Source organism: Engraulis encrasicolus, chromosome 5 (genome assembly GCF_034702125.1).
Source record: "Engraulis encrasicolus isolate BLACKSEA-1 chromosome 5, IST_EnEncr_1.0, whole genome shotgun sequence".
Lineage (NCBI taxonomy): Eukaryota > Metazoa > Chordata > Actinopteri > Clupeiformes > Engraulidae > Engraulis > Engraulis encrasicolus.
The window spans coordinates 56,500,850-56,618,349 of record NC_085861.1 but is presented as its reverse complement, the minus strand read 5'-3'; the positions used below and the strand labels follow the sequence as shown (position 1 = coordinate 56,618,349).

Below are 117,500 nucleotides of genomic sequence, written 5' to 3'. Positions count from 1 at the left end.
GACCTACCTTTGAGAGCGTCCTTGAAGCCAGAACATACTGACAGGCTGGTGTTTCTGGCCAGAAATCTGTCCACCTAAGTTTCATGCTATTGCCTTTACATAAGCATTACAATTCATTTTATTTTGCTTATCCCGTATATAGTTCATTCTTGGCTATATTTCATGTTGTTATAATTTTCTAAAAAATCTGCAAAAAATCAATAATCGTGATTAATAATCGTGATTACGATTTTGACCAAAATAATCGTGATTATGATTTTTTCCATAATCGTGCAGCCCTAAAGAACCACCAGCAGCGATAAACACTTGGTTGAGTGTGTGAGCACACACTCAATGTACGTTATATGCAATGCAGAGTGTTTTGGCAAGGGCAACTGATTCTGCCCCTTGCCTGAGCCCTAGTGATGACAATAGACTTGTCCTTTTTCTCATTTCAAGTTTCATAAAGGGTTAATCATTAGGTTTTCATCATGGCTTGACTTTCAATTTTTATTGTGTATTTCCTGCATTTACAGTATGCTGGCCATTCACAAATTTAGTTTGGGCCTTCAAACTCATTTCGGTTCAGGGCCCACATACAATCAATTTGATCTCAAGTGAACCAGACCAATAATGTAATTGGGTGGGAGACGTGACGCCTTGTTTTTTCGTAACATTGGTTAAAAACCTCCAAAACTGTTATTTTCCTTTAAAAAACAAATGTCAATGAAAGAAGATGTGGTACATTATGTTCCATATTAGTCTTAGATGAGAAGAAACATTTTTGTTAAGATTTATGTAAAGGTTTATATGTCAAATTTCCTGCGGTGTGACTGTAACATTAATGAAACAATATATAATATAATATATATAAATTAACCAACAACATTTTGAATAATGTATGAAGCATTTGGCATGATTGCATAAATCTTAACTTTAGATTAAGATATGTGAATGTGGAAAAAACTCAAGACAGTAATATTAACTACAAGTTCAATTTCGTAACACAAATTGCGTCCTGTGGGGTGACATGTATGTCAATGTTTGTGAATGGGCAGCTGCAAGGCCAACTACAAGGGTCTTAAAGACTGGCTCCTAACCAGTCAGTACCTCAGGTATTGGAGAGTGCTGTGGAAGTTTAAGGTGACTCTTAACCTCTTAATATGTCTTCATATTGCAATCTTTCTGTCACGCAATGCTTAGGTTCATTTTATGGTGTCCTGTGGTGTGACTGCTCTTATAGGAGGAAAAAAAAGCTTTTTTATTAATGAAAACATATATTAAGATTAAACACAATATCATTATCAAGTTAGCATGAGCTCAGATGTCAGTCATGTATACAAAAGGATTAAAATGGCCATAATGCAGTGAATTCCCTGTGGTGTGACTCCATTTTCCTGCGGTGTGACATGCCTATGCTATGTGTTGATGGAGGACACATTTTCCCAAAAATGGCAAAAATAAGGTGAAATTCCACAGACCACTAAGTGCTTTATTTTAATCTATTTTTTCCCAATTTTTATCCATAATTTTTTTCAGGAATTTGAAAAACTTTTTTTTTTTTTGCGTTACGCCCTTAAACGTCAACCACCCAATTGCAAAATAGGCCAATCGCAAATTTCGCCTTCATATCAGAATGGCTTTGCTAGTCAATACTTACCCTCGAGGTGGATGTCAGTGGAAATATCAGGAGCACTGACTGTAAATGACAAAAAAGACAAATTTGTCCACAAGTCTTGAAAAACCTGAAATCTCAGACACCCGCAACACCTTTGTAATAGCTACAAGTCTGGGCCCAGGTTAAGCCATCTGGCAGGCCGCATCCGGCCCCCAGGCCTTATGTTTGACACCCCTGATTTAAATGAATAGACCAATATTTACTGGTCTAACCAGAGTAGGTTTTGCAATGCACCCAAAGATGTCTACGACTAGTACCTAATTCAAAATGGCGGATCCACCACATGGGGAGACTCCACTTATTGATGTATGAAAAGTTTTCCAAAACAAAATGAATACTAAGAAGATTAAGACATTTTAAAGGAATTGATTGACTATGACTGCTCTTTTAGATTGAGGACTTGGTGAGACACAACTTTATTGAGCGGGCTAGCAGCAGACTGAAGAGACCAGACGATATGGCTGCCTCCATCCTGGACCTGAGCACCAGTCTGCTCCGACAGGGAGCCAAACACACGCAGAAGCTGATGGATGTGAAGATACGGGTGAGTAGGCCTAAGTAAGCAAGTAAGTTTAATTTCTATAGCACATTTAAGATTCAAGATATTTTTTATCCGCCTCAAGGGAAATTTGTCTTAGACACACAGTACATAGGCCTATAGCTGCTGCATAACCCACAATAAATTACTCAACACACACACACACACACACACACACACACACACACACACACACACACACACACACACACACACACACACACACACACACACACACACACACACACACACACACACAGACATAAGGTGTCATAGAAATGCATAAAGTGTTGCAAACTAGGAGGATTTGAACCTGACTCACCAGATCAATGTACTGTAGGTTCACATTGCTCCACATATACATCTGGCAAGGCTACATTGGAGATGCAAGGACATATCAGGGACATATCCGATTGTGCATAGAGTGAAATCATCATTGCACCTCAATGCCCTCAAAACAGTTCATGCTTTAAAGATTGAATGTGTGGTCAATTCTACAACACGGTTGCAATGACATGTAACCCATCATTATTGTCTAAAAGAAACAGTCACTTCTCTACATCACATCAATGAAGATGTGTGTACAGTATATTCAGTATGTTGAAGCGTGCACTGTCGGCCAATGTTCCAGATGGATGTGTGGAGCTGAGTGCAAACCCTCAGTATGAGTTAAGTTAGTGCATGAGTATGATTAGAACAGGTTGCAGTATGTATAGTTGTAAATGGTGGCGTTTTGTTGTTAATTTTATGCTTGTATGGGAACTTCCATAATGTTTGCATATTTTTGCATGTTGTTGATGTATTTCCTGTAGGCTTTGGACCAGACGTCTAGACTGGAGCTTCAGCTGCTGGAAGACTCTCTTGCAAAAAACAAACTCGAGTCCCGTCTGCTTCAACAAAGCCATGACATCTCCAAGCTCAGCAACACAAATAAGTAAGTAGTATAGAGCAGGGGTTCCCAAACTTTACCACAAGGACCCCCATATACCAGTAGATTTCAGCCAAGGCCCCTGACATGAGCCATGCCACACTCATTTTTCCTGTGCACCGCATTTCACAAGTTGATGTAATTTGTGCATCCCCTTGCAAATACAGCAGGAAGCATAATAAATAAAGTGCGGCGTAGCGTGTAAATGTGGCCATTTCAAAGGGTAGACTAGAAACCATGGTTGTTAACTAATGGGGATATTGTTTTACTTATTTTTATTTTGGTTTACTTTAGTTAGTTAATTTATTAATTCATTTATTTTGTTTTGCGATACCTTTCCTGCCAAACTGCTGCGCCCCCCCTAGTACCCTCTTGCGGCCCCCCAGGGGTCCCTGGCCCTCACTTTGAAAACCATTTATAGACATTTATGATGCATCATCTGAGATCAGGAAACACAGAAGAAGGGATCTCTTTTTTAATCACCTGCATCAAATGCACAACCTACGCAAAATGAGTGAATGTCAGGCTTTGTTTAACTGTACCTCCAGAAGCCACATGATTTGTTGACATGACCAACTTAGTGTTCGTATGAAAAGAACTGTACTCATGCACTAAGCTTAGGTGTATTCAGTATTTTCCACACAAACTTTGTGCTGTTGCTTACATCCTGTAATGTAATACCAGATTACAAGATTTTAGATCTTAGTTCTAACTTCTCTTTAGAATGTCTCTGGTAATACCACTGCAGTAGCCTATGTGTATGAGAGAATCTTACATAGCTTCAGGGACTGCAACCAGTATCCTGTACCCTGTCAATGGACTGGACTGTGCTGCCAGAGAGAGTAGAGAGAGAGAGAGAGGTTCCATTGGCCCATTGTTTCCGGGTTCTATTATTGCAAGGGGGAGTGGGGGGAAATCCCCCTTTAGGCAGACCTATGCAGACCTAAGGACTGTTCTATTCAATGCTAGGAGCATTATGACATGCCCTTTTAGGCAGACCGGAACCTGGTCACATTAGGTGCCCATAGCAACCTATTACAATGGCATATCTCTATATGCTTAAAGAATAAAGAATCTCTGGTGCTGCCATTGCCAGTGCCCTGGAGCGACGGCTGCGTGAGATGGAGCGTGTGCAGCAGGCTCAGCTGGCGGTGCTGAGGGAGGAGCGCGGCGGCCTGCAGGGGGCGTCAGAGCGCCAGAGGAGACTTATCCAGCAGCTGCAAAGCCACCTGGGCCTGGTCGCCCACGACAACCACCTGCTGCACAGCCAACAGCAGCAGCTCAGGCACACCATCCAACACCTGCAAGGCGTCTGCTCCAAACCAGAAGGTATCAGCAGCAATGGGAGCAACAACTACACCACAGCCTCCCTGTCTCTGAGACAAAGTCCTTTTTGGAAACCAATAAAGAAACCTAAACCTAAACCTTTCAACACCTGCAGGGCGTATCAGCAACAATAGGAGCAACCACCATTACCGGTTTTCCATTATGAGATCAATTTCTATTTAAAGGAAGATAAAGAAATGTGTTTATATTTCAAATCCAAAGTATTGGTCATATGTAAATGGTTCTTTTTCGCCTCAACAGTGGCTTTAAACAGCGTACATCAGGCCGATGAACTGGGGGAGTTTCGTGACTGTGCAGACGTTTTCCTCGCTGGCTTCAATAAGAGTGGAGTCTACAGCATTCACTCAGGAACGCAATACACTGTACAGGTGAGATCCCCATCACGTCCTGCGATTCCTCTTTTCTTCTGGCTTGGCTGAGGTAACAATATGCCAGTACGAGGTGGGAAAGGAGGCTGCATCGAAATGTTAGTCCTGCTTGCACCACAATAAAAAATGACAAAAATGTATCCCTGTGTGCTCCAGTCTTCCTTGGCCCAGTCTTTCTTGTTTCCTATTGCCAGTACAACAGTTCAGTTTAGTTTCATTTTGTTTAGGTATTTATTTATTTATTTATTTACACTCAGCATACAATGACATAAGTGCTGTGCAAGTAAAGAAATACATGAATAAATAATTTAACATAAATTCTGTGTGAGAAGCAATCCAAGACAATGTCCCGTTTGTACTCAGCAAAATCTTATTACGGTGAACCTAAAGGCGAGTTGACATCAGTCTGCAGGCCTCCGCCCACTGGTTAATGTTGGCCTGACGTCAACCCAAAGAGGGTGAAAATGCTTGCGAAACCAAACCACCCATAAAAATAGAATGGCAGATGCTGACTGATATGAGACATCATGGCACGCATTTGTCTCTGAAGCTTATTTGCTCATAATGTTCACCGACAAGACCATTTGTGTTCCATATCCACCACATTCTTGCATCCATTAGAATTAAATAAATATAATTATATAATTAGCATTGTATTATTGTAATAGTATTAGCTTTACAAAGCTTGAAAGTTGGGGGTGATTCTGAGGGCCTGGCATTGACAAGGGGAGATTTAGTAATATTCTTTTAAAAAGTATTGCCCTCATGAATCTGAGATCGTGGTGCTCAAGATTCCTAGCAGCAGCCCTTGTACTATATGTGTCTAGTACTGTAGATATGGCATGGTAAGGTGAGGTTATTAATTAGTACTTACCTTAATTTCCTCTGGGTTTAATAAATGTTACTCTTCTCTACTCTGCTCAATGGGCCCTGTCAGGCCGGTGGTCACTGCTATGGCACTTGTTGCTCTGTACTGTCCATGTACTGTAGGTATACTGTTACACTTATTAATATGATTATGATGATATCTATTGCTATTGCTATTGCTATTGTTGTTGTTGCTGTTATTATTATTATTATTATTATTTTTATTTTTTTTTTAAATTATTATTATTAGGTGTACTGTGACATGGAGACTGCAGGTGGAGGGTGGACAGTGATCCAGAGGAGACAGGACGGCACTACAGACTTTCACAGGACCTGGAAGGAATATAAAATGGTATTGGGGGGGCATATACAGTATATTACATACATATACAGTATATTTTCATTCAGGCACATTAGTTTTGTATGTTCCTACAGTATACCCCTACCCTAAAGTCTATACAGTGTTTTGTTCATATTTTTTTATATTCGTGTATGTGTGTGCATTAGGGGTGGGCGATATATCGAGATTTAAGATATATCGAGAAGGAGAAACATATCAAAGTAGATTTTGGCATATCAAATTTATCTAGATAAGTGATACACTTTTAAAATTCTGAGATTGCCAGAAGCAAATTCTCTTCTCTTGCACCAGAGCGCGCTTCTGCCTTCCGTCTGTGGCTCGGTTACCATAGAAATAATAGAAATACAAGAAGAGAATGCTCCAATTCCACTATGCCGTTACTTCGATTTGTCAAATTTCTGACTGCACAGCCGCAGCCCAGACAGTTCTGTCTCGAAGCATATATATAAATGCCAGTTTTCTGCTATTTATAAGTTTTATGTAGTTTTTTGCCTTTTTTAGGGGGAATTGAAAATTTCGAGATATATATCGTATATATCGAGATATAGGCAAAATATATCCAGATTTTTTTTTTTTCTCCATATTGCCCAGCCCTAGTATGCATGCATGCATGTGCACGCGTGTGACAGGGATGTGTTTTTTGCAGGCTGGTATGCCTATATTCTGTATTGTGTGTGTGCGTGTGTGCGTGCGAGCACGCATGCATGTGCGTGTGTGTGCTTTACTATTGTTTTATTCCTATATTCTGTATCGTGGGCGTGCAAACTTATAGGGTAGTGTAGAGTAGAGTACTTTTATTAATGCCGAAGGAAATTAAGGTGTCTGTCAGGTAACATAAATACACAAATACAAAACATACACAGAGAGTACCACCATCCACCTTACATACACACATTCTCTCTCTCTCACTCACTCACTCACTCACTCACTCACTCACTCACTCACTCACTCACTCACACACACACACACACACACACACACACACACACACACACACACACACACACACACACACACACACACACACACACACACACACACACAAACGGAGGTGATTGGGTATCATGTTGCATTCACACACACTCACTCCCAAATAACAAAAAAGAATCAAATTAAGATGCATGTGTTTGTGTGCGTGTGTGCGTGCGTGTGACAGGGTTTTGGGAGTGTGTCTGGAGAACACTGGCTGGGGAATCAGATTATCTTCCTGTTAACCAGCCGGAAGCCGCATTCCATGCGGGTAGAGCTGACTGACTGGCAAGACCAGCGGGCCTTTTCTCACTACCAGTATTTCCGCATCAGCAGCGAGAAGGAAAAGTACAGGTATGCTTTTGAGCAGTCCACTGTCTCACTCACACACGCACGCACACACACAAACAAGCACACACACACACACACACACACACACACACACACACACACACACACACACACGTGCACACACACACACACACACACACACACACACACACACACACACACACACACACACACACACACACACACACACACACAAACATGTGCACACTCACACACGCACAATACAAAATAAAGCCCTACAAAACAACACTCCCAAAACCTTGTCACAGACACACACATGAATATCTTTCAGACAGTCCACGGTCTAGCGATTGGAATGCCTGGTAAACAAAGATAAACAATACTCTTCCCTGTCCAGTAACTGACTCTATTCATCCATCTAATCCAACCTGTTTTCAGTTTTGGTTTGTAGGCATGTTGCATATGCCTGACGAAGATCCAGGGTGATCGAAACGTTGCTGTTTTAATTTAATATACTTTATTTTTTTGGAGCTGAGTCCACAGTGTGCAGACCTACCTTCTTCAACAATCGTAGGCATGTTATCACTGGTCTTTGTGGGAAATTATCTATGCAGTCAATTTGATCAAGTTATCAGATTACCCAAAGCATCATATAACACACACACACACACACACACACACACACACACACACACACACACACACACACACACACACACACACACACACACACACACACACACACACACACACACACACACACACACACACTGCTGCTGTTGTACTTGATAGACCTTTTTAATATTTATTTTTCTTCAAAATGCTACTATTACTATGTCAGAACGCTATAAAGGACTCTTTAGGAAAAGCAAAAAAGCACAACAATTACCTCTTAATGTATGTTCTCTACAAGTCTTCTGTTGTCCAGTCTTGCACTTTAAATGTCTGTATGAGCACTGTCTATGTCCATACTGTCTTAAGTCCATGTATAAGTACTGTATATGTCTATACTGTCTATGTCCTTACCTAGATTAGTCTATGTCTGTATGGGAAAGCAAGAAATGTCATTTCAAATTCTTTGTATGACCAGTGCATGTAAAGAAATTGACAATAAAACCTACTTGACTTGATAATGATCTATTGCAGCGGTTCCCAAACTTTTTCCCCTTCGCACCCCCTTGTACATTTCAGTGTGGTTCGCGCACCCCCTAAGCGAATATTTTGATGTGCTGATGGCCACGCAAGTATGATTCACTGTGCATTCACAGCACATTATGCACAGTTGTTTTGGGGAAACCTATTTTCCAATAAAAACTCACATATCCACCATTGCTCTATTAGGCTTGCGCACCCCCAGGAGTGCACGCACCACAGTTTGGGAAACCTTGATCTATTGGTTTTATCATAAAATAAGTAAACAAGTACTTGATGCTTGTCTGCTTTAGGGGCCTTTGCAACCCTTTTGGAAATATGTGAAGGCAAGTATGAGAGCTTGAGGCAATCAATGAAAATCGCTTCAGGGACTCTGAGTATTGGAACATGCTCTACTGTACACAGAATATTTGACCATTTACATGTAATCATTTATTCATTCATTTCATTCAGTTTCATCTTCGCTGTTTTGACTATTCAAATATTCGCATCACACAGAAGAGCATTAGTACTCGACGTGTAGAAAATAAGTGTATGGGTTGATGACATTTTAGTAGTAGCACAGGTCTCAGTAGTCAGGGTGGTGCAACCACATCTAATGCCACCATTGTGGATTATATTGGGACTTTTTAGCAGATTATAGGGAAGCATCATTCATTTCTGTACTGTACATTAATTACCAATTGTATATTAATTGAAGCCCTGAGACGAAGATCCATACAAATCCACATTTTCACATTTTGAACCATGGCCATTAGCTGTGGTTGTACCACATGATGTCTGAGCCCAAAAAAGCATCATTGACACATACTGCCACACAAAGGCAAAGTGCAGTAACAAGGAAAACATTGAAATTGAGAATAATCATCTTCAAAGCCTTGATATTAGGTTGAATATTGTAGTTACTGCAAATTTGACATAGCAACATCTCTGAAACGGGACACGTTTGGACCACAAGTCTTTGTCACAAGATCAGGAAGGCGTAATGAAGATTTTTTCCAGTCTAAAGTCAATTTTTGACAAAATATGTAGTTCATGCACTTTGCTTTTGTATGGCAGCATATACAGTAAACACATATCCTTGTGGCCCTCAGCTTGTCTGACGTCTGAGCCCCAAACAAACACCATTGACTAGGGTGACCATCTCCGTGACAGCAAAAAGGAGGACATATTTTTGGATGAGGGGGTGGGGGGTCCTACCCCAAGAAAATGTGTGTTTCTTAGATGCAATTTCATGCATTTTAATGCATTTTAATCAATCAGGCGTACAGCTTAAATGAGTATGCCACTATTTTGGGGCTTAATACAGTTAAAATCGTTGGCCAGGGTTTATAAAGGTGTTAAAGTGTCTTATTTTTCATGTAAGCCGTTGGGAGCATGTCGCTAAGCTAGTGAAAGTCAATGCATCCGTGTAGCATGCTACAGTGATCCATTGACTTTCACTAGCTTAGCTACATACTCCCTCTTTTAACTTGTCTTAAAGCAAGACAACGCTTAACATGGAAAATAAGACACTTAACCACCTTTATAAACCCCAGCCAACGATTTTAACTGTATTAAGCCCCAAAATAGTGGCATACCCCTTTAATGCTGTGTCTTACGCTGGACAAGGCACTGGACAAGGCACTGAAAAGGTGGACGGTCGGTCCTAAAGACGGACGTCTGGCCACCCTATCATTGACCCATATACAGTACACCTATATCCTTGTGGCCCTCAGGTTGTCTGTGCAGGGCTACAGGGGGACTGCTGGGAGACTGAGCAGCCTGGTGATGCCCGGCGCAGCCTTCAGCACCAGAGATGTGGACAACGACAACTGTGTCTGCCAATGTGCAACACTACTCAGCGGAGGCAAGTGTATACATGGGCTCGCAGTGTTTGTAAACACGACAAATGTAAACACGGCACTTTTATGTATTCATGCATTCTATTTTATTTTTCTCTATCTATCTTAGTTTTTCCTGAGCAATAGCTCAAGGACAGAGTATGTGCAATATCTAGGTTTGTATTATTTCTTTCTTGTATTTCTGTCTTCTGGGCCAAAACTGGAACGTTGTGTGCACTAACAATGGTTGTCTGTCACCCTGGGGTCCGTTTCTCGAAAGCGTCTTTGCTATCGTCGTTAGCAAAGTCTTTCGTGACTCAACGACTCAACTGCATCTTGACAGCGATGCTCACCACTAAATCCAAGGGAATGGTGTTATGTCGTAAGACGGTCTTAAGACGGTTAGCAACGACAATAATCGATAAACGGACCCCTGTTTAGTATATGTTTGTTTGTTTCTTTGTGGTCCTTAAAGGAGCACTCCTACCAATTTCAATATGCTGTTGTATTGGTCACGCTACGCCTGACTTGTCAGTACCCGGTGATGCTGCATTTTTTTGGCTCAGCCCTTTCCGAGATATGAGCTATTCTAATGGGGGCAGCTTTTGTTTACATTTTTAAAAATCTTAACATAGGCCTACTCCAAATATTTTTCCAAAAGGTATCGCTGTTTGCTAGTTGTCTGCTGATGTTGCATAACCTTTTGGATGTTTTTGGGAATAAATCAAGATGTTTTTTAATGTAAACAAACACCTGCCCCCATTACAATGACCAGGATCTCAGAAAAGGCTGAAGAAAAAGAAAAAAATGTCATGTACTGGCAAGTCCATGGTAGTGTGAGCAATGAGCATTACAACTGCATGTTGAAATTGACTGAAGGTACCCTTTAAGTCTTGTCTGTTGTGGTGATCTGATGTTAACTGTGAATCAATAAGAAGAGACAATAAAGGATAATCTAGATATAAATCTAAAGATTCGAACCTGCTGCAGCCCTCTGATCCAAATGTTAAGATGCCAACCAATGCTGAAATGTGCTGAAATGAGACATCAGCACTTGGTTTACACTATTAAAGATGTTTCTCCTTTTGTCTCCCCATGCAGGCTGGTGGTTTGATGCCTGTGGTCCGTCTAACCTCAATGGAGTCTACTATAGCAAAGGCCATAAGACCGGCAAGCTCAACGGCATAAAGTGGCACTACTTTAAAGGCCCGGGTTACTCCCTCCACAAAACAACAATGATGATCCGACCTGTGGACTTTGGGCTCAAAAACTAAACCAAAAATTGGCCACTACGTCTTTTTCTTCTTCTCAGTTAGACGTGTAGTGGTAGGAAATGTCTTCTGCCATAATGTCGGCCGGGGAACCTCTGTGCTATCTCGTTGGTGGTGACACATAATAATAATAATAATAATAATAATAATAATAATAATAATAATAATAATAATAATAATAACTTGGTTTTATATAGCGCCTTTCAAGTAACCCAAGGTCGCTTTACAAAAGGAGAATGGGCAGGGGAATAAAGGGAGAGGAGAGGAGGGGGTAGAGGTGGGGTTGGGGGGCAGGGTGGTTAAAGACCATAGGCCTCAGTGAATAAGTGTGATTTTACGTGCTTCTTGAACGTAGCCAGTGTGGTGGCTTGGCGGATATGGAGAGGTAGACTGTTCCAAAGGGTGGGGGCAGCAACACAGAAGGCTCTGTCACCAAAAGTCCGTAGCCTAGAACGGGGGATGACAAGCGGGTCCTTGCCAGAGGACACATACCTCAACAACCTGTATGGTTGGATTCCCTTTTATCAGTCTCTCTTTTATCTGTGAGTGTTTTACTGCTGATGAACCATGCAAACAAAACATCACTTTGTCCATATTTCTTAATTTTGCATCAAAGTACCTTAGTCGCTTCTATAATTAATATATTGTAAATACTGTAATATGGCATGTTGTACATTAAATTGTTAAATATTACAATATTATATTAAATCTTAAATATTACATCAGGTAGGCCACCACAGATTTAAATAGCTTTATGGCTTACTGTGGTACTGGTACTATCCTGTACGTGTACATGGCCCCTATTAAATAAGCCAATAAACCAAATTAAACGGAAACACTTTATTTTAATGGTTCACTATTACAGTGGATCTACCACATTAGGTACAGTGTAATGTTTAATACCATGCAATACCAGCATAACACCATCCATGTACCAATTTTGTACTTGCATCATGTACAAGTACATGTTAAATACAGTTAATTAACTTCTCCTGCTCTTTTAGCTGTTCTCTTAGTCTGTTGACACTTCAAGATCCAAGCTCCAAGCTAGCAATCATCATTGAAGCTTATTGGACCACGTACAGTATACGCTAGCTGAACCCATAAGATTATATTTAAGGTAGAATTTGCGTTGCACGGCTGGAATTACAGGACAACACTATTTAACAACTACAATTCAAGGGGGAGTAAAATGAGCTTGTTTCCATCATGTACGATCACAAGAGCTGGCCATCCGCGTTCACATACGATAATGTTCGGGAAAGCGAAGACGTTTGTAGAATCCATCGTTTATGTTGCATTTAGGCCTAAGATCCATTGTTAGCAGGACACACCCCTGGTTGGCTCCTTTAGGGTACCCAAACGTGTGAAAATTATGTTTGTATGTATGCATAAAAAAACATGCAGGACAGAACCATGCACAAATAAAATGGGACATAACAAAAAAATGCAGAAATGAGCAAGATATTCATGTCAAGTCATGTCGGCTTAATTGTCAATTTCTTCACATGCACTGGTCATACAAAGAACTGAAATTATGTTTCTCACTTTCCCATGCAGAACAACTTTCCCTATACAAAACACATACAGACATTTGAAGTACAAGACTGGGCAAAAGAAGACATACAGAGAAGAACATATATTAAAAAGAGGTATTGTTGTGCATTTTCAATAATGTCCTATTGTGACATTTCGGACATGGTAATAGTAGCATTGTGAAATATGAATAAATAATAAAGTAAGTAATTTGAAATGTGCAATATTTACATTGTCCTAGTATGACATTCTAAAAAGTGGTAGTAGTATTGGCGTATTGAGATAAATAACACAGTTTGAATCAGAGCTAAAGTGTGTTGTGTGTATTCACCTGAGGTTGGTAACTAGTTTTTCAGTACAGTCATTCAAGTGGCATGATAAGCAGCAGCAACATGTTTATGTGTTTGCGTGCGTTCTGACTGGCTGGTGGGTGGGGGGGCTGTCAGTGATGTGAGGGTGGGTTGAGTGTTCAACATCCTGATTGCTTGGCGTATAGACGGAGCTGTTTGCTAGTCTGGTGGTACGGAAGTGGAGTGTGAACAGTTTGTGTGCAGGAAGTGAACAGTTTGTGTGCAGGGTGGGTTGTGTCCTTGCCCTTAGTGATGAGGCCCACCAGTGTTGTATCGTCCACAAGCTTCACCAGATGGTTGGTGCTGTGGGTCGTTGTGCAGTCATGTGTCAAGAGCTTAGAGGAATGGCAGGCAAAAATCTGAAGACTCCTTCTAGAGTGAAGCCGTTTGAAGACACTTTCACTTTTCATAAAATATTTTGTGTCCTTGTGTGAAAGGCATTGAAAAATTGAAGTCGAGACACTACTTTTGCAACTTCTGTTTTTATCGTCACCATATAAACGTAGCGTCTCTTGCAGGTTGTGATACTTTGTAGTTGACGAAACATTTTTTATAGTGCAAAAACACATCCACATCGCTACAAATTTGGTTTCATAATTGTATTCCATCACAAATTATCTGATGACAACTGTTTCCTTCAAGGGCCTCAGATTTTCTCTCAACAATGAGGATATGACCTGTGGACTTTTTTCCCCCAGTGTCCGAGAAGTTGGTCATGATTTTTTTTTTCTGCCAAGAGTAGTGTAAGACTAGATGTCCTACTACAAGACATTGGCCGAATGAAGCGAAACCTGTCTTACCGTTCATGGTGACACATACACTACTTAACACCTAAACCTGAATGGTCAGTTTCTCTTTCATGTACTGTAATTAGCAGTATTCAAATATTCACCATGCCCATATTTGTTTGTTTGCCATTGTTGTTTGGAAAGGTGCTGCACGAATAAAACAATACAAATACTCTAACCCTAAGTTCGTCATGAACCATTAAAACGGTTTCAGAAACATTATTTCAGGTTTAAGAATACTCTTAGCTCTGTGTTGAAATGGTGCAACTACGCAGAGATGGAATACATTAACAACATCATAGTTGATTCCTGAGCCATCGCAAAATCTACTGGTTAGAAGGATCAGGTTTTGTTGTGCGCCAGCATGGTGTGCATCAATCTTTGCTGTCTGTGTTTGGATGGTGGCAGTAGGTATTACAATTATATTATGACATTTTGACAGACATGTGTTCAAGGGAAGGGTGGGGGCATATGGAACTTCTGCTGCATGCCTTACTAGGCTATAGTATAGAGGATATATATTGTATCTGTGCGTTTTTGTGACATGCTATTGATCATCAAGCATTTGTACGTGTTCATGTAAACATGGATCACAGTACATTGTGTCAAAAAAGTCCAAAAAAGCTTTCAAAAAGGGCATTTTGTGTCTAGTGGGGCAAAGGGGCGGGTGCTTTAGCACCTCCTCATCCCTAGCTGTGCACGCCTATGATGGTGGGGGTAAATATTCATTAAAAATGTAACATTTGTGAATGGGTAGCATGAATTCTGGAAATAAACTACAGGTACTAAAAATATTACACAGTGCACCTTTAATGGTGTCCCTGAACACACACCATTCCTATTTCACTGACAACACTTTCCCACCATAGTACTACACCACTATGACAGTGCACAGGGCATTTAGTAAGACCGTAATACATAATGACTTGGTGATTGGCATTCCGGTAACAGCTTATTTATAACAGGCTCTCCAACCTCTTCACCAAGGTGTCTCCTGCAGTTACAGTACCATGTACAGGTGTGCAGTACAGATTTGCCCGAGGGTGAACATGTGCCCTGTAATTACTCTGCATGTGCAAGGGTGACAAAAATAATCTTCAGGCACAGACATTCCCATTGATTTATGGCACCATTTTTTTTGACTGTCACTCAAGTCTTAGTAAGATAAGTAATGCAAACAAACATGGGCATGTTCCCTTTGGTTTTGTGGCATCCAGCTGCCCCAGGTTTCTTTAGAATGTCAGTCATAAAAATGAAATGTTTTGTTGCAAGACATACTATACTATACTATACTATACTATACTATACTATACTATACTATACTATACTAATGCTAATGCTGTACTCTACTAAACTATACTGTCTGTACCATATTTTGTAGATCACTGAGAGATACTTGCATCCTATTTTGAATTCCTCTCTCACTTAAGTTATGTTAATAATTTTGAATACATACAATTATAAAACTACTGCACAAGAAAGCCGCATTCTAAGCTAAATGTAGGCTTTATCAGGCAAATAGGATTTTGTCTAAAACTAACTATATAATTGTCCTCAAGAAAACAAAGACACAAGAAGAAAAAAAAAACTGAAATTGACATTCATTTCCTGAATTCTTCATGGTACTTCCCAGCAGCACGTCCTCTGCATTTCCGCGTTTCCTCTTAAATGACCCATGACAACTACAGCGACAGACTCCTGTGGTATGTATGCAGACGTCATAGTGAAGACACACAACAGGTATGTGGCAGATTGCATAAAAAAGATTTATCAGCCTGAGAAGATCACTTGAAGTAACAGCTCCCTGTGGCGTGGCAGTCCTCAGTTGCAGCAGTCGTTGAGCGCTCCAAGGAACAGGTACGCTTGTCTGTCTCACTCTACACTAGACAACAACACTATAGATGGTGATGGGATCTCAGTTTCAATGCTCACATCAAAAACACAACTAAATCAGCTTTTGGGCACCTAATGAACATAGCTAAGATTAAAGATTGTGTATCTAAACAGGATCTGGAGAAATTAATGTGCGCTTTTATTACCTGTCGAGGTGCAATACCCTACTTATAGGTCTTTCCCAAAAAGTCACTCAAGCAGGTGCAAATAATCAAAAATTCTGCAGCGAGAATTTTAACTAAAACAAAGAAAAGATACCACATTACCCCAGTGCTGAGGTCATTACACTGGCCAACAGTGAGATTTAGAATTGAGGAAAAAAGGAACAGGTGCGCTTGTCTGACTCATTCTACACTAGACAACAACACTATAGATGGTGATGTGATAGATTCATTATCTTCAACTGTCCTCCTCTTAAAAATTGTTCAGAATGATAGTTCTTCTTTGAATTGCATACAATTTACTTTCATGCCATTGGTTTAGATAATGGACCTTCATATTCCCTTAAACAGTCTTTGTCCTTAACAAAGTTGGCTTCATGTGAGTGCAAAAATATAGTTCTTATTTGAATTTTACATGATATTACAATAGGCATACATAAATTGTGTATATGTTAACTTCGTGCTGTTGTGAATGAAGCATAATGTTCATGGCAAGTGTACTGTATTTCCTCCAGAGATGACTAACTGCAATGCTCTACTTGGCCTTCTCCAAAAGTCAATTTCTTGCATGATTACCAGCAACTCATCCATTTTTTTGTTTTAGCATTTGTCATTATTAAAATCCTTGTTTAATAAATACAATTAAACAGATGTGAAAATCTTTATTGAATTCAACCAATCATTGCTACGGCTTATAATATTTATAACAGATTGTTAATCGTATGTATCAAATTATCTAATTTATTCTGAGGAATTTTAAAGAAGTACAGTATAGAATAGCTCTATGATGAAATGCATTTTTACTTATATATAACACTGTACTGTACTGCACTGTACTGTATTTATTTCTACATCTATACACATTCACTTTTTATTTTATTCCTTTTCAGAGCACCATAAGGATGTACAACATGTTGTCTCTGATGGTCTTGTGCCTGCTGGGAGCCACATCCCTGAGTAACGGTGAGAGCAGGAGTTAATAGTTCAACACACTAGATATGACAAAGTTCCTGAAAGAACCTTCAGCTAACCTGCCACTGTGGAGGAACCAAAAGTTCTTGGAAAACCTCAAGGAAAACAGATGGAAAACAGAAGAACCTGCACATTCCTTAAAGAACTTTTATTATATGGTTGTGACGTCATCTGTCGAATGCTCCATTCATTTCAACGGGGCTCCCCAACGTTCGGACGTCTGTTATTTTTCGATAACGGACGGGTTGGTCTATAACAGACCGCTGTCAATGGCAACAAGACTTTTCACTGCTAAAGCGACTTTTCAACAAGACTCTAATCAGCTGCTGTGATGGACAGCACCCGTTGTCTACCGCTGTCAATGGCAACAAGACGTTCACTGCTAAAGCCACTGGCTTGTATACAAGTCAGTGGCTAAAGCGAATGTTTCATATCACTCCGCAGAGGGTCCGGTCTTTTGTCACTCTAATCAGCTGCTGTGATAGACAACACCTGTTGTCCTGGCTACCTAGCTGTTGCCTAGCGGTGTTCCACAACGGCACTGTTTTGTTTTGCGCAGCGACAATCTTTACATTGAATAGGCCTAGGTCTAAAGAAATGTCCCCGCCATGTGTGAATCATTTAAGTATATCCATATAATAAGCGGGTTAACTTTCGGCGAGTCGGTCGCTTTGTGGAATAGCAGCACTTCAGAGAGAACAAGACCCCTCCGCTCCGCTTCGGGGTCTAAAGATTCTCTCTGTCGTGCTGCTATTCCACGGTAGCGACCTTCTCGCCGAACGTTAACCCTTACTTTTATCACCCAGTGGGCAGACAGTACATCTTCTGATTGGCAGAGCAGGTGTCCTTTATTCCCTGAGAGCAGGACACCTATGATATCATGCGGGCGTGCGGGCGTCCAAGTTGCTTCTTTTCTAAGGTGCCGTTTCCACGTAGCTGGATATTTTTATATGTGGACATTTTTTTCTCCTGCTTGTATTGGTTTTGCATTGGTTTTGGCCTTCCGTTTCCACGTAGCAGATATTTAAAAATCCAGGTGCAGGAGAAAAAAATAGCAGGAGAAAAAAATTATCCTGTTTAGGGGTCTGAAACGCATTTGTTACAATGGAGGATTTGTTTTTATCCACATGTTGCGTTTCCACGTAGCAGGAGAAAAAAATACCCTGCTAAAAAAATATCCTGCTACGTGGAAACAGCACCTAATTCTAAACTGCAGGTTGCTATGGCCAAGACCCCGTCGTTAATTCTATCGCATTTGGTTGTCAAGCCAAGAGCCAGTCGTTAATTCTATCGCATTTGGTTGTCAAGTCAAAATGCAGTCGTCAATTCTATCGCATTTGGTTGGCAAGTCACCCCAACGTTCTGCACGCATCCTTACATGCCTCCGATAGAGGCGCGTCTCACTAGATTAGGAAGTGGTCCCCATAGAAACGTAGACCTATCAAATGCAGGTTAATTAAGCAATAAGCCACGAGAGGCCGTGGGTTATGCAATTGATAGCGGGCAAGGGGAGTGGGGCACGACGCGAAGCGGAGTGCCGTAAACGTCCCCTTGCCCGTTATCAATTGAGCATAACCCACGGACTCAAGTGGCTTATTGCTTATCTAACACTGTTACACTTAATCGCTGACCAAATTTCTTTAAAAACGCTTTAATAACAATTAATTTGATCCGTTGTGGTTGAGGAAGTGATTGTGGTTACCCCGGCAACGTTACTCGGTTTGCGTGCGTACGTCGCGCTGCCAGACACACACTCGTTACAAAAACTCAACAAGGAGGCGATAAACACCTCTGGAATAAAATGTCTTTGCAATCACACAGATACCCCAACCACAGTTAGTGCAAAGGTGTGCTCTTCTTGCAGACTCCCTACCCCAACTGCAACATATTCTCATTACCAACGTAGATGCGCTTGGTCTAACTTAGACGCGCATAGAATCTTCAGGTGGAAGGTGTAGGTTTACTCTCGATTGACCACAGCTATCAGCCAATCAGAATCGAGAACTGGACCGCACAGTGTTAAATTTAAGCAATGAGCCACGAGAGGCCGTGGGTTACGCTCGATTGATAACGGCCAAGGGGAGTGGGGCACGACGCTAAGTGGAGTGCCGTAAACGTCCCCTTGCCCGTTATCAATAAGCGTAACCCACGGACTCAAGTGGTTTATTCCTCATCTAACACTGTTACAATTAATCGCTGACCAAATTTCTTTAAAAACGCTTTAATGACAATTAATTTCATCTGCGACTGAGTTGACAAGTTGAGGAAGTGATTGTGGTTACCCCGGCAACGTTACTCGGCGTGCGTGCGTGCGTGCGTCGCGCTGCCAGAAAACACACGTAGATGCGCTGGGTCTAATTTGGACGCACATAGAATTTTCATGGGAAAGGTGTAGGTTTATGCTCGATTGACCACAACTATCAGTCAATCAGAATCGAGAACCGGACCACACAGTGTTAGATTCTACTTTCTCATGAAGCCTTAGCTCAACATATTAATAAATTAATACTTAAATGCTGGTAACCGGGTGATAAGCGGAATAACGGCCTTCGAGGTGTCCCGATATCAAGGGAAAATTGACTTGGCGAAGCGAACAGCCCTTCGTCTGTGCCGTCGGGCTGTTAGAACGCTCCGCCTTGTCCATTATTTCCCTTGATATCGGGACACCTCGTTGGCCGTTCTTCCATACTTAATTTTTAGAGTGATAGACAAGAGACATTTTGATCATGTGACTGATATGATTAAATGAGGCGATGTGTTGTTGAACACCTCCTGTGGTTTCTCTTCTCCAGCGGGCTACTCCTATTCCCCAGCGGTGGGCAGGGGAGAGGGCACAGCATACGCTACCGAGGGAGAAGGACGCATCACTGCTGTACGAGTCTGGGAAGTCTACAATAGCTACATAACTGGGTAAAACTACAGCTATTTGTATTTTGTAGAAACCTAATAGTAACATTCAGATGTGGGACCACGTATATGTCAGTCTGTATGATGTTACTTGTGTTTGTATCATAAGAGACAGGAGACTAGCTTTACTGTGCGTCCCAGGCTGTAGCATGAAAAATGTAAAGTATATCCTGGCACTGCACCATGGGTAAAGCTGTGGAACTGAAGGCTGGTAGCCTAAACCGATCCAGCAGCTAAAAATGTTGCCTGCCACAGGTGGGTTTGTCTACTTCAATAGGCAATCGGCTAGGATCTTGCTGTCACGGCATCCAGATATACTGTAGGTGTAGGCCTACCATTTCATGTGTGCTTTGTGCTAGGGTGACCAGGCGTCCGGTTTTCCCCGGACATGTCCTACTTTTGAGACCTAAAAAAATGTCCGGGGGGAATTTCAGAAATGTCCGGGATTTTGTTGGACTGCCTGAAATATAGACCTAATTCATCACTGTAATTTTCACTTGGTTCCAGTTTGTGCACAATGTATTTTTTTTTAAAACAGTCTGTTATGCATGTTTTTTTTTCTTCCAGCTTCCAGCTAAGGTACAACTTCGCCTGGACTCCTGTGTACGGCCGCAAGTATGCCACAGAGAATGAGATGGAGCTCTTCGAAGGGGAGACGATTGTGCAGGTGTGGGGGAAGTACCACACCAGCCACTACATTTATCAGATTGGATTTGGCACCAACAGGGGCCGTTCTCTGATTGTTGGGCTGCCAACCGGCTACTCCTTCAACTTATATCCCGCCCACAGCGGCAGCGAGCTCCTGAAACTCAGTGGCAGGCACAACTCTGGTGGCATCACCTCCATTGCGGCGCACTGGGGAGAGGTCAACACAACGGCATCACACTAATGCTAGAAAACGACTCTTCTCTTCTACACTCACCTCTGAAGCATTATACTAAACCAGGGCCATGGAAGTAAGAGTTAGGCCAATCCTACTGACCTCAGTGGTGCATTTTTACACAAAGATAGCGACTCATGGAGCCTTTGACACACAGATTGCCATTGACATAGTTCCAAAATAGTTATAGGAAGTGAACGTTCATCAGATAGAGTGCAGTAAAGGTTAATGTAATTTAATTTATTTCTACTGTATGTCATCTTTGCTTGTTATGTGGTGGTTCTGTGTTAGGCCTAGGCAGCGACTTTCTTTTAGCTGGAGACTATGTCACCAACCGACTTCCTGCACCCCGATTGTCACAACTCTGAATTCCATGGCTCTGTACTAAACCCTGCACAAATCTTGCACAAAAATTAATGCACCAACTCTGCTTGGGCTTATATATTCTGTACATCAATCAACAGTATGCTACTGATTGTGTCCTCATTTGTAAGTCGTTTTGGACAAAAGCATCTACTAGCCTTTATGTAATGTTATTCTTCCTCACTATTCATTTTTGTAGGCTACACTGCCAGTCAATTTAGCACTGTCTGTACACTGAGTGAGTTGACTTTTTTTTTTACACTGGTGAGGATGTATTTATTTAAACACTTTTGCAAAATAAAACTTCTGTCTAGCCTATACCACACGGCTTTGGAGTTAAGCTCATCTTTCAAATGTTTAGCCTGCTGAGAAATTGCAAGACCATGCATATCGGTTGATTAGTATCACTGTTTCTTGTGACATTGAGTAATAGCCATAATAACTATGTATCTGAATAATGGCAGCAGACACAATTTGTCAATATTTTACTCTATGAACATCAGTCTTCATGACGAACTGTACAATATCTACCAACTAGAAGCACTCAGAGAGCGCAGACCTCCGCCAAAGAAGCTGCTTGATACATTTGACTATGTTACACCCTAAGTCTTTCTGCCTTCTTTTTTTGGAGTCCCCGCAATTCAATTTCTGGTCACTAGGGGCGTATAAATATATAGGCCAGCAATGGTGAAGAATCTTTTAAAAAGTCCTGGTTCCGGTCGTGATCCGGATCACCACCAGAATTGAATCACTTGTTCCTTGGGTCATTACTAACAACTCCACAAAGTTTCGTCCAAATCAGTTGATTCGTTTTTGAGTTATCCTGCTGACAGAATCTTTCAAAAAGTCCTGGTTCCAGTTCGTGATCCGGATCACCACCAGAATTTCATCACTTGTGACCTTGGGTCATTATCAACAACTCCACAAAGTTTCGTCCAAATCTGTTGATTAGTTTTTGAGTTATGCTGCTGATAAACAGATAGACAAAGAGACAAACCAACGCGACCGAAAACATAACCTCCTTGGCGGAGGTAATAAAAGCATCTTGGAAATGAGAAGACATGAAATTCACTGCCATTTATCATTGACCTCACACAGCATGCAATGCAATTCACTCTGTACATGGGGACAGCACATACATTTTAAGAACTCCCGCCTTCCCGTCACAGCAGAGAATGGAGGAGAAGGCCACACTGATCATTCATGCCAGGGATGTCAAACTCAGGCCTGAGTAATTTTATGTGGCCTGTGACGTTGGTCCACATACACCATTAATATATAGCGCAATAAGACATGAAACATGAAATTTGGTGTGTCACAGGAATATGAGTGGGCCCAGGACAGTGAAACAGCTCACAAATATGCAACAGAATATGTGCATAGGAACATTTGATCTATGATGGGTTTATGAAATTTAAATCAAAGAATAGATTTAATTAAAGCTGCAATCAAAGACAATGAACAGACAAGACAGGTAGAAACAATGGCAAGGGAACAGGAGGCTGACAGGTGACTAACAGGGTTAACAAGAACAGGTGTGGGCTATAAAAGGGGGAAACAGGCAAGAACAATGAGCAGACAATCACTATTTTACAATTACATTATATTTTTAATTCCGATTTAGTAATTCAGACGTAAATAGTTCCATAGGGTTTACTTTGATCTTTCCTTTAATTCCATATTAAGAGGTATGTACATGACATTTTCAAAGCGGAATTATGCTTTAATCAGAAATAAAGTCAGTTAATTCCGAATTAAATTCCTCATATAAACACAGCAAATGACATGCAACGACAACAAGACACCAATTGAAACAAACAGGAACACCACAGAAAGAAATAAAAAATGACAATAGTTTCTGGAGAACAGGAAAACTGAACACAGATAAGCAATCAAAATTAGGAACATGGAACAAGTACAGGTAGGCACAAACAAGTGCGGGGCCAAGAACAAGAGAGGAAAACACAAGAGCATAATGACAGGGACAATGACAGGACTAAAACGTGACATAAGCACATTTTATGTGTGCTTTGGAAGTCCTTTGGAAGCACAGAGCACACAAGAGGGGGAAGTCTGGAGAGGAGGAACTGGCAAGGCAGGGCACAGCGCACGGGACAAATGGTAGGCTCAGAAGCACCAGAGGACCGAACACGGGGCAGAGTCGGAGGGACAGGCGGAATCGGAGGCAGAGTCATGCCGCATTCTCCAACAGTGGGAGATGGGATGTTTCTGACCTCCTACTTGCTGAAATGCATTGGAACGCCTGTTGAAGCGGAATGTTCAAGTCACGAGCTGGGGCAAAATCGAAGCAAACTAACTTCGTCCCTTTGACAATCGTGATGTCATCACAGCAATGGCAGCACTCAGTGTTAGGAATTTATGTTGCACATTACTCAGCAATCATCATTCTATGGACAAATAGAAAAGTTCACGGGCGGTTTTGCAACCGTTAAAGCTGTCCGAATCAACTCTAAGATGTAGTTATATTGACATTGCCTCTTTCAAAGATGAAATGCAGCTAAATGAAAAGAACGCATGGTGTTGTTTACATTATTGACATCTTTGAGGAGTGAATATGTAGGCCTATTTTTTTGTCCCTCCATGTTTGTAGTTTCTTTGATTTGCTGGTTGGAACACTTTCAAGTGCAATGCCGGGGTGGACATTAAAGTGATCGGGAGTTTTCCCGGCCCAAACCATGGAAGTGGCCCACGGCGACAACTAATTTTAACTCTTTTTTTTGGTCACTTCTTGTGTCTTATTCTTGCATTAATATCAATTAAGTTTCAACCACCAGCTGCATCATAGTGGATTAAATAGGTCCAGACCCCTCCTAGAAAATCTGTGGTTCTACTACCATGTAAGCATCATAATTCCCCCCGACCCCTCCCAGGTGTTTCAGATGGTTTGGGCCAAGGATCGTCTTTTTAAATCACACTGGCGCGAAACAGAGCGTCAGTGATGGAAAGCAGAAAAGGGCTGGGCGGAACGGAGAGGGCTAAAATTAAAAAAAAAGAAAGGAGGTGGCAGCCACATGTGCCAAATTAACTGACATCTTCTCAAGACAAGCTGGTAGGTTACTGAAAGAGATATAGATAATTGCCCTGGTTATGAATTTTATCATATAACGTGGCGAGCGTTTGCAACTGTCAACTTTTAAAAATGTCACACTGTAGGCTAAAGGATTATCTATGCTTTAAAGTGCATTCTTATTTCCGTAGAAGAACCGAAAATGTGTTGCTTTACATGCCAGTTAACCATTTTGATGAACAGATTGCCAAACGCTTCATCACGCTTTATTTGTAGCCTACCACCAGCGCGCACAGATTAACGCAATAGACATACCGGTATTAGACTCTAGCCTATGCAAATAGGCTATAACGTGGCGATGTTTGCTATGTCAAATCAACTGTCAACTTACTGTCAGCTTTGAGAATGTCACAATGTAGGCTTTATGGCCTATGTCCTATGGCTTAGAAGTGTATTCCTATTTTAGAAAAAACGAAAACGTGTTGCTTTACATTAGGCTACATTCCATTTGATGAAGAGAGTTGCCAAACGCTTCATCACGCATTGCCTTGCATTACCACCGGCGCGCACTATCAGTTATTAACACAGTACATAGGCCTATATTAAACAGAGGCTATTACATTTGTTGTTAAATAGGCTATTTGTTAGTAGATGCTGTTTAAATCATTTATAAGTGCTGTATACCAATAGGCTCTTGGTTCGCGCGCGCTGGACAGTTTAGTTGTCTTTTTAAAAATTAATTAGCCTACTGGAGAGTTTGCACGTTCTATCCGCGGGAATCAGCACCGTGAAAGCCCTCAGCGAATGACCATTAATTGTAATGTGTGCTGAGCCCCTTCACGCCCGCGGGAATCTGTTCTATTTTCAATACATGCAGACACGTTCGCCTACATCCCGTGCTTGCAGTGTGTATCCTCAAGGAAGAACGGAATCCTTACATTTGCCGTTTTTGATAGACAGTTTCAAAGTCGCCGTCATGCTTTAGCTCCTCTGCAACTGTAGCCTATTTCCTCTCGCTGTTATATCGTGCAGCATTTCCACAGGTGCGCAAACATCAACTTAATATGAAATGTCGTCTTTAGCCTATGGAATGCTTTCTAGCATCAGCGCAGCAGGCCATGATGATCCAGGTGAGGGCAGGAGTAGGCTACTGAAGGGCCAGGTAGAGGGAAAGAGTTAGTCAAAATAGATGTTTATGATGATAGGCCTATAAAATATGGCATCTATAGAAGAAGACCATGATATGTGTAGATTAAATCGTGTAGATGATTTAACAAAGCCATAATTAAATAAGTAAACAAATACGTGAATGAGAGGATAGGATGTATGCAGCATGCCTACCATGGAGCCCAGTACTACCACAGTGGAAACGGGTAGCAGGATTTAAGATGACTAAATTGCTGAAAATGCATCAAAATTAGACCAAAAGAAAAAGGCAACCACTGTTTAATCAATAATCGTCTATGAAGCCTACATTACTTTTTAATTGTTAATTAAAATTGTTAGGCCTACATTTAATTTAATTGTTAAATTTAATAATAATCCTAGGCTATAGGGAAGTCAGATGCTAAGAGGGAGGCGTGCATTTTGTCCTCCGTATCAGAGTGGCCTGAATTTGAATTAAATTCCCGGACTGAGAAAAGGGTCCACTCCGGGCCTGTTCAAGTGGGAGATAGCTGACTCCTGGTTGCCTATACCACTGGGGAATGCGGCATCAGACACAGGGCAGGCGGAGTCACGGTACATGCACACACAGACGGTACGTTTCCTTAACGTCTCCGTGAGCAGTTAGAGTCCGAGAGGTTCAAGGGCTGCCTTTCACACTGCACAGTTAATGTCCACGTTCTATCCGCGGGCAGCAGCCATTCATTTTCAATGGAGCTGCGCATTGAACACGGACGTCTGCGCAGGAAAATAGACTCGAGTTCTATTTTCAAGGAGCAACGCGGACATGTCCGTTGGTGTGTATGCACCGTCAGACGGAGGATCAGGGGTAGACATTGTAGACTGGGGAACAAGTACAGGAACAAACACAAGGACTTTGATGGGCACTGTGACTGGGACAGTGACAGGAATGGGGACGGACGGGCACAGTGACATTGGCGAAACCAGGTGCAGGGAAACAGGTTGAATGTACAGGAACACGGTCAGGGACAGACACAGAAGTGGGAACCACAGATGGGGACAGACACTAAGCTCATTCGATTTTCCGTCAACATGTATAGCAATGCACTCTGGATGAAAACGCTGCATGACGGTTAGATTTCCTGTCTAACTTCTAAATTTCAGTCATGTTGCGTTGACGAGGTGACATGTCACATGGTGTCAAACTATCGCGGGATGAATGAGACTGCAGTCGGATCTTGCAACACCTGCAGTTGCTTATAGAGCTCGAAAGTCCCGCCCCTTAGTTCCGCGTTTCACGGGACCTAAGCTGACCATCTAACAACATGGTAGAGAGTAAATATCTTCTGATCTCAGTCATGATATGCGCTGGGCTACAAATATGCTGTTTAAGAGGCTAGATAAAGATTATTCATGCAGAAGTATCAATGTTTTGTTCCGAGGCCGTCGGCATGAAAAATGTGAAGAAACACAGCTTTCTAAAAAGTTTGGGGGTTCGTACGAAAAATTAAGCAAAAATATCAGAAACAACATACAGTATATGGAGCTCGTGGCACAACTCGAAGGGGATCGAAATATCATTTTAATACCGCCATTGGATTACATGCTACGATTTTCGGCTAAAAACGCCGTTGAGGTCCCATGAAATCGGGGGAAGTGACGTCACTTTCGAGCTCTATCCCCGTCCATGCTCGTCTGCAGACCGCCTCCGAGGTCACGCTCCCATGAACTGGTTGATCAACAACTCACTCTCGTGTGTATATGAGTCTTGTCTCACACCCCTACACCAGTTTGCTCCAAGTATGTCTGGCTGCGGACTGTAGCGCCATATCCCTCTCTATATCCCTGTCGGCCATCTTGGCCCAGGCAGCCCATCCATGTCCCTGTCGGCCATCTTGGCCCAGGCAGTCAATGCAATCATGTTGTACGGTTAAAAACCCATCTCCCTGTCGGCCATCTCGATTATTATACTCTATTATTATTCTTATTGATGCATTTAACTGACGGTTATTGTATTGCAGGATTTTGTTTAAGAGTCTGTTAAAATCCACTAATCAGCAAAATAGGCCTACTTAAACATTAATATTTTACTTTTTTTTGTTTAAATCATGACAAGTCCTACAATGTTCAGTCTTTAAAATTCACGGCAAAGAACCTTGAAATAATGAGTATTGTTGCACTTACCTTTGATTAATCACATAGGCTGCATGTTAAACTAAGATAACCCAAATATAAACATAAAATGCATCTTTCTTTGATTTAAACTTGTCATGATAACAAAGGGCGCCCAAACATCCACAACTCCCGGTAGATAGGTCTACTTCTAGCAGATATTACTGTTTAAAGACTTAGCCAAATGGAAAAGACAAGGGAAGGCCAAAGTAGCCTATGTTTTCAATTGGTTCAATTAAATCAAATTTGTTTATTAGACAAACACAGTTTTAAATCCACCAAAGACGGACCAGGACAATCAAACAAAACAAAAAAAACACAAAAATAAACTTTTAATTAAAATATGAATAATTACATATGTGCAGACATTTAACTATGTGCACTCTCAGCCTCTGAAGCATCTTATTTGTTAAGATAAGAAAGCAAACACAATACTAAATGAAAACAACTGAAGTATAAACGTGTACATAAATAAAACATTTACTACACATTTCCAAGAGTGGCTGTTATTCTGATATCATCCAGGAAGACCGTAATGGTGAGATTAGAAAAGAACATTTTCTCAACTGGAGTTGTTTTGGAGTGTGTGGGAGAGTCAAAGGAAATGTTGGGAGTGTGTGTGTGTGTGTGTGTGTGGGTGGGTGTGTGTTTGTTTGTTTATGAGTGTTAGCCGTTGTAAATCGAATACAAACCCACAGGCTCAACTAGCTTATTAGGTACTTATCTAAACACTGTTGCACTGAAATGCTGACAATATTTTGGTAATAACAATTAATTCGCCTCGCATCTTTGTTTCAGTTGGCCAAGTGGTTGCTTACCGCAACACCACTAGGTGTGCGCAAGTTCATTGCACTGCCAGACACAGACCTTGATACCAAAACTTTAGGGAAAGTGTGAGTGTTAGGGTGGGCACATGTTGCCAGTACGGCCTGGCAGTCCTTCGAGAAGTCCTCCATGTCCTCTTGTATTTCGAAGTCGAACACAAAGGGCTCCATGTCCACCTCCACTCCTCTACCCGTCCTTTCAACCCTTATTGGTCAGCAGTCACTGCACAGCCTGGTGGATGTCCGTCAACAGCAGGAGCTCATTCTAAAACAAAACCATTCAAGATGTGTTAATTGTAGACACATACTGTGTCTCAGAGGGCACACTTGTGCACCTCAGGCACTAGGTTTCAGTGTGTATGGCAGATTGCAGGGACCTCGAACTCAGGCCCGGGGGGCAAATCTGGCCCGCTGAGTCCTTTTATTCGGCCCACAAAGTCATTTCAAATGTGCATTACAGTTGGCCCACACACCATTAATGTATAGTGTATGAAAATGAAATTTGGTGTCACAGGAATATAAGTGGGCACAGGCCAATGGAACAGCTCACACTAATATGCAGCTCAATATTTGCAGTAGTGGAATGCATTGGCACTGCCCTTACAATTCGATTACGATTCAGGAGGTAACGTGCATACTTTTTCAATACATTCAGTGTTTCCCACAGAAATTTTGGAAACTATGGGGGCAGCAGGGATTTTTTTTCCGGGGTGGGTCTTCTCACGCGGGCCTTTGGGGGGGGGGTTGTATTCACACAGCGTGAATGCAAAACGGCAAAACAATGAGTAAAGTATGACATTGGCACATGGAGAAACTATAGGCCTGGGCCAACATTTCAGCCATTTATATTTTGAGAAATAAGGCTACCCATTTTACCCATGACATGTATAATAGTAGTACATTGTCATTGTCAAAAAATGCAGTACAGTGAATCATTTCTGTTTACAACACAGTTTCATTTGTCCCTCATGCAGGGGTCTATATAATGAAAACAATAATAAAACAAAATAGGAGCAGAGATAAGAATTTAAGATCACTGTGTGTAACGCATAGACAAAAAGGGTCTAAGAGGGTAGGCTATGCCTTTTCCCCCACACACATAGGCGTACACATTCTACATGAGGGGTGCTGGTCACAGGGCCAGTTTTTCAAAATTCCTTCCATTAAAAGGGCTGAACAACATATTACACATTTATGTCTATATTCACATTCATTACACATTCATTTCTATATGCAGCCCGATGTCTCCTCTGCTGTGTCAATGAAGGCCTGTCACCTAACTCATTATAACTGTAAAACAAAGCCTGGGGAGTGTTAGTAAACTCATCCCAACTGTCCCTTCTCTGAATTTTTTTTTTATATTGCTCCCAAACAGGAACGCAGGAACTCATTTTGACCAGGGGGTGCTGTGGTCGGCAGAGGCTCTGGGAGTCCTCTCCCAGAAAAAAAAAATGTGTTTTTTAGATCCAATTTCCTGCATTCTAATCAATTTTAGGATGAAGAATGGCGAATCCCGTCTGACTAACTTCTTCATGTTTTATGTAGCCTAACCAAGGATGACTAGATTTTACCTTTTTTTTGTTTAACATTTCACTTCAAAATTATTAAGTTCTTCTTGCGGAAGGGAAACGCGCACCTAATGTGGAGGTGAGGGCGTGTTCAAGAGCAAATCGCGCTGCCGTGACAGTTCCTCTCTTCTCCATGGGCAGTCTACAATGTGTGAAATGAGTAGAAATGCATGACTAGGCCATGCGATGCACTTGTGAGAGGTGACCGGGCTATCAAACAATTTAGATTGTCTTGCAATTGCGACTGTGTATCTCAAGATGCATAAGATCAGGACAACTGCCCTGTCTCCCCGCCCGCGCACAAAAGCACGCACGACACACAGACAGGCATAATGCTTCCCGTATGTGATTACACTCTGACGGCCAAAGAGTTTGTGCTGTGATCGGCGAGAGAAGTAGGCTAAGCGCCAAAGCAGCCCGTGCCATTGCTGGCTATTGATACAGGGAGAGTGTGAAAGCCACCTTTAGTTTGCATTTGACGTAGGCCATAGGCTAAACGGTGGTCAAATCAGCAGCAAGAGGCAAAAGGAACAAATCGCCACCACTACAAAAGTCCAAAACATCTAACAATAGCACAGCCATTTCACACCGCGGCAATTCAACTTTGGCAACAGTTATGAACTCCGAGGCTAAGATAGACTTCACCAGCAATAGGCAAGACCTAGCCTACCAATGTGCTACTACGAATCCAATCTCCACCGCAAGGAACAAAAGTCACTTCTTACCTGACACGATGCACAATTTTGGTGACATTCCCTTCTCCCGTCGCACTTTAAATTCACCTAATTCCTTGCTTAGTTGGTCCATGTTTGATCACCAAAGTGATGAGACTTCTCTTCACAAGAAGTTAGCTCCTCCAATGGGTTTAAGACCGTGTATGTTGATGCATGCCCAAACCAACATATCGCTGTTAATACCACATTTATTACTACCTTGACACCACAAGCTAAACAAAACAAACATCTCTCCCGCGTCACTGGCTGTAGGCTACCGTTCTACACCACTGTTCCGGTCTGGTTGGGGTCTAAAAGTTCATCACTCATTTCAAACCAAAATTGCATTCACATTTCAAACTACTTATAAGTATTAAAAAAGTAGAAAATATTCATATTTTGTGTTTCTATTTTAGAATAATAATGAGGGAAAAAAAACTATGTCTGAATTTAGGGTAGGCCTAATACTGTGATGCAGTAGCCTAGGTAGAAAGGCTATGATGCAGCTGCCTCTGTTGTCCAGCACCCGGAGCACCCCACTTCCTGCGTCCCTGCCCAAACCCAAGTTACCGTAACTATAACAACTTGACTAGGCTTTTGATCCCTCTGTCTTTCAAGCACTTGTGGTTTTCTCTATAGGATGTATTTACTCCAGGAGGAAAATGCGAAGGAAATCGTAATTCAAATCGTTTTTTAACAAAAACGGAAATCGTTTTTTTTTTTTTTTTTTTTTAAAGGGAAAAAAAATTTTTTTTTTTTTTTTTTTTACATTTTCGGAAACTATGGCGGCCAGATTTAAACTATGGCGGGCCGCCATAGTTTCCTCAAGGTGTGGGAAACACTGACATTGATCACTTGGCCATACTGTTCAACAGTCTGCTTTCTACGGCATAGACCTACGGCACGACTCTGCTATGAACTAGGTCAGGTGGCTACTGTTGCACGAATCACTGGTGTATGAAAAAACTGTGATAAAACGGTGAATAAACAAAGATTTTTTTTGTATCAAAATGGTGTCACTAAAGAAAAAATACCTTGTTTTTCCAAAAATAATACCTTTTGAGGAAATGTACAACTTTTAATGCCATTAAATTTTGGCTTTTTAATTTATCACCTTTTAATACTTTTTACAACCCTGCATACACCCTGAGTAGTGGAATGCATTGGCACTGCCCTTACAATTCGATTACGATTCGGGAGGTAACGTGCATACTTTTTCAATACATTGATCACTTGGTTGCATTACGATACTTCACTAGGTTGCATTACTCCTTCATACTATGCAAATGCTGCAACTGATCACCTTGATCTTGTGATTGCTTTGGGTGAGGGCTGGGCAGAGTGGCAGGCTGGCTGCGGAGAGAGGATAAAAAAAGAGAGAAAAAGTTAAAGACGCGATGGAAAAGTCCAATCGTCATTATGACACCGCACACATTGAAATGACATTAATGCTGCAGCCCAGTTGGTGCCCCAGGGGAGCATTGCAGCAGAATGGTACCATGTGCAGGGTGGGAAATGGGGAGAATAATAATTGTTAATAATCACCCTCTCCACTTTGGCAGGTTGGGAATAAAATAATTCAGGGTACAATTCTGACTCTAACTTACCCATGACTGTTTATCCTTTAGACTAAGTAATTAAAGGACCAGTTTAGTCAAATTCAACATGCAGTTGTAATGCCCACACTACCCTGGACTTGTCAGTACCTGTGTTTTTTTTCTTCTTCAGCCATTTCCAAAATCCTGGTCATTGTAATGGGGGCAGCGCTTTGTTTACATTTCAAAAAAACATTTTTATTTATTCCCAAAAACATCCAAAAGGTTGTACAACATCAGCAGACAACTAGCAAACAGCAATACCGTTTGGGAAAATATTTGGAGTAGGCCTATGTTAATTTTGTTTAAAACGTAAACAAACTCTGCCCCCATTAGAATAGCTCATGTCTCGGAAAGGGCTGAGTCAAAAAATGTGGCATCACCGGGTACTAACAAGTCAAGGGTAGTGTGAGCGATACAACAGCATATTGAAATTGACTGAACTGGTCCTTTAAAGGGTTATGCCACTATTTTGGGGCTTAATACAGTTAAAATCGTTGGCTGGGGTTTATAAAGGTGGTAAAGTGTCTTATTTTTCATGTAAGCCATTGCCTTGCTTTAAGACAAGTTAAAAGAGGGAATATGTCGCTAAGCTAGTGAAAGTCAATGTATCCATGTAGCATGCTACAATGCTACACGGATGCATTGACTTTCACTAGCTTAGCGACATATTCCCTCTTTTAACTTGTCTTAAAGCAAGACAACGCTTAACATGAAAAATAAGACACTTTACCACCTTTATAAACCCCAGCCAACGATTTTAACTGCATTAAGCCCCAAAATAGTGGCATACCCCTTTAAGAATTAAATAATCTTATTTGTGGTTAGGAAGTGTATATGGGTTTAAGAAAGAATTACAATAATTTTATTTCATGGGTAAGCCCATCTTATTCAGGTGTTTGTCTCACACCAGAAGTGTGGACTGGTTATGGAGATTTTATGGGAATGTACATGTTGTGCAGTTGGGTGGCATCATTGGCAAGGTAGTCATTTCACTTCATACATAAATAAATACATGCATAATATAAAATAAAATATTAATTACCAGACAGTCTTACAACGTTTCTCCACTGTATTACCAGGCAATGAATCAGGGATAACCATGTCAAGCCTCACTGCAGTGGTTTCTGTAAATAAATGACAGACATTTCAGTTAATAGATTTATACTGTGATAACAAGAAAATAATAGGAATGACAGGTTTGACAACTTAAGACAAGGTTAGACGGCATAAGCAAGGTTCTCTTATTTACGTTTAGACGAGAGTCTCTCACATCACGAAAGAGCCTAAAGCTACCCCTTCTCCCTCCCAGCGTGTTTATCAGGCGGTGTATTTTTCATTTTACAGAACATACTTCATCTAGTGCTAAACAATATCAACAAAGGCCATCAGAGGACTGCATACGACAAGAGAATGCTAGAGCTCTAGTAGATTCCGCCTTAGCTTTTCGTGCTTTCTGGCATTCAAGCAGACTGGCATTGCATCTTCTTAACATTGAAACTTCAAATAAGAAACACTACACACCTGTTCAGACGCACAAAGCACATCAGTGGGATTTGCCAGGCACTCTCATCTACTCCTGAAAAGGCAATGATACAAGAAAATGCTTGAGACATACTCCAACAACAGTATATGTGCAGTAGTGGAATGCATTGCCACTACCCTTACAATTCGATTACGATTCAGGAGGTAACGCTTCATTTCAAATCGATTCAGTCCGATTGTACGATGCATTGCAATGCATTACATTTCTACTGAAAGCATTGCACATTTTTATCTGTCATGAGGCAGTACAAGCAGTCAGACACTGAACAACATTTTATTGGCTGCTGTGTGTCCTGCAATCCTCCCGTTTTCAATGCTTGAAGTGCTTTCATTTAATGTAAAGTTCATTTACTCCAGAAATGCCCACAGAAGTAATTGAAACATTAAAAAATATGCCGCATCAATTTGGGCATTTTCCTAATTGATTATTGTTGACATCACTAATGTGCAGGCACATTTGAAATGTCATATATGGGTAAAGAGGGTGTGTGAAATTGAAGTGCATACACACCGAATTTGGCCCTCAGGCAATTTTGACACCCCTGGCATATTGGTTATGCACTGGAACATTGTGCTCAAAGTGCATAGGTGCGCCATCTGAGACACAGCGATACTGTATAACACGTCACACTGAATTACTATTAATAAGTATAAGGGCCAAATGGAGTTTGGTATGCATACTTTTTGAATACATTGATCACTTGGTTGCGTTACTCCTTCATACTATGCAAATGCTGCAACTGATCACCTTCATCTTGTGATGTTTTTGGGTGAGGGCTGGGCAGGGTGGCAGGCTGGCTGCGGAGAGAGGATTAGAAAAAGACAGAAAAAGTTAAAGACGCGATGGAAAAGTCCAATCGTCATTATGACACCGCACACATTGAAATTACACTAATGCTGCAGCCTAGTTGGTGCCCCAGGGGAGCATTGCAGCAGAATGGTACCATGCGCAGGGTGGGGAATGGGGAGAGCACTTGTTAATAAACACCCTCTCCAATTTAGCAGGTTGGGAATCGAACTGACAACACTCAGGGTACAAATCTGACTCAAACTTACCCATGACTGTTTCCTTTAGTCTAAATAATTAAGAATTAAATAAGCTTATTTGTGGTAAGGAAGTGTATGGGTTTAAGAAAGAATGGCATTTAATTTATTGTATGGGTAAGCCCATCTTATTCAGGCGTTAGTCTCACACCAGAAGTGTGGACTGGTTATGGAGATGTTATGGGAATGTACATGTTGTGCAGTTGGGTGGCATCTTTAGCATGGTAGTAATTTCACTTCATACCGGTGTAAATAAATACATGCAGATAATAAAATAAAATAATTGCCAGACAGTCTTATAAAAGTTCTTCCACTGTATTACCAGGCAATGAATGAGGAATAATCATGTCAAGCCTCACTGCAGTGGTTTCTGTAAATAAATGACAGAAATTTGTGTTAATAGATTTATACTGTGATGACAAGAAAATACTAGGAATGACAGGTTTGACATGACAACCTAAGACAAGGTTAGGCAGCGTACCGGTAAGCAAGGTTCTCTCATCACGTTTAAACGAGTGTCTCACATCACGAAAGAGTAAAGCTACCCCTTCTCCCTCCCAGCGTGTTTATCAGGCGGTGTATTTTTCATTTTACAGAACATACTTCATCTAGTGCTAAACAATATCAACAAAGGTCATCAGAGGACTGCATACGACACAGGGGTGATAGTGAAAAAAAATCCTGAGCCTGAACTNTTTTCGGGGGGNGGGGACACGACGACGACAACATAGGCCCTACTGCATATGTGACATAATGTAGCTAGGCCTAATTTTGACCCATTATTCAAAAATTTAATAGTCTCATTTTTGAGTTTTTCATTTTTTCCTTGTGCCTATGTGTTATTCACGAAAAGACAGATCATTCCCATCTTAGTAGGCTAGCACTTAAGATTGACTGATAGAAACTGGCCATGTTCGATTCTAGTTGTAAAAACGAATACCAATGTATGCAGTTAGAAGTGCATTCTAGGCTTGTGATGTTGCAGCATAGTTATTGAGGTGGGTATTGAACCACAATGCAACATTGAAACACCAGAATGCATTTCTGACAGCATGGTGCATATTTTACCACATTTAATTAACCCAAAGCTGCATATGTAGCAGCCATACCAAGACAGTTCAGTAGGGGCAATACTACGCCAAAGCACAGTAACTACTCTCTGTCTAAAATAAAAGAGGTGATGTGTGCTGATTCGTTTCATGTTCATTGGGACATTGTTCATATAGACCTAACTTGTCTACTTGCTGACATATGTTTAGATACTCATGGCCCCATGGTCTACCCATCAACCAATGCCTTCCCGTTGTAGGGAAACGCCCTTTAATTAGGCCTAGAACTACATTAAATATTTAGGGCACACGCGCATAATTAGGGCTACATGTAGGCCCACGTTCCCATTGCTAATTTCCGACTCCACAGATGACAGAACAGGCTATTATGGACAAGGCAGTGACTATGCGACTTTCGCATTGGCTTGTCGTCAATTAAAATAGCCTACATGAAAATCACTCGCGTGCGCGCACACACACATTGTATGAGTTGCAAAGATAACAACAGAAAACAACATAAATAAAGACAGGACCGAATTCAACTACGCTTCATGAAAATAGCCCCGGGGCATGACAATAATAAGATGAACATTCACTGCATGTGCACGGTGGCCACAAGAAATCCAGACATGAAGTAGGCTAACTGAAGTTCATGAAGGGAGTTGTGATATTGATGATGGCTCCCTGCATGACTCGGGCTAAAGTATCCCGTTTTTTGTAATACCAGTGAGACCGTGCAGGCAAGATAACCTGTGCATCGTGCGTGGAATAATTCGATTCGATTACGCAGACGGGCTATGAGATGGAGCGCGCGCAATGGAAAGGCTGTGTGAACCTGTGCGAGGAGGCTGTTCGAGTTTTTTCCCACACAGCGCGACTGATTATAGAGAGCGCGCTAGTTGGTTTAGTCAACAAAACTATTATGAACATCTCCCTGAAATCAGTTTTTGACACATGGTTTGTCTAGGAATGGCGCAAAACACCATCCCTCAATCAACAGACCAACATCCAAGAACCCAGCTCACGCTTCAAGGGGTGAAGCAGGGATGCCCAAATCATTCTAAAGTGGTAAATTGTAAACCTTGATGCATCCGTTATGAACAGACTGGTCGATTCAATCCATTCCAAAGCAGTCACACAGTTGCAGGTTAAGCCATGTCTCAAATGTGAAACATAGCGGTCCAATTTCAAGCATTCCACAGTCATTTGGACGTGCTGCGAATGGTAGCCGCTATTCCAATGCAGACATTTAACGCACCACATCAAGAAAAAAAAAGTATCATGACGGGCATAGCCTAGCCTACCGTCTTGAGCATACTACTTTTCATCAAAGTTTGTCAACATTGCGCAGTCATTTAGCGCACATGAATGAAGGAAAAAAGCCGAATCTATTTCAAACATATATTCTCTCAGTGATTTCCAAGCATGAGGCTAGCAATACTAGCCAGCGCAAGCCAAAATCATATGGCCCACGCCACAATGCCACAGCGAGTAAATTAATAACCAAATCGCCTTACCTTCAAACGTTGTCTTGATCACATAACTTCACAAGTATTCCACTTAGGCTACATCCACACGGTTTAACACCCAAATCACAAAGCAAGCTATAGTGAAATGTCTAAGAAGGGTAACCAGTAAGTCTTAGAGTCTATAGGCTAACTCTTATCTGTGCACCACCGGACACTTTGCAGTTCCCTTCACCAGAACTACCGGTCGATCTAGGCGCTGCTTGCGAGTGACTCGAGACATAAAAAATGTTACATTTTACAGCTGTTAAGGTGTCGGGATGATACAATGTTATGGGCTGCTGCTCATTTGGGTTCCTTTCGCGTGTCTTACCACAGGATGTTGCGCGCTCATTATTTTCACCGTACATTAATGAAGGCACACAAGATAGTTTATTTATTATTTTATTAATATTGGGGAAATTATTTTTTTCTACAGCCACGCTACGCCGGATTTCCGGCGCGGCGCCGGACTGCTATCACCCCTGTACGACAAGAGAATGCTAGCTATTAGAGCTCTAGTAGATTCCGCCTTAGCTTTTCGTGCTTTCTGGCATTCAAGCAGACTGGCATTGCATCTTCTTAACATTGAAACTTCAAATAAGAAACACTACACACCTGTTCAGACGCACAAAGCACATCAGTGGGATTTGCCAGGCACTTTCGTCTACTCCTGAAAAGGCAATGATACAAGAAAATGCTTAAGACATACTCCAACAACAGTCAACAAAAAACGAAGCCACAAGTTGCTAATCAGCTACCTCTTTAGCACTCTGTAAACAAATATGCATGACGGTTCTGTTGTATTAATGTGTCCGCATTATTAGTGCCCATATACTAAAAATGATCGAAAAATAGCCATTAGTGTTGATATGTGACATTTAAAGCACCGTTGATTGGCTATGATTTGTCGTTCACCCCTGAGCTAGCTAAATAGATTATTTAGCTTTCAAGTCCGACTTTCACTAGTTCTAATTCAAGTGCAATTGAGAACGACAGTTACAGACGATTAAACTATAATCTGCCCTTAACAAGTTTATCAGTCCCCAGCAGATTGTTGTGCACCACGTACCAATACATATCATAAAGCCAGTCAGTCAACTTACATGTCTTCAAGTTCTCACAAGACGTCTTCGTTGAAATTTCTTCTCCAAACCCAACTGATGGTTTTGCCGAGTAAGCATTCTTCAGATTTCTAGAGCGATTTACTTACTTTTTACGTGCCTAAAGATACGCTTAACAGCCAAAACAAGTTATTTATGTATACATTTTACAACCTCCTAGTCCCTATAATTGTATTTTTCTGTAAAAATGTACTACTGGCCCGGCGGCCGCGGTAATCTGATACAAAATGGCCGACAGGGATATGAGCGCGGGCCGCGGGGGAGAGGGAGGAGGGGGGAGAGAGATATCCCGCTGCAGTCCGCAGCAAGACCCATCTCGTTTGCACTGCTCCCTACTTCGGCTCCTCCTCTCTTCCTGTCCCCCGACACCTCACACGTGGTGTGTTAGTAGATCAAACTGGTGCGAGTTCATCGTCTTGTGCATATTTGTGGCCGACTTTATTTGCGATGTATTTAATACCACCCACAACAAGTTCTCGCTCACGTGCTTTGTCTACATCGATCGACGGCAACAAAGTCGATTGCGCTTACTGGGACGGTGAGTGGCACAGTGTCATGATGACTTGCATGGGAACAAGGAGGGGTTTAGAAAACACATGTTGAGTAGAGGGAGCGGACTGGGTCACAGGGGTTCGGTGCAGACTGGAAGACAGGTGACGGTGGAGGCTGGTATAGAGGGGAAGGAGGCGGGAGGAGGAGATGGAGTGAAGACACACAACAGGTATGTGGCAGATTGATAGCATAAAAAGATTTATCAGCCTGAGAAGATCACTTGAGGTAACAGCTCCCCGTGGTGTGGCAGTCCTCAGTTGCAGCAGTCGTTGAGCGCTCCAAGAAACAGGTACGCTTGTCTGTCTCACTCTACACTAGACAACAATACTATAGATTAGATTAGATTAGATAAAACTTTATCATAAATGGTGATGGGATTTCAATGCTCACATCAAAAACATAACTAAATCATTAAAGATTGTGTATCTAAACAGGATATGGAGAAATTAATCCATGCTTTATTACCTGTCGAGGTGCAATACCCTAATATAGGTCTTTCCCAAAAGTCACTTAAGCAGGCGCAACTAATCCAAAATGCTGCTGCTAGAATTTTAACTAAAACAAAGAAAAGATACCACATTACCCCAGTGCTGAGGTCATTACACTGGCTACCAGTGAGCTTTAGAATTGAGTTTAAAAAAAGGAACAGGTGCGCTTGTCTGACTCATTCTACACTAGACAACACTGGGATAGAGATGGTGATGTGATATTCCATTCATTACCTTCAACTGTCCTCTTGAAAATTGTTCAGTCGTCTTCATCTCATCCATCTAAAATTATAGTTCTTTGAATTGCATACAATTTAGTTTCATGGCATTGGTTTTAGATAATGGACCTTAACAAAGTTGGCTTCATGTGAGTGCAAAACATAGTTCTCATTTGAATTTTACATTATATTGACAATAATAAAAGAAATTACAATTGACAATAAAACCGACTTGACTTGATATTACATTAGGCCTACATGAATTGTGTATATGTTAACTTCGTGCCGTTGTGAATGAAGCATAATGTTCATGGCAAGTAGCCTATACTGTATTTCCTCCAGAGATGACAATGCTCTACTTGGCCTTCTCCGAAAGTCAATTTCTTGCATGATTACCAACAACTCATCCATTCTTTGTTTTAGCATTTGTCATTATTAAAATCCTTGTTTAATAAATACAATTTAACAGATGAGAAAATATTTATTGAATTCAACCAATCATTGCTACCGCTTATAATACTTAACAGATTGTTAATTACATGTATCAAATGATCTAATTTATACCGAGGAATTTTAAAGAAGTACAAGTAGGTCTATGATGAAATGCATTCTTACTTTTATATAATACTCATGTACTGTATTTAGTTCTACATCTATACACATTAACTTTTTTATTTTATTCCTTTTCAGAGCACCATAAGCATGTACAACATGTTGTCTCTGATGGTCTTGTGCCTGCTGGGAGCCACATCCCTGAGTGACGGTGAGAGCAGGAGTTAATAGTTCAACACACTAGATATGACAAAGTTCCTGAAAGAACCTTCAGCTAACCTGCCACTGTGGGAGAAACCAAAAGTTCTCGGAAAACCTCAAGGTTTCACAGAGAACCTTTAGATGGAAAACAGAAGAACCTGCATGTTCCTTTCAGAACTTTTAATTTTTAGAGTGATGGACAAGTGACATTTTGATCATGTGACTGATGTGATTAAATGAGGCGATGTGTTGTTGAACACCTCCTGTGGTTTCTTTTCTCCAGCGGGCTACTCCTATTCCCCAGCGGTGGGCAGGGGAGAGGGCACAGCGTACGCTACCGAGGGAGAAGGACGCATCACTGCTGTACGAGTCTGGGAAACCTACAATGGCTACATAACTGGGTAAAACTATAGCTATAACAGTATTTCTCAATTGGTTTTGTACATGTCTCACAGCATAATAATCATTCTATGCCTCATGTGCCCTTTATAATTACTCTCCACACAAAATTACAATATTTCCCTAGAATTTCACAACACTTTATACAACACTTTATACAGTATCAGTGTATTGTTTCAAATTTATTTTGCTTTACAGTTCTATATTTTTTTCACATGGTCCTGCAAGACAAGTGAAAAGGGGTGGTGGTAGAGGGCGCATTTTGACTCCTCAAACGAGTTTGCTATTTTCTCTATTTTACAATGAGAAAACCTGTCAATAAATAGTTCATACTCTGAATGTATACTAGTACAATTTCATCTGATCAATGTAATATAAAGTTGAAGTTACAACATTTCCCATCCAATCTAAACAACATTTCGCTTTAGAAAAGATCCTCAAGAGTGTACTAGTCAATTGACAACATGACAAATCGATTTGACTAGCTTGTCCATACACTATGACACAATAACTAACCATTCTGCTGGCACTGATACGTTCATTGACACAAAAGCTTGGATTTGAAAGACAAAGCAAGGGTTTTGAGCTAGGGTTGTCGTATCGGATCGGATGGATCGGATCGGCTGCAGATATTGGCAAAAAATGCGGATCGGTATCGGATCGGCATGCACGGAAAAATCCGATCCAGAATTCCGATCCATTTTCCTGTTTTGTGTTTGTTAATATCTGAAAAAACAGGTCAGTTTCTCATTAAAAACCATTGTGTATTACTCAAATTCACCTAATTCAGTTGACTAGTTGTTACTAAGAGTAAAAACCCCTTTCAACATGACTGTGACAACAAAGTAAGTAGGCTAAATAACTTTCAACTTAAATACTCCGATAGGCCGGTATCGGTATCGGCCGGTATCGGAATCGGATCGGAAGTGAAATAAAATATCTGTATCGGATCGGAAGTGCAAAAACTTGGATCGGGACATCTCTAATTTGAGCAAGAGACTTGGTTGTGCAGGTCATCCACGGTGTTTTGCCATTTGTTAAAGCTGTTGTGAGAATTAATATTATGTTTTGCAAATTGCGAGAGAGATTCGAGAAATGTACAAAACCAATTGAGAAATACTGTAATATTTTGTAAAAACCTAAAAGTAACATTCAGATGTGGGCCCACGTAGATGTGAGCCTGTATGATGTTACTTGTGTGAGTCTGTAGCATGAAAAATGTAAAGTATATCCTGGCACTGCACCATGGGTAAAGCTGTGGAACTGAATGCTGGTAGCCTAAACCGATCCAGCAGCTAAAAATGTTGCCTGCCACAGGTGGGTTTGTCGACTTCAATAGGCTAGGATCTTGCTGTCGCGGCATCCAGATATACTGTAGGTGTAGGCCTACCATTTCATGTGTGCTTTGTGCACAATGTATTTTTTTCAATACAGTCTGTTATGCATGTTTTTTTCTTCCAGCTTCCAGCTAAGGTACAACTTCGCCTGGACTCCTGTGTACGGCCGCAAGTATGCCACAGAGAATGAGATGGAGCTCTTCGAAGGGGAGACGATTGTGCAGGTGTGGGGGAAGTACCACACCAGCAACTACATTTATCAGATCGGATTTGGCACCAACAGGGGCCGTTCTCTGATCGTTGGGCAGCCGAGGGGCTACTCCTTCAACTTCTATCCCACCCACAGCGGCAGCGAACTCCTGAAACTAAGCGGTCGGTACAACGGCAAAGGCATCACCTCCATCGCTGCACACTGGGGAGATGTCAATGCAACCACATCACACTAAAGCTAGAAAATTACCCTTTTCTTCTGCACTCTCCTCTGATGCACGATATACTAAACCAGAGCCATGGAAGTAAGAGTTAATTCAATCCCACTGACCTCAGTGTTGCATTTTTACACAAAGATTGCCGCTCATGGAGCCTTTGACACACAGATTGCCATTGACATAGTTCCAAAATAGTTATAGGAAGTGAACGCTCATCAGATAGAGTGCAGTAAAGGTTCATGTATTTTAATTTATTTCTACTGTATGTCATCTTTGCTTGTTATGTGGTGGTTCTGTGTTAGTCACCAACCGACTTCCTGCACCCCGGTTGTCACAACTCTGAATTCCATGGCTCTGTACTAAACCCTGCACAAATCTTGCTCAAAAATTAATGCACCAACTCTGCTTGGGCTTATATATTCTGTAACTCAATCAATCATCAATCATCAAAACAGTATGCTACTGATTATGTCCTCATTTGTAAGTCGCTTTGAACAAAAGCATCTACTAGCCTTTATGTAATGTTATTCTTCCTCACTATTAATTTTGTAAGCTACTCTGCCAGTCAATTTAGCACTGTCTGTACACTGAGTGAGTTGACTTTTTTTTACACTGGTGAGAATTTATTTAAACACTTTTACAAAATAAAACTTCTGTCTAGCCTATACCACACGGCTTTGGAGTTAAGCTCATCTTTCAAATGTTTAGCCTGCTGAGAAATTGCAAGACCATGCATATCGGTTGACTAGTATCACTGTTTCTTGTGACCATGAGTAATAGCCATAATAACTTTGTATCTGAATAATGGCAGCAGACACAATATGTCAATATTTTACTGTATGAACATCAGCCTTCATGACGAACTGTACAATATCTAACAATAAAAGCATATTGGAAATGAGAAGACGTGAAATTCACTGCCATTTATCATTGACCTCACACAGCATGCAATGCAATTCACTCTGTACATGGGGATAGCACGTACATTTTAAAAACTCCCGCCTTAGTCACAGCAGAGAATGGAGGATAAGGCCACACTGATCATTCAGGCCAGGGATGTCAAACTCAGGCCTGAGTAATTTTATGTGGCCCGTGACATTCAAATGTGTATCACACTTGGTCCACATGCACCAATAATATATAGGCCTAGCGCAGGAAGACATGAAACATGAAATTTGGTGTGTCACAGGAATATGAGTGGGCCCAGGACAGTGAAACAGCTCACAAATATGCAACAGAATATGTGCATAGGAACATTTGATCTATGATGGGTTTATGAAATTTAAATCAAAGAATAGAATTAATTAAAGCCGCAATCAAAGACAATGAACAGACAAGACAGGTAGAAACAATGGCAAGGGAGCAGGAGGCTGACAGGTGACTAACAGTGTTAACAAGAACAGGGGTGGGCTATAAAGGAGGGAAACAGGCAAGAACAATGAGCAGACAATCACTACGTTTACAATTACATGATGTTTTCAATTCCGAATTAGTAATTCAGACGTAAATAGTTCCATAGGGTTTACTTTGATCTTTCCTTTAATTCCAAATTAAGATGTGTGTACATGACGTTTTGAAAGTGGAATTATGCTTTATTCAGAATTAAAGTCAGTTGATTCCGAATGAAATTCCTCATATAAACGTAGCAAATGACGGGCAACGACAACAAGACACCAAACAGGAACACCGGAGAAAGAAATACAAAAAATGACAATGGTTTCTTGAGAACAGAAAAATAACTAAACACAGATAAGCAATCAACACTAGGAACATGGAACAAGTACAGGTAGGCACAAACAAGTGGCGGGGCCAAGAACAAGGCAGGGAAACACAAGGGCACAAGGACAGGGAAAATGACAGGACTAAAATGTAACAAAAGCACATGAAAAAGGGAACAAACAGACACGGGGCAGGTGGAGTCAGACGGAGGATCAGGGGTAGACATTGTAGACTGGGGAACAAGCACAGGAACAAGCACAAGGACTTTCATGGGCACTGTGACTGGGATGGTGACAGGAATGGGGACGGGCACAGTGACATTGACGAAACTGGGTGCAGGGAAACAGGTTGAATGTACAGGAACACGGTCAGGGACAGACACAGAAGTGGGAACCTGGACACAGATGGGGACAGACACTGGTACGGTGAGTGGCACAGTCTGATGATGACTGGCATGGGAACAAGGAGGGGTTTTGAAAACACATTTTGAGTAGAGGGAGCGGACTGGGTCACAGGGACACGGTGCAGACTGGAACATAGGTGGCGTTGGAGGCTGGTATAGAGGGGAAGGAGGCGGGAGGAGGAGCACACTGGGAGGCGGGAGCAGGAGAGGTGGGGGCTGAAGCAGGAGAGGAGGGAGCTGGTTCAGGAGAGGCGGGAGCTGGTGCGGAAGCAGGGGCATAGGGCTGGACGGACAGGAACCTGGGCTGGACAAGACCGGTTTTTGGACAGGCAGGATGGTCGGCAGATGAGTAGGCAGATGGGCCAGCATTGGCAGGTGGAGCGATGGCATCTGCGTCAAGGGTCTTGACTGGAACAGGGGTCTCAGTTGGAGCAATGTCGTGTGGGGGTCCTGAACGGTGTGGGGGTCTTGGCTGGAGCAACATTGTTGGGGGTCTCAACCGGAGCGACGTTATCAGGGGTCCGGCTGTAGCGGGGGTCTCACATGGAGTGGTGGTCTTCGCTGGAGCGACATCGTCGAGGGTCTCAGGCAGGGCGATGTAGTTGGGGGTCCCAGCCGTAGTGATGTCGTCGGTGGGTTCTGGCTGGAACAGGGGTCTCAACTGGCGCAACGTCGTCAGAGGTCTCGGACGGACCGGGGACCCCTGCTGGAGCGATGACATTGGAGGTCCCAGCCTGGAGTGGGAGTCTTGGTTGGTCGTTGACGTTGTCGACTCATCAGGGTCCTGGCCGGAGCGGGGCTCAGGGTCAGAACTGGATTCAGGCAGCACAGAACCAGCCACAGGTAGGGCAGAACTCAAAACAGGCAGGGCAGAACGCCACTTAGCTGTGGCGTTGAGCTCAGGGCATGCCTTACCGCAGCGTCCGACTCATAGTCTGGTCCACAGTCTGGGAGAGCGAGGTGTAGCTCGGCCAGAATTTCAGGCTGGTTGGAGCTGGATTGGGGAACACACAGGCTTGGGCTTGGCAGGCGGGCAAACAGACTGGGGCTGTGCCGGCTGGCACACAGGCGAGGGACGTGGAAGTTGGCACAGACTCTTCTATGGAGGGGGTTCGGCAGCCCTTCCGGCGCCGATTGCGTTGCCTCCTCCTGGAGGGTTGGCAGCCTTCCAAGAAGCCATCTTCTGAGTCTGACCAGCTCCACCAATCCACTGTCAGAGGTGCAAGAGGGAAGCTGGGGGTTTGAAGGGTGGTTTATGCCTCGAGATCAGCGTCCCTGCGTCGTGATGCAGTGAGCCGCGCAGTTGACGGAGTGAAGCCCCCCCCCCATCACGCAGGGCACCTACCCAAAATTGTGTCTCGACGCAGGGAGTGATGCAGACAGTGACGGCGTGAGGGGCGGGAAGGAGAGGAAATAGGTCTCTGATTGGTCCTCTCGACCAGCCTGCTCTGTCCTCGAGTCAAGAACAAGCTACTTCCTTGTTCTAACCTTCGTCGGTCTACGGACTGTGAGTTCTTCATTAAATAAGTTGCCCGTGCTTTGTCGTTTCATTTATTTACACGAACCAAAGACAACATGTGCGCTTGCAAGTTAGGACGCTGAAGTTATTTGGACAGTTGAACAGTGTTTCCGAGGTCGAGGAAACATTCCGCTTCGTGCGACCTATCCTCGACAAATGAGCCACTTCTTTGATCGCACTGGCAGCCACCGCGGTAGTTTGGAACAAACATGCACGTGAAATAAATATTTAATGTTTCACTTTCATTGGCGTCCAGTCTGTGAAGCTAAAAAACAACCGACACATCTAGGTTACTCCTTGTATTGAAGGCAGTTTGAACGTGGAATGACATCGCGCAGACCGCGCTTCAAAACAGGGCATAAATCAAAATGAACTGCATCATGGCTGCGACAAGCTCACTCTGTGGCACTGCCAGGAAGCATAACCCGCCCTTGAGAGCACTCACCTCTACATGGTATCCTCCGAATTGGCCAGTCAAGTCCCAAAGAACGGATCCGGCTTCTCTGACTTGGACTTCAGAGGCTGAGCCGCGACATGACCCAGACGCAGATATCCCGGGACTGAGCCGGCTATATAAGGTGCTGGGATCCATTGTGGCTGTGTCATGGTGTTGTAGAAGGTAGTGATGGGCAAATGAAGCTTTGTTGAAGCTCTGAACCATTTAGGCACATCGTCTCAAAAATTGGGTTAGTACTTGAAGTTTCAGTAACACGGCCCACTCCTGGTGTAAAGCCATGTTTGCCATTAAATGTGCCCAATTCATGAAATTATATTGCTTCACTATCTGCTACATTACCGCCAGAAATATCAGACTGAGCTCATGCTTTCGCAAACTAATTTCCAGACAGGGGGGGAGGGGATTAACACAATTAACAGAGAAAATTAAGACACTTACTACAAACACGGATTCACAGGTCATGCAGTTGCAGACAGGGTAAGTCAGACAAATGACACAGCACAGAACAAGAGAAACACAGGGCTTAAATACACAAGGGCAGTTACAGGGGAACACACACTAGGACAGAAGACAATGGGGCACAGGTGGGCAGACAACGAAAGAACCAATCAGGGGACAGACAATGAGACTGTGAGGCAAACGAGAGAGGCAATCAAAGACAATGAACAGATAAGACAGGTCAAAACAATGGCAAGGGAACAGGAGGCTGACGGGTGACTAACAGGGTTAACAAGAACTGGTGTGGGCAATGAAGGGGGAAATAGGCAAGAAAAATGAGCAGACAATGGCACCGGCAACGAGAACAAGACACCAACAGAAACAAACAGGAACACTGGAGAAATAAACAAAATGACAATGGTAACGGTAACACAACAGGGCACAAAGAAAGACAAGGAAACAAAGTCCAAAACACAGACAAGAGGATCCTATCACAAGACAAAGGCCAAAAGAAGCAAAACCCGTCTTACTGTTCATGGTGACACATACGCTACTTGTAAACCTGCATAGTCAGTTTCTCTTTCTGTTATACAGTATTTTATGTTTAATTAGCAGTAAAATATGCACCATGCCCATATTTGTTTGTTTGTCATTGTTGTTTGGAAAGGTGCTACAAGTCAGCACAAATTATAGGCCCTACAAATATAATAGCCCTAAATCTGGAGCTGGCTGGTGGAGCTGGTTCTTATTTGAAATACAGAGAAGTGACCTACTACACAGTAGTTATACTATTTCAAGTTCATCATGAACTATTACAACTGATTCAGAAACATAATTTCAGGTTGAAGAATACTCTTTGTTCTGTGTTGAAATAGATGGAATACATTCGAATACGTTGGAACTTCATATTCGATTCCTGAGCCACCGCAAAATATAGGCCTACCAATTAAGGATCAGGTTTTTTTTCCGTGCGCCAGCGCGCTGTGCATAAATCTTTGCTGTGTAAGGATGTAGGTGTTCGGCAAGGTGGATGCAAGTTGACGCAGAGACAGTAAACTCTTTGAACATTTGACCAAACTCTGAGTTACCACAAATCAAATACAACAATACATTATGAGTGTCTGCAAGATGGTTTTAAGGAAAGTGTCCCCTTGCTTATAATTGGTTATTCACAAGTGTCCCCTTGTTTATGATTGGTTCGATTAACCTGTCTTTCAGCTCCATCTTTGGGGTCACCTAACCTTACTGACAGTTTTGCGAAATATGATCTGGAAAGTGTGGTCAGGATGTATTGTGGTTACCTAGGCCCAGACATCTGCTGATACAATCCAGAGTTTAGGGGACTTCCTACATGGTGTCTGGTATCGGTCTAAAATGATCTATTACTTGTTTAACAGTTCTGTGCTTAGCTGTACCCTGCACGTACTCTCTGCATAACCTTTTGACCTTTTTATGTTAGTGTATGCCCTATGCCAAAGCTCACATGTTATCTGCCTATATTTATATTATTCCTACAGCTGTCTGTTGTGATTTTAAAGGTGCACTGTGTGTGATGGTGGCCAGAGTAGCTATTGCAATTATAGGTCTACTGTTCACTGAAACTGTGCTGCCTATTGCCCACTTTAATCTTTTCATGAATATTTACTAAGTAATAAATTAATACTTAATAGTTTAACCAAAGTAGTGACATAGGATAGGATAATACAACTTTTACATGTCTGAAACCAAGGAAACGTTGAGTATTGATGTAACTGTGACACCTGCAGTGTCAGATTTGCCCAGAGGGGAACGTGCCCTGTAGTTAATCTGCATTCGCAATGGTGACAGAAAATGTTGTTCAGGCACATTCCCATTGATTTATCGCTATACTATACTATACTATACCCTACTATATTTTGTTGATTACTGTGAAATACTTGCATCCTATTTTGTACTTCCTCTCTCTCTTTGGTCATGTTAATAATATTGAATATCTGCAATTATTAAACTACTGCACAAGAAAACAGCATTCTAAACTCCATGTAGGCTATATCAGGCAAATAGTGTTTTGTCTACAAACTATAAAAAGCCATAGGAGTAAATTTGTGCACCCTTTAGAATTTCTCACATTTTAATTTAATTTGGCCATTAACATTACATGACCTGATCTTCATCAGAATCGCATTAATGAACAAATGGTATCTGCTTTATCTAATACCACCCAAACAATTGCATGTTATAGTATTTTTGTTGGCCATAAGATGTAAACATTCACAGGACAGCAAGGCATAAGTAAGTACACCCTTGCATTACAATAAGTGTTCACCCTCCATAGCTGCAATAACCTTAACCAGACAGTTATTGTAGTTGCAGATCAGATGGGCAAAACAATCTGGATGAATCTTGTCTGTCTCTTTTTGCAAAACTGCCCCTCTTCAGTAAAGTTTCTCGGATGTCTGGAGTGAACTTTTTTTTTTAGGTCACTCATGCCATTTCTCAATCATTTTTTTGTCAGGATCGACTTCGACTTGGCTGTGCCAGAATGTGTGTTCAATTGTTATGCCATTGTTAAGCCGATTTCCTTCTAAAATATGGATTGTTGTCCTGTTTCAGCACGCATACTCTTGTGCGCTTCAATTGTGTGACAGATTATCTCATGTTTTTCTGTAAAAGATCTCTTCATTTGTCAGTTCATTGTTCCACTGACTTCATTGTTCATTGTCCCATTGTTCCACTTCACTCTTCAATATACCCCTTAGATTTCCATGCCACATTTGGTTGCTAACTCACCCGTTTAATTCTAACTCACCTGATTTCTGGTGAGTTAGAATTAAACTGATGAGTTAGTACTAAAACATGGCAGGGAAATCTACAGGGTATTGCAGAGTGAAGTGTGGGTCACCAGATCAAACAAACAAAAACAGCTGACAACAAAGCATCAAGGATATCTGGGCTTCCATACTGTAACTCCCATGCAATGCCTCTGTCATTGAGTTCAATGTTAAACGCATCATGGCAGTGATTAAGACAAAGACAGTCCTAACCAAGTATTGAACGTTGACATAATTACGTAGAAAGTATCAAATTTCAACTGATTTGATGTGACCCGAATTTCTTTATTTTTTTCTGAAGAAAATGGTAATTTTATTAAAATATTCTAATAATGTGAATTCCTCGATTCGTGTTTTTTTTGGAGCTGGAAGGCCAAAATATGTTAAATAAATAAATAAATAAACAGATGAATGATTGGAATAGTTCAAAATGTGGGCAATGCATCTACAAGCTATGAAAGTTAAACATTATTGATAGAATTATGGAAATAACTTTTTCATGATATTCTAATTATATGGCCAGTACCTGTACATGCTTTTTTTCCGCAAACCTCAAAGGTGTAGATATTTGTTTGACAGAGGACCTATGATTTTTTGGCAGAATGAACCCCATTCTTGTTTATTTTTGTCAGTATACGTAGGTATGTCAACAGAGATGATATGTTCCAATGATTTTTGCAATTCAGCAGCCCTTCATGCACACCGTACCTCCTGTGGTATGTTGCAGCCATAGTCATTGAACAGTTAACTTCTACCATAGTACTACAATAATATGATATAACACAGGGGCTTTAGTAATGCACTATGACTTGGTCATTGCCATTCTGGTAACAGCAAATTTATAACGCTGTGTCTTAACGGGTTAACCTCAGTAGGACTGTGTGCTTTGTCATTGGAATAAGTTTGCAGGGCGATGACCACTTGGGACTGAAGCAACACCGCTAAAGCTGCCTCCATTCATAGATGATTTCTCTATCCATGCATTTGTGACCATCAAGACTTTTAGACAAGGATTTGTAACCTTTTAGAGATTTATGAAAATCACCAACTCTTGATCATAGGTCTTCAGAGAAATAGTTTAAGGGAGGCATGGTGTACATCAGACAATATCTCTCCATCAAGACTTAATTCTTAACTGGTGTGCATTTCCCACTGTACAGGTCTTTTCGTCGAATGGATTCTTGAGAGGGGACCATTCGAACAAAACGTTGGACCATTCGTATAAGGCTGTACAGGGCAGCTGAATTTTTCTCTTGAGCTTTTGAAGGATCCTTAGCCAAGGTTGTATTTATTTATGCCTCCATCTCTTGAGATATTTGCATGTTGTGGTCATGAAAATTATGATAACATGTAAATGTTTGAATGGAATTAGTTAAAGCAGAGCGCTTGCTCTGTTATTTCCGTGAGGATTAGACCATTGTAGCCAGGGAACGTATTGCTGCCTTCACTTTCTCTCATCCTTTTGCCTTGCACTTTTGTCTTTCCTTTGCTTCCTTGTATTCTTTACTTTTACTCATTGGGGGCATAGGCACTGTCGGGATTGTTTTTTGGGCAGGTGTGTTATATGAGAAAATGAGAGAAGACTACTCTCTCTATGGTCTGCGTCCTCATTGAGTACATTTCCACCGAAAACGTATAAAATCCTGCCGAAGGCCACTGGCTGCCTCCTTTCCAACCGTCCTCGGGGGCATATATAATGCAGCCTGCTCATGCGCAAATCCTCTTCCACCAGGGCCATGAGCTTTCATGAACGAAAAGGGGAAGTTTGAGAGTAGTCGTCTCTCATTCCCTCAAAGAACGGGGAACTTATAGAAGTCCTAGTGTTTTTTGGTGTTTCATTCAGACTACTCTCTCTATGGGTGTTACGAACGCTGCCGATCGTTCCGCTTACCTCGGACGTCTGCCACGCAAGAGAAAGAAGCTCAGGAATAGTGGAGCCCCGCAGGGCAACCGAGTGGCCAGAGCCGTTGAAGCCAATACTGTGGAGAAGCGGGGTCCTGCCCCCACGCTGCAGCACCAGCTTCAGCCTTAAATTAGCCACACCCAAAGAGTCCACAGCTCAGGATGTGGGTGAAAAACTTCACCACGGGCCTGGGAAAGCAGGTCCCTTCTCAAAGGTAGCTCCCAAGGCTCACCCACCAGGAGGCTTGAGATCTCGGCTAAATAAGGTCAACCACCCCAATGAGGGGCGACCAGTAACAGAGGTTAGCGTTCTAGACGCACCCTGTGTAGAACCGCCGGGATGAGTGCACCGCATCACACCTGTCCTTAGAGAAAAAAAACACCTACAATGGGTCCACATCGGCCTTGGTGTAGCGGTCCCAGATTAAACCCACTGTCTCAGGATGGAGTCTCCACTCCGCCGAGCAGGGGCCACCTCTGGAGAGCATGTTAACTCCCACATTCAGTATACCCGACAAAGGAGAAGCTCTCAGTGACAGGAGGCGCACATCTGCCCACACCAGACGGCATCTGTCACAGGAAGGGTACAAACTCAAAGAGTAGACACACCATTGTAACTCTCTCATGAAGAATAGCCCCAGGGGAACCACATGGATACTTGAAGACATGAGCCCCAATAAGCGCAAAAAGTCCCGGAACAGCAGACGCTGTGATCGGGTAAAACGGCATAGAAGGGACTTGAAAGTCTCCATCCGCGCTGGGGATAGATAAGCCTTGTACGTAACCGAGTCAAGGGACATCCTGATGAACACAGTACGTTGGGATGGCAGGAGCGAGCTCTTCTGCCAGTTGATGGTGAACCCCAAGCCACGGAGATGGGACACCAACAGATCCATGTACGTCCTGGCCTGAGAGGCAGAGATCGCACAGGTCAACAATTCGTCTAGATATGCTAAGACACGTACACACTGCCCGCGCAAGTGGAGGAGTGTGGCCTCAAGACAGCCTGTGGTCAAGGATGGGCCTCAAGCCACTGTCCTTTTTAGGCACCAGGAAGTATCTGCTATAGAAACCGTCCTGCCTCTCATCAGAGGGAACAACACATATCAACGATTTAGCGAATAACAACGTGATTTGCACCCATAGGGCAACCGCCTTGTGACCTAGGGCCACCGAGGGGACCACTGAGCGAAAGGTAGGCGAGCGTTTGTTAAATTGCAGACGATAGCCTCTCACCACTGTGTCTAGAATCCAGGGGGAGCTAGTGCCTTTAGCCCAAGTGTTAGCACAGTGGGCTAACGGAGCGACTGTAAAGGGTGGTGATGGGGGAGCCGAGCTCGCCCCACCAAATAGGGGGGAGCCGGGTGGCACAGGCCTAGGCGGGTCCCTGGGAGCGGGCCTGGTGTACAGGCTACCGCCCTCTGCGGTCCCCTTTGCCCCGCCCCACCAGGCTCGAAGCACTCGGTTGCTGGGGAGTATCCCTGCGGCTAGCACTTGTAGAAGGATGAGACTGCTGAGGGGACGCTGGCGTTGGTAGTTTGGAGCAGGTTTAGCGTATGTCATCTGGCGAGGAGGGACTACGACTTCAAATGCAGGCCGCAACCTGCGGTCCCGCACAAGCAGACTGAGCAACAGCCATCAGACTCATCAACACACTGAAGAAAACCACATGAACATTCCAAGGTCACTGGTAGAGTAGAGTAGAGTAGAGTAGAGTATAGTAGAATAAGAGAGTAGAGTAGAGTGCTTTTATTGTCACTATATAAATACAGTGAGATTCTGTTTGGTAGCAACCCACAAATGCCCACAAAATAAAAGATATATTAACAGTAAATAAATAATATGTATAAAATCCATAAAAATCCATATGCTTCCCACAGTATAGAGAGTCCTGAAGTATTGAGGGGGGGCAGGTGAGGTATTGAGTTCAAAAGTCTATTGGCAGTAGGATAGAAACTGTCCTTCATTCTCGTAGTGCGAAAGCGCTAGTCCTAAAGCGCCTGCCAGATGGTAGCATGGTGAAGAGCCTGTGACCAGGGTGTGTGTGATCTTTAAGGATGTTTAATGCTCTGTTTGTGCAGCGTGTATGGTGGATCTCCTCAAGTGTGGATAGTTGGCATCCAATGATTCTCTCTGCTGTTTTCATAATGCGCTGTAACACCTTCTTGTTGTCGTGTGTGCAGCTGGTGTACCAATATGTAATGCTGTATGTAATCACTGATTAAATTGTACACCTGTAGAAATTAGTGAGCAGATCTCGTGGTAGCTGGGCCTTCTTTAGAGTCCGCAGGAAATATAGCCTTTTTAGCCATTGCAGAGGTGTTGGCGCTCCATGACAAGTCCTCGCTGATGTGCTCTGTACTACCTCCACTGGCTCCCCTCCGATGTTGATGGGTTGGTGGTAGTGGTTGCCCTGGCCACACCGCCTGAAGTCCAGGATCACCTCCTTCGTTTTCTTGGAGTTCAGGGCCAGGTTGTTGTCTTGGCTCCAGCGTGCCAGCTGCTCCACCTCCTCTCTGTAGGCCGTCTCGTTGTTGTCAGAGATCAGGCCAATCACGGTTGTGTCGACATGGTGTTTGTGCTGTGTTTAGGATCACAGTCATGAGTGAAGAGGGAGTACAAAAAAGGGCTCAACACACATCCCTGCGGCACGCCTGTATTTAGGGTGATGGGTCTTGAATGATGTTTTCCCATGCGTACAGACTGAGGTCTGTTACTGAGGAAGTCCAGTATCCATCTGCAGACATGGGAACTGAAGCCGAGGTTGTACAGCTTAGTGGCCAGCTTGATAGGGGGAATGGTGTTAAAAGCGGAGCTGTAGTCAATGAACAGCATCCGCACATAGCTGTTTGGTTTCTCCAGGTGTGAGAGGGCAGTATGAATGGCCAATTGTTGGGGGAGGGTTGCTGGGGGAGGCTAGTGAGCCTTGTATTGACACTGGCAACAGGTTGGCAGGGTTAGAGCAAGAGATAGGCCGTGTTTCATGTACTCTGGGTCTGATTATCACAGGGATGGAGCGAGGGAGAGGAGGGTTGGAGTGTGGGTCGGCCATGCCCTCTTGTAAAGTAGAAGATGTATCTAAGGGATGGACAGTGACAGGGCTAGGCCGAGCAGAAAGTCAGAGGGGGGCAAAGGCTATGAAGCTTAATATGTTGAAAGTGAGCTGATTGACTCCTTCCTTATTAGGATGAAACTGGTCTTTGTTATACAGGTCAGGGCGGGTCCAGAAAAGGTCAAAGTTTCCTATAAAGTTATAACCGGTGGCTATACTGAAGTTTTTGAGCCATTGATGAAGGCTGTAGAGCCGGCTGAAACATTCAGAGCCACGTGCAGGAGAGGGTATGGGGCCGGAGAGAATCAAGATTTGCCAAGACATTCTAGTTTGAAACAGAGTTCCTCTATCTCATTGTGGAGCTGTTCGGATTTCCTGTCCATAACATTGTTTGACCCAATATGGATAATTATTATGGATATGGAGGGGAATCGCTGTAGGATCATTGGCAGCAGAGGAAAAAGATAATTAACCCTGCCATTATCCACACTGTATGTAATGGCAGCAGGGAGTTTTACTTCTCTAATTATAGAATCCCCGAGTAGGAGGATCTGCGGGACTGAGGTGCCATCATATTTGTAAACAGTGTGCTTGGGGGTAGACTGAGAGGAAGAATGCTGTGCATTGTGGGTGCTTGGGGGCAGCAGTGCCTTGTCGGCAGGTGGGGATTTTGACGCTGGTAGGAGAGAAGTAGGATTCAGGTATGTGACATCATCAGATGTCCAGGAAGATGTGGACGAGGCTGGAGAGATGGCTTGGTTGCCGGTTGAAGAACTAGCCGGTATATGGCCAACATCCGGAGTATCTTTTATTTTTTTTATTTTTTATTTTTATTTTTTTTATTTCTTTCTTTTCAATGTATGAATGTACAGATTTGTGTAGAACTTTTAACTGTGTGTGATTTTATTGTTGGACCCCAGGAAGAATAGCTGGGTCTGCGCCCAGCTAATGGGGATCCTAATAAACTAAACTAAACTAATCTGGAGGGGAAAAGCAGCGTCGCCGTTTTGCATGTGGGTTAGGAGAGGGAGAGGTAGGACGTTTTCTCGTCCGATGCACCGATGGTGGGTGCAGCACAGCTGGGTTGACGAGCCCTGCCACGGCCTTCGTCGAGGGAGTAGACTTGGATGGACGCTCCGTTGGGCTGCAGTTGGAGCGGTTTTCCGTCGCTGAAGCTGGGCCAGGGAGCGAGGGAGTGAGGCGAGAGGCTGGAGGAGATGTAGAGCCCGATTTGCCCGCGCTAGAACCGCCAGGCTCGTCCTCGTCGAGAAGTCGAAGCGGAGCAAAGGAGTTATGTAGCGTGATGGTGCCATCATCTGCTTCGGAGCTCGAGAGGGAAGAGTGTCTTGGACGTTTCCCAGCCCCCACCATCTCCCAGCCGCTTTTTGTCCCAGGTGGAGACACCGGAGAGGAGAGGGGAGCCGGGGCTCCATCCTCGATGTTTGATGTGGCCCCTGGTTGGAGAGAATCCAGCCGGGAGAGGAGGAGAGACTGGCGGCGGGCGATTTCATCCAGAAGCGCCTGGATTGAGAGAAATTCCGACCTTACACTGGATAGTTCATCGGTCTGTAAAGATGGTGAGGCCACAGGTGTGGCAGGGCTGTGGATCTCCGCGGTCTCCGACTCCATTATCCCGTAAGTCACCTTTTCTAACTATCAAGGTGCATCGGTGAGATAAGGTTGAGCACTGAATAAAAACTGATAAACGTCGTAAGTCAACGATTTAGGGGCAGTGCCCGTTCAAAATAGTAAAGAAGTCTCAGTCTTTTGCCTACTCGTCTACTAGCGTTTCGGCGCCGTTCAGCGTGCGTCTCTCTCAGAAAGCTATTATAGACTAGAGATAAACCGGATCCTGATTTTTAGGATCCTGCCGGATACCGGATCCACTGCTTAAGATCCTGCCGGACCCGGAAACGGATACCGGATCCTACAAAAGGGTTGAAACACATAGCCAACTCGCACACGTGGGCCCTTTTTTTTTTTACGTTGGCGCAAACTATTTTTAAGACTCATTGGCTTACTGCCACACAGCCTTCAACAACCGCTTCCAAAGGGCTTTCACTCCATGCAGCGATTGGGGTTGTGAAAGACTGACTGAAAAGCCTACGCTACTTAAAAAGTAGAGATGACCCTGATTCCGATTTTTAGGTAACTGCCGGATACCGGATCCACTGCTTAAGATCCTGCCGGATCCGGATAGTCTGAAAAACCCTATTATTCTGCCGGATCCGGAACTGGATCTTGGATCCTGTACATCTCTATTATAGACGCAAGCTATTATAGACGGTTTGTGGAGGGGTTCTCAAAGCTTGCGACCCCGCTGCATCATCTGGTCTTTAGGGTACTCCAGGACCCCTCAGGGGCAGCAGCCATATACACAGTGGTACCGGCCATTGGAGAGGGACCAGTCTGACAGGTTCATCGATCCGAGATGCGGGCTGTCCCTGATGGATTACGGCAAGACGGTGAAGGGGTTGTTCTGCCACCTGCCAGGAAGGGGCCAACGGACGCGACTCCAGTGACTGAGGAGGACGACAGCGGGGAGGTCGTAATTTTGTACCAGCTGTACCTGTGCCAGTGAGGAATCAGTCCCTGGGTGCAGAGGACACTGGGCCGGAGGAGGTGGTCCTACGACGGTCCGGTAGATCCACAGTGGGTCAACATTCCAATCCTTACCGGTTGCCCAGAGCGGTGGGCACCCGAGATGAGGACGGGCTACCACCTGTGGACAGGGAAGATGCCGGGTCCTGAGCTGGGATCGTCGGGCCGCCGATCCATTTGGAGGGGGTGGATTGTAGCCAGGGGAACCTATTGCTGCCTTCACTTTCTCTCATCCTTTTGCCTTGCACTTTTGTCTTTCCCTTGCTTTCCCTGTATGCTTTACTTTTACTCATTGGGGGCGTAGACACTGTTGGGGGAGGGTTTTTTGGGCAGGCGTGTTATGGGGAGATCTGGGGTCCTTAGACCAGGCATTGTTATAGCCACCTGGGGTCCTTAGACCTGTAATGGTCCATAGCCGCTAGGCTAGGCTAACACGCTGGTGAAGCTGGGTTGGCGTGCTGTTTGTGTGTCGGGTTTACATCGATAAGCTGGGGATGGGGCACCTAAGTCACGCCCTTCTACTTCCCATCCATGGGGCTGGAGCTCTCAAAATGTTGAATGCGAGTTAATGGAGCGAGTCAAGCTAAATCCTCATCCCGTTTGGCATGTGCTCCGGATTTCACATGGCATGTGCTCCTGGATTTGCGACGTAAAACCACTTATTTTCGACACGCAAGGAACGTTACTTTAGTTTTTGTGCAAAACTGTGTTAGAGACTACACGTGCGCCTCGCATATCTGACGTGAACCGAGGCACAGCCAACCCTACCGCTGCACCGTGGCTTAAGTGGCTGCACGTCGGACATGCGACGTCTGTTGTGTACTCCAAATAATTACATATTTTTGCACACACACAACTCAAAAATCGCTTGCCAAGTGAAGTCAACAAGCACACCATTGGTTGTTATTAATTCTGAGGCACAGCATATGTGTGATCGACGGGGAAATGAGAGGTGGGTCGGAAAATAGCTTTGATCAGTCCATTACAGCCCAGTCAAAAGTGTTTGCGTTCCCAGCCCCACAAGCCGCCCGGAAGGGGTGGAGACTTAGGTGCCCCATTGAGTGGTCAGGACCCTCCAGACAGGAGCTGCTAGCATATGGATGTAGCTGTGTTTGGGGTCAGAGTTTCTCTCCCAAGTTAGTGGAGTGCTCATAGCCCTTCCACACCGGGGAGAGAACTCAGCTTTACTACACCCGAAGTAAAAAAGCCTGGGTCAATGCACTTTAACTGCGATGCTAGCCTTCAACACCGCAGGAGGATCACTCAACAGTCAGTTGCTGTTCTCTCTAGAGTGAATTAATGAATGTTTGAGTGTGCAGGTGCTGCTATCGTACAATTTCTTTTGGTTCCGTTTGATTTGGTTTGTACTCCTCTAGCCTGTGGCCAGGATCTAAGCCAGTGTAGCACAGTACGAAGTGTGGGCCGCTGAGTAGAGTTTTTTTTTTTCATTTTCGTTTTTGTTTGTCTTTGTTCGTTTGCCCGACCCTCCTGTCCCATTACCAGTCCCTCCAGGAAATCGCGATGTTGCGATCGCTGTGTTTTTCGCAACTTCAATGAATTCCCGCGAATTCTGAGCGAGAGCGCAACTTTAACCAATCACCGCGATTTCCCGCAACTTTGAACCCTTTGAACCAATCCATGTTGCGCTGACTTCACTGACGTCGACAAACTTCCTTTCAAAAAGGATAATACAATAAAAAAAATACAATAAAAAAGTAACCTAGCAATCAGTCCCAGCACTTATGCATGTACAAAGTTGTAGGTGAGGGGGAAAAAAACTAATAAATACGAATGTAGGAAACGCCATGTTCTCATTGCGCGTCTGCTCGCATGGTCATAGGAGGGAAAATGTATGTCTGGCATAACCAATAGGCCTAAATTTTTAAAATGTGCTAGGCCTACATAAATATATAATTAACACTTCATGACAGTCATCTACATTACGCCAAGTATAGGGCTCCTACAACAAGATTTTTTTTTTTTTTCTAAAGCGGTCCACCTGCTGGACCACTTTGGTGTTTGACTTGTGCACGTACAGAAGGCAACATTTTCCCTCCGAATTGAGATTTGCAAATGTCTTGTCCACAACAAAGGAGTAATTTCCATCCTTCATTGTGAATGCTGCGTGCGTGCCTGGCCGATATAGTAATCTCTTTCGCGCAAATTGGGCTATGGCTGGATACGAGCACTTGGTGACCGTGGTGACCGTGTCGTCAAATCACTTTCGTTTAACCTGGCGCGGTCAAACGGGCAAGGAACACTGAACATGAATAAAACCAGAGCAGACACGTTGGAAAGCTGTGGGACTAAGTTGGAAAACTACTTTCTGTCTCTCCCTCTCCTTCTCTCTTCCTTGCGCGATTGACGGTATTGATTGACAGCTGAGACCTCCGTTCTGCAGGCGACGTGGTGTTTTATAGATAACAATCTCGTCGTCTTTTATATTCACAAGAGCACCAAAATTAATATAATTTCTGAGCATTATTCAGCAAGCACCCTTCACAACAGGAAATCTGTGAAGTCCTCGTTACATTGAATGATGATCATCAGCCGTTAATTTAAAGCCGGCTGACGGCGCGGGAGAACAAAAAAAAAAGCCTAGGCCTATGCCTTCTTTCGAAAGCGACCCCTCCCTCTGCTTTTATTTGTGTTGCTTGTGACAAGCTTGAAAATTAAACGCCGACACAGACAGGCTATGTGTAGCAGACGACTCACATTAACCAGGATTTCAGTTACAAGAGTTCCTGTCATGCACCCTCTTCAACTGGATGCAGAGCTCCACAGGTTTTTTCGCTTGTTTTTTTTGGACATGGATGGACATGCCTAATGCCCCGTGTACATCGAAGGCGAACTAAGCGACCTGCGCAGCGGAAGTCATTGTTTCTCTATGGAGATAAGGCGAATAAAGCTACCAGAGCGAATTCGGCAGAAGCGAAGCTTCTTGAGCGACCAGGGCAAATTTTGACGATTAAACTCAAGCTAATCTTAAGCGAATTCGCTATGACGCGGTTCGGCGAAAACCAATTGGAACGTTCATATCGAGGAATGTCCCAGGCTGTCAAGACAGAGCCGTTATGTGATTAGCTGAATCAAACATGTCAGTGCAGCGTCCAGAGCGAAGAAAACAAATTCATGGTGAAACTTCTTCAACCACCCCAGCTACCTGGGTCGCGTTGGTAGCGCTTGATGTACACGGGGCATAATTCCGCCCGCCTACTTAAAAGTGATAATAGTTACGGCTGTGATACATGTACGTAAATTCCACACGCTCTCAACCTGCTCGCTCGCCTCGCGTGGTGACGTAGCATCGTTTCCCGGTCAAATTAGCTTAGCTTAGCAAATGCTGTGGTCAAACAACCGTCTCTCTTCAATCACAAACCCTGTATGTACAAATAAAAATGATGAAACAGGAGCGAATATATTGGTCACCTTAACCCAAGTGTCATTTATTTTAAAACCATCTGTGAAAAACGACCGGCAGATTTGACACCACCGAAATCAAAACAGCCTCCATTTTTAAATATCCCAGTACTGCTGGTGACGCACGTGACGTCATGGCGTTGAAAGCTCTCCCATTGGTTAACGCTTCGCGGTGCCGCTACATTTTTCAGCCAAGCTCAACTTTCTCGCCTCGCTCGCCCACCGCCCGCCACCCTCGCTTCCCTACGTCACCACCTCTCGCCTCGCTGCCGCGTCCCAACGGAAAATAATGGAACGCCACGCTTCTACCGCTTTGGAAGCGCCCATGTAAATCAGGCGTTAGGCTAATTGTATCCACTGTTTAAGTCAGGAATGGATATCGACATGATACGAAGTTTGTATGCTTACAATTTGAAATGGTGATGACATTTAAAACAGAGTCAAACGGCCATAATCAGCATTGTAATGAAGGGTGTCGTAATGGCAGCATGAAAGAGATGGAACTTTTCACGACGACATTCTAGCTAAAAACTCGCCCTGGCCGCTTCCCTGCTTTGCTTAAGGACCAAAATTAAAAACTAAAAATGGAAATAATATAAAAACACCAGAGGACTGGAATGTGGCAGTGTCCTTTACTTTCAAGCGTGGGGAAACACATTAAAAATCGCACCTTTCACTTCATGCCGCAACAAAAACACAGTAAGAAGCTCCGCAACTTTTATCGTGATTTTCTGGAAATCCTCGTGCAACATCTGGCAATTCCGACCGCAATTTTTTGAGAAAATGCCCGCTATTTCCTGGTGGGACTGCATTACCAAGGGTGGCCAGCTGGTCGGGTCTACTGGTTAGGTAGGCTGCAGAAACTAAGGTTCTCTTTTTTTCTAGCACACAAGTGTGTTGAATTTTGATCTATTCAAGCACCTACGGGTAAGTTTGCAGTGCTGTGATGTGTGCTCTATTCAAGTGCCCTAGCAAGCAGGTTGCTGTGCAAGTGATTTATCCAATACACCTAACGGTGAGAGTGCTGTGTATTTCGCAACTACCAGATATTGTATTTAATCTTTGCACGTGTGATGAACAATGTTTACTGTTGTCTATTTATAATGGCCTGACTGGTGTGGCGGACCATTCCCTGTGTGTCCATCAACTTTTATTTATTGACAAAGCAACACATTGCAGAACAAGAGAAAATAATAAACGACTCTTTCTACTCTTGTGCCTTGGTATTCATAAGGAGTTCCCCTTACTCTTTATTGTCAGGTGTAGTAGCATAAGGGGTGGCGTAGGCCTAGGGTGACCAGACGTCCCGGTTTGACCGGGACAGTCCCGGTTAGGAGTTGTGTGTCCCAGGTCCCGAGCAAACCCTCTCGGAACACAAATATGTCCCGGTTTTGGCCACCCACTACATTGCGCCATGTCTATCAGGGTAAATATATGGAAAAGATTACATGTTTACCCGCCACAATTAATGACAGCCAGCGCTTGTATAGAACGTCTGAAGGAGTCAGTTGCGATTTGTCATTCCTCCCTCTAAAATTGATTAGAATGCAGGAAATGGCATCTAAAAAGTACACATTTTCCTGGGGGAGGACCCCCAGACCCGCCCGCCAAATATTGTCCTTTAGTCACGCACGAAGTGTCCCGGTTTCAGACTACAAAAATCTGGTCACCCTACGTAGGCCTTGCCCACCAGAGGGTATTACACCATGTTTCATGACCACTTTTGACAAAAATGTAAAACATTCCAAAGGGTGTACAAACTTTTTTCTATGACTGTAGATTGTTCTCTAGAACACAGACACATGCAAACAAAAAAACTGAAATTGATACTAACTTCCTGAATTCTTCATGGTATTGTCCAGCACGCCTTCTGCATCTGTGTTTCCTCTAAAATGACCCATGAGAACTACAGTGACAGACTCCTGGGGTATGTATGCAGACGTCATAGTGTAGACACACAACAGGTATGTGGCAGATTGTATAAAAAGATTCATCAGCCTGAGAAGATCACTTGAAGTAACAACTCCCCGTGGTGTGACACTCCTCAGTTGCAGCAGTCGTTGAGCGCTCCAAGAAACAGGTATGCTTGTCTGTCTCACTCTACACTAGGGTTTTCCATGGGACTCAGGCCTGGAGATTAGGCTGGTCATGACACGGTATTGATCTGGTGGTCTTCCATCCAGACACTAATTGACCAAGCTGTATGGTGTGTGGAGCATTGTCCTGCTGAAAAAGAGAATCGTAAGAGTTGGGGGACATTGTCAGAGAACATAGAGGGATGATCTGAGGGAGCTTAAGCCAGGCTAGAATTGGACAGATTCATCTTTGCGAAGGGTGAGCTACTGAAGCCACATACAAAGTCATCTTGGACCAAAACTTACATCCTTCTGTTTTGACAATGCCCCTGAACTTGGAAGACTTTTTTATCAGCAGAACAATGCTCCAAGCCACACAGCTTTGTCAACCAAGGTGTGGATGGAAGACCACCAGATCAATACCCTGTCATGGCCAGCCCAATCTCCAGGCCTGAGTCCCATGGAAAACCTCTGAAATGTGATCAAAAGGAAGAGAAGTGATCACAAACCATTAACCAAAGCTCTACAACTTGGTGGAGACTGGTGGAGAGCATACCAGGATGCATGTTATTAACTCCAGGGTTATTCTACCAAATATTAATTTAACACATTACCATGATTGTTTTAAATATCATCTTGTTTCCTTTTTGAGGTCAGAGAACATTGCATATTTTGTGTTATTTTGACCATTTGTAACTTGTAACTTTGTTATTTCATTCTATAAACTACTGACAACATGTCCTCCGAATTTACAATGTTCATTTTACTGAAATAGGCCTACATGCCAATAAGTAGTGAGACTAGAAAAACTGGTTATTTCGAGATGGTCTCTGATTTTTTTGCCACGGCTGTATTTCGATATATACATTAACTTTTTATTTTATTCCTTTTCAGAGCACCATAAGGATGAACAACATGTTGTCTCTGATGGTCTTGTGCCTGCTGGGAGCCACATCCCTGAGTGACGGTGAGAGCAGGAGTTAATAGTTCAACACACTAGATATGACAAAGTTCCTCAAAGAACCTTCAGCTTACCTGCCACTGTGGGAGAAACAGATGGAAAACAGAAGAACCTTTCCTCAAATAACTTCTTATTTTTACAGTGATGGACAAGAGACACTAAACATGTGTTCACTGATCAACAATATACTGTACACATGTGACTGATGTGATTACATGAGGTTACATGATTACATGATGTGTGTTGTTGAACACTATGGTTTCTTCTCTCCAGCGGGGTATTCCTACTCCCCAGCGGTGGGCAAGGGAGATGGGACAGTGTACGCTACCGAGGGAGAAGGACACATCACTGCAGTACGAGTCTGGGAAATCTACAACAGCTACATAACTGGGTAAAATTACAGCTATTTGTACTTTGTAGAAAACTAATAGCAGGCCTAACATTCACATGTGGGGCCCCATAGATGTGAGCCTGTATTATGTTACTTGTGTTTGACTTTGTATCATAAGAGACAGTAGCTTTACTGTGTGTCCCAGTCAGTAACATGGAAAGTGTAAAGTATAGCCTGGCACTACATCATTGGCTATACCACTGGCTGTGGAGCCAATGGCTGGTAAACTAATCCACCAGCTAAAAATGTTGTGTGCTGTGACAGGTGGGTTTGTCTACTTCAATAGGCTAGGATCTTGCCATCGAATCATCCAGATATAGGCCTACCATTTCATGTGCTTTTTGCACAATGTTTTCCCCGAAAAAGTTTATTATGTATGTTTTTTCCAGCTTCCAGCTAAGGTACAACTACGCCTGGACTCCTGTGTATGGTCGTGAGTATGGCACAGAGAATGAGATGGAGCTCTTCGAAGGGGAGACGATTGTGCAGGTGTGGGGAAAGTACCACAGCGGCAACTACATTTATCAGATCGGATTTGGCACCAACAGGGGCCGTTCTCTGATCGTTGGGCAGCCAACCGGCTACTCCTTCAACTTCTATCCCGCCTACAGTCGCAGCGAGCTCCTGAAACTAAGTGGCCGGTACAACGGCAACGGCCTCACCTCCATCGCTGCACTCTGGGGACAGGTCAACGTAACAGCATCATACAAGTGAAGCTAGAAAATGAGCCTCCTCCTCCGTTGCGGTTTTATGCACTCACCTCTGATCAGAGGTGTCAAAAGTAAAAGTAAACATAAAAAAAGGAAACCTGTGTTCTTGTCTTACAATCTGCTGACTATGCACTGGTTCGATTAAGTTTTTAATGGTTTAAGTGTTTATCAGTAACAACACAGTCTACCGTATCCATCTAATTAGGTACGGTGCAGTAAATGGTTTAACAGCTATGTAATATCATGTGCTAGTGTTGTACTTAAACCATGAATTTACTTTTACTTTTCACACATCTGCCTCTGATGTTCTGTATACTAATTCCTGCTTTAATCTTATGCAAAAGAATGCACTAGCTCTGCTTGGCCTATATTCTGTACTTCAATCAATATTATGCTACTGATTATGCACAATATGTGGTACCAATAAAAGCATATTGAAAATGAGAAGAAGTGAAATTGATTGTCATTCATCATGACATCACACAGCATGCAATGCAATTCAGTCTGTATATGGGGACAGCACCATGCTCAGGGGTTCTTAGTATAGGCCTGACATTAGTTATAAGGGTCTTTGTTGTGCAGGAATGTATTGGTCAACTTCCCCATATTTTACCTTTTTCATAAAGTAAGCTATTACTTGGTTTTGTCAACAAAAAGTACAATTAGAAAAATATGTTTACTGTAGTAAAGTGAAGAATTATTTTAAGAATTCAACAGAATTGCATATGTGCATTGTAAGCATATTCTTAAAACATGTCAAAAGCTTTTGGCACCTCCGTCAGATGTCAACACAGTCAGGTTTTTGTCTGACTGTGGTGACAAAAAAGCCTCCAAATGCACCTCAGTGGAGGCTATAGTATGATTCCTCAGTAACCACAATGATCTTGTACATGCCTGAATTTATTTTCTGTAAAAAAAAAACTAAAACAAATATTGTCACCACTGTGACAAGATGAATGAATGAATGAATGTCCCCAAGTGAAGCTAAATAAAAGCTTATAAGCTGGGGCCCAGTGGTACAATAGGCAAAATTGGTATTGTAGTAAAGATAAAGAAAAGATAATCAAGCATACAATATGCAAATCAGTTATAACAACCTGCATTCACTCCCGAACATAATCCATGTTTTCAAAGACATTTTGGAGTACTGACAGGCACAAATTATCCAGCACACACTTTTGCAATATAACACATAGAACACACCCACACCCACACTGGGGTAAAACACAGACACACACAACATACACAAGACACACACAACATACACAAGCACACGCACACACACACTCCAGCTAACCATGGAATATGATATTTTAACTATAGGTTTGTACTAGATTACAAAGTAGATGTTTTTTGAAGTTGGAGATAGAAGGCATCATCTTCAGAGCTTCATCAAGTTTGCTCCAGATCTGAGGCCCCTTGCAGGCAATACTCATATTGGTGTGAGCATACTTGCGGTATTTTCCATGTATAAGTAAGTGTTTTATTTTGTGTGTGATGAAGATGCTGGGGGTTAGAAATGGGAATGAGATACGTTTTCAGTCTTGGTAATACTCATTCGTGGACATGAATTATAACTGTTCTGGGCTGCGTTGCCCAAAAACTCTTCAGTAGTACTTAAGCCTAAGTAGTACTTAACCCTTGTGTTGTGTTCATAAGCTGCATACACCTGTGGTGTTCGGGTCATTTTTGACCCGTGATAACAAAACTCAGCCATAAAATACCTAAAAACACTAGTTATCATCAAATATTGTTTTTTCATCTCATGGTTAACTTGGTATGTATTCATATCCATGGAAATATTACTTTATGTATTCATCCTTTTGACTTTACAGGTCTTTTATCTTACATTATGCAAATCGTTTTTGATTACCAAAACTATCAAAATCTGCATAAATTCACTATTAATACCTCCTATAGTGATACAATTAGTGATTATGTTGTCCATGTATTACAGCTGATATGCGAGTACAACAACACCCACATTTATTTTATTACTTTTTCTCTAATATTAAAAAATATCATCAATAGTGGCATTTGTGGTGTTCGGGTCCAAACCAACCCAAAGAGATTTATAGCAAGATAAAGACGAAATGTCAACTAAATTAGTTTTTCAGTGCATAAAATCAATGTTTAAATATGTTGACTTGGTGTTTTTCAATATTTATATGATTTTAGTGTTGTAAATATACAAAATAACAATTCTGTCAGAGTCACAGCTATTCCGCCAATCTAATGCAAAGATATTGGAAATGAACACCTCAATGAACATGAAAAAGTCACACTTTTCATCTGAATCCCCTATGCCATGAACATGGACCATTATGTCATTGCCACATCAACTTAATGGAAAGTATAAGACCAGTTCTACATGTTTGGGTGCCATTATGAATTTTTGACACGTTGTTTGGAAAAAATAAAATGTATTTTGCAAACAAATGTGCAAAAAATCTCATTATATAATGCAGAAATGGATTCCCTGACCATGAAAACATATGAGTAGACACCAGAAATACATCTGTACTACTTTCACAACAGGAGTGATGTCCGGCGGCCATATTGGATTTGTAATATGAAAAAGCTGGCAATTTTTTTCTTCAGGCAAGAAATATATTTTCCTCACCATAAATTACCAAACTGAAGACAAAGGGCAACCAACAGCTTTTCAGAAATGCATACAACAACCAAAAATCTATGCCGGGTCAATTTTGACCCGAACACCACAGATGTAACTTTTTTTTTTTGGACCTTTAAAATTTACTAAAATGATAAAACATGTTTTTTATGTTGAAATGATTGTGACTGAGGATTAGATGAAGCCTTATTCCAAGAAAATAAAAGAAAGTGTGTTTTTTTCACACTAAAACTTGAAAACGGGTCAAAAATGACCCGAACACAACATAAGGATAAGTATGAGGGGCCATCTAGGCAATATATCACACCACTGAAAGTTTATGCATGCAATAGTTTTATAGGCCCACATACAATATTTTTTTTCTCGCATATGCAATTAAAATGCTTGTGCAAAGTGCATGTGCTAGGTAAAATAGTGTATGTATAAACTTTAATAATGATGTGAGATCCATTCTGATATATTGTCTAGGTGGCCCCTCATACTTAAGTGCTACTTAGGCTTAAATACTACTTAAGGCTTCTTGGGAAACGCAGCCCTGTGCAATACTTGTTTGTATTTCTAACCTGTCGAAGGGACTAGGAAATTAGCCCTACGGCTATCTTGTACATTTAGCATTTTTTATTTTTAAAAATGCTATTAATATATGCTGTCCCTGTGTTAAATAAATAAACTTAAACTCTGCAAAAACAATTTTAAAGTTGAATTTGCAGCAAACTGCAGAAACCTGTAGCCATATTGATCCTTATCCACATCAAAGCGGAAATTACAAGTAGCACGACACAACACGCTGTACTGCACAACACTCCAACCAATCACACCATAACAACTCACATCACAACAAAGAAAGAATGTTGAGACTCCAACAAAACATACTGTAGCAACATGGTCAAAGGCAGCCTAATAATATGGTTCAATCTTGAAGCCTTAGCAAATGGTAATTCACGGTTGAGCTTTCTTCAGGGGGAGTACTCAAACTGGAGTGCCAGGAAGTTACATAAGCAGGAACATTTGCCGTAAAATTACAGAAACCCATAATTAGATGATGTGTTTGTCGGTAAGTTGAATGGGGTGTGGTGCTGATCCGACCGCTGTCAGATGGGAGACTGATTAGGCTGATTTACTGAGCCAATATGGAATGTGGAATATGGAATTCTACTAACTCAGAAAGAGTATGTGCATTGCAATGATACAAACCTGTTCCTGGCAATGATGGACAGGCCTAGAAGCTTGTAGGTTGTGTGTATGTGTGTGTGTGTGTGTGTGTGTGTGTGTGTGTGTGTGTGTGTGTGTGTGTGTGTGTGTGTGTGTGTGTGTGTGTGTGTGTGTGTGTGTGTGTGAAGTGAAAAAACACAAAAAAATATGATAAAAAATAAATAACAACTAGATTGCATTCTCACAGAAAATGCTGGAAGTGGGCTTGCCTTTTGGGGCAGAGATGAGCAGTTTTATTTTTGATTTCTCTATCCCTAAATTAAAAACAAAGTATTATTGAGAAAACAAAGCTAAAATAAATGTTGGAAAAAATCCATCCACCCAGTCAGAAGTTATGGGCCAAACAATTCAGCCATCTTGAAAGTGTTGTAGCTCTGCGTTTTGGGGATATACTAAAATACATACATGGTATTTTAAGTTGGCTAAGGAACACTATCTATCTCGAAAGGCCTAGGAGGATATCCATTTTCTATTTTTACTGCCCTGCACAAGAAAAGCAATAATAAACAGGACTTAGAGATTACTATAATCGGGCCTTGCTCTGCAAGCCCGCTTAATAACTAAACAAGACTTAGAGATTCCTAGAATCGGGCCTTGCTCTGCAAGCCCGCTTAATAATAAACAGATTTAAAGATTGCTAGAATCGGGCCTGGCTCTGCAAGCCCGCTTAATAATAAACAGTACTTAGAGATTACTATAATCGGGCCTTGCTCTGCAAGCCCGCGTAATAAACAGGACTTAGAGATTACTAGAATCGGGTCTTGCTCTGCAAGCCCGCTTAACAATAAACAGTACTTAGAGATTACTATAAGTGTGGCAAGCCCACTTAACTAGATTGCATCCTCGCAGAAAATGCTGGAAGTGGGCAGAGCTGGGCAGAGCTGAGCAGTTTTATTTTCGATATCTCTATACCTAAATTAAAAACAAACTACTATTGAGAAAACAAAGCTAAAAGAAATGTGGGAAAAATCCATACACCCAGTCAGAAGTTATGGCCAAACAATTCAGCCATCTTGGATTCAGCCATCTTGATAGTGTTGTAGCTCCGCGTTTTGGGGATATACTAAATGACATGCATGCTATTTTAACCCTCCAGTTATCCTTGGGGTCTATTTGAGCCCTTTCAATGTTTAATGCTGAAAAATACATGATGTACATAATCCTTTTGCTTCATATTTGATGACTTTTCCTAAATATATGGGGTCAATGTGAAAAAACTGAAATTTCCACAAAAATGTTTTCCCTAAGTGCTGTATTTTAAGTGTATTAAACATAAATGGAACATCCATATTTTCCTAATACATGTTCCAAACTGTCTAGATTATGTCAAATACATGAACATAAGTTATTTAGAACAGAACATTTTGCTTTATTTAGGGCTCTGATAACTAACAATATGTATGGTGAAGACGAGGGCCAAAACTAATGCAAAGCAACTTTTGGGCAGTTGTTACACATTTTCGCCTAGTCATGGATTAGTTCTTTTGGTGTGTGGGGGTGCTAGGATTTATCTAAAGGGCTTTTTATGTCCCCAACAGAGCAACAGTAAATATCTGAGGCATAAAACGGTTCAAACGTTTTTGCTTCTACTGATTTTGTAGACATTTAAATGGCTGGGGTCAAAATGACCCCAAGGATCACGGATGTAACCTAAATCTGATAACAGGAGGGTTAAGTTGGCTAAGGAACACTACATATTATATAATTTTGAAAATCAACAGGGGTCCAAGTGGGATTCGAACTCACAACCTCCATATCTCTAATCCAGCACCTTTGCCATTGATACTAAATGACATACATGGTATTTTAAGATGGCTAAGGAACACTGCATATGATATAATTTTGAAAATCAACATGGGTCCGAGTGGGATTCGAACTCACAACATCCATATTTCTAATCCAGCACCTTTGCCATTGATACTAAATGACATACAGACCTGAGCGAGCCTGATGACGCACTGAGGCGAAACACGTTATTCGCTCTAATAAAACGAGCATAAAGTCAAGAAAGTGTGCGGTAGACTTCTTTCTTTTGAAGTATTGAACATTCCTGCATCTACCAGCACCTAGGAGCTGTGCATGGAACTTTGAACTGTTGACATGCATGGTATTTTAAGTTGGCTAAGGAACACTGCATATGATATAATTTTGAAAATCAACATGGTTCCGAGTGGGATTCGAACTCACAACCTCTGTGCTGCTTATTAAGCGGGGTTGCAGAGCAAGTTTCAATGAGCAGGGTAGTTGCAATTGTAGAGAGTTACTTGTGCACAATCCCTGGTGCTGAACAAAAAGATTACGTATTTTTTGAAAAAAGGTTCGCACACTTTGGATTTTTTCTTCTTTAAGTTATTTTTTCTTCTTTTTATTTATCCATTCATTGGCAATGACGTTTCGACCTCTCGGTCTTCCTCAGATTTCCAAAAAAACAGGGTAGTTGCAATACCTACTCTGGCCACATGCTACACAATGCACCTTTAAAAGGAATTCCTAGGATTGTGCACAATATTTTCACCTATTTCCTTGTGCTTCCTTCCTTGGATGAATGCGGTGGATGATGGCTGGTAGCCTACTAAGCTTCCTGTCACCACCTATACAGTCCTATCATAAATAAAGTCAAAAAGACCAAGAAAAAAATCTTTAAAAAATAATTTGTGAGAGGAAGGCTAATTAAAGGTAATTAAGTAGGCCTACTTTCACTCAATTATATTTTAAGTGAAATATTTTTTATTTTACTTGAGTAAATTTTCAGACAGGTACTTTTACTTGATTTATGCAAAGTAAAAATACTTTTAGCCTACTTGAGTGCAATTGTTCTGTGTCTTTTCCACCACTTGTGTGCAGCAAGGACTGATGATGTGGAAAGTCTGTCAGGTGATTTATTCAAAGTTTGAATGGCTTGTGGACAGGGGCGGAGCAGGGGGGGGGGGGCAGGACACCCCGGCCTCACCACTTGGGGGGCCCCCTGCCAGTGGCTTTCGATTGCCAAACATCTTGTAGGGGCCCCATTCTACGATATTTCGTGGGCCCAACGCCTCTGACACATCTCTTCTGCCACCCCCTCTCCCAATACCAGTGCTCCGCCCCTGCTTGTGGATAAAAGCTTCTCCTGAGTCTTTCAGTCAGTCCAATGTGAAAAAAAGACATTTGATTCAGGTCATTGAAGCAAACACGCAGAAAGTAAAACCGTGCTGTTCTCATTTCCACCACAATACATGCATCTAGGTAGGACTAAAGTAGCCTTCGTGCATTTGATGGCGCTAGACTGCCTCCCTTTCCACACAGTACAGTTTAGCTGGTAATGTGAAGTCTATTCTGTGGGTGCAATTTAGCCAACCTAGCTCAGTACCTAGTCTGAAGTCTGGGTTCCATTTCTGTGCCAAAGCAAACCTTCCAGTGAGGGAGGGGAGCAGTACCCGTTGTGTTGTCTCCCTGTTCACTCTCTGGGAACAGACCCACATTTAACACCTGGCAACTTTGCATATCTTAAAAGGTGCACTGTGTAATATTTTAGTAGTTTATTTCCAGAATCCATGATGCTCATTCAGAAATGCTACGTTTCATGAATAGATACCACCACCATACATTTCTAAGTATTCATTATGACTGGGAAAATTGCAGTTTTCATAGGCCTACATGAAAAGGTGGATCTTCTCCATTTCCGCCATTTTGAATTTCCAGAAATAGACATTCTAGCTGCTAAACTTGCTGTATAGTAGAGCGGCTACAAGGCCAATTTGGCTTGAATCGTGCAAATTATGATACAAGCATGAAACTTGGCAGGTATGTGCTTAAGACCAATACAATCAAATCTACCTGATTGGCCACTTGAAATGGCGGCCATTTTCCAAGATGGCCGCCAAAAAGGGCTCCAGAAATGGATTTATTGCATAGAATTGACCTAGAAATTTATGATGAAAGCATGAAAATCAACATGTATGTGTTTAAGACATATACGATCAAATCTACCTGATTGGCCACTTGAAATGGCGGCCATTTTCCAAGATGGCTGCCAAAAAAGACCCCAGAAATGGATTTATTGCATAGAATTGACCTAGAAAATTATGATACAAGCATGAAATTCAACATGTATGTGCTCAAGACCAATATGATCAAATCTACCTGATTGGCCGCTTGAAATGGCGGCCATTTTCCAAGATGGCTGCCAAAAAGACACCAGAAATTGATTTATTGCATAGAATTGACCTAGAAAATGATGATACAAGCATGAAATTCAGCATGTATGTGCTTAAGATCAATACGATCAAATCTACTAGATTGGCCACTTGAAATGGTGGCCATTTTCCAAGATGGCCGCCAAAAGGACCCCAGACATTGATTTATTGCATAGAATTGACCTAGCAAATTATGATACAAGCATGAAATTCAACATGTATGTGCTTAAGACCAGTGCAATCAAATGTACCCAATTACTCACTTGAAATGGCGGCCATTTTCTAAGATGGCTGCCAAAAAACTAAAAGACCCTAGAAAATAATTTATTGCACAGAATTGTCCAAGCACTTTATGATGAAACTCGGTTTGTATGCGATTAAGACCAATAGGCCTACAATCAAGTCTGCTTTATTTGCTACTTAAAATGCTGGCCATTTTCCAAGATGGCAGCCAAAAAGACCCTAGAAATTTGCAAATGTCATATGTGCATATTGCAAATTTGGTGGAAATAATTGTTCACTCTCCTTGAATATGTTAGCATGGATGATGAACTGATACAGATATTAAACATATTCTGCAATGACACATAAGCCACTCACAGTATGACACACAAATAGCATGGTGATGACATGCTAATGCCAGTTCTTAATTCAATATCAATGGAGGAAGTGCCCCTCCCCCCACACCCCGAATAATACGATGACACTGCGGTAATAATATGTCAATAACGGCAATTCGTGGTTCTCTCGATATTGCTGTTAAACAAAAGGTACACCAAAAACAAGCATTGTCATGAATTTAGTTTATTTGCTTTAATTTAGTTTATTTTGACATTAACATGTTTGATTTAGCTATCACATAATGGCTTTGGCTTGTCAGCCTGGAACATTCAAAGATAAGAGCCTCCTCCCAGAGGCTGTGGAACATTCTGTGGAACGCAACTTCTCTAGTCAGTTGCGCCCTCTACCCGAGGGTGAGAAGGCTGATCGTGTCAAGACCACCTGGATCCTCGCCTCTCCTAATAGGACGCATTACACGTGTCTCCCTTGGGTCGGTCACCCTTTACTGTGTGTGTCTCATTCGCTCAGCAGGAGCGTGAGTGTCAATTGTGCTGCCTGGAGTGCTGTCCCTGGGTAGGGCGACCGTGGTTAGCTAGACCATACTTCTCCAATGAAGTATCTCAGGCCCCTGCTCGACCAGGATGCATGATCGAGGGGAAGTGTATCTTTGATGTCCCCCTTGGACTTCAGGAACCATAGTGTGTGCCCTCAAACGGGTATCTATCGGGGCTGGCTTGGCCAGCTTGCTGTGGTGGTGGTTGCTACTAGGTTCTCCGTCCGCAACGTGGACCTACGGCCCTGATAGAGAATGGTCTTTTCTGCCAGCACGGTTGCACCTGCAGATGTTGTGTACTGAACATTCTGGAAATTCCCCCTTGTGCCAAGGCCTGGTTTGCTATTGGGGAATACCACTTGATATTGGGGGCCTCACTACACCTCTGTGGGCTCCACCTGCACATCGGTTACACCCAGACGGGTGGTTTCCGTGCCCTGGGTTCCCTCCACTGCGTGCTCTCCGTGGTATTGGATGTCCGGACGCTGCCTTTGTGCGCCTGGTGCCTAGCCTCTCTTCTTCGGGTTCGGAACTAAGACCCTGGGCCCTTGGGTGGCTGTTGCGTCTCGAGCTGCGCGTTGGGTGAGCATGATACTTATCACTGCTGATGGACGCTGCCTCTTCGCCTTCAACAGCTCTGGGCATCGGCAGGAGAATGCTCTGTGCCCCGGCCAAGCTTTTGTTTGCGCATTCTAGGTAAAGGCAACTCAATCGGAGTTTTTCAGTACCCATAGTGGGATGTCGAGTGTTTCGACAGAAAGAGAACTATAGGTTACCGAGGGTAACTCTGGTTCTCTGAGGGAGATGAACGAGACATCTCACTAGATTGCTACACTCACCCACAAGCTCAAAGGCTAGTTGCCTCAGATTGAAGCTCAGAGCCCAACGTACCTCGGATTTGTCCCCGAGGGGGCGGGATCCCCAGCTGTACAGCTCATTGGCATGACGGCAAGATTGATATCAAGTTTTGGCAAATGGTCGCGGGCGTTACCCATAGTGAGATGTCTGGTTCATATGCCTCAGAGAGCCGGGGTTACCCTTGGTAGCCTATAGTTATGTGCCTTTTTGCTTGATTGTATTTCCTTCTATGATGAAATCATTGGAAATTCAAACAGTGAATGTTAACATTGATTTGGGCCACATCTGCTAGATTAATTGCAATTAATGAAGTTCTAGTGTCTTCTTTGATGGCCATCTTTAAAATGCAAATGAGTGGATTTGATTATAGGCCTATTGCTCTTAAGCACAAACACACAAAATTACATACTTGTATCATCATTTTTTTGCTCACCTTTGGGCTAAATTCAGCCTTTTTGTGGCCATATTATAAAATGGCTTCCATTTTAAGTGGCGAGTCAGGAAGATTTGATTGTATTGTTTTTTTTTGCACATTCATGCCAAAATTGATGCTTGTATAATAACTTGCTTGATCAATCCTGTGCAACAAATCCATTTCTATGGTATTTTTTGGCGGCCATCTTGGAAAATCGCCTTCATTTAAACTGGAAAATTACTTGGAATGTATTGAGTTGGTCTTAAGCACATAACTGCCAAATTTCTTGGTTGTGCTTGTATCATAATTTCCTTTCTCAATTCTGTGCAACAAATCCATTTTTAGATTCTTTCATGGTGGCCATTTTGGAAAATTGCCACCATTGCAAATGGCAAATCAGATAGATTTGATCGTATTGGTCTTAAGCACATACATGTTGAATTTCATGCCTGTATCATCATTTTCTAGGTCAATTCTATGCAATAAATCCATTTCTGGGGTCTTTTTTGGCGGCCATCTTGGAAAATGGCCGCCATTTCAAGTGGCCAATCAGGTAGATCTGATCATATTGTTCTTGAGCACATACATGTTGAATTTCATGCTTGTATCATAATTTTCTAGGTCAATTCTATGCAATAAATCCATTTCTGGGGTCTTTTTTGGCGGCCATCTTGGAAAATGGCTGCCATTTCAAGTGGCCAATCAGGTAGATTTGATTGTATGGGTCTTGAGCACATACTTGCCGAATTTCACGCTTGTATCATAATTTGCACGATTTTTCCTGTAGCCGCTCTACTAGTACCTTCGGTCATAATAGTAAATATCAGTTTATTACTTAGTAAGTTTTCATGAAAAGATCTTATTTGGCAACAGGCAGTTTCAATTAGCAGCATAGTTGCATTACCTACTCTGGCCATACTGTGACTTAATGCATGTTTATCTTGTGTCTACAGGAACTACTCAAGAAGGACTGCATTTCCAAGGAGACTGCTTTGAGGATTCAGACTTAGCTGCAGAACAAACATGAATATGCAACACCAAAAAAAAGCCATCTTTACAAATACTTTTTGTCACTCTGGTTATAAACAATGTCTAGTATTTTGGTCAAGCCAGTGTAGTGGGGTAAAACGCCTAGGCCTGTTTCTCCTAAAACAATCACTAGATTTAGCAAATGCATTTTACCCTTTGCCATGCATTACATAAATGACTGGAGTGGGACGTGCCAATTAAACCAGGGAAGAGATTTGACACTGTAAGTGATCTAATATGCAGTGGATACAATTGGCCACTGAGCGTCACTACATTTTTTTTAAACTCCAGGGTGGTGCAGTCAGACCATAATGCAGCTATTGGATGTTTTTAATTACACGAATATTGACCTACTAATCGTGCGTGCGTGCGCGTTGCTATGCCAAGCTTTGATTGCTAGAATGCTTACATTTGCTGACATGGTTCAACTACTTCAGGCAAAAAAGGAAAAACAAGTTTAAGTGTTCTGTGTCCAGAAATTGCGCTTTATCTTTTCCCTTCAAATCTATGCAAAAAATTTTTTTTATCACTTTACATTTTTAAATAAATAGGGTATGCCAGTCTGTGGTGTATGGACTAGCTGAGATTCAGACTTCAGCCCATTTGTCTCTAAAAAAATGTTATCTGCGTTTCTGTGCCACAAAAAAAGAAAAAACACGACCCACGGTCAAGGTCAATTTAATATCATAGCAAATAATACAGTTGGGGGGGACAAATGTAATACAAATCAGAAAAATGATCCTCTACATGATAACACATGCATTATTTGGCATTAGATAATAATACAATTAAATTAAAATCTGCAGTAAAAAAAAAACAGTCACACACGCACAAACACACGTGCTATACACACACACACAAACCACTTACACAGGCCCACACACACACAAACATGCCACTGCTGGCGGTGGAGCCCATGATCCAGACCATGTACCGTCCCAGACCACAACCGGGTGCAGTGGCCCCAGCTGATCCTGGGTGAGCACTACACTGAACTCCTTCCTCTGCACTCCAGCGACACCGCCTCACGCCTGTGCAGTAAGGCATTCCACTGACCCTGTTCGCCACCCACCCCAAGGAAGCAGAAGGAAAGGTGGACCCAACCGCCATTCGAAACGCCCAACCAGGACATCAGGACCGGCCACCCGGGTGACTACGTGCGCCATGCCCACATTACCCAGAATTCACCACCAATCTCAAATGTCAGCGGAGATCAATTTCTCCAAGAAGACAGAAATGTGCCTCGGCCAGAACTTGCTGGGAGAGAGAGTGAAAGAACAAACACCAGAAGAGAGGTGTTAAGCCAAGCTTCTACTCTACTCTACCCTACCTCTAGTGGAGCTCCAGCCATGGTGTCGTTGTGAGGATGGTTGAGGCCGAGGCCGAGGCCAAGGCCAAGCTGAACCCTCTTGACCACAACGGTGACCGTGTCGAGGGCGAAGATGTGCATAGCAGTGCTTGCAGCACGGATGAAGAATTACTTCCACAAGCACTGCCGAATAAAGGTCAAGAAGTGGCATCACCTCCTAGTAGACAGCCAGAACATGCCAGGTGCAATAAAAGTTAAGGATCCGGAGCAGGACTGACTGAGATTGGTGATGGATGGAATTCCAGGTGCAGTGAATATGGAAGACAACATTAGGCCAGTCCTGAAGACCTAACTGAAAGTTCCAAGTGGCAGAGCAGTGCACAGTTCCTTCAGTGGTCAAGGAAGTCAGTAAAAGACGTTGCTAAACAAGCAAGAGACTACGTCACTGAAATGCAGAGGAAAACACTCAATGCAGTACTCACCCGAAGTCAGCTGAAGGCACAACACCCAATTGCAGTACAGAACAATGCAGAGTCCAAGTCTAGAACTCCACCACCAGCAGTACACACATGGACCACACACGTTCTATACACAGACACACACAAACCATTTGCACTGCCCCACACACTCTCTAACACAAACACGCTTTGCAATGACAAACCCAAAATAAAAAGCTGCAGTGAACATTCAGTCAGACACACACACACACACACACACACACACACAGACAGACAGACAGACACACAGACAGACAGACACACAGACAGACACACAGACAGACAGACACACACACAGTATTGTAGAAAACAGAAGAAATTAAATAAAACCAAACTGTTGAGATCATACCGGTAATCAAATGTAATGAAAAAACATGTATGTCCAAGTTGACTGTTCTAGGTCACCACTGTCATGAGTGTAGATTATGAGTGCCCCCTCCCTCCACTGGCAAGTGACACTGTGTGTATTTATGCCTTTGTCTAGGTCAGTGCGGTTAGTCTGAATGTTAGTGGCTCTGTGACCCCCGTAGCACTGATGTGCAAGGGCTGTCTTGATTATGTTAGTTGGTTTGTTCGTAGGTCGTAGGAGGGCTGGGTTGCTGGGAGGAGGAGAGCTGGGTGGCTGGTAGGGGGCTACTATAACAATTCTGGCTGGCCCCTGCGTCCCCTGGCTTGGTGGCCGGCTTACGGCTTACTGCTTTCAGGGTGGCTACCCTCTCGGCCAGGCCACAAATGCTGGTGAAGAGCTTGAAGTTGTACATGACGACACCCAGAGCACCAGATTATGGGAACTGCCAAGAACACCTGCATGAGGAGGGAAGAACAGAGACCATATTATAGTTACATGTGAGCTGCAGAGACATCGGAGCAAGACAGAACAATCTTAAGACATGCAGTGCATGGCACGTTTTGCAAAACACCAATACTATACACAGTGCGTCAAGAAGTATTCAATTAAATTGGGTATTACATTAACAGTGCAGACCACATCCATCTATATATGATCTGAAATAGTTTACACACAATGGGAGCATGTAGAGTAGAGTAGAGAGAGTAGAGTGAAATGTATTCGTCCCGAAGGAAGAAATTCAGGTGTCTAGCACCATACACACATTCAAATTAGTTTACACATATTTAACATTCACCTATTTAGAGTTACTCAGTGCAGTAATGTTTTAATGTATATATTTTTCTTACCCAGTGGTTCATGAAGTTCCTCTTAAACATAGCAGGTTGAAGGATCTGGCAGGGTTCATTTCAGCTGCAGTGTAGAACATCTGAAACAAACAAACAAAAGTGTTCAGAGTTGAGTATTAGCTTTAACGTAAAAAAGTAAGGAAGCAAGATATTGTTGCAGCCTGGATGTGTAGAGAAATAAGCACGTGTTTGGACCCAAACCGTTCAAGGAGCATGCTGTCCCCCTATTTTGATGCACCCGTTTACAGTGCCATGAAAAAGTTTCGGCGCCCTTTTGGAAAACCATTACATTGGGTTATTTCTCATTGAGCTTTTAAAGTAGCAACTTCATGTTAACATATGTTAAACTGTAGGGAAAGAGAAACATTTCAGCAGTGGAAGAATTTTCATATGTGTCACAGAAACAATTTTATGTGGGTTTAAACAAAAATATGCATGTGCATAAATATGGGCACCCCAAAGAAGGTATACCATTAATATGAAGTAGAGCTCACCTTTACAGCACAAACTGGTTTTAATGACTTTGGAATCCCTTCAGTCACTAAGACAGTAGTGATTGGTCATTAAAATGTTATCATACCTGTTACCATACATAACAGCAGACTAGGCTTGTCCTAAAGTCCATCTTGGAGAGTGGCAATATAGTGGGCTCTGAACAACTCTTTGCAGACTTCAAACAAAGATAATGCATTGCTATGAATAATGAGAAAGGTAAACAAGGTAATCTGGAAGTCTTGAAAAATGTTTCTCCACACCCAGAAATGGAAATCCATTTGAATGGAAAGCCACAGGAATGGTACTTGTGAAAGGAAAATGTAGTTTACTGAAAAATAGTTAAAAAGGCATGGGTAAAGGATGGTAAGAATGGTAACAGGCACACTACAGAACACCTCCATAGAACTACAAGATCATAACTGTTGATAGTGCAGACTTAGACATGGGTCCTTCCGCACAAGGCAAAATCTCATTGGATGGGTGATGCATAAAAAGGCTTTCCTGTGTATCCATCAGAAATAAGTTGCTAAACTTATTCAGAAAGCTTATCTGGACAAGCTAAAATCATTTTGGGAAATCATACTGTAGTCAGGTGAGACTACAAGTGAGACTGAGCTAGAGATATTTGACCTTAACAAAGGAGGTGGACATGGCAAAAAAATGCACTACATAAATTCTGACATCTGGCCTGACATCAGCCGCGATCCCTCAGGGTTTTTATGTCAGTTTCGTCCACTTCTAATGCTATTAGCCATTCCCGTAATATGGCTGGTTTAGACAGTGGCAGTCGGTGAAAACTGTCGGGGTTCCAGCTTTTCATTTTACGGCCGCAGCTGGAATAAGAACACACGCGACCATGTTTACCTAGCACCTGATGGAGTAGCCTGCATCCGGGTCAGACTTGAGAGTTGCAACAGTGAGACACCTCTGAAAACACTGGCCAGTGAAAGACTGTGTGGTCCGATGATCCTCTCTGTGCCTCGGTTTGATTGACGAGACCTTTGTGATGAAGTGTGTAGTGTTATTGAGGTTGTTTATGGCAGGGAAACATCAGAAAATAATATTTACAAATTGGCCCCGCCGTGATGCATTGGCTGCGTTATTCGCCAAAAAGCTTAAGAACAAGCAACAGAACAAGTACAATGTCTCGAAATGGTCATACCAATCTTGAGGTATTGCCATTATTGAAAAAGAATGGATTTATTTGAACCAGGATGTCTAAAGAAGACAGATGAGTAACCTGACTGATTTAGAGAGGTTCTGAATAGAATTGGCCACTATTCAGTAGCACCAGGCAGTTGGAACTTGTCTTCTTGTATAGCAAGTATCCACAGGCCATTAGATCAGCAAAGGTGAGCTCTACTTCATATTAATGATATACATTCTTTGGGGTGCCCATATTTATGCACACGCCTATTTTTAAATCCTCATAAAATTGTTTCTGTAACACCTATGAAAATTCTTCCACTGCTGAAATGTTTCTCTTTCCCTACAGTTTAACATATGTTAAAATGAAGTTGCTACTTTAAAGCTCAACGAGAAATAAAGCGATGTAATGATTTTCCAAAAGGCGCCCAAACTTTCTCATGGCACTGTATATGCTATAAGAAAGAGGGAGCAATGTGAGTGTATGTGTGACACTCACTCTCATAACACAAACTCATGAATTGTGCCATGGTGACAGAAGCCAATGGCAATGTGAGCGGAACCCATGCATCCGTTCCTCCTCCCCTCATCCATCACAGATGCAGATGACCAACCGCATGGTCAGGGAGACCTCCACCGTGGTGACTATGCCCAGCTGGAGAGAGAGAGAGAGAGAGAGAGAGAGAGAGAGAGAGAGAGAGAGAGAGGGAGAGAGAGAGAGAGGGAGAGAGAGAGATCAAAATAGATATTTTAGTTTTCTCCGTATTCATTTGACAATCTGACACTGACAGCAGTACAGTCTTTAATGTTTTTAACCTAAGAGAATACCCTTAATGTTATCATAAATGTTACATTGGGTTTTTACTTACCACTGCCAGAAACGATGGAGGCTGTCATTCAAAGCAAGCCCGTGCCCAGGCATGGACCACTGCAACACCTCCCACTCGATCTTGGCATGGCGCGACATGGGAAGATCGCATCCATCAGGAGAGCTGGTTTCTGATAACTTGTTCCTCTACTGGGAGGAGGACGTTGATCTGTCGTACATACCGATACAGTTTGGTACCTTGTGGGTCGCCAGGACTTTTGGTTTGCTTAGGAATCTTCACATGAGCACATCCACATCTCATATGGGCATCCCAGACAATGCCTTTGGAACGGTCACGTTGACCACTCTTGCGAGCTTAAATTGCTCCGCCTGGAGTCAGCTCTTTCTTGTGTGCCAACATCTGCTTGTGGCGTCTCTCCTCCGCCCGTTTGCCACGATCTGCCTCCTCCAGGCTTTGCAGCATGAAGTGCATGTGCGACTCGTTGTACTCAGCCATAATGTTGCTTCCAACCTCCTCCGTTTTCTGCTCCCTAATAACGATGATTAAGAAAAAAACGATGAGCATGACATGTCTTCACCGCAAACATCAGTCGAAAAAGCACAGGTTACTGTTCTTACCATTTTGCGCAGCTCCAGAAGATCCAGACGGCGTGGATGACAAGGACGGTGTGGATGACCGAGCTGAAGATGTCTGAGCTGGAGACAAGACTGACTCCTACAGTGTGTTGTCAGTCGCAAGGCAAGTACATCTTCGGAATCTTGTGAAGATAAACAAATGTCAACGTGTTGTGTAGGCTAATATATCACCAATTCACATGCTATAGCCTAAATACCTAGATATAAACTCTAATATTACTGTATGCCCTATAGCCTACATACCGTTATCTGACCTAAGCAATGACAAGCTCGGGTCCATGTTCTCATCTGGCCTCTGACTCAGTGGCCGGCTCCCGTATAGCCTATGGCGTCGTACTACCTCCACTGCAGTCAGTCGAAGCCACTGGAGCTGTTGTGGTCCTTAGTCCAGCGATAGTCGAATTTCAGCTTCTTCAACTTCTCTCTGACCTGGTGTACTGTTCTGTTGAAGCCGTATGTTGCTAGGTGCTGGACTGCCTCAGCAAACACCTTTCCATTCCTAACGGCTCCTTCCAAAGCTTTCTGAATCCTGTCTTCTTTTAAGAAGCTCAGGAATACATGAGGTGGAGAGCTGGATTGCTGGGAGGAGAGCTGGATTGCTGGGAGGAGAAGGCCTGGGTTGTTGGAAGCAGGGGGCTACTATAATAAGTCAGATTGGCCCCTACTTCTCCTGGCTTGGTGGCAGCCTTACAGTATAGGGCCTGGGTCTAGAGCTCCCCACAAAGGTCCTGCTCCAGAGGCCGGCTGCCTTTAAAAGGAGGCTACCCTCTCGGCCAGGCCGCACATGCGGGGAAGAGCATGAAGTCGTACATGACGGCGCCCATAGCGCCACAGATCATGGGACCCACCCAGTGCATCTGCAGGAGGAGGGATGAACAGAAACCATTATTACATGTAAGTTGCAGAGTAAGCTGCTAAGTTACATGTGAGCTGCAGAGACATCAGTGCAAGACAGAACAATCTTAAGTGCATGGCGCATTCTGCAAAATAAACACACAATGTAATAACTAATTTCATTAATTTCTTCTTGACACACTAACAGTGCAGACCACATAATTCTATATGTGACCTGAAAGTAGTTTACAAACGATGGAACGTTTTTAATAAATACAGGTAATTTCTATACTTCTTACCAAGTTGTTGTCAGTTGTTCAATTCCTCTTGGAACAGAGCAGGGGTGAAGGATCTGTCAGGGTTGATTTCAGCTCCATTGTGGAACATCTGAAACAAACAAATGGTGTTCACAGTTGAGTATTAGCTTTAATGTAAAAAAGTAAGGAAGCAAGATATTGTTGCGGCCTGGATCTGTAGAGAAATAAGCATGTGTGTGTGGACCCAAATAGAACAGTTCAAAGGCCCTGAACGGTATGGCCAGTGTATTGAACTCCAATCTCCCCCGTCAAATCAAACTTAGCTTCTACACGACAGTAGAATCCGTTCTCTAGGGTTGGCTTAAGGGTCCAGCATTCACTGCCATAAAGGAGAAGTCCCTTGATGGGTGCTACACCAGGATGCTTCGTGCAGTGCTTAACATCAGCAATAGTGCACATGTAACCAACGAAGCCTTGCATGAGGGAATACCAAGGGTGAGCGAGAAGATTGCTGTAAGGAGAATGAGACTTGCAGGACACTGCCAAAGGCACCAGGAACTGCCAGCCAGCAAACTGATGCTGTGGGAACCATCACGTGGGTGCCGGTTAAGAGGACGTCCCACACCAACATATGTGGACATACTCAAGAAAGACGTGGGAGCCCAGAGTACCAGTGAACTGAAAAGATGTATGGAGAATCGGGATGACTGGAAGCAACGATGGAAGGCTCGTCTGAGGACGACAGAGAGTGAGAGCAAGTTCGCGCATTGAAAAAGTATTTGATCCCTTGTTGAATTTGTTGGTTTGTCAACTGATAAAGACATTGTGTGTGTTAGAATGGACCTACCATTTAAGGTATAGACTGATCATATCAAAAAGAAAATCCGGAAAATAACATTAAAGAATAGATTAATTACATTCGTCTTTGGCTAGAGGGGTCAAATACTTATTTCCCCTCAATGAAATACAAAGTACTAGCTGGAAAAGCTCTTGCTCTCTAGGACAGAGGTCAGACTTTTTTTAAGTTCATGACAATGTTTGTGCACACATCCGAAGGGAATTTTGTCCCATTTTCTTCACAGATCATCTCTAAATCATTAAGATTTAGTGGATACGGCTTGGCAAATGGGTGCATGAGTTCCCTCCATGCGATTACTATAGGGTGCATGTCTGGAGACCGTCTAGGCCTCTAGGCCACTTCATGACCTTAATGTGCTTCCCATAGAGATAGAACATTAGACTAGATATGATCCCACCTGAGACATGTAAATAAATGGAGAAGGTGGCTCATCGCTGTCAAAAATTGCCCTCAACACCCTATACAAGGACAATGGTTGAAGTGTGTTGCTAAATATCTACATAATTAACAAACAGATCTCAAAATGCATGCTATCGACGATTTAAGTAGATATTTAGCCTGACGTTTCAAATCTGGTCATTGATTGTGTCACTTCATATTCACACAATTTTAGTCCAGTTTTGGACAGAGGTGGGAGTGTTCTCCACTGATTTGCATTGACTGAAGGTACGTACACAAGATGGAGGCTGCACTTGCCGTTTTCCAGTGCTGTCCCAAACAGGGGGTCAGGATTTGGCTGATTAGCTTCGCCGATTAGCAAGGCACTTCCTCGTCGCAATTCCGCCACCACTTCGCTCAAAGAGGGTGGACGCGATTGGTGGGTGCGCGAGTTTAGTGTTGGGCACACATACCTATACAGGTGTGTGGTTGGGCACCTCCATGCATCCAATTCCCGTCTTCTATATATCTTTCTGGTCAATCGTAAGTCAGTCATTAACGTGGCACGTAATTGGCTGAGTAAACTGGTGGCGGAAACGACTCCATCTTTGAAGCTGAAAAAGTTGTTCAATTTTGGCTAAATTCACTAGCCTAACATTTCCCATTGAAATGACTGGAGGCGGGACTTATTCACTCTCTCCAGTTCTTATACTACAGCCGTCTCCAAAAGAGTTGTCGCCTATCCATCTGTTTGGAATAACAGCTAATAACCTGACTTTCAATTAATCACTTGGGTTCAAAAGTCACTCATATGAAAGCTACAACCCTCCCTTATGAAAATGTATGTACAAAAATAAATGTCATGCACCAAATAAAGATTGACCCTTTAATGAACACAGGCAGGGCAGATTTTCACAAGAAAAAAGTTTTGTCGCCCATCGAACATAATGTGAAAATGAGGGGATAAGTCACTTCATAACACTTCAAATACGCAGATCGGGTGTCATACTTAATCACCGATTCACTCACACCTCTCCAGAAAATCAACTTTGGCCTTAGGTGTATGTTTAGGGTCATTGTAATCATGGAAAGCAACACAATGAAAATCAATGGAGTTCAATGAGAGATGGTGACATATTTGCTATTCGTAGAGCAATACATTTTTAACTTCATGATGTAATCAATGATAAAAGCCCTCACACACCAGCAGCATGCATGCAGCTCCACATAAGAGCTGTATCCCTCCCATGTTTGACTTTGGGCACCATGTGGTCTCTCCCACTGTCCTGTCTCAAAAAAGCCAGCCAAGAGTATGTCAGGCATAATTCTGACAAAAATGAAGGCTAATGGGACTCATACTCTGAAGTCAAGATCCCAAGATCAACCATTTTAGAACTGATAGCATCAAAACTGTATGGTGTTGCAGATGAAGAATATGAAAAAAGGGAAATGGTGCATAAAATGAAACATGGTACGGATACAGCTCTTATGAGGAGCTGCATGCATGCTGCAGGTGTTTGAGGGCTTTTATCATTGATTAAATCATTAAGTTAAACATGTATTGCTCTACGAATAGAGAATATGTCACCATCTCTCATTGATCTTCATTGTTTTTCATTGTGTTGCTTTCCATGATTACAATGACCCTAAACATACACCTAAGGCCAAAGTTGATTTTCTGGATAGGTAAGACTGATTCAGTGATTAAGTATGGCACCCGATCTGCATATTTGATGTGTTTTGAAGTGACTTATCTGCTCATTTTCACATTATGTTCGATAGGCGACAAAACTTTTGTCTTGTGAAAATCTGCCCCGTCTGTGTTCAATAAAGGGTCAATCTTTCTTTGGTGCATGAAATTTATTTTTGTACATACATTTTCATTCGGGAGGGTTGTAGCTTTCATATGAGTGACTTCTGAAGCCAAGTGATTAATTGAAAGTCAGGTTATTAGCTGTTATTCCAAACAGATGGATAGGCGGCAACTCTTTTGGAGACGGGTGTACCTCCATGGTCCCAAATTGCCGGTGACCTCTAGTCTACTTGTATATACGTCTACGGTGCTTCCACTTGAGCCACCCCCTTTGCTGCTTTGGCAGTATGTTGTGGATTATTGTCTTGTTGGGAGACCCATCCACGGCACACTTTCAGTGTACTGGTGGAGGGAAGGAAAGGATCTTTGCACTGAGGATTTTATGATACATGTTTCCCTTCATCTTATTGTTGACACTATGAAGTTGTGATGTGCCTTGGCCAGACAAACACCCTCAGACCATAATGTTTCCACATCCATGCATAACGGTGAGGAGGGTGTTCTTGGGATCATGGGCAGTAAGGCTCTTCCTCCAAACAGTGAGATGTGTTCATGCCAAACAGTTTGATTTTGGTTTCATCTGACTACGGTACCTCATAACCTCAGGTGGCCCTGCACAGGTTCCTTCTCAAGCAAAGTTGCCATATGTGCACTGCAAAATCTGTGCCAAGTGCTACCAATAGTTTTCCTTACTAGTTCCTGAGATACCAGTGGTAGAGGTCCTAGCTGCTTTCTTCTCTACATTTTCTTTTTGATATTCTGTCTCTCCGTGTTAGAATACACCTACAATTAAAATCAGACTATTCATGTCTTTATTAGTACGCAAACCAACAAAATCAGCAAGGGATGAAATGCTTTAGCTGGCTAGGCTACCCATTTATATGCTATTAGAAAGAGGGAGCAGTGTGAGTGTATGTGTGTGAGACTCACCATCATGGGGTTTGCCACGGTGACAGAAGCCAATGGCCATGGGAGAAGAACCCATGCATCCGTTCTTCCTCCCCTCATCCATCACAGAGAAGATGCAGATGATCAGCTGCATGGTCAGGAAGACCTCCACCGTGGTGGCCATGCCAAACTGGAGAGAGAGAGAGACAGAGAGAGACAGAGAGAGAGAGAGAGAGAGAGAGAGAGAGAGAGAGAGAGAGAGAGAGAGAGAGAGAGAGAGAGAGAGAGAGAGAGAGAGAGAGAGAGAGAGAGAGAAATTTATCTGACAACAATGTGACACTGAAAGTACAGTATTTAAGGGTATTGTCTTAGGTTAAACACATTAACATTTACTTTTTACATTTACTTTTTACGCACACCACTCAACAAGGAATGATGCATTCTGACTGGCTCTCGCTTCCCCTGGCTGGGCAGCAGGCGTATAGGACCTGGGTGTTGAGGTCGATGGCTCACCCCTGGTGTCCTGCTGGTTCACCTCCAGGGGACGGTTGCCTTTCAGGGTGGCTAGCCTCTGGGCCAGGCCACACGTACGGAAAGAGCATGAAGTCGTACATGATGGCGCCCATAACACCACAGATCATGAAACCATACACCTGCAGGAAGAGGGAAGAACAGAAAACCATATTATAGTTACATGCAAGCAGCAGAGACATTGGAGCAAGACAGAACAATCTTAATACATGCAGTGCATGGCACCTTCTGCAAAACACCAACACATAGTGTGTCGACGTATTCAATTAAATCAGTCATTACATTAACACTGCATAATTTTAATGCATAAATTGTAGGTATTTTTTCTAACCCATTGGTTCATGAATTTCCTCTTGAATAGAACAGGGGCGAAGGATCTGGCAGGGATCATTTCAGCTCAAGTGTAGAACATCTGACAGAATGTTGAATATTAAGAGTTGAGTATTAGCTTGATGTAAAAAAAAGTTCAAGGGAGAGAGCAGGTTTGCACACTGGAAAAGACAGTAAAACACAAGACGTTTTTCCCCCTGAAAGCAGAGTAGGCGTTTCAGGGTTCTGCCTTCATCAGTGTGCAGGTGAGCACACACAGCACAGATGAATGCAAAACCCTGAAATGTATGCTCTACTCTGCTATAGAGTTGTGGACTCGAGTCATGTTACTTGGACTTGAGTCAAACTCGAGTCGTTAATATGATGACTTGACAAAATGTCAAGTGACTTGACTTGATCAATAGACTCGACCTGGACCTGGGCCTCATGACATTGCACAAAGACTTGCCCCTTCCCATGATGCTTCCCGAAATATGTTATCTATCCAACAGCAGCTACATTTCAATGTTCTGTCTTTGAATGGCCACAGTACTCCAGCATGAGGTGCACATTTTAGCAGTTTAAGAGTTTAGCTACATTCTACACTGTTGCCAACACGTGCAGCACTTTGAGCATTCTTTATGTAGATAGACCAAAATAATTGCATGGTTGTCATTTTCAATGGGGTTTTCTTTCTGGTTAGTTAGAATGTCCATACCAAAGCAACAAAAATGCAAGGTTTGAAATCCTTATTCTCACTGTACCTGGTGGGCCCTGGTGACTCATGGTCCAACATTCTACACCTATTTTGAAGCACTTGTTTATAAACTATGAGAAAGAGGGCGCAATGTGAGTGTATGTGTGTAACTGTGTGATACTCACTCCCATGAGGTGTGCCATGGTGACAGAAGCCAATGCGTTGGTTCCTCCCCTCATCCATCACGCGGAGAAGATGCATATGGCCATGCTGATGCTAAGCTGGAGCTATACACGTACACACACACACACACACAGACACAGACACAGACAGAGAGAGAGAGAGAGAGAGAGAGAGAGAGAGAGAGAGAGAGAGAGAGAGAGAGAGAGAGAGAGAGAGAGAGAGAGAGAGCGCGAGAGCAAGAGAGAGAGAGAGAGCGAGAGAGAGAGAGAGCGAGAGAGAGAGCGCGAGAGCAAGAGAGAGAGAGAGCGAGAGAGAGAGAGAGCGAGAGAGAGAGAGAGAGAGCAAGAGAGAGAGAGAGCGAGAGAGAGAGAGCGAGAGAGAGAGAGCGAGAGAGAGACCATGAAATCAAAATGAATCAGTTTAGATATTGAATAGATCAAAATAGATCTTTAGTCTTCATCCGTATTCATCTGACACCAATGTGACACTGAAAGTACACTATCTCCTAGGTTGAAAAACAAATGTTACATTGGCTTTTACTCACCCCACACATCCAGTGCAGCGAGGACCTGTGGAGGCCGTCAATCAGCGAGTCTGTGCCCAGACACCACCTGCTGCGACACTTCACACTCGATCCTGGCATGGCGTAACACAGGAAGATCGCACCCATCAGGCGAACTGGTTTCTGCCAACTTGGACAAGGAGCTATCGCACAAACCCGATGCAGTGTGGTAACCTTGCAGGTCCTTGGACTTTTTGGTTTGCTTTGGAATCTTCACTTGAGCACATCCTCTTGGAGAGAATTTCACATGGACATCCCGGACTATGCCTTGGACTTGTCACGTTGACCACTCTTGCAAGCTTGAATTACCCCCGTAATGCCTTTTGGTCGCAGAGCCACACTACATCTCAAATAGCAATATTTCTTCTTGCAGTGTGCCACTTGCTGTGGATGAACAGGTTCGGGTTTGTAAGTTAGCTCCAGGACTTCAGAACAGGCTGATTTGAGTTTGCATTTCTTGCAGTCTTTTGAGGGGGTAGGTGTTGTTGACCGTTTTGAAATCTCCACGGTCCTCTCCAAAGGCCCCAGCACACAACATGTGCCCCCATTTCCCCTTCCAACACTCAGGAATCCCAAAGCCGCTCCCCATGTCCATGCAACTACCCTGACCAGCTGACCCAGACAGCCAAAGCGCCCTTCGTCCAACAGCTCCTGGACTGCTGCCACTACGGGCGGAGCAGCCCCAGACCCGGACCACACACCGTTCCGGACCGAAACTGGGTGCTGTGGCCTCAGCTGAGCCCAGGCGAGCACTGCAGTGAATGCCCTCCTCTACACTCCGGCAGCACCGCCTCCCGTCTGCACAGTAAGGCATTCCACTGACCCTGCTGGCCACCCACCCCAAGGAAGCAGAAAGAATCGCGAACCAGACCACCACTCTGAATGCCCAGCCAGGTCATCAGGACCAGCCCCCCGGGGACTATGCCCACAGTACCCAGAATTCACCACCAATCTCAGACATCAGTGGAGATCAACTTCAAGAAGAAAGAAATGTGCTTCGGCCAGAACCAGACAAGTGAGAGAACCACTCACCAAAAGAGAGCTGTTAAGCCAAGCCTCTACCTCCCTACTCTACTCTACTCTACTCTACTGGTACTGTGCTGTACCTGCGGTGGAGCTGTAGGCATGATGTCATCGTGAAGGTAGTTGAGGCCGAGACCAAGGCCAAGCTGAACCCTCTTGACCACAAGGGTGACCCAGTCAAGGTGAAGATGTGCAGAGCAGTCTTTGCAGCACGGATGAAGAAATACTTCCAAAAGCACTGCCGAATCGGGGTCAAGAAGTGGCATCACCTTGTTGACAGCCAGACCATCTTGTGTGCCATACAGCATGAAAGTTATGGATGCCAAACCCTCAAAGGAAACAGAGCTGGCAAAATCCAGAGCAGCACTGACTGAGATTGTTGATGCATCCCAGGTGCTGTGAACATAGCAGATATCAGGCCAGTCCTGAAGACCTAACTGAAGTTCCAAGTGGCAATGCGGTGTGCAGTTCATTCAGTAGCCAACAAAGTCAGTAAAAGACATTACTGCACAAGCAAGAGACAATGTCACTAGAAATGCAGAAGAAAACATTCACTGCAGTACTTTCCTGAAGTCAGCTGAAGGCCCAACACCAAACTGCAGTGCAGGACAACGCACAGTACAAGCCCAGAACTCCCCCACCCACAACAGCAGCAGTCCAAGAGCTATTGGACAAAAGGTGCTTCAGCAGTCTAAGACGGTTGGTCGGGACAGTTGCATGGACATAAAAAGTTGCTAAAAGGCTCCTGAATGTCAACAGGGGAGATTGAAGCAAAGTGGGAGGCAGAGCCTTTTTTCCAAGTTTTTTTTTTCTTTAAGCTTTATCCTCCAGGCCCCTATGTGAAGTGTTTTCGGTCTTTGTTGGGTTGTGGTGTGAATTGAGTCTTTGCATCTTGGTCACCGGCAGGAGGAGGTTTTCCTTGTCAGTTGCCTCACTGGTCAGCGGTGGTCCACTGGCAGACGGCTCACTAGTGCAGCCTATGCACTGGCAGTGAAAAACCAAAGCACGACTGTCAAGTGTACATCAGCACTGGGTTTTCCACTCTTGAAAGACAAGGACTGTGCACAGACACAGGATTCCATTCGTCTTGCCTTTTTTATTGATTTCAGTGGTGTGAATGTTTGAGTTTTTTATTTGGTTGACCTCTGTGAATTTTCTCCAACTTTGTGAAAAAGGATGGTGACTTCTGGTGGAGGTTTAAGGCATTAGATTCCACTCGAAGGATTTCCTTTTTGATTTTCCTCTTTTTAGATTAGTGCAAAAGTTGGCACAAGGAAACAATTCAGGAGTTGTGGTTTTGTCTTTTCCTTAGATGAAAACCCTGTAGGGAAACATGCAAACAGACAAAGAAATGAAATAAGTTATACAGAAATGTGCACACGTGCTGACATGCAGGAAATGGGCTACCATGTCTGCCAATAATTCAAAAATAAACTTTGCAATGGTAGACTACTACAACCCAGATTGAATAACCACAAAGCCATCGTAATTTACGAGATTATAGGAAAAAGATAGAAATAAAAACGGCAATTCTATTTAATTAACTGGAATTATCAATCTGACCATATACTACAAATAAAATGGGCCTACCGACAGTCCATAGGCTGAGCATCCGCTGCAAACTACCTGCCTGCACTCAAAATACATGCCCAACATTATTGAGAAAATGTAACTTGCTAGGCTACTAACCTTTCGGGTTACTGAGACTCACAAACATCGAAACTATATTGATGCAGTAGCCTCTCAGATGGGCCCTCAGATTTGCCATGATGCTGCGCTGCATTGACCACCTTATGCCACTTAGTTGTAGGTATGTTCCATGAATTGCCGCTGCGATAAATTGCTGCAGAAAAAAACAAGGTTGGTCGCCATACAATCTCTTGCGCTATGGGTAATATAGCCAAACATTCCGAAATTAATTAACAAGCGCTTACCGGCTGCCTCGTTTCAGAAATCACGTTTTAGGCCTACAGTAAGTCGTCTTAGCTTGATCCACAGGCAAGCACAACAAAGACTGTGTAGCTTCCAGTAGTGTCTTCCAAACGGCCAAACTAGTTTAGAAAGCCTAATGATAAAACCTGCACTCCAGTTTGCCGCGCAAATCAAATCAGCTGACACGATACAGCTGGCGGTGATCAACCGACTCCTGCCTTCATTAGGCCTAATTAGTTGACTCGCTTCTACTAATCGCGGTTCTCACCAAATCACCACCCATTCTTTTGTCTATGATTTCTCCCATGAATGTTCCCAGTGAGACTTAATAATTATATATAGGCCAATAGTATTTGTATTTGTATGTTTATATTTTTTATATTTAGTTGTACTTTGTAGTTTATAGTTTTGTAGAAAACAAAATATTTGGGGGAAGCATCTTGACACAAAATTCTAATATATTTAATCACTTACATGAAATACAATGTATTTCAAAATGTTTTTTAATTAGATGTAATAGTACTGCCCATTCCTGCTAGGAAGTGTATGCTGTTGGACTAAATCTTGTCCATGCATCTTGCAAGCTTTACTAATGCACCATTTGTTGCCTTAGGGCGCCATCTTGTGGACAATGTGTGGTGTATTCATGATACTGCCCATTCATGATTATGGAGTAGAACAGTAGAAGTGTAAAACACACACACACACACACACACACACACACACACACACACACACACACACACACACACACACACACACACACACACAAGGTCCTTGTAGGGCATCATGTTGCATACATATACACAGAAAGTCAAGATAAAAGTGTTCAGTACACATAAAAGAGCCAAAGTAGTTCTAAAGATTGTGCATTGTAGAAGTCCCTCAGTTAAAAAATAAAAATAATAAAAAGTAAAAATAAGGCAGTTCACAGTAGCTTTTCCAGTGGTTGAGATAGTCCAGTAAGAATAATGGGGGATGGGGGGTTGGGGGGGGGGGGGGGTGAAGTGTAGCTGTTCAGTAGAGGAAAAAAAAAAAAAAAAAAAGCGGGAGGGGGTGGGGGTGGTTTAGGCAGTCCAGTCACCAATGACAATCTCTTTCATTGTGTCTTTCTGTGTGGTGTTTAAGAGCTGCATGGCCCTAGGAACAAATGACTTCCGTAGTCTGTCTGTACGGCAGGGGAAGGCCCGGAGTCTGTAGCTGAACACGCTCCTCTGGTTGGCCAGAAGTGGGTGCAGGGGGTGTCTGTCATTTTCCAGTATGGAGTCCAGTCTGCTCAGTGTCCTGTTTTCGGCTGTTGTAGTGAGGTCCTCCAATTCCATGCCAACCACAGACCTAGCTTTCCTCACCAGCCTGTCAAGGCGCCCCGCGTCCCTCTTCCTAATACTACCTCCCCAACAGGCGATAGCATAGGTAAGGACACTTGCCATGACAGACTGGTAAAACATCAGCAGGAGCCTGTTGCAGACGTTGAAGGATCTGAGCTTCCTTAGGAAGTAAAGCCTGCTCTGTCCTTTCTTGTACAGAGCATCTGAATTAGCAGCCCAGTCCAGTTTGTTGTCCAGGTGTACACCTAGGTACTTGTAGGTGTCAACTGTCTCCACTGTCTCTCCCTCAATAGAGACGGGCACCAGTGGCGGGGAGGTAAGTTCTAGCATCAGCATGAATACGCAGAGGAATAATTTAGTGGATTAGTTGGAAATGACTGATGAGAAGCTAACTGAGCAATGGTGTGTCATCCATTCAGATCAAAGCTATGTCATGTGTTTCTTTTTAGAAGTTCATCAACTAGTTACAGTGCTAGAGGCGCTCCTAAAGTCACTTTGGCGCCCTCCATGGGCTATAATGAAAGTTTCGAGAAGAGGACGGTCTCTCTGTGTGTTAACAAGAAAAAAAATTCTGCTTCATCATTCTCATATTTACATGTCCAGAAAGTCTATCCAGGTGTCTGGAGAAATGTCATTAGATGTATTTATTGTTGTTTATTTTGTCCAACATTTATTTTTAAAGGGCTTTTGTGGCTTAATTGTTTACAGGGCAGTCATGAGTATGACAGGAAGAGAGTGGGAGAGAGAGATGGGGCAGGGCTGGTAAAGGCCCTAGGCTGGATTTAAACCTGTGTCGCCATGGGCATGCAAGCCCATTTATTAGTGCGCTGCGCCACACATTTCCCATATTTTGCCAAGGGTGTGGATCAGAATGAGAAAGAAAATAGCACTGAAGTCTGTCATTTCCATGGCTACATTGCTGTGTTTTAAGGTAAATTGATCATGGACATAGTACAGCATGTGGATATACACAGTCACTCTAGTACATTGGTTCTCAACCTTTTTGAACAAACGCCCCCTTGACAATAGGCTAATGCCCCCCAATGGCAACTGAGAGTCCCTCCTCTCAGGTATCCTTCTGCTCCCTAGGTGTCATAAGGCTCTCATGTTGTGCAGGTTCATAAACAGGGCAGGGGCAGATCATTTTTACACAGGGCCCAAGGGTAAAACATTGATAGGGTCCCCCATATTGCCTGCCATGGTCACAACAGGGCCCCATCACCAATAAGAGAGGGCCCTGGGACCAGGGGCAAAAGCCCTGCTCCAGCAACACTCCTAAATATCCATACACACCAACTCATATCCTTTCAGATGATAATGCATGTTTTTTAATACCATAGTACAGCATAATTATGATATAGCCTACATGCAGATATTTATTTGTACATGAAATAAAAATACATTATTAGCACATTAGTAGTAGGCCTAGTAGTAATAGTAGTAATAGTAGTTGTAGTAGTAGTAGTAGTAGTAGTAGTAGTAGTAGTAGTAGTAGGCCTAGTAGTAGTAGTAGTAGTAGTAGTAGTAGTAGTAGTAGTAGTAATGTAACCGCTGGGTCATAGTGCCCGCCCTGCTGGCCCACAGGCAAGTAATGCCAATCATGATACAGCACAGTGCATGCAGGCTAGGACCACTGGGTCCAACCTGCCACATACACCCCCACTTTAAAAGGTCACCGTCCCGGTGACACTCCGCACTCGATCACATTCACGCACACTACCAACAAGCGCGCGCACACGAACACACCCAACAAGCGCGCACGCACACACACTCAACAAGCGCGCACGCACACACACCCAACAAGCGCGCACGCACACACACCCAACAAGCGCGCACGCACACACACACCCACACACCACAAGCGCGCGCATGCGCATCCAACGAGCGCAAACACGCGCACACTAGAAGCCCCCCAGCACATTAACCATCAACAAAGTACACATGCACATAATCATACACAGACACTGCATAATGATCCAGGATGGAGTCACGCCAGGTTGGATGGACATGGACGTTCTTCTTGGACGGTTACTCTCCAGTCCACTAAATGACAGTCTGCGGTTGGAGGCCTGCCCATTGCCCCCTGAGTGGGCTGTCGGCGAAGGCTGCCGCTGCGCACCTGCAGAGGCCCGTTGCCCATCACAGTCTCTCACCGGGTGCCCCAGGTGCTGGCTCCCCCAGGACGTGAAGCTAGCCTCATGCGACTCCGGTTGAGGTTGAGGTTGTTGGGAAATGCCCAGCCACCTTGACAGCACATCCAGCTGCCCTTGCTGATGCGCTGCCATCTCCCTCAACTCCGACAGTCCTTCCATGCTTCTCTCGCAGCTTGGCCGTCAGCTATGCCAGCACCGGTGCGCGCTGCGGCGTCGTTCGCTGGAGGAGGGGCAACCACCGTCTTTCCCAAGTACAAACAAAACCACTAAAATGAGATCCTTCTAACCCGCAACTGTGTCCTGCACGTCATCCTGCCGACTACGCCAAATGTAACCGAGTGGTGTTTACCAAACTCTCAGACTTTTACTTTAATCAGATTTACAAGGTGACTACGCCAGTCTCGTTTAGGGTGAGACAACCCAGAGAATCAACTTCCCCGACAGGTTCTAGATGATCAATGAGGACACAGTTGTAAACATATGCATTTCTTTATTTTCTCTTTTCTTTTCTTGATCACTGTTTTAAACGTGAATGTTTTTGGACATGCAAAGCGTGGCAGCTCGATTTCACAAGTAATTCTGACAGCAATGGTTTTACATCACAGGATGATAATTACATTGGCTACACTAGTGTAGGTTAGGGCCGCCAATAAATAGACGCGGGCACTCGGCTACGTTGTGAAAATAAAGTACAGATGGAAACACAAAATAATAAAACAACCCAAACACAAGTAAACTAGAAAGGCACGGCAAACTTAGGAAAAACCACGGCACACCAGTTTCACAACGTAGCAGCGCTTGGGTTAGCCAAACAGGCCACTAGATTAGGCTACACCAGGGAAGCTGTAATGCCAGCCCCAGAACAACCACGCAGCAGACAACGTTCACTATACGAGCCCTCGCACTCTATACATGAAAACAAAACAAAACACTGTACGGGAAAGACGGTGGTGTCCCCCCCACCCCAATGCCCCACTCGAAAACACGCTGTAAGACGTGACTCCAACCTAGATCACAAAAAGGGCATTAGCATGTGGGCTTCACCAGTCTCTTTAGTTAAAACATGTTCACTTCATTAAAACATTACACAACAGCTTACCTGTGGGCGTATACGCAGGGCAGGCTAGGAATTCATGCACGGTCCACTGCTGCCAGACCCACTGGGACGCTAAGGCAAAACAGCACCAATTAACAAGCGTTCAGACTATTAACTGATCATGTTAAGCACATGCCAACAACGAAGCCTACCTTCACTGATGCCTACAGAGAAGGCACACACAACGGCCAGGGGCTCCTCACACCACCCCACAGCAACAATGCACCGGCCAAATAACACCAGCGAGCCCAGGTGAGTCCACCTGACATCTCGCGGTTAGAACTATTTACGAAATTTATAGTCTGAACGCACTTCCGCTGGGTCATAGTGCCCGCCCTGCTGGCCCACAGGCAAGTAATGCCAATCATGATACAGCGCAGTGCATGTAGGCTAGGACCACTGGGTCCAACCTGCCACAGTAACAGTTGTAGACGTAGTAGTAGTAGTAGTAGTAGTAATAGTTAGTGCCACCACTATACTTCTGTCAGATCCACTCTAGTCAAAAATGAGACGAGAAACAGAGATACATTTCAGAAGTTTTATTTCTGATTGCACATTTTGTGTTTGGCGGTATGGCTCTGTTCGGAGGAAGCTCCCCGGCTTCTCCATGAGCTCCATGAAAGCCAAGACAGGGAACAGCAGCATTCTCAGGTGGAGTGCCTTCCGTTTAGCTGGAAAGGCAACATGCCCCTAGAACAGAGCAAGCAACAATGACAACAGTATGACATTGTTTGGCAATGATAAGTCTGGTGGAGCAGGGGAGGTGGTGGGTGCAAAACAAGCAGCAAAAAGCGATGACAGGAAAACAAATTCGGTAGTTTAAATAAAGCGTGCCAAAGGCCAGCATCCAATTGCGAGCAGCAGCTGATTAACTAAAGCGCAGCTGATTCGTGGACAGCTGTAGGGGTTAGGTCGGCGTCAGCCAATAGGCAAAAGGGAGCGTTGACTAGGTGGTCTGCCAGAACTAACGCAGGTTGTTCGATTTACTGCTAGGCTATTACTCATCATCATCATCATCATAATAGGCCTAATTACATAATCACCATCATTGTCATCATCAACGCAACAAATAGAAATAAGCCTCTCCATTTCATCACACCCATACACACACACGTCTCATTATGAGTTTAATGTGAGAGGCCGTTGCCATAGCAAAAGACCTGCACAACAAAATATCACACAAAATGGATCACACCCACACGCATGAACTCACGCACACACATGCACACACACGAAGCAATACATCAACATTCTGCATATTTATTGAAAATAAATGATCAAAATATATCAAAATGCATGTTCTTGCCGTTCTGAACACAGGTGCAAATAAGCCAATGTGATGAATTTAGTAACATGGTTAAAATCTTTGTAGACCTCCTCAACAAAACGCAAACATGGATTGCAAAAACGATATGATCCTCTGATCATCCCTTACTATATAGCCCTGCAGCTTTCCCCATGTTCAGTGTGCCACCAGCTGGTCATAAGCTGCCATTACAGGAATAACAAACTATCAAAGTAGAAAACACTGGATTTTTGCCTTCTTCCAATGCAATCTTAATTGCAGGTACAGTAGAGTTTGTAACAGAACAAAGGCTAAGGAACACTGCATATGATATAATTTTGAAAATCAACATGGGTCCGAGTGGGATTCGAACTCACAACCTCCATATCTTTAATCCAGCACCTTTGCAATTGATACTGAATGACATACATGGTATTTTAAGTTGGCTAAGGAACACTGTATATGATATAATTTTGAAAATCAACATGGGTCCGAGTGGGAACCTATTATTCCAGCAAGACAATATCAGATTGCATTGAAGAGCTGAAGAATAGACTTCTCTGTAGTTGCAGGTGCTCGTTAAGAATAATGTTGAGAGAAAGTGACAGTTGAGATGGAACCCTATATTGGCTGCACCTGTTCTGATTGACTGTATGGCAGTTAGTATGGTGCTCTAAGGCAGAGGGCAGAATCAAAAACAGTTTCTAGGTCTTTAGCTTGCTGTTGTTAAAAAACTAAAAATAATTGGCACATGTCCTGTTCACAGATTGGAGTCATACATGTGATCTTTCTAACAGTCTTTGAATGAAGTTTATAGGTTAAACGGTTCAGTCACAAATTAGGCAGTGGGCCAAGAATCATAGCTCATCTAGAAAATGAGCTTCGTTGTGACCGTTTAGTGGCAACTTCAAAACATGTTTTCTTGATCAATTTGGGGGTGCTGAATCCAAATCTGCCTGTTGCCACGGCGTCAGCCTGCACATTTGGCCACCACAAGGGGCGCTATATTAATTTTTGCTTATTTATGGGTAGAAACAGAGTTTTAGAGTTTTCCTTCCTGTTCAGTAATAACATTTTACAGATTGCTTCCATGAAGTTTTGGACCATTGCTTTACTTCAAGCCATGTTTTTCTCCAAACATGACAGTTGATTGGTTGAATTATAGAACAACATACATTGCATATACATTACAATCTAGACTCAAGATGGAAGAAAATACTAAAATATGACCATTGAACATTTGGAACGCCATGCCCTCTTTGAAACTTTCATATCCCTTGCCAGTATTAAATATGGAATATAGTATAGAGTTCATTTCTTCCTGGAACTTTGCTGCCCAGGGTGGGCTGGTGGCAGGGCCCCAAGCCATTGAATAGTTTGCTTATGCCTCGGGCCAGCCCTGCCTGAGTCCTACAGATTAGGCCTATCCTTGTAGTCACTTGCACGGAATTATGGCTCACATGCAGTGGAGGTGTCTCCAATGGCATATCTAAAAGCAATCCCACTTCTGACACCAGCAAATGGGGATAACTTTGCTTGTCCAGCTTCAAACACAGGCCCTCGGGGTGCCAAATGTGCAATATGACAATATGAACATTTAGGGCACACACACACAAACCTAGTAATGATCATTCCATCACTGTGCACCTCTGTTTTACGCGAGGTAATTGCGTGTTTTGTTCAATTTTAAACTGAATAAAAATAAGAATATTGGGCCTACAGGATAAATAATCCAAAAAAATAAAATATATTTTATCAATAAAATGTCTCAAAATGAACTAAAAAAAATCATGCATAGCCATATTGTGTGCAGTAGAGGGCTAATTATCAGTAATGTCAAGCAATGTATGTTGAGTTCAAATTAATTGTTAACCTGTGGTACTTTTGTTGCCATGCCATCTTCTTATTTTACAACATCAGTGTTTCCCATACATTGAGGAAACTATGGCGGCCCGCCATAGTTTAAATTTGGCCGCCATAGTTTCCGAAAATGTAAAAAAAAAAAAAAAAAAAAAAAATATTATTATTTATTTATTTATTTATTTTTTACTTTTTTTTTTTTTTTTACGATTGCCGTTTTTGTTAAAAACGATTTGAATTACGATTTCCTTCGCATTTTCCTCCTGGAGTAAATACATCCTGTAGAGAAAACCACAAGTGCTTGAAAGACAGAGGGATCAAAAGCCTAGTCAAGTTGTTGTAGTTAACTTGGGTTTGGGAGCAATAAAAAAAACCTTCAGAGAAGGGACAGTTGGGATGAGTTTACTAACACTCCCCAGGCTTTGTTTTACAGTTGTAATGAGTTAGATGACAGCCCTTCATTGACAAGGCAGAGGAGACATCGGGCTGCATATAGAAATGAATGTGTAATGAATGTGAATATACATAAATGTGTAATATGTTGTTCCGCCCTTTTAATGGGAGGATTTTTTAAAAACTGGCCCTGTGACCAGCACCCCTCATGTAGAATGTGTACGCCTATGTGTGTGTGGGGAAAAGGCATAGCCTCTTAGACCCTTTTTGTTTATGCGTTAACAATTTCACAGTAATCTTAAATTCTTATCTCTGCTCCTATTTTGTATTATTATTTTTTTCATTACATAGACCCCTGCATGTGTATTATGTAGCCTTATTTCTCAAAATATAAATGGCTGAAATGTAGGCTAGGCCTATAGTTTCTCCATGCGCCAATGTGATACTGTACTCATTGTTTTGCCATTTTGCATTTACACTGCACGAATACAACCCCCCCCCCCCCACACACACACACACACACACACCCCCAAAAAGGCCCGCGTGAAAAGATACCCCCCCCCCCCCCCCCCCCCCCCCCCCCCCCCCCCCCCCCCCCGCCCCCCCGGAAAAAAAAATCCCAGCTGCCCCCATAGTTTCCAAAATTTCTGTGGGAAACACTGACAACATCAAAAAACTTTTCACAAAGTATGTTTAATAGATTATACACATTAACTTCATCCTTTTTTTCCATAATATGAAATACACAGTAGCTGCAGTGATTTCAAGCAGTTCATTCACCTACCACATGGTGGCGCTATGCCTAACTGCCATTACACACACAGAGAAATGTTGGCAGGCGTAATACACAGTAATCTGTGAAGTTTCACACTTGTGAAGCACTCCAAAAGGAGTTGGTGACACATTTCCTGTTGAATGGCCAATTTTAATTAAATTCCCACATTACCAAATGTCGTTATTGTAACCTTTGTTTTTTAAATCAATGTGCAACTTTTGACGATGGCAACACCTACAATATTGATTTATGTACTATCAAGTACTTATATCAGCAAAAACCAAGTTGCCACCTGATCACTCCGACGAACCTGCAAGATAGGATTTCTGGCCCGCTGCCTAGACCTCTTGTGGAAGATGTGCTGACCTCTTCAGAAAGGCACTACAAGAGTCAATGGGAAAAGCCATTGGCCAGCCCTGCCGTTTTTACACACCTGCCATTTAAAAGTAATGGGAGTTGGGACATGAAACTTTCACAGTTTGGAGACATCTCATAGATCTCGCTAACAACACGTCAACTAAACTTCTAGGTGAAAGTGTTGCTGTTTTATGAACAAAAAAAGCTTCCTGCACTCTGATCCCGAGAGAGCTGGAGTGCCTGGCATGAAGGTTCCGTCCATTGTTTTCAATGGGGACCCAAACTTGCACAAAATAAAAAAAAACGGAAAAACGACAAGAGACACGGCCATGCTAATAGCAGAACAAATGATCTCCAAGCCGAGCCGGTCGTTTTAGTGTTTGAACGGTGTCTCTATCTCGAAAGGCCTAGGAGGAGATCCATTTTCTATGTTTACTGCCCTGCACTAGGAAGCAACAAAGCAAGCAAGCATAATAATAAACGTACTTAGAGATTACTAGAATCGGGCCTTGCTCTGCAAGCCTGCTCAATAATAAACCATTGAGCAATAGGCCTACATATTTTAAGATCAAATAGGCTAGCACACCTGTTGTCAGGTATAATGCAAATCCTCAAATTTCTGATCCCCTGTGTGATGTCATTTGTATAGAAGAACTTGACAATAAAATAGGCTACACTTCACTTGAAAATGTATGTTTTTCAGAAATGTCAGCTGTACGTGTTGTGTCTACTTACATGTGGTGGAATAGTAGCCCATACTGCATATTGTACCATGTGGGCCAGAGAATTTAGGAAATGTTCCTTCTTTATTTGTCCATGCTTTGTTTTTGATACATTTATGGCACACAATATTCTTTAAAGATATTTTGGGCTTGTATGTCTTTATTTGAAACAGGACAGTGAGAGACAGGAAATGAGTGGGGAGAGAAAGATGGGGAGTGTCAACAAAGGACCTCAGGCTGGAATCGAACTCGGGTCGACTCGCCGGCGTAATACCGTATTGGCCCGAATGTAAGACGTGTTTTTTGTTCTAAAAATAGTAGGCTACTCTAAAAAGGGGGGTCGTCTTATTTCCGCGCGCTAGAGAAAAAAGTAAAAAAAACTTTTTAAAAACTTAACCTGAATGCGGCCATTAGCCTACAGTATGCTTCACAACAATGCCACACAACTCAATAATGGATGGGTTAAGAGATTGTTTTGTCCATATAAAATTTGCAGATGCTTGTTTCGTTATGACAGTTGCACCGCACGTCTATCAACTGTCAATGTCAACGCGATGCGGACGACAGTGCAAGGGGGAAAACACAAGTCAATCGCGGCTTGTTGCTCTGCTTTTATTTGTGTTTGGTTTTACAGTCTCATCAGGAAAGCTTTGGTCGTTCTCTCTGGTCAGCCGATAACGCCACTAGAACTAAAGAAATGAAGGGTGATTTGACGAACAACCTGTAGGCTAATGGCTCGTTCAAAAAGTCGAGAATCTCAAGAAAGCCGACCTAAAACCTCGGGAAAGTGGGCGTGAAGATTTGGTGACGCAATGTCAGATAGATAATTATCGAGGTTGATCTCTGGCGGAAGTATAGAACAACGAGTTCCCGAGCTTGTGTTTTGTATGACAACACACGCATCATCAGCATGGCGCCCATGCATGGAACTAGCATGTAAACAGTATCATAAATGCTAAAATATCATCTTGTAATCACTATCAACAACACCAGTTGATGTCATTCAATTGTAGATGTACATATGTCAGTAATGCTGGTCTCTGACTGTTTGATTTAGCCTACTTAAGCTAAAATGATATGTCGTGGGTGTGGAGGCTCAAGGTAAGGTGAAAAAAGAAAAGAGAACCAAAACAAAACACGCATGAATCCCGATTGTTCCGGGATCTGTGGCGTTCATGTGCCAAACTCCAGAACTCGATTGTCATGTGAGCAGTGTCGTCAGCTGTCTCGAGAGGTCCCGAGCTGGTGAAGGCAACATAAGTTTTGGATGCTGTCATAAGCCAATCAATGGTCATCTGTGTGCGCGACAAAGCGACGATATGCCTCGCAACGATGCAACAACACAGAATAATGGTTAGGGCAAGAGATTGTCTTGTTCATATAAAAGCACTAGGAGTTTTACCCTTGGTACGAAATGAATATCAATCGGACTTTTAATGTCAACGTGGTCCTGATAGGCAGCACATGGGTTTCAGCAATGCGTCAATCTGCCTTTGGTCACGTTCGGTTTCTACAGTCCAACGGAAAACTTTGGATGCATAAAATGAACGGCGATTTGGCGAGACGGCTGCTGGTTAGATATTGCTGTCAACGAAGCATTTCGCAAAATCTGTGCATTGCACAATAGATTGCCTATCTCTACTGGACTGGTTGCCTGCCTGGCTGGCGCAGACTCTGAATGTAGGCTATGTTGCGTCGCACTTTAAACAGGCGGGCCCAGGCGGCTGTAGCCTGTTACGGTGCCTATTGGCGCTTGACAGGTGAAGTGAGTAAAGAAAGGAAAAGGATATGAGTAGCCATCTGTGGTCTTATATCATGGAAATTCCATGAAAATTATATTGTGAAATTTGTTCTTTGTAAAAAGCCTCAGATTTTCCAACAAATTAAAAACTGCATTTTGAGAAAAGTTTCAAATGTGAAACAAAATTAAGTCTTCAAAAAACTTTTTTCCCCAAAACATGAGCCTGAAAATGGGGGATCGTCTTATAATCAGGATCGTCTTATATTCGGGCTAATACGGTAGTATGGCGTCTTAACTCATTGAACCACCCTGGCCCCGGCACATAATATTCCCCTTGAACATAACATTCTAATGTAAATGTTTTCACAAATGTGTGACCTGCTCCACCCCTACACCCCCTGAAGTCCCGGGCCAGCTGGCCAACTCATGTAGCCGACTCAGATGTGAGCTTTGGAGAAGTGAAGAACTGTAAGGTGAGGGACATAGGTGCCAGAAAGGGGATGCATTGGTGCATTGGCATCTCCATGTTTGGGCTCCCTAAATGAGGCTTCCTCAACTTCCTCTTATTGCAGACAAATGAGTGGAGTGCAGCAGCAGTAACATGGTTAAGACATTTTTTTTTAAATCAAGAACAAAAATGCACCACCACTTTAAAACTCGTTCCGGTGCCCTTGGTGAGGGAGTGAGGACACATTTCAATGGCAGCATGGTAGTCAGCAGCAGATGGCAAAGTACAGTGCCATAAAAACAAGCCTTGTCCTCACAACAACAATATTAAGCTATATGCCACCAACAAATTCCCAATGACAAACTTTTATAGCATCCCATAGGAAAATTGCTGATTTGTCATGTTCTCGTTCAATGTGGATATGCAGAGTAGAGTAGAGTAACATTTATTAATCTCAAAGAAAATGTAGGTGTCTAGTAGCATACATACAAACAAAATAAATTATTTCACATTAAACATTCAGATATAAAAAGTCTGTCATTGCAATAGCTGTTACTGATTGTTGGAGGAGGGATGGATGGGGGGGGGTTATGCGGTCCAATCACCTATAACAAGTCAAGTCAAGTCAAGTCAAGTCAAGTAGGTTTTATTGTCAATTTCTTTACATGCACTGGTCATACAAAGAATTTGAAATTACATTTCTTGCTTTCCCATACAGACATAGACTAATCTAGGTAAGGACATAGACAGTATAGACATAGACAGTACTTATACAAACCCCAACTCCGATGAAGTTGGGACGTTTGGTAAACAGTGAATAAAATCAAAATGCTATCATTTTCAAAACATTCAATCTATTCATTAGATGGAGAATAGTGAAAAGACAACATATTAAGTGTTAAAACCGAGAAAAAAATATTGTTTTGGGGGACATATGTACTCATTTCTAATTTGATAAATCCAACACGTATCAAAAGAGTTGGGACGGGGATCAGTGAAATTTAGTAAACATCCAAATAAGATAAAACAACAAAGAAGAACATTTCAAAATGAATTATACTGACGGACAATATAGGTGTCCAGGTATAAGATCATCACAGAGAGGCTGAGTCACTCAGAATTAAAGATGCAAAGGGAATAATTACCATAGTTATTACATACATTTTTGAATTCCCTTTGATTGACAACGATTGAGTGTATATAAGACATATTTTTGTTAATAAAATCATTGTATAGGTTCATGACATCATTAAATGTATATTGGCTGTAGTCTCACTCTAGCACTCCAGGAATTAGAGCTATTGAAAATTGACCATATTAAGAATGCTTAATGCATGAAAATGATACAGGGGTGTAACATTCTCCTAAGCACCTGAGCTCACTTGAAATAGACCCAGAAGACATGGGAAACTGTCCTTTGCTTACAGAAGTCAGCAGAAGTTGTAGAAGTCCATTCTTTTTGACAATAAAGAGCATTGCACATCCTGTGCTACAGTGAAAATGGACCATCCAACTTGTGTTAGTGCTAGCTTCAAAAGTCAGCCTCCATGATGGCATGCGGGTGCAGTAGTGCATTGGTTAAGATGTTCTCACTCATCTGTAGAGTTAAATACAGTGCTGAATGGTATAAATGGGTTTTAAACAGCATGAAAAGCCACTCATGCATTATATTTTGAAGGGAGATCTTCGATTACTGCCACATAGTAAGGTCAAATTGCATTCTCTACTATGTTTTAACAGTTTGGCTCCATCATAAGGACCAGCAGGTGATAAAATGGTGTGGTTTTTGGTCAAGACCTGTCACACTGTAAGCACTACAGAAAGGAAAACATTGCAAAACATGACAAGGAATACACCCACCATTTAAGCTGGTGAAATCATGTCCAAGATAGGAATTAACACTGTTTTTTATATAAAAATCATCTCATCGGTTAATGTATTTAACTGTTAAGTGTTGTCTTTTGTTTTGTTTTTAGTCTTCCTCGACATTTGCTGCCATTTATTGTCCCCGTCCCAACTCTTTTGAGACGTGTTGGATTTATCAAATTAGAAATGAGTACATATGTCCCCCAAAACAATATTTTTTCTCGGTTTCAACACAAATATGTTGTCTTTTCACTATTCTCCATCTAATGAATAGATTGGATGTTTTGAAAATGATAGCATTTTGATTTTATTCACTGTTTACCAAACGTCCCAACTTCATCGGAGTTGGGGTTTGTACATGGACTTTAGACAGTATGGACATAGACAGTGCTCATACAGACATTTAAAGTGCAAGACTGGACAACAGAAGACTTGTAGAGGACATACATTAAGAGGTAATTGTTGTGCTTTTGTGCTTTTCCTAAAAAGTCCTTTATAGCGTTCTGACATAGTAATAGTAGCATTTTGAAGAAAAAATAAATATTAAAAAGGTCTGTCAAGTACAGCAGCAGCATATGTGTGTGTGTGTGTGTGTGTGTGTGTGTGTGTGTGTGTGTGTGTGTGTGTGTGTGTGTGTGTGTGTGTGTGTTTAGTGCAGGTAGAAGGTGCGGTGTGCGTCTGTGTGTGTGTTCTTATGTCTGTGTGTATGTGTGTGTGTGTGTGTGTGTGTGTGTGTCAGTGTGTGTATGTTTGGGTTTAGTGCAGAAAGTGCAGTGTGCTTGTGTGTGTGTGTGTGTGTGTGTGTGTGTGTGTGTGTGTGTGTGTGTGTGTGTGTGTGTGTGTGTGTGTGTGTGTGTGTGTGTGTGTGCGCGCATGTTTTGAGTTAGTGCAGGTTGAAAGTTCAGTCACAAATATAGTAGTGCAGGTGGAATGTTCAGTCGCAGATATGGTGGTGGGGGATGAGGGGGGGGTTGTCAGTGGCCTTGCTGGCTGGAGGCTGACAGTGGAGGGAGAGTGGGTTGAGTGTTCAGTATCTTGATCGCTTGGTGCATTGTGCTGCTCGCCAGCCTGGTGGTACGGGAACGGAGGCGCCTGTACCTCTTTCCAGAGGGCAGGAGGCTGAACAGTTTGTGTGCAGGGTGGCTTGTGTCTTTGATGATCATCAGTGCTTTTCGGGTGAGGCGTGTGGTGTAAATGTCCTGCAGGGAGGGGAGTGGTACAATAACAATAACTTTACGATAACAATCTCTTTCAGTGTGTTCTTCTGAGTTGTTGAGTTAAATAGCTGGATGGCCCTGGGGACAAAGGACTTACACAGCCTGTCAGTCTTGCAGGGAATGGCGAGGAATCTGTGACTGAACAGACTTCGCTGGTTGGCAAAGACTGAGTGCAAAGGGTGATGGTCATTGTCCATTATAGAGTCCAATCTGCCCAATGTCCTCTTTTCAGCTGTGGTACTAGAGCCTCCAGTTCTGTACCAACAACAGATCCTGCTTTCCTCACCAGCTTGTCCAGACGTCCAGCATCTCTCTTCCTAATGCTCCCACCCCAGCATATGAAAGCACACTAGCCATGACAGACTGGTAAAACATCTGGAGAAGTCTGTTGCAGACATTAAATGATCTTAGTTTCCTCAGAAATAAAGCCTGCTCTGTCCTTTCTTGTAGACTGCATGTGAATTAACTGACCAGTCCAGTTTACTATCCAGATGTACCCCCAGGTATTTGTAGGTGCAGACTGTCTCCACTGTCTCCCCCTCAATAGAGACAGGCACAAGGGGTGGGGTTGTTTGCCAGAAATCAACCACCATTTCCTTTGTTTTGGTGGTGTTCAGCTGCAACTGATTGGTTCTAAACCATCTAACAAAGTTATCCACCAGTACCCTGTGCTCCCCCTCCTGCCCATCTTGAATACATCCAACAATGGCAGTGTCGTCTGAGAATTTCTGCATGTGGCAGGTCACAGAATTGTAGTTAAAGTCAGTGGTGTACAAGGTGAACAAAACCGGGGAGAGCACCGTTCCTTGTGGAGCTCCAGTGCCACTGATCACAGTCTCTGATGTTAAGTTACCCAGTCTGACGAAATAGGGCCTTTCCGTGAGATAGTCAGTAATCCAGGTAACAAGCCCTGTCCCCACTCCCATTTGCAATAATTTGTCTCTTAACAGAAGTGGCTGAATAGTGTTAAAGGCACTAGAAAAATCAAAGAACATAATCCTCACCGCACTGCCTCCTTTGTCCAGATGAGAGTGTACCCTATGTAGAAGATACAAAAGAGCATCCTCTACTCCCACACTGTCCTGACTGGAGTGGAGGGATTCCAGTGCATGGCAGACCTGTGGCTTGAGATGGTTAATCAGCAGCACACGCTCAAAGGTTTTCATGAGGTGTGAGGTGAGGGCAACAGGTCTGTAGTCATTTAGTTCTTTTGGGTGTGGCTTTTTGGATACTGGTGTAAGACATGATGTCTTCCACAGTGACGGGACCTTGCCTAGCTGTAGGCTCTTATTGAATAGGTGTTGAAGAGGCTCAGCTAACTCCACTGCACAGGTCTTCAGCAGTCTAGCACAGACACCGTCTGGGCCTGCTGCCTTGGGTTTGAGTCTGCACAGTGCTCCTCTCACCTGATCAGCAGTGACCCTGTGGGTTGAGTGTGGGGGGTCAAGAGATGAAGCAGTGGATGTGGCTGGTTGGTGGTGGTGCTGGTTGGTTGCTCGATTGGTTCCCAAGGTAGAGCAAGACAGGTTGGTGTGGAGTGTAGAGTATGAAGAAGGGTTGGTAGACAGCGGTGGGGACTGGGAAAGTTTGTTGTCCATAGGGCTGGGTGGCGGGATGTTGGGGGTGAGATGACGGTGGAAGGGGTGGTGAGGGTGAGTAGAGGAGAGAGTCGGGGGGGAGGGTTGAGTGTGAAGGGTTGGTAGTCAGAGGTGGGGGCTGGGGATGTGTGTTGTCCATAGGATGGGGCGGAGGGAAAGTGGGGCTGAGGAGAGGAGAGAGGTGGGACATTAGGTAGCTGTGGGGGGTGGGATGATGAATCACGCGTGCACACACTGATAGAAAGAAAGAGACCAAAAACCTTTTAGACTTCTTCCTTTTTTATGTTAAGGCAAGACTAAAACAAAACCAACAAATCTTTGTTTCGCTGTTTTGGCATTTAATATGGGAATAGTACAAAAATACACAATATCGTTAATATGTATACAAAAAATTTATATTACAAATGTGGTGAAGTTATACAAAACCAGAATAACTTCATAAACAGCTGCATCATCAGTCATCACAAACTTTCAACAGCTCACATTAAACAGAGTCCATTCATTGTAATCATTATTACTCTAGTAAGCCGCCTACTTAATATAAGTTTTATTCACAATATACAGTTTTACTAGTTGAAGTTACCCACGGTAACCCACACCATTCATGTTGTTGTAACATGGCTCAAGTTTTGAACAATCTCTTAGCATAACATCAAAGTCACTGCAGAAATAGGTTGTCTGTCCAGATTAATTCATTCCTGTGTTTTGAATGCATTTTGTAATATGGCAGTAATTTTAAGCAATAACCTAACAAAATGTAATATTTGATTTAATGTTTATTCCATTTTGTAAAAAAAGGACAATGTAGAGTAGAGTAGAGTAACTTTATGTGTAATGTGTAATAAATGTCTAATGAATTTCTCAGCATTTTGTAATATAAGCCCACATATTCTTGAGTATAGCCTACTGGAACAATATGTAAAAGTTGGGGTTTTCATATGGAAATGTAATAGCCCATCATTATGTATTAAGACACATAATAATAAAAGGCAAAAAAGTAGTAGGCCTTGATCTACATGTGGGCTTGGTCTTGGTCCGCCATGTAATTTCGTCTTTTCAGTCAATCATAGCACATTGTAGCCTATTTTGAATGTTTCTGTCTGTGCTTTTGTATGCTCATTCTGTGGAAAATACATGTATAAAGTGCTTTGAAAATCAGCCTCACATCAGACTTTTTTTTTCAGATGAAGCTACGTGCTTATGGTCCAAACTTAACAAACCCCCCTAGCAGCAGAACATATGAAGAGCTTTGTTGCAAAATGACGTAGGCCTATCTATTTTGGAACATTTTGGGACATTGACATTTTGTATTGGGCATTGCATTGCATTGCAAAATGCATTTTATATAGGTTTAACAAGTATGTTCTCAAAGTGGTTTGATTTGAATGAAAAGAATTCACACATAGTCATTTCCAGTAATAAAATGCAAAAGTCAACAAAACTTTTCATATTGTTGCCTGTCGAGTTGGTCTAGCACCGGGGATAAATCCAAAAGGACACAAAATCTGTCCTTACATCACAACAATCAACACAATTTCTTTGTTCTTTCCGGTTTGAATCTGTGAAGCAAGTTTGTTGGGTAGGGCTTAGTATGGTGATGACACGACTGTGCGTGTGACAGTGCACGACTGCCTATGATGTCCAGTTACTGTTTGAGCCAGTTTGAACATCAACCGTTGGTTCCAGGGCTGATTGTGCAGCCTTTACCAGAACATAGCTGGGGGATATACTAAGAATATGGTTAAGTAATAAACCTGACTTAGCTAACCTACAGGAAGTGGAAAACCTGCAGACATTATTTAGTTATGAAAATGACTCCAGGCTCTTCTATTAGGTGATTTACCACTACCACAAGGTTACCTTAACCCGGTTTACTACTGAACCAGCTTCTTAGTATCACCCCCTCAGTTGCCTACTTCTCCTGTTATAGTCTGACTTGCCAGGTCAAAGTGCTGCTGTGTGTAACGTCCTCTTCATCAGCTTTGCCTGCCTTCTTCCATTCCCTGAAGCTCAGGCAAGCACTGAGAGTATAACATACAGCCACAAGGAAGGCACAAATCTGCAAATAAAATAAACAACATACATACATACATTAAACATGAGCCACATAATGCACAGGAAGTTGTGCTAAATAAAAAACAAACAAAAAAACCTCTCTAAAAAGCCTATTAGAGATCATTTTGCAATATTTTTCATAGCATTACATAAATGGGGTGTCTTCTTGTTTTCTAATCAAAAGAGAATCATATTATTGTAATGAGAGACAATATCAAACAACTACCAAACTCAAGGCCAATGTAACATGTTCAGTGATTACCGTGGAGGCCATCCAACTGTGGTAGCTGTGTCGCCCCCTTGTGGCCTTGGCGACCACTGCGGTCTCCACTAGAGCCACTACTGAGTACAGCACTGCTGCTACGCTGTTAAAACACAAAACCTGCGGAGAGAGGTGAAAACATGAAATGAACTATGTGCTTATCCAGCCTATTCAGTCTAGTAGACCCATTTTCATGCAAATAGGATCGCAGATGAAAATCTGAAGCTCATAATGGAGGGTACATAATGCAGTATGAGGGATTTTGTGATGAGACTAGTTCTCAATCATCTGCGTAGCCTTGCTGGGGTGTACTGCCAAGTAGCTGACCATGGTCTGTGCCATCAAATCCATTCTGTGGGTGTTATTGGGATACGTCTGGGGGCCGAAATGAGAGCAAGGTGGCACAACATGGTGGACACTGAAACAGGAACCACTCACTCACTGTGCAGATGTAAAGTGATAATTCAAAGCTAATTAAGTGATATAACGTGTGTCTGTTACATATGCTGCAGAGGATTATAAACTAAGGAATTTATGAAGCTACTACTCCGCATTGACAATACAGCCACAGCCATGAAGCACGAATGATGATGAATTGCGAATTGATGAAGAATCAAATCCGTTAACATATGAATAATGATAGAATAGAATAGAAAGAATGGAATAGAATAGAGTAGAATAGAAAGCCCTTACTATGACACAGTACAATGCGAGTTGAAGCCTGCCTTCAAGGTGCACAAAACAGAGTCTAAAATAATAAACGATGTCGTAAAAGAAAAACTACAAAACTACTAGGCCTATATTATATTCCAAAATACTGAATTGTAATTTTAGGAACAAACGGCCAAAGGACCCGTCCCTATTTAAAGGTGCTTTCTGTAGGTGTTTTTAAAAAATCTGGAAAAGTAATGCTCTCTATGGAAACATTTCATGACAATACCTACAAGGAGCACCTTTACACCTACTGAACAGTAGTTCACAGCTTGGGGACCGGACTACACTTGGTGTTTCACTTTGCTTTAACCCTCTCACTAAGCAATCCCTGTGTTTCAGTGATATTTGGCAAAATATTGAATATAGACATGTCATGTTTGAGTAGTTGCCTCATAACATATGAAATAGGAACAGTTTAACAACGTACTGTATGTCACAGCATTTAACATTATGTACTTATACTGTACTTTAGGGTTAGAGGTGTGTACAAGGTAGTCAACATAATATTAAATATTTAAGGTGCACTTTGTAATATTTTAGTAGTTAATTTCCGGATTTCATGATACCCATTCACAAATGTTACCTTTGTTACAAATGCTAATTTAACAAATTAAGTATTCATTATGGCTGTGAATATTGCCCTTTTCATACATGAAAAGGGGGATCTTCTCCATGGTCCGCCATTTCGAATTTCCAGAAATAGACATTTTAGCTGCATAACTTAGTATACTTTGGTCAGTCTAGTAAATATTGGTTTATTATTTTTTTAAATATTCATTAAAAGATCAAATTTGGCAATAGCCAGTACAGTTTCAATGAGCAGCATATGTGCAATACCTACTCTGGCCACATTCTTACACGGTGCACCTTTAAATACATAAATACACTAAAAACCCAACCTGTAAAATAAGGTATGTCTCACCACTGTTTTATCAAATTACAATAGTGTGTTCCAGGGTAGGCTACCTGATGACCTGACGTGAATGTTTTCTGTCCCTGTTCCATTAAGTAGGTGCAGTTTGACAACATAAATGAACAGCATTGCCTTTAGGGCTTTAGGGTTAAGGTTAAGGTTTAGGTACGTAACATCATAAAACTGTCCGGGTAATAAAGGCTAAAATTATAATTTCAAGATTCTTTTTCCCAAAGGCAATTTGTCTTGGACATACATAGCTGTCACATAACACACAACACTGACACACATGATGCCAAAACAATGCATCACATATAATAATTATTTGTATTATTAAAATACACACCATTGTGTTCCAGGGTACCCGAGGCATGTGTGAGTGTGTGCCGATGAGGCAGACGACCAGAAGGCCAAGTGTCAGCAGCCAGCAGCCCACCGCTACACACATGATGCAGGCCAGGGCTAGCACCTGCCCAAACTCGGTTCCACCGACCAACATCCACACCAGAAGACCAAATACCTTCCAACAGAGGGGGGGGGGGGGGGGGGGTCATGTCATGAAGTCATAGAGAAGCATTCTGAGTTTACATTCTGTCTTTTCTTTTTCTTTATTTCATTCTTTCTTTCTTTCTTTCTTTCTTTCTTTCTTTCTGTCTTTCTTTCTTTCTTTCTTTCTTTCATTATTTCATTCTTTCTTTCGTCCTTTGAACATTTTTCTATTCAACACAAAATAATCAATGAGGTACTGAAAATATAGGCCTTTGCTTAAAATGTAAAGACTATATTCAGTACCAGATTAAGATGCCCTGGGGGGCCCCTAGGCTACAGGTTGCTGTGTTGCAAAATGTTGGGATGTCTTTGAGGAATTACAATATACAAATAGGTAAACACATAGGATGGTATGGCTGGTTTATTGTGCATTTCAACATTCCAACCATCGTAAATTTGTATTCAAGTAATCAACTTAACCGTGTAACTAGCCTCCTGTGCATTAATCCGGCCCTGACATTACAGCTATCAGAGGCCTTTATCCAAATGAAATACTTGTATAAGATTCAGCCCCTAAACATCATTGGCTTGCCTATTGTTCCATGACATTACAGGGTCATGTAGTATGTGGTAGGCTATATTAATATAAAGTAAAAACCCAAGTACACCGGGGGCGCTGTGGCGCAGCGCGCTAAGCCCCCCACATTTGGGCTTGCATGGCCACCCACGGGGACCTTGGTTCGGGTCCGGCCGGGGTCATTTCCCGATCCTCCCCTGTCTCTCTGCCCCATTCGCTTCCTGTCACCATCTTCCACTGTCCTATGAAATAAAGGCATAAAGCCCCTAAAAATATATATTTAAAAAAAAAAAACAAAAAAAAAAACAAGTACACCTAGTATATAAAAGAATGAAGAGCAACGTTGTCTCACAGGTCTCTATTTTAATTGTGTTGTGGGTAATTCAATACTGACTACAAAAAGTGTACCAATTATTCAGCACATAGCACACATAATAATCAGTATACATATTTTGAGACTATTTTGGTGTTTTATTTTCCCTTTGTCTCCACATAGTGATCCTATTGTGAAACGGTTAAAGTAGGCTACAAGTGAAAGTAAAATTCATAGGCCTATTTGAAAGACATTGCAGGTCAACTTGTGAAAAGGGAGCATTTCAAAGGACAGGACGTAGACTATCTGACGTGGCAAGGAAGACATCCAAGTCTCACAGTCTTAACTAGCCAGGGTGTCGTTTGTTTTGAACCGAAAATAATTACTGAGAATTTGTTTTCCTCTGGTGAACCCCGGGTGCGTCTTCCTGTCAGAAGAACAAAACAAAGAATGCTGCTCTAGATGTTACAGTTCAGAGCGGAAATTGAGCTGTGGACGGTCCCGATTGGACAGGCCAGAGGTTACTCGGAGGAAATGCTTTGGATATGAGTCTGAATAAAAGCTGGAAGGAAAGGAGACAATGACTGAATGCAAGAAGAGCTTTCCAAACCCTTTTGTTTATGTGAGTGGCTTCCTCATTCAGTAAAGAATTGCAATACCAGGAGGTTTGTGTGCACCACATTAGGCTACTTTTCCTCCCACCCCAATTTATAGAGTTCTATTTCTATGATGCAGTAGGATACCCTATATAACCATGTTGGAATAGGCTACATTGTGTGCATTTGAGAAATGCTGCATTAGCCTAAGGTAGTTGTATTTTTGCTTGGCAACTGAATGATCTAACTGTAGGCTATAGTCTGATGATTTAATTTAATTTAATTTAATTTAGCCTCCAACCCTGCTTCAGCAACAGAGAACTGTAAAGATTTTTTTTAAACAAAAACAAATACATATTAACAACTAAAAACACAAACGTACAGTAACAGCGTGAGTTGTTTCACTCTTTAGTAGTCTAGAAAATATTGATATCTGTTTTAGCCAACCACCATGCTCCGAGGGCAGTGTCATCACGTGAAGGCCCTCAATAACCAAACTACAAAATTCAAATTATTATTTACGTCTGTCTATCACGCTGCACGCAGTGGTCCCCCTGTGTCGAGCAGCCATTGTGTGTGCAATTATTCAGAGCTCTTGAAGCGTTTCCTTTTTCCTATAGACCGCCCGAAACCGATGCCCTCAAAGGTCACGTCTCAATCTACAGCTCATATACGTCTGACACAGACTGTCTGGCAACAAACAGAGGCTACTGTTGGACTAAAAGCTTCAGGCATATACTGAAATAACAAGATAACTTATACGTTGTTTACTAGCTATTATGAAATCATATAGGCTAGGCAACGCGTTTACATTTTACTTTTGGGGACTGATAGTCTGCTGTGTTCCCTTGCAAGTTCGACCTTGCAGCCAACCTGCCAGCCCACAGTGAAAATGAAGGTGAGAATTAACACTTACTAATTCTGTTAGAGTGAGCAGCCCAGGTGCTGAACAGATGAAATGTTTGTCATACGCCAGGGTCGATGAACTGCTGTCCGTGTCTGAACCGCTCCGAGGAGCCGTGGCCGCCGTGCGCGCGCCGGTATCAGAAGGGGCCGTGGAGCGCGACTCCAAATCCTCCTCCATGGTGTGGGACTTGCTTTGACAAAATCAAACAAAGTTTCTCTTTCATTAGGAAGTGGCTCTACTGACGCAACGTTGGATGCGGGAAAAGATGTACCACAGTGTCCAAACTGACCTCTTGAGGCTGTTCAGTGGGTCTAGCAATTGTGTTTTTGTGTTTGTTTTGATTTCAAGCTGCTGATGCTGTGCGTAATTCAGTGCTCCAATTTTAGGGGGGAGAATTGAGGGGGGAAACCGGAGGGTGGAGGATCTCCTTTATGCCCAATAAAAACTCGAGGCGACACATGACGCACATGGAGCTCAGAAAGACCATGCATGACATTCTTCTCCGTTTGAAACAGCAACATCATCCGACTCATTTAGTTAACTTAACCAACAGTATTATTTCTAATTGGGCCCAGGAGACAGCATTTACCATGACGACCAGATTGTTTGGCTGATACAGCATACAGCCTACAACATACACTGGAGAGATTGGAA

The 117,500-nt window shown here is 42.7% G+C and overlaps 4 protein-coding genes and 3 long non-coding RNA genes across 13 annotated transcripts in view; 4 read left to right on the top strand and 3 right to left on the bottom strand.

Moving 5' to 3' along the window:
- Nucleotides 1-11,614, top strand: part of LOC134448706 (angiopoietin-1-like) — a 13,836-nt gene extending 2,222 nt beyond the window's left edge. Inside the window, exons 2-9 of the mRNA XM_063198358.1 lie at nt 2,049-2,201; nt 3,008-3,129; nt 4,220-4,452; nt 4,711-4,838; nt 5,956-6,057; nt 7,223-7,389; nt 10,218-10,348; nt 11,424-11,614. Coding sequence (XP_063054428.1) covers nt 2,049-2,201; nt 3,008-3,129; nt 4,220-4,452; nt 4,711-4,838; nt 5,956-6,057; nt 7,223-7,389; nt 10,218-10,348; nt 11,424-11,596 — 1,209 coding nt within the window. The 3' untranslated portion in view covers nt 11,597-11,614. The remainder of the gene's footprint in view (nt 1-2,048; nt 2,202-3,007; nt 3,130-4,219; nt 4,453-4,710; nt 4,839-5,955; nt 6,058-7,222; nt 7,390-10,217; nt 10,349-11,423) is intronic.
- A 4,431-nt stretch (nt 11,615-16,045) lies between these two features.
- On the top strand, nt 16,046-21,367 carry LOC134449682 (zymogen granule membrane protein 16-like). The gene is made up of 4 exons (XM_063199762.1): nt 16,046-16,124; nt 17,212-17,284; nt 20,086-20,203; nt 20,768-21,367. The coding sequence occupies exons 2-4, from the start codon at nt 17,224-17,226 to the stop codon at nt 21,087-21,089; spliced, it is 501 nt and encodes a 166-aa protein (XP_063055832.1). The 5' UTR covers nt 16,046-16,124; nt 17,212-17,223; the 3' UTR covers nt 21,090-21,367.
- Nucleotides 21,368-27,727: 6,360 nt separating this feature from the next.
- On the bottom strand, nt 27,728-38,946 carry LOC134448705 (uncharacterized). 6 transcript variants are annotated; one of them, XR_010034838.1, is made up of 7 exons: nt 38,718-38,946; nt 38,230-38,284; nt 35,380-35,427; nt 34,695-34,811; nt 33,514-34,047; nt 32,177-32,226; nt 27,728-28,857 (listed from the first exon to the last, which is right to left on the bottom strand). It is a non-coding gene; the product is annotated as an uncharacterized LOC134448705 (long non-coding RNA). The 6 variants fall into 6 exon arrangements; XR_010034839.1 differs by lacking the exon at nt 35,380-35,427 and having other exon boundaries at nt 33,514-33,595; nt 33,993-34,047; XR_010034840.1 differs by lacking the exon at nt 35,380-35,427 and having other exon boundaries at nt 33,514-33,595; nt 33,993-34,047; nt 34,762-34,811.
- Nucleotides 38,947-39,502: 556 nt separating this feature from the next.
- On the top strand, nt 39,503-65,688 carry LOC134449680 (zymogen granule membrane protein 16-like). 2 transcript variants are annotated; one of them, XM_063199759.1, is made up of 4 exons: nt 39,503-39,576; nt 40,684-40,756; nt 41,030-41,147; nt 65,048-65,688. In XM_063199759.1, the coding sequence occupies exons 2-4, from the start codon at nt 40,696-40,698 to the stop codon at nt 65,370-65,372; spliced, it is 504 nt and encodes a 167-aa protein (XP_063055829.1). In that variant the 5' UTR covers nt 39,503-39,576; nt 40,684-40,695; the 3' UTR covers nt 65,373-65,688. The 2 variants fall into 2 exon arrangements, with proteins under 2 accessions (XP_063055829.1, XP_063055830.1); XM_063199760.1 differs by lacking the exon at nt 65,048-65,688 and adding an exon at nt 42,607-43,187.
- Nucleotides 63,228-64,642, top strand: LOC134449681 (uncharacterized). The gene is made up of 3 exons (XR_010034985.1): nt 63,228-63,311; nt 64,201-64,273; nt 64,541-64,642. It is a non-coding gene; the product is annotated as an uncharacterized LOC134449681 (long non-coding RNA).
- Nucleotides 65,689-92,392: 26,704 nt separating the features above from the next.
- LOC134448704 (uncharacterized) lies at nt 92,393-93,316 on the bottom strand. Its single transcript, XR_010034835.1, has 3 exons — nt 93,184-93,316; nt 92,939-93,092; nt 92,393-92,570 (listed from the first exon to the last, which is right to left on the bottom strand). It is a non-coding gene; the product is annotated as an uncharacterized LOC134448704 (long non-coding RNA).
- An 18,601-nt stretch (nt 93,317-111,917) lies between these two features.
- On the bottom strand, nt 111,918-117,129 carry LOC134448703 (CKLF-like MARVEL transmembrane domain-containing protein 8). The gene is made up of 4 exons (XM_063198357.1): nt 116,856-117,129; nt 114,311-114,484; nt 112,338-112,457; nt 111,918-112,079 (listed from the first exon to the last, which is right to left on the bottom strand). Exons 1-4 carry the CDS (start codon nt 117,021-117,023, stop codon nt 111,945-111,947), a joined length of 597 nt encoding a protein of 198 aa, XP_063054427.1. The 5' UTR covers nt 117,024-117,129; the 3' UTR covers nt 111,918-111,944.
- Between the last annotated feature and the right edge of the window lie 371 nt (nt 117,130-117,500).

Coding starts and splice junctions, on each gene's coding strand:
- LOC134449682 (XM_063199762.1), top strand. CDS start 17,224: ATGTACAACATGTTGTCTCTGATGGTCTTGTGCCTGCTGGGAGCCACA. Junction 17,285..20,085: donor AGCCACATCCCTGAGTAACG/GTGAGAGCAGGA, acceptor TCTCTTCTCCAG/CGGGCTACTCCTATTCCCCA. Junction 20,204..20,767: donor TACAATAGCTACATAACTGG/GTAAAACTACAG, acceptor TTTTTCTTCCAG/CTTCCAGCTAAGGTACAACT.
- LOC134449680 (XM_063199759.1), top strand. CDS start 40,696: ATGTACAACATGTTGTCTCTGATGGTCTTGTGCCTGCTGGGAGCCACA. Junction 40,757..41,029: donor AGCCACATCCCTGAGTGACG/GTGAGAGCAGGA, acceptor TCTTTTCTCCAG/CGGGCTACTCCTATTCCCCA. Junction 41,148..65,047: donor TACAATGGCTACATAACTGG/GTAAAACTATAG, acceptor TGTTTTTTCCAG/CTTCCAGCTAAGGTACAACT.
- LOC134448703 (XM_063198357.1), bottom strand. CDS start 117,023: ATGGAGGAGGATTTGGAGTCGCGCTCCACGGCCCCTTCTGATACCGGC. Junction 112,458..114,310: donor GGGTACCCTGGAACACAATG/GTGTGTATTTTA, acceptor CTCTCTCCGCAG/GTTTTGTGTTTTAACAGCGT. Junction 112,080..112,337: donor ACAGTTGGATGGCCTCCACG/GTAATCACTGAA, acceptor TTTTATTTGCAG/ATTTGTGCCTTCCTTGTGGC.